This window comes from Trachypithecus francoisi, unplaced genomic scaffold, assembly GCF_009764315.1.
Source record: "Trachypithecus francoisi isolate TF-2019V2 unplaced genomic scaffold, Tfra_2.0 Lachesis_group3, whole genome shotgun sequence".
Taxonomy (NCBI): Eukaryota; Metazoa; Chordata; class Mammalia; order Primates; family Cercopithecidae; genus Trachypithecus; species Trachypithecus francoisi.
In genome coordinates, this window is record NW_022681468.1 from 158,793,355 (window position 1) to 158,936,642 (window position 143,288).

Sequence of the window (143,288 nt, forward strand, 5' to 3'; positions counted from 1 at the left end):
ATGCTAAGTCACCAGCCCTGTGTCACGGGGCCCGCCAGTCTTCTGGGCCTGTCCCCACAATGCCACGGAATAGACGAAGGTGCCCCTAGACAGGTTAGAAGCCTTTAGAACGCAGAGCTTAAAAGGCAGCTGTGGCTGGTGGTCCAATCAGATCAGGATCCCCCCGTGACTTTTGCCAGCTGTGTGACCTTGAGAAGGCCACTTTACCCCTCTGAGCCTCGTACCCTCTGCAGCCCTAAGTTGGGACTACTCACACCTCCCTCTGAGAGTGCTCAGAGGGCACAGCTCAGCAAGCAAGCACCTGGCCCAGGACCCGGCCAAGTGGCTGCTGCCTGGGAGCCATCTGGGCCAGGGAGTGCAGTGTGAGACAGCCTTCCTCTGTGTCCCCGGTCAGTCCCAGTCTCCATCCACAGGGATCACTTCCCAGTGGCATGTGAGAGTGGAGGCCTGGCCTGGGGGCCTGAGTATCTGGCATGGGCACAGTTCCCAGCATCTGACATCTCGCAGCCCACTGTCAACTTGACCCTACACAGACCATGCCAAGCTTGCTTCCCAGGTGAAGGCAAGGCAAGGCTTAGGGAGACTTCTTTCCACAGCTGCGTGGCAGCTGCTCAGAGCGGAGACACCAGACCGTTCTCCAACACTGTGTGGTCACCGCCCTGAGCAACGGCTGTGCAGGCAGCAGCAGGTGAACTGGGGTGCAGGCCTTCAAGAACTAATCGGCTTTTCGGAACTGTAGTGAAGTGACAATTATTTTGATTATTACTTCTTCTTTTTAAAGCTGAATAATTGATGGGGAATACTATGAAGGACAACAAAACACAGGTGGAAGAGCTACTCAGTCCAGTTTAATTCAACTATGTTTTGTGGCCCTTGCTAGGGCCGTGGAGAGTGGGATGCAGGTTCCTTCCACTATGCAGGAGTTCATCAAGCCCTGCAGCCTAAGCCGCCACTTTGCTCTCCCCAGCCCAGGGGAGTGCAGGAAGGACATGAAGGCTGGGACGGATGGGGGGCTCATCCTCGACTAGCTGGGGGTTGGGGGCGGCCTAATGTGCAGCCACATCTCAGCCTCACAGGGTAATCACAGAGGCCCTTATAAGAGGGAGGTCAGCAGATCAGAGAGGAGATGCTACTCTGCTGGATTAGAAGACAGTGGAGGAGGGTACAAGCCAAGGAATGTAGGTGACCTTTACAAGTTGGAAAGGAAAACAGACTCCAGAAGGAAGCAGCCCTGATGACACCTGGATTTTAGCCCTGTAAGACTTGCTTTTCACTTCTGACCTCCAGAGCTGTAAGAGAATAAAAGAATAAACTTGTGTTGCTTTAAGCCACTGCTTATGGTAATTTGTTACAGCAGCAATAGGCAATTCTTTTTTTTTTTTCTTTTTTTGTGAGACAGTCTTGCACTGTTGCCCAGGCTGGAGTGCAATGGCACAACCTCACCTCACTGCAACCTCCGGCTCCTGGGTTCAAGTCATTCTCCTGCCTCAGCCTCCGGAGTAGCTGGGATTACAGGCGCCCGCCACCACGCCAGGCTAATTTTTGTATTTTTAGTGGAGATGGGGTTTCATGATGTTAGCCAGGCTGGTCTCGAACTCCTGATCTCATGATCTGCCTGCCTTGGCCTCCCAAAGTGCTGGGATTACAGGCATAAGCCACCGCGCCCGGCCAGCAACTGGCAATTAATACAGACCTTCTGTTTCCAACAGTCTTCTGTTCAAACCTGCCTGTCCTATGTACCATCGGAATGCTGGTCTCTGATACGTAACAGTGCAGGAAAGTTGGTGCAGAGATAGCAGCCCTACCAGGAGTAGCCGCATGTCTTTACTGCTTTCCACATAGAAGACCTTTCAGGAATGGTGCTAATGGCAGGAATTTTATCATAGCCTAGATGAGGTTTGACTGGGGGTGACTGAGCCACCCATGTCCCCAGAATAAGCTACACATTGCCTTATCTGTTATTCAAGGCCTTCTGCGGCCAAACCCAATCCAGAAAAGGCTAGTCCACACCCCAACACGACCGACAAGGCTAGGAGCAAGTGTCAGAGGGTCTTGATGATTACACCCCAGTGAGTCCCCTTGGAAAATACTGTGGCCCTTCCTCTGAACGCTAACCAGGCCCCCTTCCAGAACACCAGTCCCTTCATGGAAGCCCTGGCAAGCAATGTTTCAGCTCCTGCTTGAATGCCTCCAGTGACAGGGTGCTCACTGCCTAAAGGCCGGCACCAAGGGATGGGAAGTCCTTTATTTATTTATTTACTTGTTTTTGAGACACAGTTTCGCTCTTGTTGTCCATGCTGAAGTGCAGTGGCGTGATCTCGGCTCACTGCAACCTCTGCCTCCTGGGTTCAAACGATTCTCCGGCCTCAGCCTCCCGAGCAGCTGGGACTATAGGAACATGCCACATTTTTGAATTTTTAGTAGAGACAGGGTTTCTCCATGTTGGTCAGGCTGGTCTTGAACTCGAACTCCTGACCTCAGGTGATCCGCCTGCCTTGGCCTCCCAAAGTGCTGGGATTACAGGCGTGAACCATCACGCTGGGCCAGAAGTCCTTCTTTAGAGGGGCAGATGTCACTGTGAGCCTTCGCCAGGCTCTGCCCTCTTGGGGAGTGCACCCCCGCCCTCCACCAGATGCTTCTCCTCACCTGGTCACTGTGCAGCCGGCACTTCACCTAACCGTCACAAACTGACTTCTAATCCAAGTCTTGAGAAATATGGAAAAAGGGTCAGAGCCAGGAGTGGCCTGAGGCTGACCCTCAGGCCTGCCTCCAGGATGCTGTCATCTCTGACAGGATCTGTCAGCCACAGACCTTCTCTGCCACCCGAAACTGCTTTGTGACCTGGTCCAAAAAGAAAGTGTGGGAAGAAAATGTGCTATGCGCATGCCACAGACACTCATACATTTGTTCTTCGAACGCCGGGAAAATCTATTGCTTGCTTTTTTTCTCCCTCTTACATTACTGGGGGCCTCTGAAGGCCTTAGGAGACCCCTCACTCCTGGGACGGGGGCTCCACGAATGGTGGGGACCCCAGTCTTCTGGAAAGAAACCCCAGGAGGGGTTTCAAATCTTGGCAGTGACATCATAACTGACAGGCTTTTTTTTTTTTTTTTTTTCTGTCAATATTTTTTAAGCATCTGGGATCCTCTCGACACAAACCTATTTATGGAAGCGGATCCACCCTGTAGTTGCTGCTATCTGGGGAAGTTCCTGAGCAATAAATGGCTCTGAGAAGGCGGAACAGTGGCTGTCCTGGGAAAATACTCCAACCAAGAATGGGCTCCAAATGTCTCAGTACCAAAAAGACTTTTGTTTGAAAAATGTGTGCTTGTTTTTATGACTGTTCAGTATGTGCCTGGGTGCATTCATTTCACGCCTCCCTGCCCCCAATCTGATACAGAAAACAAACGTTCATCAGGCAATGCCAGCTGGTGTCGGGGTAGCTTTGGGAAAAACCATGTCTGATCAACTGCAATGCCTGCATTTGTTAGTAACACTTCACATTTTGTGGTGGTTTTCATTTACCCTCTGAGCCGGTAATCACAGGCCGGGTATGGTGGCTCAATCTTGTAATCCCAGCACTTTCGGAGGCTGAGCGGGTGGATCACCTGAGGTCAAGAGTTCGAGACCAGCCTGGCCGACATGGTGAAATGTCGTTTCTACTGAAAATACAAGTATTACCTGGGCGTGGTGGCAGACGTCTGTAATCCCAGCTACTCAGGAAGCTGAGGCCGGAGAATCGCTTGAACCTGGGAGGCAGAGGTTGCAGTGAGCTCAGACTGCACCACTGCACTCCAGCCTTGGCGACAGCGAAGAGTGAGGCTACAGAGCGAGACTCTGTCTCAAAAAAAAAAAAAACAGGTGATCATGTACAAACAGCGTACGGCCCAGATGCAGCGCTGGTCTACCCCTGGGTGACCCTGAGATGTGGCTGCACCAGCACTTCCCTTCCACATGCTGTAGCTAGAACAGGGTTCAGGCCAGACCTCCACCCCAGGAGCCACCTCCTCCACTAGCTGCAGGCTTCCAATTGCCTCCGATGAGGACATCATCTGTCCTGGCGGCAGCCAGGGGCAGTTAGTGTTCCTTGGGGACTTCCACCGGCTCTGCTATCAACACCTGCCTTCCTACTCCCCAGACTCCTAGGGCCCTGGGATCTGTCCTCGCTGCAGCACACTTTGGGGTCTGTGCCCATGGTAGGTTGTAAAAACTTTGGTAGCTAGAAACAGGTGTGTTTTCTAGACTCCAGGCTGAGGGGTAAGGCAAGCAGGGCACATGGGATTGAAAGAAGCGGTGGCTGCTGCCCAGGAAAAAGAAGTCCAGGTGTTTTGGGGGGACTTTGAGGGAAAGGCACTGTGCCCTTTGAAGGAATCTGCCATCGCCACATCCTTTCTCCTCCATGCTCTTTCGGATGGACGGAGGGGTGGAAATGTGATGAGCTGAAAGAGCCTCCCATGGGCAGGAGGGGAAGCCAGAAGAGCACCCACACTCTGCAAGAGCTCTTCTGCAAAGCCTTCCTTCCAAAACAGGACCCGCCAAGTTCCAGGCAAGCTTCAGTCCCTCAGTCCATTGCGACTGCTTGATTTTGTCCATTTCGGTCCCCTTCCCATCCCAGAGCCACTGCAAGACATGCTCTTCAAACAAACTAGCTCCAGCAAATAAAATAATGAATCATAAATTTTATTTCAAAATGTAAACGTCACTAAACATGCATACACGTTAAAACAATAAAATGTACAATTTCGTTAATTTTTCTTTTTGCATAGGACATCATTACAATATAGAATCTATGCCATACAAAATACATACAAAGTTTTATCCGAGCAAGCCAAGGCCAGACTGGGAACTGTACAACTGTAATACTTCACTGTAGTGATCCAGGAAGATGAAACATGGCCTTCAGAATTATGGTGGGTGCTGGTTAAAAAAAAGTTCCTACAGAAAAGAAAAACATGAGCTCCATGGAAATGGTCTTGGACCCTTGGATTCTGCCTTGGGCTTTTGGCAAACAATTCCAGAGAAGCTCCACCAATGGCTTTGGATGGGAAAGGGTTGCCTGTGTGGGCCTGAGGCAGCTGAGGCCCGGAAGCATGCACCCAACACATGCACACAAGCAATTCCCAGTCACCAAGGAACCACCGCAAGCCCCAAACCCGACAATGACAATGCATAGTTGCTCAGTAGTGCCTCCTTTCTGCTGAGGCTGACCCCCAGCACTCGGCACCAGGGGTGGAACCCGCACAGACGCTGGGGCTGATGAGCCCGTGGGGTGTCTAGAGCCACATGGGAGGTGGCCCCTTGCTTCTCTCAGGGCAGCCAGATACAGGGGCTCCTGTGCTGTGTGTGGCCTCGCAGGCATTCGGCTCACACACCTGGTTTCCAAATAAGCACGCGCGGTGGCCTGTCCACAGGCCCTCCAGAAGAGGCCAGAGAAAACAGGACCCTGAGGCCTTAAGAAAGCTGTTCTCGCGCCCCCACCCCACCCCTGGGACTTCCTGCCTCCACCCCCCCACCCCACCCCCTCTCAGGAATGTGTGACTTGTAGGGTAGGGGAAGCTACTTCTCTCCCATCCAGTTCATTTTTAAATAAAAGTAGTAAAGTTTTAAAGCTGTATGAGAAAGAGAGAGGCAGGTCAGGGCCAGGTAGCCGCACTGCAAGTCCGAAATCCGTAGAAACCAAGCGCGGTCCCTCTTCCCTCATGGACACCGGGCTCCCGTCTCCGGCCGAATTCAACTCTTCTGATGCTGAGGGACACGACGGCAGGCAGGAGGCGGCACCTCGCCCTAAAGGGTACTCAGGTGTGTGTCAGTAGTAAGCTGGACTGTGCATCCAAGTTCTGGTACAAAGGTCTCTGGAATGTGTCTCAGACAAGTCTTCAGAGCCTCAGAATCAGGAAAATTAGTAATAGGACCTGGTTCTCCCTGGGGTAATCCTGATTTCAAAAACCATCAGCCCACGCCTCAGATTTTAGCTTTGGAAAATATGGTGACCAGAATTGTATATGGAAACAGTCAGCAAAAGATGTGGATAACCTACAAAGCGTTTCTTACTGGTTGTGATGTGACCAACACATCACACTCTTTAAACCTTCTAGCACTGTGTCTTTGACTAAATGACCTTTTCTAAATGGGGGAAAGAAAATCAGTGACACCTGTCAGAGGTCAAAATAGTCAGGTAGCCCTGTAAACACAGCCACAACCAGAAGTGGAGAAACAAGGCCACACTATTGCTCGGATCACATCTTCCTGTTGGGTGGCACCCCTGCCCAGCTGAGCTCCTCAATGGGTCCCTAGGGAGTACCAGGGCCCTGTGCAGTCCATCTTAGCATTTGCTTCTGGCAAGAAAGAGGGTGGTCTTCTGGACACACCAGGTCAGGAGACAGAAGACTTGAGGTCAAGTCTTGAGGCAGAGTGGCCAGCCCTCTCTGCCCATCCCCACCTCTGAATCACCCCTCACCGGTCTGAGCTGTGTGCAGGGTGCGGCAAGGCCTGGGATCGCCATTGCCTCAGATCTTTGTACCTGGAGGCTGCACCATGGCGAACCCTGCACCTGCCTCGGTGTGGGGCCTGGGAATAAAGTCAGGATTAGGAGTGAGGCAATCTTGCACTCGAGTGTCGTGGGTTGGGGTGCAGCAGGATGAAGGTAGGGCACCTCCAGGACGACGTTCCCATCCAGGACATCTCTGCTCGTTCCTACGCAGCACCCTGCAGGAGAGGGGCCCAGGGCTCTTTGAGGAAAGGGCTGTGTCCATCTGTTTTCCTGTATGGCTGTAGGATCCAGTAGGCATTTGGGGAGCTGACAACCACTCCCCTAATATGGCTGATGTAAAGAGGGGCTTCCTTGTCTGGGACATGAGCAACACCAGCCCCTTGATGGCTGAGCCCAAAATCAATTTTAGGCCTTTTATAGGGGAACTCTGCCTTCACTCAGGCAACCTTCATTCTGAGATCTCTGCCCCTATGGACCACTAGAACTGAAGTCCCAAAATAAGGGTTTGAGTTTTCACTATTATTTATATGAGTCCTATGGGTTCCTCAACCCCACCAAAACTGGCAAGCATGGCCATAAACCACAAAAATGGAAGACCCTGAAATAGATGCAGTCTGGGAAAACATTCTGCATGTTTGAAGAAAATGAAGGCTGTTTCAGGAGGGTCCGCCTTGTGTGCCCACTTCACTGGAGGCAACGCTCCAAGGCCCACCACCCTCTTCCACAGGAATCCCTCACTTTATGATGAGACGGACATCTGCCCTTGAGGACCCCGTGAACTGTGCCTGAGATTCATGGGTTTCTCCCGCCCTTCAAGTGAGATGAGTTTAAACCCCAGATGATTCAGGAGGGTCTGGCCAGGAGTACCCAGCAGGATTTCTCTCCTGGTGCCCTACCCACCCCCATTTCCCAGTCCAGGCCGGGGCCTAAGGACCACACCCTGCCATTAAACGAGAACCACTTTGGGAAAGAAGACACACTCTTATGCCAAAAATAGCCAACGCCTGCATATTTCTGTTTTAAGGCAATGTTACCCTTCCATCTATCAGACGGAACAGCCCTGGGTCATTTAAAGGAAAAATTAAATTAAGTGCTCTCTTTGGAAACAGCCAACACCCGCTTCCCTCCCCCACCCCCCACCCTGCTCTAAAACAAACCAGCTCTTCTTTTTATTCCAAGATGACTAGGTTTAGAGTCCTATCTTTTCCTTCCGATGTGCAGACAGATGTGGAGCTAGAAAATCTCCTTCCATGACTCCCTGGGCAGATCACAAGGACGCCTGACCCCTCCCTGGAGAGCGCCGTGCCAGCCTCCCAGGGATGGGCCGCTCCCTCTCCCTGCCTTGGGGAACGGTGGACGTTGAGTGCACCAAAGGACTTTGGAATAAAATTCCTGAACCTGGAATGTGAATTCCTGAGACATAAAATGTAGTCAGAGTGTGGCTTTCTCTGCCTCACACGAAAACAACTTTGGGAGGGACCTCACTTTGGAACTGGGCATGAAGATCTTTGCACCACAAGCACCCAGGGCTCTCTTCTGTCAAGGTCCCTATCAGATATTCCACTCTCTCTCCCAGACCCGATGCAAGCAGGGCTGTCAGGGAGCCCACACACAGCATGGCAGCCAGAGTGGCCAGCTCCGCATCCAGTGTGGGGGTGACCCTCTCCCTGCCAGTTCCCACCGCAGCAGAAACAATGCTACTGCCCACTTTAGGGCCCATCATTCTATATAGAAAACACTGCCATGCTGTCGGCCAATCCCAGCTGACACACAGTGGTGAGAAGCGGGCACCTGACGGCATGCTGTGCCTGAGCAGCTGCTGTGGACAGAGGGTACCTGTCCACTCTGGAGCCAGCCAAAACAGTGACCAGCAGCTGTGGGCAGTGGCTAGGCCTGGGTCCCGGGTTTGTGCTGCACCCCATACCATGGCAGGACTGAGTCGAAGCAGGATGGCCACAACCAAGGCACGCTGGGCCCAGGAAGCCCACCTGCGGCCCTCTGAGGTCCCAGAGCCGCCTTTGCATCAACGTAGGTACTCATCAAAACAGGTATCTCTGGCAAGACACCCTGAGTCCACCCCAATCCCCCCACCCCCCAACACACACGCGTGTGTGCTCACACGCGCACACACACACGCACGCACGCACACACTCTGTCCTGGGCCCTTTATTTACAGGCCCCAACTCTCAGGAGGAAGGGAAGGTGGTACCTGGGCCACAAGCCTGGGGTCGACACTCCAGCCATCTGCAGAGGAGTTTGCTGGACCACAGCTTGACCGACCCGGCCCAGGGCTCCAATCCCAACCCAGGACCCAGCTCTCTGCTCCTCCTCTCCTGCCAGGAGAAGGCTGGTGATGGGGCCACTGCAGCAGCCCCACCAGCTGGGTATGGCCTGGAGCCTCCAGGCAGGACAAGGAGAAGCAGGAGGAAAAGGGAGGAGAAGTCCGGGGACACGGAGAGGCTGGAGGTTTGCTAAGTCTGAGTTGGGGACATGGTGGGTCTGAGAAAAGAGCTGCCCACAACTTTCCATCTGGCATTCCCCGGGGAAGAAACAATGCGTGCCCTCCGACAGCATTTCCTGTAACATCCGCGCCACTCCTGAAAAGGTCCAAGTCACAATGTTCCGGTCTCTTGCTACAGAAGTCTCTGTGAAGCACGGTCCGCTGCCACAGGCACAGCCACTCACACAGGCCATCTGACCAGGAGGCCCCATGACCTGCCCACTGTTTCCAACAAACGTGCCCATGCGGAAGAACTCCGGAACTGGATGTGCCACCAGGAATTTCTAACATCTTTTTACAAGTCCAGAATTCCCCATCAGAGGCCCAGGTATAATAGTGACAGGGTCCTGCGTGCCTTCTGCAGGGACACGGAGAAGCGGAGTCCTGGCAGGTGTGACCCCGGCCCCTGACTCGGAGGTGGGACGGTGCAGTGCCACGCTCAGCCACGGCTGGCACCCTCTGCTTCCAGTGCTCCCTAGCGCCGTAGGAGAGGGTTCCCGGAGGCGGGGTGTGAGGCAGGCGGGGTGCAGAGGGCTGAAGGCCCCCTCCACTGTCCCCAAGGTGGAGTGCTCCTCCAGCCGGGGACAGCTTTAAGGCATCCCTCTGCAGGGGCCTGTCTCAGAATCAGCTGCGTTGCAAGCCCGGCCGGGCTTGTTGGGCAGAGGCCAGAGGCTGGGTGGGGGGCCGGGGAGGAAGAGGTCAGGCCCGCTGCTTAGGAATCTGCCATGGAGGCACAAACATCAGTGACCACATCTGCTCCCAACAGACCCACAGGCTGGCCAGCCAGCCAGACGCTGAGCTCCACCAGACTGGCTGGCCTGCTCTGTCCCCAGCGTGTTCCCAAACCTAACAGAAAACTCCAGAGTGCAAATCTATGTACAGAGTAAGGCGGCAGGAAGGGGTGTCCTCACTGACCTCGTGGAACGTGTCCATCCCTGAGAAAGGGGGTTCAACACCGCTGAATCTCAACTTTGTGGGTATATCTGTTGTGCAATTGGTGGGTGGTGTTTTTTGAAATTTTTGTGTTTTTTTTTTTTTTAACAAATTTACTTTGACACCTGAGGTGGAAAAAAATTGTTTTTTCGTGGACTTCACATCAAGTTCTCTCTCTTCTTTCTTACAAAAGGAAAGGCCAGGGACTCACGAGGGGGTGGGAGCGGCTGCTCATGGCTGTGGCGGGCTCAGGGCGAGCTGGCCGGGCTGATGGTGGGGCTGCTGGCGTCGGAGCGGCTGTAGTCGCTGAGGGAGCCGGTCCGCGAGCCCCCGCCGCGCCGCTGCAGCATTCCCGGGTGGAAGTTGGCGTGGCGGCGCGCGTGCTTGGTCAGGTGGTCGCTGCGCATGAAGCGCTTCTCGCAGATGGGGCAGCTGAACTTCTTCTCGCCCGTGTGGGTGCGATAGTGCCGCGCCAGCTCGTCGGAGCGCGCGAACTTCTTGTTGCAGTCCTGCCAGCTGCAGGCGAAGGGCCTCTCACCTGTGGACACAGGGGCAGAGCATCAGTATCCGCACCTGGCCCCGCTTTCACATCCTCTCTGGGAAAGGACCCGCAACACCCAACACCCCGATCTCTCATCACCCCTCCCATGTGCCCCACCTCCAAGGGCTCCTGTGACAAATCCATCAGGACAGAGATGAAGGTGGCCCCTGCCCTCCCACCCACGCCTGGGATGGAGGCAGAGGACACGGCCTAGGATAAAACAGCATTTCAGGTGCTGAAGCTGCAGGGCCCATGGGTAGGAACGGGTCAGGGCCCCAAGCTCCTGGCAGTGGACCTCCTAAGTACACCACAAAGCAGGCTGCACTACACACCCATGCAGGGCCAGCGGTCTCCAATGCATGGGGGTTGCAGGCCCACGCCCTGGCTTCACAGGCCTCCGGGAGCCCAGCCGCCCATGTTGCTCCATGGGAGCCACACTCTGGACCCCTGCAGGACAGGAAGGCAATTCCCATTCTGACCCTCCTCAGTCTAGTCTGTAACATGAGAGGGTCAGCCTAGGTGAGTTCCTGGGCCTGGAATTCTACGAACAGTCTGCTGCTCCTTCTCTCACGGAAGTCCCAAAGTGGCCAACCAGGGATGGCTGGCAGAGCAGGAGAATGAGGCAGGTTCTTGCATCCCAAGCGTGGTGACATACAAGGGCAGCAGCCCAGAGCACCCCATTAGGGGCCTGTGCAGGTGGGGTGGGAGGTAATCAAGGTAGGCTACGGTCTGGATGCTGCTCCTTCCTTCCCATCCCTCACTCAGACTGGGAAACAGGGCAGCGTTTACCCAGGCAAACTCTTAACACACAAAACTCTCCATCACAAAAATGACATCAACTGCTCAGGAAGAACCAGGCTTGGCTGGGGGGGTGGGGGGTGGGGGGGGCTCTGGCACCCCAGAAAGGAGCCCTTCTGGTATAAGGGGTGGCCACAGGGCTGCCGTTCCTACCTGGTCACTTACCCTCTCACCCCCACACAGACCCTAAAGTGACTGCCAGTCATTGAAGCTGGTCTACCCATGTTCAACAGAGGAAACCCACTCACCCACCCACCTTAAACACAAGCAGATACCCAGGGATGGCCAGACAGCCAAGGAGAACCAGCAGCATGGAAGAGAAAGGCCAAGCGCAATGCAACCACCAACTCTAGAGGAAAAGAGTGAAGCCAGCAAACAGAAGACAATTTTAACTTGAAACTTCTGTATTCTCTGAGGAATCTGAGGCAAAATTTGATGCAAAAGCAAAGAGGATACAATACAAAGGAAGTTCAGAGAGCAAAAACGACCAGGCACGGTGGCTCATGCCTATAATCTCAGCACTTTGGGAGGCTGGGGCGGGTGGATCACTTGAGATCAGGGGTTTGAGACCAGCCTGGCCAACATGGTGAAACCCCGTGTCTACTAAAAATACAAAAATTAGCCAGGTGTGGTGGTGTGCGCCTGCAATTCCAGCTACTTGGGAGGCTGAGGCAGGAGAATTACTTGAACCTGGGAGGTGGAAGCTGCAGAGTCCAGACTGCATCACTGCACTCTAGCTTGGGCAAGAGAGTGAGGGTCCATCTCAAAAAAAAAAAAAAAAACACACAAACAAAAAAACCCCAGCAAAACAACAGCATTTAGAAATTGAAAACAGCATTGTGTCCATATAAAACCTTCATATAAAAGCTGGAAATATACTCAAAGCAAATATATGAGAAAAAAACAACAAAAAACAGTTCTGGAAAAGATGAGGATGTCGCAGTGTTCCGTCTCCTGGCACTGCTGAAGCAGGGGCCATGCGTGGGTGCACTTGTTCTCTTTATTGATTTTACATTTTGGGGGAAAAGGTGTTGGGGGGATTCAAAATCAAGTAGCACCACGATTTCCCAAATACATGACAATTACAATCAAGTGAGAAAACAGAAAATATGGAGAGGAAATTACAAAAGAAATAACAGTCTCTGTCAAAGAGTACCAAAAAAAAAAAAAAAGAAGAAAAAGAAAAAGGAGACAGGAGACTAACAGGAGACAGGCTGCACTGAGGTGGACCAGGTAAGTGAGTTAAGATCTCTGCCGTGAGAAGCTCTGCAATGTCAGAACACTGAGTAAAAACAGGAGCGCTCTCAAATTAATAGAGAGGGGGAAGAAACAAACACTAGGTCATCCACAAAGGAACAAGGCTGGGACAGACACCAGACTATTCCTAAGTCACAGTGGATCCTGAAGACAAAGGAACAGGGTCTTCCAAGTTAATGTCTCACACACTCCAGATAAAATGAGATAAGACCAAGGAGCTCGGTTCTAGGGATTTTTCCTATGCTTTATTATTTATTCTTCACAACTCCATGAGGTGGTGGCAAGAAATGTAATCCCAGCACAGGCCCTGCTGATGGAAGCAAATTTTACATAGCTGTGGTCATGCTAACCTTAGCACAAGCTGTCCGTTTTTCAGAACCAATCCTATAAACAAAGGCCATACAGCTGACCTGTGGGCCCAGCAGAGAACATGGATTTAAGGGAAAAGTCGGAATGCACAGAGTGTGCAAAGAACATACCTAAATGAAACACAGAGTTTTAAAATTACAAAGATAGTCAAAATAAGTAAGATAATACATCCATCAATTTAGGAAGAGTTGGAGGGGAGGGATAGGAGTGAGGTAAATCCTTAAATTTCATGGCAGGGGGGATAACAGAGAATATCTAAATTTGATAAATCAAGAAACAGCAATACGATACGGTTCATTTATAGCAGTAACCATCAAGACAACTAAAATCAGAAAAGAAATGCTCTCTAGGGAGTGGGGCTGGACTGGTGAGAGGATTTTTGTTGTTGTAAGCTCCTCTGTGTCATGGGTATCTCTACCTATTTATCCATCTATCTAATCTGAGCCAGTCTTGCTCTGCCACTGCAACCTCCACCTCCCGGGTTCAAGTGATTCTTCTGCCTCAGCCTCCCGACTAGCTGGGATTACAGGCGCCCACCCACACCCGGCTAGTTTTTATATTTTTAGTAGAGACAGGGTTTCACCATGTTGGCTAGGCTGGTCTTGAACTCCTGACCTCAAGTGATCCGTCTTCCTCAGCCTCCCAAAGTGCTAGCATTATAGGTATGAGCCACACGCTCGCCTTGGGTCTTAAAAAAAAAAAAATCCTATGTGTTTGTTTCTTCCATAACAATAAGAAGAAATGTTTAAATATAGTTCCTTAAATATCTAGTCCAATATTTCCCAAAACATGTTCAAAGAAATGTTATCATTGTATAAAACTATTTATTGCTTTCAGAATAAAAAATTTTGTCAACCAAAGAGTGAAAATGTTGCACGGTAATTCCACTCTTGGAGATTCACGTCACACACTAGTCATCAAAAGCTTGGGAAAGTCAGCATTAAATGGTTTAGCATTAACCATGTCAGGTCTGACAGATGAGGTTTCCACCCTGTGCCCTGAGCCGTGACACTATGGCCTCGAACAAGCTCCTTGCTGCCTGTAGTAGGGTGGATAATGGTCCCCAAAAAGATATAGCCAAGTCATAATCCCCAGAACCTGTGCATGTGATCTTATCTGGAAAAAGGGTCTTTGCAGATGTAATCAGGTAAGGATCTGGAGATGAGCTCCCAAGTGTGGAGGGTGGGGAAGAGGGGGAAGGGAGCAAGTGAGAAGAGGGAGAAAGGGGGCAGGGGAAGGAAGGGGAGGCATGGAGCAGATTCTCCCTCAGAGCCTCCAGAAGGAATTAACCCTGGCAACACCTTGGTTTCTGGAACTGTGAGACAGTGAGTTTCAGTTGCTTTTCAGCCACTCAGTTTGCGGTAATGTGTGACAGCAGCCACAGGAAGTGAGCACACCGCCCCATCCTCATAGGGCGGTCCATACAGTGATCCCGAGGGGCGGTGCATGACTGGCCTCAGCACAGTGCCTGGCACGTTCCAAAGGTCCACTCCTGAAATCTCAGCTGTTAACTGTTGCTCTTAGTCATTAGCCCTGTCAAGTGAGTCTCCCCAGATTTGGGCCTGTTGGTGTGCGGGGAAGCCACACTCAGCCTTGCTTCCTAATAGCTCTTGTGAGGAGCCTTGTCCTTTAGCTCCTTCTGCCTGCAGGCCGGAGAAGCATGTGAGGTACACAGAGCTACAGATGGGCCACATGATGTTGGGGCCGCAGAGAAATGCAGCATCCAATGGATGGGGCGCTGGTGCCAGGCAGCCTGGAGTGGAGGAAGGCGGGTGTGTGGTGCAGCCACTCTACCAGCACAGCTCTTGGCCTCCCTGTACATCAGGAGCTTTATGCTTTGACACGGGACATACTGGGTGCCTGGCCCAGAGACATGGTCCTGACCCAGGCAGATGCAGGCCCCACGGCTCCATTCTCTGCTCCTCCCTCAGCCTGCTGCAGAGAGGTGACAGCCAATGAACTGGCCCACAACAGGAGTTATGGCTCAGGCCAGCAAGGAGCAGCAGCACCAGGTCTGGCTGGGTCCCCTGGTAGTGACACTCAGGCAGCACCCAGGAGGCTGACAAGGAACAGCTCAGAGGAGGGAGAACAGGCTGGGGCGAGAACAGGCTGGGGCGGGAACAGGGAGCAACATGCCCCAGGCCACTTTCACCCACAGGGTCCGCAAGGAGCCCCAGGAGCTTTCGTGTATGTGGGCGAGAGCCACTGCTATTCATCCTATTAGAAATTAGAAATTAGAAATTAAAATGGAAACAAAGTCTTCAATCCAAGCATGCATTCCAGTCACTGCAGAGGGACAGTGCTGTCACACATCTTGTAGCATCTGCAATAGCCTACTGTACTCTTTTGGGAGAATGAGGCAAACAGTGCTATTGTTATGAAAACAGTTTCGATCTCATGGCTGCTGTGAAGGGTCTGAGGCACCTGCAGGTGTCTTCCAGCTTCACTCTAAAAACTGCTGTTCTGGGGACAGACTCCAGGGGGGCTGTGTGCAGCCAAGTGCAGTGAGCACAGGCGGGCACCCAGTCAGGTGAGGGGCCAGCCAGGCCTGGCACTTCAGGGAGTGAGCCCACCTCTCATTCTACGGCAAAGGGAGCCCATCGGACTAAACAAACCCAAGCACCCTCCTTGCTGGGCTCAAACCCTTCATCTGCCTCCACCCGGGCATGTCATATGGAGACAGCAACAGCAGGACAGGGACTCAACAGGACAGAGCTCCCTCTAGCTCCAAAATGACAAGATAAACGGTAGGAGATTCTAGACTCTTGCAGAGGAGCTCCTAGCCTTCCTGCCGGATCCCAGAGCCACTCCAACTCGCCAGGTGGGAGGGCCCCAGGGGTTTCGGCTGTGTGTGCCTGCGCCTGTGCATGGGATGGGGGTCCTGAGACAAGGTGGGATTAGGCCTTGTGAGGAGACTGGGTGAGAGGAAGGGGGCTGGGGTCGAGCCTGGAGGGGCGCTAGGTGCCCTGGAGCCTGGAAGGGAGGCTGTAAGAGGGCTGGGGGAACTGTGGGGAGCTGGGGGAGGGGCTACGCCATGCCGGGGTTTGAGGGTCCTACGGGTGCCAGGTAGTGGGTACCAGGCTGCATGGCCGGGGGATGCAGGGTAGGGGTACCGCACGGAGTTGCCAGGAGAGTGGGGGGTGGGGATTGGAGTGAGGTTGGGCGGGGCAGCTGCTCAGGGCGGCGCGTTACATAAATGTTCCCTGGCGCCACAGCGAGGCCGCGAGCGGAGCAGCGCCGAGTGAGAGCAATTGCCTCATCTTATCAGGGAACACAGAGTCCCACATGCTGCTCTTGCCCAAGCCGCAGGCCCAGGCGGGGACAGCGTGTTCCCTCAGAGAGCCAGCCGGGAGTGGAGCGCAGGGGCTTTCTCTCCTTCAGCTGAGCCCCCCATCCACCTCAGCAGCCCCCTCCCCCTTCCCCCACAGCAGCCACGTGCAAATGCAGCCAGCTCAGGAGTGTGCGTGCTCCAGCTCAAAGCCTGAGCTCAGACTCGGGCTGTGGCGCGGACTCCACTCTGCTCTGCCCACCTACGCAAAGGGCACGCTCCAAGTTATCTCCTGCGATCCAGCCTTAGCCAAACTCCTACCTACCACCCACAGGTGAGTGGGCCCCCCACCCTCCACCCGGCTCCAGCTGCACCTGTATGAACCACACTGCAGATCTGTCTGTGAACCTCCTGTGGGAAGCCTGTCGAGGGGTCATTTTTCCAATGTTCCCAATGCCCAGCACCAAGCTAGGGCCAGAGCAGCATCTGCCGCAAGGGCCTCTTCTTCTGGCCTCCTGCTGGGTCTTCTCTGGGAAGCCTCGCTGAGCTCCCCTTCGTGGAAGGGAGAAGGGAAGAAATGCAACTCCTACCGGGAGGTCCTGGAAAGGCAGATGAGCTGGCACCCTCACAGGGATGTCTTGGATACAACAGCAGACCTCTGCAGCGCAAAGGTCCACGTGGGTGTGTATCTGGGGGCAATGGCAGGGGCAGGGCTGGTCAGACTCAAAGGGAGCCAAGGGGAGAGCCTTCCAAAGAGAAACTGCTTCCCCTCAGGCTCCCAGGCCACTGCCCCCAGTCTCCAGCTATTCCCCACCAGTGAGTGGGCTGTCATTCACCGATGGACAGCTTTGCCCTGTGGGCACTGGTCTGGGGCCACTTCTAGCTCCCAACCTCAAGACTGCCATGTTTTTCACTCCAGGGAAGCCTGTTCACCCTCCTGCTGGAGCAGCTCAGCACACAGCCACACACAGGGGTTGATCAACTGCTGGCCTCCAGTGAAACTCAGGCATACGGCCTCAGGGGTGGCAGAAAGAAAGGTCTGGCGTCTGTGGTGGGAGGTGGACTTCCTAACTCCTTTGGAGGCCATTTGGCTGCCCTGCTCGTCTCTAGACATGTTAGTAGTGGTTTATGAAGCCACATGGAGCTGACATGCACATGGCCTCCCAGGAAGTCCAGGCTGGAAGCTCTTACCCACCCACTGAGCAGGTAAGGGAAGTGAGGCCCAAGAGGAGACAGTGAGCTGTCATTCAGCTGGCTGGCGCCAGAGAGAGAGCCACAGCTGGGATCTGCCTGTGGCAAGGAAGCAGCCTGCCCCACCCCTACTCCTTTGTTGATGCCTCAGGGATTGTCATCCAGCCTGTTTCTGTCACTGTGAGGGTTAAGTGGGAGAACACACGGGACGCATGCCTGCTGCACAGTGGTGCTTGGAGGAGATAACAATGTTATCACCTATGGGCCAAGGGGCCCCAGGAAGCATGTCTGTGAGCCGCGCAGTAAAAAGGACATGGGGGGCACGTGTGCCCCGTCCCAGGACGCTCTGGTCTAGTGCCGCTGATCACACACTACTATCCAATCTTCACATGCAAGAGCTGGCAGGGTGCTGAAGCCTGGCTGGAGACTGCCACAGTGTCGGAGGGAAGGCTGCTTCAACGAGAGAATCCTCCTTGGGCAAATGTGTGTCTCTACATTTCTACAATGCATGTGAAGGTATTTTTTAAAGTAGGCATTTTTCTTGCCGCTTTGCTTTGTTTTTGAATAGGATAGCTTGATCCTAAAAATTCATACAGAAAAACACACAGGAATAGCCAGAAAAAATCCTGCAAAACAATGACGTGGGGGAAACGAGACCACCAGGATTCAACACAGTTTTGTAAGATGATCACTGGCCAGTGAAGCCCAGAAGAAATGGCAGAATTAGAATGAAAGGCAGTGATAACTGCATAGGATGGACTGACATTTCCAACCCCTAGGGCAGGGAGCAGTCAATATAAGGGGAGGAGACCACCCCTCATATTGTCTTATGCCCAATTTCTGCCTCCAAAGAAAGAAGAAGTAAAAACTAAAGGGCAGAAATGAAATCCACAGGCAGACAGCCCGGGGCCGCACCCTGGGCCTGGTAGTTAAAGTTCGACCCCTGATCTAATCGGTGATGTTATCTATAGATTACAGACATTGTATAGAAAAGCACTGTGAAAATCCCTGTCCCATTCTGTTCCATTCTAATTACCGCTGCATGCAGCCCCCAGTCACACACCCCCTGCTTGCTCAACTGATCACGACCCTCCCACGTGGACCCCTTTAGAGTTGTGAGCCCTTAAAAGGGACAGGAATTACTCGGGGAGCTCGGCTGTTGGAGATGTGAGTCTTGCAGAAGGTACCGGCCGAATAAAGCCCTTCCTTCTTTAACTCGGTGTCTGAGGAGTTTTGTCTGTGGCTTCTCCTGCTACAAATACACGTATCAGGACGCTGCGGTAGCATCTGGAAAGGTTGGGTTCATTATACCAGCATAAATTCTAAATGGGTCAAAGATTCAAATGTGAAAAATAAAACCACAAACATTCTAGGAGAAAACTGTAAGACAGAAGTTGCTTCTATGAATCAAAGTCCACAAACCATAAAAGAAAAGACTAAAGGCCGGGCGCGGTGGCTCACGCCTGTAATCCCAGCACTTTGGGAGGCTGAGGCAGGAGGATCACCTGAGGTCAGGAGTTCAAGACCAACCTGGCCAACATGGTGAAACTCTGTCTCTACTAAAAATACAAAATCAGCTAGGTGTGGTGGCGGGTGCCTGTGATCGCAGCTACTCAGGAGGCTGAGACAGGAGAATCACTTGAGCATGGGAGGCAGAGGGTGCAGTGAGCCGAGATCACACCACTGAATTCCAGCCTGGGTGACAGAGCGAGACTCAGTCTCAATCAATCAATCAATCAATCAATTGCACAAAAAAGTATACTATACTTCTCCATGAACAAAGTCATCATAAACAAAGGCAGGAGATAACTGACAAAACTGAGAGAAAAAATATGTGCAGCTCCTATCACAAATGGCTAATCTCCAAACCAGAAAGAGCTCACAGGAATTTTAAAAAGAAAAATATCCAGCAGAAAAATGGGCAAAGCCAATTCATAAAAAAGGAACTACAAATGGCTCTCAAGTGCCTGAAAAGATGCTCCACCTCATCCATCAGGAGCCAACGGCCAACGAAACACACTGAAATGCAGCTTGGTAGCCATCTCCTTGGTGAGGCTGCGGGTAAGCAGGCATTCTTTGCTGATGGGAGTACAAACTGCTACAACCTCCATGGAGGGCGATTTGGCAATACCTATTAAAATTAGCAACCGGCACACCCTTTTATCCCACATCGGAACTTTTGACATCCTAGCCTACAAACGCATCTGCACATCTCCAAAATGGAATATGGTCCTGATTAGTCAATGCAGCAGGAACCTGAAAACAACTCATGTCCTTCCACTGGGGCCTGTCAAATAAATTATGGAACGCCCATATAACAGAATACTATCGCAAAGAAGTAGAACGAGTTCTTTACAAACTGCTGTGGAAAGATTTCCAAGCTGAGTGAAGAAAACAGGGTTGGGGAGAGATGACCAGCGAGGATCTACGTGTGCCTTGGCCTGTCTGTGCAGAGGGAGGGTCCCTAGGAAAGTAAGAACAGGGATCACCCAGGGGAACACTGAGCAGATGGAAGACAAGGAAGGTTGACAGAATTTTCCCTGGGGAAACTACTTAAAAATCTTTTAGATTCTGAAACACATAAACGCATTTCCTATTCAAAAAGTTAAATTCAAAACAAAAAATCCATAGCAAACTAGAAAACGCTAGCCATCAATAATGCCCATTTAAAAAGCAGACATTCAACACTCTGGGCACATTACTGGCCCCATTCTGTATTCCGTTTCAAAGCACATTTCCTCATATTACCCCAAGAGCTCTCTTAAAATAACAATGGTCGCCCAGACAGATTCTCCTCAGAATGTGCTGGGCAGTGGCTTCCAGGATGAGAAACTCAAAAATAGCAATAAAGTCCAATCTAGCTTTGTAGGAGATGCTCCCAGGGCAGGACTCCAGGGCTTTAGAGCCCCTGGGTTACACTGCAAACTGTCCTATTGGAGGAGGGTGCTCCCTGATAAATTGTTTGACAGGCCTAGCAGTTTAGAACGGGTCAGACTTAAAAGGCTATGGGTGACAAATATTCAGCAAAGGATTTAAACAGAAGCAGTTCCAGGGTTGTAATTACACGTCAGAAGCTCCCTTCAGGCTTCTGAATATCACACTCCTGCCATAAGACCACTTTGTGACACCACTGTGGGCTGAATATTAGCCCAGGTGGATGGGGCAGGTATTGGCAGCTAGGACAGCCAAGTCCATCTGGCCACTAGGATGCAGACCCCAAGTGCCGCTGTAGGGGCTCGTGAGGAGTGGGAACCAGGGAATCTGTGGACTACTGGGAAGGGAGTTTCTCTTGCACCAAAAGAGAAAAGGAAGGAGGGAGGGAGGGAGGGAGGGAAGAAAGAGGGCAGAGCATGTGGTGGGTAGGTAAAGGGACACAGTATGGAAAGGCCTCTTGGGCCTGCCTCTGGCTGTGACGTCTGGGCAGGGGTGGGGGGCACCAGCCTTGGCAGTCACACAGGGGATCTGCAGAACCTCACAGAGAAGTCCAACTGCTCCTTGACATGAACAAGCACCTGCACAGCCAGCCCCAGCTCTGCACTCCAGGGCCCCGTGCTCCCGGCCCGCTCTCTAGGCAACTGAGGGAGGGGCCCCTGTCTGCAGAGCCTTCGGCAACCATCGTGGCCCACTTCCTCTTCCTGTGTCTCCCCTCCCCCAGCCTTCATTTCCTCCCCCTGCCCTCTCCTTCTGTGTCTCCTGGGGTGGGGGGACCTTGCTGGCAGGGACCCCACCCTGCTAAGCTCTGCTGTAGACACTCAATGGCACAAACAGCTGCATGCACACTCTTTACAGGGGCGCAGCTTTTACTTTTGGTCTGCACTGGGCTCATCTGACTCTACCAACCTGGAGAGACAGGAAAGTGTTGATGTGAAACCCATGTCAGAGGTAAGGAACCAAGTGACCTCACCAAGGTAACACACCCAGAAGAGTGGGGCCTGAGGCTAGGCTCCACCAGGAAGAAAGCCATTCTCACAGCCCCTCCCCAGCAGGGAATAGGAACACTGCTGCCCACGTTCACATTCCAGGAGGAGCAAGCAGGGACACCCACCCACTGTGCGGTGAGGCCACCCTCTACACCCCGGGGTCCCTGCGGCCCCCACAGTCAGCTTCTACTGGGCCTATTTCACTGCAGGCTTGCCCAGGCTGGGGGCATTTGGGCCTGAGGACCTATGGGGGACCTCCACGGTCCCCAGTTCCCCTGCAGCAGGAAGCCACAGCTGAGGAACGAGCCGGGCAGTTCCCTGGGAAGGGCCGAGGGCCACCAGGCAGCGCACTCAAAACAATGGCAGGCACTCAGAAGCCCTGGAGAAGCCTCGGCGGGCTCCTCTTCCAGGCCCAGCACCTGCCACCTGGCCGGCTCCAGGTGCACAGCAGGCTCCGTTTTCTCAGGAAAAATGTGGCAAGGTTTCCAGCAGAATATAACAAAACAATATATTCTTCAGGGTTGGTTCCACAAAGCAAATGCATTCCACTTAAAATGAGCTTGTAATTTGGACGATAGCCCTAAAACATGCCTTTGGTTTTTTGAGGGAGCTGAGGCAAAACAACAATAACAAATGAGATAATGATCTGTTTTTCTCTGGAACAGGTGAACAGTGCCAGGGGCTTCTGCTAGGAACTTCCAGACCCCCAGGAAGGAGCCAGAAAGCCCCCAGGCCTCTCCTGCAGCAGCCCAGGCCCATGGAGCCACCAGGGGCTCTCTCAGTCTTGCCCACTGGGAGCAAGCTGCCCCCTATCTTTTGGGAAAGCCCTTGTGTCCAAAAACCCTCTAGCAGAGAACAGGTGACCTGGCAGACCCAGGCCCTGTCCCTCAGCCCTGCCCACAGGTCTAGTAGCCCCCTCCATCCTGCTCAGGCTTGTCGCAGCCTAAGTGCATTGGAGAGAGGGCCGGTCTGAAACAGAGCCCCACTGCCTGCCATGTGGGGAGACCAGTGCTCTGGGGGCCACCTCTCCTCAGGAGACAAAGCCCACCCTCTTCCCGGAACAGGCCTGCCCACCGCGTGTCTGTGCCCATACCCTCCTCCCTGCAGCCTGCTGGCCCTTTTCCCTATGCCCTTCCCTGGCCTAGCCTAGAACAGGGCCCTAACCTTAAGGGAGCTGACCCCAGGGACACCAGCCAGGAAGAAAAGCGGTGCCACACTCTGCACTATCCCATGGCTAGGCCCCCAGAAGCTTCAAGGTTGGAGTGACCCCCTCTGCAACAGCTCTGTATGGGACTCCAAGACCTGAGGCTACCTAGGTCTGCCTGATGCCAAGGGAGGACTAGCAAGGGCTGGGAGGAGCCACTGGGGCAGGAACACTGCCCTGTGTCCTGCCTGCCTGCCTCCCCCAGGACCACAACATGGCGGGTAGGGGGCTCAGCGCTCCTCGAGGTTGTCCCCAAGGTCACTGGAACCAGGCTTCACAATGTGTTGAATGGGGTGGACGAGGGAGAGTAAGCACATGGAGACAGCCCAGCTCTCTCTCTCAAATGTTCTTCCGAACCACTGATGTGAGCTGCTCATAAACAGCCCCTGGAAACGTGGACAGGGAAGAAAACAGACTACCAAGTGGCTGAGCCCCACCCTCAAATGCACACATGAAATGCATATGCCAGAGCTCTCATTGCAGGAAGGAAACAGAGGTTACCTCAGGAAGACGGGATTTGTGTGTGACTCTCCTTTCTGCATTTCTGTCTTCATCAAATGAATCAATTTGGACAGTTGGAATTAATGCAATAACACTATATAACAAAGTGGTGTATGTACACACACATACCTTTTACCCAAGCTCCAGCTCACAACTGGGACTGCTTCCACAGAACCCAGCATCCCAGCTCCTAAGAAGGGAATAGCACTAGTTTGCATGCACCAGTACACTGCCTGGAAAGGTTAAAACGACCACATGCCAGAATTTCATAAAGGTGTTTGCTCTCCTTTTGCTAAGGGTTACAAAACACACTTGCAACTTTCCGTTCTCAAGGTCCGTTTTAAACACAGCACTAATAGAATACCAATGGTTTCTGCCAACAGAAGGCCAGAAGCCACCTGAGACAAGGGCTCTGGAGTTTCTCTCCTTCACACACACCCCTGAGCCACAACTCTTGTTGCTCCTGAAGGAATATGTAGGGAGAGGTATATCTGCCGCTTGCCCCAGAAGCTTCCAGATCATGGATTGCTGCAAGTGAAGGCCTTCTCCAGATGAATGGTGCTACCTCTGGACTCATGAGAGCTGAACCCAAAGAACAGACCTTTCCATTTCCTTTCCACTGTGAGAGCCTCATCACTAACTGCCTCCCAAGGGAAGCCAGGAGCATCTTCCCTGAGCGCAGTGGGGTGATGCACGTCCAGCTGACCCCTACTGCCCCCACCTTTCCTCTGCCATCTTGAAGGGAACGTTTCCTGGCTTCAGGAGCCAGTGTGCGGTTAGCACCCTTGCTCTGGGCATCGGGAGGCAATGTGACTGCCTGCACACCAACACAGCCTTGATGGCTGGTGATAGCCCAGGGATGACATTGCTATCCACCTCTTCAGAGGTTTTCTGAAAGACCACGGCAAGACAGGAACATGAGGCTGGAATCCACAATTACAGAGCCAGGTTTATTTAGCTGACAAAAATGCTCTTCATTTGAGGCTGATCAAAAGTAAAGGCAACTTGTATCTAAAATACATAAAGAACTCAATCTTGACAATAAGCAAACGCCCAATTTAAAAAATGAACAAAAGATCTGAACACTCAATCAAAGAAGAAAGATGGTAAACAACTGTGTGAAAAAGTGCTCAGTGTCATTTGTTATTATGAAAATTCAAATTACAGCAAAGAGATATCACTATACACATTTACGAGAATGGGTAAAATCCAAAACACCGACAATACTAAACGGTGGTGGAGCAACTGCAGCTCTCATCCATTGCTGCAAGCATGTTAACCACGGGGGAGCTGAGCAGCCACTCGAGGAAACGCTGTTTTGATGGAGACTGTAAGAATGCAGACAATTGTGACTGTACTATAGCCAACCTGCCAACCTTAGGTTTGGACTCTCTCCTTCCTCTGCACAACTGTCATCTTGTGAGCTGCCTTCAGTTGCTTCTAGGATATTGCTGGGTGCATCTCTGGCAAACTCCTGGATAACACTGTTGGGCAAGACCCCCTGCCTAGTGCTTACCTTATCCTCTTCATCTCTCCCCAGACCTCCTGCATTGGACCAAAGGCCTAATAGGAACTCTAGATAAAGATGGCAGGTCAGGCACAGGCACCCACCACCTTTCCAGCCCCAGATCCCACTACAATGAAAGAAAGTAGATTTTAGCAGACAACAAAACATAAAGAGAATAACAAAAATAATCTGGAAGCAAGAAATTAGAAAGACAGCAGAGAAGGCAAGAAAGCAATCCACATTTCCCCATAAAGGCTCAGGAGTCTCTGGTGGGGGTGGGGGTGCAGTTAGTGGGGGGCACCTGGACACCAGATAAAGCAGCTGTGGACACAAGGTCTTTCCCCACCTTACAGATGGCTGCCTGCCCTTCCTGCACCTGCCAGGGACCAGACGCTGACTTTCTGGAAGGGTCCACACAGGAGGGAGCTCTGGACCGAGGACTCCAGACCCAGCTCAGAGTGGGGCAGCCTCCAGAACGGGGGTGTGAGGAGCAGCCCGCTGAGTACTGCCTCCCAGCTTCTCTCCCGGTGTGGCAGCAGGACCACCTTCCCTCCCCCAGGCAGGAGCAGAACACCCATCTCGGGGGAAAACGCTGAAGGAGATGGCCCAATAGACCACCCACAGGAGGCCACCATCGCTGAGCCCGCTGGGCACCCAGGAGCCCCCACTCAGCTCAAGGCTCTCTGGGCCATGTCACCAGACATCAAGGATCAGCAGACAACGCAGAAGAGCCTGACGTGGGTGGGCGAGAGACCCAGACCAAGGAGCAGAGACAGGTGATGCAGAGGGAGCAGAGGCCACACAACGAGAAGACCTCCAGAGCTGTCACTAATATCCTCACCACACAGACGGCCTGGCGGAAGCAAGAACTGCACGCGCCTTTAAAAGGGAGGCCCAGAAACCCGAGTTTGAAAGTAAAGATACAGAAGGAAAAATGTGGCAGAAATAAAAATCCCAATAGCGGGGTTTGGGAGAGAACACTGAGAGAATTTCACAGAAAACAGAGCAAAAATACAAATGGATGGGTAAGAGAGAAAAAACACGAAAATGTAAGGATCAGTTCAACAGCTCCAAATAAAAGAAACTGCAGGCAGCCCTGAGAACACAGGAGGTGAGGTGGATCGTGAAGAAAATGGCAAGAATGTTTTTCAGATGCCATCCGAAGGGCCCACTGCAGAGGACAGAGCTTGGCCGAGCACCTCCATGTATGTGCGCACCTCCAAGCCCTGGGTAAAGGCACAAGCCCAAAAGGCCCTGAGAGGCAAAGAGACCAGCAGGTGCACACAGCCAGAATCAGAACAGCTTCAGTCTTCTCCACAGCAACATCAGAGCTCAGAGACTGCAGCAAAGGCTTCCAAACCCCACGAGTAAACCATTCCCACCTATGATTCAACCAGAGAAACGTGAAATCAACCTCAGACAAGGATCAAGACATTTCCAGACATATAAGCCTTAAAACAATAGCCTCCCATTCTCCCAAGTGAATTAACGCAGGAACAGAAAACCAAACACTGTATGTTCTCACTTACTTTTTGAGACGGAGTCTTGCTCTGTCGCCTGGGCTGGAGTGCAGTGGCGCGATCTTGCCTCACTGCAACCTCTGTCTCCCAGGTTCAAGCGAGTCTCCTGCCTCAGTCTCCTGAGTAGCTGGGAATACAGGCGCCCGCCACCACACCCGGCTAATTTTTGTATTTTTAGTAGAGACGGGGTTTCACCATGTTGGTCAGGCTGGTCTTGAACTCCTGACCTCAGGTGATCCACACGCCTTGGCCTCCCAAAGTGCCAGGACTATAGGTGTGAGCCACCGTGCCTGGCCTGTTCTCACTTATAAGTGGGAGCTACACACTGAGTACACTGGGACACAAAGGAGGGAACAGCAGACACCAGGCCCTCCTTGAGCGGGGAGGGAGGAGGGTGAAAGATTGAAAAACTACCTATCGGGCACTATGTTTATTACCTGAGTGATGAAATAACAACATCAAACCCTGTGGCATGTAATTTACCCATGTAACAAACCTATACATGTAACCCGAACCTAAAAGTCAGAAGGAAAGGCAAAATGGCCTCCAGTGCACCCCTTCCAGGAGGCTATGCAGCAGGGGCTCCACCAAGAAGCAGACGGCAGGGGCTCCAGGAAACGGGGCCCAGATGGTAGGGAGGGGTCCCAGGATGACAGCCAACCCCCGCAGAGATGTTACCCAGGCCACACGGAACAGGCCACACTGGGGGTGTGGGGACACCTGGAGGGCTGGGGGTGTGGGGACAACAGCACTGGAAAAATCAAGCAGAAACGGCAACTATTGAGCCTCAGGGAAAGAAACGTGTAATGTATGGGTCACCTGCAACTAGCATTTACTGTCATGATCCCCAAAATACTGCATGCTGGCTCCATCCTAAATACCTAATTATCACATGTGTGGGGGAAGGGTGCCTGCAGGCACTCATGTGCCATCATGGGAAGTCAGGAGATAATGCCCAACACTCTTCTACCATCAAGAAGAGCCCCTCTGAGCATGTTATCAAGCTGGGAAAGGTCAATACCAAAGGCAGTAGCTGAAGAAGCTGGCAGAGGGTGGGGGTGACCTGCTTATCACAGTGAGCGTACAGAATAACTGGATCCTTAAGCTATGTGTGTTACCACATGCACTACTATAATACAATTTTTAACATAATTTACAAAATGGGATGGGTGTAGCGTTCTCGCCAGTCCAGCCTTTCCTTAGAGCATCACTTTCTTCTCCTAGTAGCTCCTCTTCAGAAGCCATTAGAGGGTGCTGGCCCTGCCATCTCCCCAAGGCATGTGGAGATGACACCCTGCCCTTCTGCTCAGGGGAGATGAGGGACTGTCCACAGGAAACACTGAGCACCTGGCCTCTTCCTCACCTATCTGTGTTACCTCAGTAGCACTGTTGATTGTTTCAGTTGTTGTTGCTTTTGATCTCATAAACACCTGTGTCCTGGTTGCCTTCTTTTTACCTACGGACTAGTTTTAACTCCAGGCTGAGGGATGGCGAGATGAGCTCTATCACTTCTTGAAATGGTGGCTCCAACCCCAAGCTTGGGGGTTTTAGGGCTGGACCCATACAATTCCCAATACCAAGTCATGTGGGGTGACTTCAGGCTTTGGATTCTTCACTCCACACTATCAGCCCAGTATCAAAATTAGATGTATCAGGCTTTCATTTGAAGATGGAAGGCACTAAAATATTTATGGACAAATTGATACCGCATCTGGGATTTCCTTCAAAACAATTGGAGGGGACGGTGGTGGGGGAGGGGCAGAGATAAGACTGCAGGGGGCTAGCAGGTGCTTAAAATGTGGGTGCCCTGAAGATGTGGGCATCTGTCTGAAGTTCTCCAAACAGAAGTTTAAAAACTATTAATATGACCGGGTGCAGTGGCTCACACCTATAATCCCAGCACTTTGGGAGGCCAAGGTGGGCGGAACACTTGAGGTCAAGAGTTTGAGACCAGTCTGGCCAACATTTCGGTGAAACCCCATCTCTATTAAAAATACAAAAAATTGTCTGGGTGTGATGGCGGGTGCCTGTAATCCCAGCTACTTGAGAGGCTGAGGCAGGAGAACTGCTTGAACCCGGGAGGCAGAGGTTACAGAGATCGCACCATTGCACTCCAGCCTGGGCAACAGGAGTGAAACTTGTCTCAAAAACAAAAACAAAAAACAAAAAACTATTGATATATGGACAGAGATTGCAACCCTAGGCCCTGCCTGGAGGCCACTCCTCCTAGCTGGATTTCAGCCCATCCCTCCTCTGGCTCTCCCCAGGCCTGCTCACCAGCACACCATGGTTTGGGGTTTGGTCAGCTGCTTCTCTGCCTGCCCCTGGCAGGCAAAGTCCCATCCTGCAGGCCTGGGCTGATGTCCTGGATTGGACATTGCTCTCAGTCAACCGCAGCCTGACACTCACTGGGAGGGCAGAGTTGCGCCAGGCTCCGGGGCCATGCTGGGTAGGGACTGGACAGACCCGAGGCCTCCACACTGACACTGTCTCCAGGGCCTGGCTGTAGTCAAGTGCCACATCTGACCCCACACTACAACCTGGGTCCTGGAGTCGGAAGGGCTCAGGGGAGTTAGGAACTCTCAGGGTCTTCAAGCTAGGCAGGGCCATGGGGGTGTACTTTTTTCCCCTGAAGCAGCCTGGTTTCTGTTTAAAAGAAGGAACGGCGAAATCCTCTTCTCCTCTGAGGCCCATGCCTGCAATACAGGGTCCTCGGTTAGAGAGGGGAAGGGTGTCGGGGGCTGCCTGCCAAGAGCCCCCTGCCCCAGGCTTGGCCACAGCGAGCCACCCCACAACCCTGCCAGCTCACTGTTGGAACTCTGGCCACAGCCACCGCAGCCCCCCTTCCCAGCAGCTATTCTTGGTCTGTGTCTCCCTTTGGGGGGAGGATAAGGGTGGAAATGATCAGCAGCTAAAATTAGCAAGAGGCAAACAATTGAGGCCAGGAATCTGAGGTCAGTTGAGGACAACAGTTTGTTCTCTGCGGCCCCGAGGTGGTTTTAGCAATAAAGGGAATCGAAAATGAAAACAGATCTGGAAGCACCCCAAGCCCTGGTGGGACCAGGCCCAACATGGCCAGCCCCAGGTGGGCAGGCCAGATGGCAGGGACTTTGCCCAGTCCAGACCCCCCAACCTGGGGCTCCCCTCTTCACAAGGGGGCCCTCTACAGCCGGGAGGCAACCCCCAGAGCACCTGCAGCTATGGTTACAGCATGCCTGGGACAGGTTTCCCACGCACTTAACGTGGGTGTGACTTCCTCTCCAGGGGAGGTCCAGCACAGGTGGCTGTAAACACCCCCAGTAACTGCTGGATGACCAGGGCCACAAGCCCCTGCTTTGATACCTCCAGGCACTCCCCCTTTAATAGGCCCCAGCAAAACTCCCTAAGTGACAGACCAGGAAATCAGGCCACAAAGTCAGCAGATGTGGAGCCACTCTTGAGCCCAGCCCCCTGGCCCAGGGTCCCTTCCCTGTCACCACCTCTGCAGTCCCTCCTCCCCTGGAAGGCCCTCCCAGAGCAAGCTGCACACTCCGAGGTGGCACCGACAGAGCCCACAGTCTAGGTGGGCTGCATGGCGGCTGCAGACAGACGGGGAGGTGGGTCTGGCCTCGTCATGCTCCACAGTCAAGAAACTGCCCTCCCCACAAAAACTCCAAGTAACCACCCTGGAGGTCCCAAAGCCAGTGGCCTCTGGGTTCTATCTGGTGATGCTCAGTCCTAAGGGAACTTGGCTCAGCCTAGGATGCATGGGATTAAATATAGCCTTTTATTAAGTCTTTATTCACTGATCTCTGCCACCTAACAGTTTGCAAATGTCAGAAGAAATAAATCAGCACAGTGGTCATAATTCAGAGCTGGGAAGCACACAGGAGGCTGGAAATGCACAGACCAGGTGGGTAGACCCACAGCCCTGAAGATACTGCTCCTGCCCCCAGGAGAGAGGAGATGCTGACAGGCCCTTCCATGGGGCCCCCATAGGACCAGGAGCCAGAGGCACACCACGTGGCACCACCTTACAGACACTAATCTCAGCAGCTGCTGAGGCTGCTGGCCGACCTCATGGCTCGTGGAGAAGGCAAGCATGGAGCCCATGGCCAGCCCACACCTGGGCCAGGCAGAGCTCACACAGCCTGTCCTCACTGGTGTCGTCAGGTCTGTGCATTCTGAGCGGGACCAAGGGAGCCTGTAGGGTAGACACTGGGACTGAGGGAGGTAGAAACCCCTGAGCGTGGCCTGCAGCAGGCCAGGCCTCTGCTGTGAGACAATCTCACCTTTCCCTGAACTGCAAGATCTCAGGACCCAGCATCCAAGGCTGGACCACAAAGCCTCCAAGATCTGAGGGTCCAGGGGAGGCCTATTTGGAAGAGTCTGAAGCTCCCAGGTACAGGGCAGCCTGGGGACCCCTGTTGTGTAAACTCTACTTAAACAGTGACTTCTGTTCACTGCAACACCCTTTTTTTTTTTTTTTTTTTTTTGAGATGGAGTCTCACTCTGCAACCTCCACCTCCCAGGTTCAAGCAATTCTCTGCCTCAGCCTCCTGAGTAGCTGAGATTACAGGCGTCCGCCATCACACCCAGCTAATTTTTGTATTTTTAGTAGAGATGGGGTTTCACCATATTGGCCAGGCCAGTAGTCTTAAACCCCTGACCTCATGATCCGCCCACCTCAGCCTCCCAAAGTGCTGGGATTACAGGCATGAGCCACTGCACCCAGCGTGCCAAACCCTTTTAACAGTGTTGACTTGTGAGTGGTGGGATTAAAGTTAATGATTTTCTTTTTTATTAATGTTTCTTGATACTTTCCTGTTTCCCACATCATCCTTAATTAACATGTTCCACTTTCACAAGTAGAAATAAAAACAAGTGCCAGGCACTCAAAGGACGACCTTTTGGCAAGGCAACTTCTTACAACAACAGGAACACACTTACATCTGACCCCAGCCCAGAGCACCAAAAGCAAGTCCATGATACGGACTGAGCAAAGACTTTCCAACGCAGGTTTCCCAGGCCGTGGCCCAACTCAGAATCTGCGCCAGGTCCAGGGATGGTGGGTTTGGGTCATTTTACAAAGCAAGTGGTTCCTGGAAACACTGGGGAACTCTTACTCGGAAGTCCATCCACACTCCCTCCTAGCCTCCTGCTGTCACCGTCATTATCATGTTCTTACACAAACGCCATTAAACATTAAGCTCCTTACTTACTCAAAACTGCTGCTGCCCAGAAGGTGCCTGGGCAAAGAGTGCCAGGCCTGCATTTGGCCTGGCCATGGGCGCACCTCACGAGCTTGCTTAGCCTCACCTTCTCCACTGGCATGGCCACCTCTAAGATGCTTCTCAAGGGCTGTACCCAGACCAAAGCTTCCTTGCGGATCCTTCAAGGTCTGAAAACTGAGCCAAAGAGCCAGTCCTTGTGTAAGTCCCAGACTTCACCAAAAAAGAGGGTGAAGTTGGTCCAGAGACCACCCTACATGCCAAGCTGCTTTCTCTATATACCCAGTGGATGGAACAGGTACAAAGAACCAAGGCTTGGGTGTCATTTCCTTTATCCTGAACCCTGCAGGGGCATAATTTCCTACATTTCAAATTTTAAGAGTTTGGTGAAGACAGAAGCGAAGTGGAGCATCCTTGCCCAGAACCACACAGACTCCCTCCTTTGAGATCTGTAATGAGATGACGTTCACAGGTGTCCACCTGCTCAGCTGAGAGACCACTGTTCTCATTAGGCCCGGGCAGAGGAGAGCTAGGGCGAGGTTCCGAACAACGGACCCATGTGGTCGGCATCCAGGTGCCCTGGACCCTTGGGGGCCTGCTTGGCCCATCCCCTCCCTCCCCAATCCCAAAGCTTCATCTTTCTGTCCAGGATCCGTGGGTCCAGGCTGCCCAATATCCTACCACGACTGGGGCAGACCCTGGCTCCTTCGCCCTGTAATGGGCATATTGGCTTAAAAACAGGGGCCGCATGCTGTACCACTCTCTAAGTCTGGAATGGCCGAGAGTTAGGGGTCATTTTCTCTAGGGTTTCACTCGGTGGAGAAAAGCACATCATCTCATGAAATGGGATTCATCCCATGAAATCACAAATTCGGCAAAGGCTAGGCTACTCTGAGGACTTGGCAGCTTCAGCAACACTCTGAGTACTTTTGGTTCCGCCAAGAACACATGGCTGGTTACATTATACCATTCAACTTCATGTGGAATTCCAGGGACATCTGAGCTCATCTGCTTTTCATTAATTCACACCCAAGTTCACACTGGCAGGAGGGGACCTGGAAGCTGTGAACCCCCTCCCCCAGGAAGCCCTCCGGGCCCAGGAGAAACAGGCTTAAAGCAGCTTGAGGACCTGAAGCCCCCTGCTCCCAGCATGGGTCACAGGCGCAGGGGCACAACAGGCTTGGCCCATACCAACCTCACATGGGCCCGGAAGACTTCTCCTGCAGACACCAGCGTACTTCCTCCCCACTGCATGCTAGGCACTAACAGCAGAGCGCTGCCCTTGCACTCATGTAGCCAGGACAGTGAAGTATCAGAGGCAAGGTGACTAACCATAGGCTGGCACCAGCTGGAGCAGACTGGGTCCCAGAGACTCATGTTGAGAGTCAGTGCAGAATGAGGCAAGCACCCTCCAGATCCCCAGGTCCTCGGCACGGTGGCCGTTCCATCGAGGAAAGTGCTGCTGTACCACTGCTGCCTGACAGGGCACCTGCCTCTCACATGGCCCGCCAGTGTCAGTCCATCCCAGGCTCTGGGGAAACACGTCATAATCTGCACAGGTGGCTCACAGGGAAAGCAGCGTCAGCCTCCCCTCCCTAAATGGGCAGCAGCATTGCCCTGGGTCCTGGGATTCCCCTAGATGAAGTGACAGTCACAGGCTGTGGCCCTACAAAGTTAAGGGGCAAAAAAGCTGCCATGAATGGGGGGAGTAGGCCTGCAGAGGATACCGTACCCCACCGCACGTCGCCATCTGCACTCCGTGGTTAGGCAAGAACGCCGAGCACTATAGGCTGAACGTCCGTGCCTCCTGAAACCCACACCCTGCGGCCCTGACTCCCAGCGTGATGGGTGGCCTTAGGAAGTGGGGCCTTTGGAATGTGATAAGGTCATGAGGACAGGGCCCTCCTTATGGGATTAGTACCCTTAGAAAGGAGACCCCAGAGAATCCCCTCGTCCCCTCTACCATGTGACGTTCTAGGAAGAAAACCGCTGTCTACGAACCAGGAAGCGGTTCCTCACCAGATACAGAATCTGCCAGCACCTTAATCTTGGACTTCCAGCCTCCAGAACTATGAAAATAAACTTGCTGTTTATTTGCCACCCATCTCCAGTACTTCTGTTATAGCAGCACACTGGGCCTCCGCCACGGCTCCGGGGTGGTGCTTCAACTCTACAATGCCAGCACCGAGACACCCCGCTGGAGCCCAAGGCACTGTGGCCTGAGATGCAGTCAGGACTCCAGGGTCTAAAAATGCGGACATCGGTGGCCAGAGCAGGCAGGCTGCCGTGACTACAGGGCCACACCGTTGGCTGCCAGGAGGGGCTTCCTGGGCTCCATGTTGGCAGGTTTTCAGTGAGAACAGGGCCAAGCAACAGTCCTGTCTGGGAAGGAAAACTGTGGGTGCCACTTAATTTCTTCTTTTAGCTTTTCTGTACTTAAATGGTCTGTAGCACATGTATACTTCAATACAAAGTATGTGGTGCGGCGTGCGCGCGTGCCTACGTGCCATGCATGGTTTTTTCCTTTCGGAAGGCACTGGAGGCTGGGCTGACACAGCCAGGCCCTCTGGGTTCTGCCGCCCCTTTAGTGCAAAGCCAAGATGAAGAGGGGCGCCTGTGCTCCTGTGTACTGCTCCCTCTTCTAGGCATCACCCTCCAGTCACCCTCCACAGTCATTCTGACAAGAGTAACAAGCTTCCTGTCCCAGCTCCACAGGCAATCCACAGGAGGAGGAATGGCGTCCTGTCTTCCCACAACGCCTGTGTTTTCCACTTTCCTCCACCAGCAAGTACACCTGGGGTTCAAGGCCTGCCTCCCGCCTTCAGAAATAAAGGTCCCAGAAAGTGCAGGAAGAAGCCTCCACAATGAGGGAGACTCATGTGGAGTGGCCGAGAAGGCCAGGCTGGAGACAATGAAGCCTGAGATCCGGAACGCACTGAGAAGCGCAGCTCTCTCCTCGTGTTGGGAGGTGTCATCCTCAGGGGGTGTGGTCCAGGAGAAGCCAACAACACACCTTCCTGTTCCACCAGCGTTGCAGCCACTACAACAGAGGCAGCCCCCAACCCCTGCAGCCTATATGCCGCCCCAGGGCCCCAGAGGCTGGAGGGCGTGCGAGGGCAGACATAAGAGGTTGGGCCCCCCTCAAGCTGCTACCACAGGATGGCAGGATGGTGGCCTTTGGGCCCAGCCACTGAGACACCCGCTTCTCCTTTAGCCATTTCTTGCCTTGACTTCCCAAGTCACACTTGCCCCTGCCTCTCTCCCCTACCCTGCGGCTCCGCTGGCTAAGGGCCTGCTATAGGGAGCCCCATCCCTCATGAGCAGCACTTCCAAGGCAGAGTCACCCCCTGGGCCCCACATCCTGCCTCTCATCACCACAGTCAAGGTGGGGCCCCTCCCAGCCCAGCCTGAGGGTCCCCTTTGACTCTAGCACACACAGGTTCTAGAAGGCTTGCCACCCACGCGCCGCAAAGCCTGGGTAGCTCCTCTCTGCCTCCAGTCTCCACTGCCCGCCCCCAGCCTTGCCTCAGGGGGAAGCCTTGTTCACAGCTCCCTTTCCCCACCAGGAGAACCAAGGACAGCCTCTTCCTGAGGTGTGATGTCCCGGTGGGGCTCAGCAAAGAAGCTGGTCGCCCTGATCCCTCCAGGGGTTCCCAGGCCCTGCCAAAGAAGCCTTTTTCTGGGAAGGCTGGTGCCACCAGCAGAGCAATGAAGGGGGAACGCCTGCTGATCCCAGGAGGGTGTCCAAACCCTGAATTCCCTGCTTGACCTTCTAGCTTCACAGGTCCTCAAATCCTCCTACCTGCTTGGGCTCGGTGCCACGCCCTGTCACAGACCTGACCTCGTCCCAGCCCCGATGACAGCCAGCAGGTGGGGGAACCAAGGTCCTCACCCATGCTTGCTAACACAGTCTGCTCCTGCCCCCAGACTCAGGACCCTATGCTGCCCCTCTCCCCTACTGGCCCACCCAACCCACACGTCCAGTCTGCATCTTCCCAGACCCTCCCTGATGCCGCCAGCACAGAGGGTGCAGAGTGGTGGCAGGCAGGAGCCTGGCCTGCAAGCCAACAGCCCACCTATGGCAAGCAGGAGCCCTGGTCCCGCCACCAAGTGCCTGGGATGTCCCTGTCTAGAAACAGAAAGATTTCGAGGCACAGATGGTATTTTCGTTTCTTCTTCCAGTTGAAGGCGATGCCTTTGAAAGAGAAAGAAAGATACGGAAGTGAAGGCTGCTATGTGACACAGAAGTCAGCCCGCAGGGCCTGCAAGGAGGGGATGCCCCATTTCCTGAGAAAGCTGGGGCAGGGGGCAGCAAGAGGCCTTGGGGCTCTGGCCTGGGGGCTTTCTACTGCTGTGTGGGTGGCCACAGTTCCAGGGTGGCTGAATACTGGTAACAGGGGGTGGGGGGTCCATCGTCCTCTTTACCAAAGAGGATGGGTCAGGTTAGAGGGGACCAGTCCAGAAGGGGAAGGACACCAGCTGCTGTGCAGGAGCTCAGGCCTGTGGCCAGGGTGAGGGGCCCATGTGGAAATCTCTCCTTCTGGCCTCAGAGAAAAGCAGAGGACAGGAGGTCAGGGGCGAAGGCTGTGAGTTTCAGAAAAAAAGAAGAGGTGTTTTCTGGAAGCCACAGATGGGTAATCTTCCCAGAAACAGAGTCAAGATCATTGACCTGGTGTTCTGTGCACAACGGCTCTGGGTTCCCGTCAGGGTTCGTGGGGGCTCCTGAGAGAAATGCCTGGGCTGTGGGCCTCTCAGCGTGAGGCAGGCATCTGTACAGAGGGGCTCACGCACACCTGTGCCAGATGCTGGCACACAGGGGCACACTCGTGGAGCCGCACTCCCTCTGAGCTCAGATACTCTCCCTCTAGAACCAGAACCCCTAATAGTGCCTACAAACGGTACCCTCCAGGCAAAACAGACAACCAGGGGTGAGAGGTGGGGAGCAGTTGCAGCCCTCCTCAGCAAGTCATTTGCCCCCGGTAAACTGACGGTGCAAATATGACCTCGTGTGGCCCACAGCATCTGACGACTTTACATCAGGCTGGCAGGGCAGACGCCCGGGTCAGAACTAAGCACACTAAGCCCTGGTGTGGTCAGTCTCAGGCTGCGGCCTTACAGCTGCAACAGCCAGGCATGATGCTGCCCACGTAGGGCCACTGGGAGACAAGAGCAGGGCAGGGTCCCCTGGTGAGGGGGCTGGGGGCCAAAGGAATGGTGCACCTCCTGGGCTTTCTCCACTCTACCCAATCCTCACACTCACGGATTTCCTGTCAGTTTCAGGAGGGGACCCTGCCACCACACTCCTGGAGATCCTCTGCTGCTCGCTGCTGGGCACGCGGTGGTCACTCAAGGCAGGATCTGCCCCCAACTCCAGTGCTTTCCAGGCAGGTACCCGAAGGGGCAAGACACAGGCCAGAGGTACAGGAGGGCAAAGGCAGGCTGGGGTGGGGACACAGGCCTCCAGGCCCCCAGAGCAGCACACAGGGCAGGGCCATAGGCCCTGCCCTCAGATACCATGCCCTCAAGGGACAGAAACACCAGCCAAGGCCAGGCCCCTCATGACACTCAGGCAATGAGTGAGGAATGCCCAAGACCCCGCTCCACCCCTGTCCGCCGACACCCCACAGTCCCAGCCCGATGCAGCACGCCTGCCTGTCATCTGTCCTGCTCCTCTTCTGGCTCTGTCCGGGATCTCACAGCTGCCTCCTCCTGACCAGCCCTATGGAGCCCAGACCCACCCCCTGACCTGCTCAAAGGTGGGAAGGCCAGGGTGGCACCCTCAGAAGGGCCAGGAGCGGACCCTGACTCACACAGCCTGGAAGGCACCTGCCCCAAACTGCAACAGCTCAGACTCGCTGGCCAGTCCCCACGGTTGGCTTGCACCTAGCCTGGCTGTCCTGGGCTGAACCCTGGAGCCTTGGCCTGCTCCTGGTTACTTGTGGCCCCTCCCTCCCCACTCAGGCAGCTTCCTTGGGGAACCCAGGGAGGATCCCACACAGCCCCAGGACAAAGTCAAAACCCCTCCCACCCTCATCCTGCCCCACCCGGCAATCCTCCCAGCTCTTTCTGCACTGGATACCAGGAGATTTTGTAAAAAGAAAGGTTCCATTATGTTTCGAATAAAAATCTGAAAATCTGTAAATCCAAGGACCAGAACTCCTTCTCCACATTCTTACAGCAAATTCTATAATGGTCCCTTGGGGGGTCTCTCCCTCCCCATTGGCCCAAACCCCCACAACCCCCAGAAGAGAAACAGGGCCCTTGGCCTGGCCCAGCCCAGTCTCAGCTTCTAAGCAGCAGGTGACCCCTTTTGCCGTGGGCCAGCCATGACAGTGGGGTGAAGTCACCCCCAAAGGCCACCAGCCAAGGCACTGAGAAGCCAAGCTTGGCAAATGTCTGGGGTGGCTGGGGATTCCTGGCCTTGGTGCCTGGCACCCCTGCCACCTCCCCTGGAGCCCCTGCTAGCCAGACACATGAAAACGTCCAGCCATAGCATGTTTTCAGAGTATGCCCTGGCTTAAAAGGCAGGTGAAGGAGGCCACTCTCTGCTGACACTCCTTCAGTCCTGCCCCAAAGAGGGGCAAGCCTAGGTGCCCACTATCCTCCTGACACAGGCTGGAGGGGCGAATCTGGGATGTTTCCATCTGCAGAGATGGGTACGGGTGTGGGGAGAGCCTCACCTCTGGAGCTGGAGTGACAGGCCCTGGGTGGTATGGGTACCCAGAGCCAGCAGGAGGTAACTGCTAAGTATTGGCAGGTGTTTGTCCCAGGGGGTTGGAGAACATCCCCCAGGGCCAAAGTCACCCGAGAGCCAGGCCATTTGTGCAGAGTAAGTATTTAGGGCAGCAACCAGGCACGGGTGACTTGCAATGTGTGGCTCTCCTGTCTCTGCTGCGGCCTCATAGGGAGAAACACTGAACACATTATACAAAGACTGACAAGTGACCAAAAATATGGGTGCGGACAGGGGATCAAGAGGTCTCCCAGGGAAGACTAAGGAGCAGGTTAATTCGTACACCAGAGCCTCAGACCTCTCCAAGGAGACCTTCCCTGTGGAGTCACGGTGACCCACAGTCAGTGGGAATATCCCCACACCAGGACTCAGCTTGGCCTGAGGGCTGTGCGCGCTGTTGGAAGAAAGCTAGAGCTGATCAGCTCTTAACAACAACAGGCAGCTTAAGTAGAAAACTTTTCCAGGTCATTTCTTGAAGCTGGAAATTATCACCTAACGTGAAATCCAGTTCTTGCTACTGTGGTTCAGGAGACTGACAGCAAGGGTGTGCACACAGACTCTGCCAGTGCCCGTCAGCACCCAGGCCCCTGTGGATTCCCACTGAAGGCTGGATGCACCCCTCATGCCTCCGTGCCTTCTCCCTTCAGGTGAGCAGCCTGAAGGCTGGTCTCCTTCCCACTGCTGCGGGCCGACACCTGGTGGAGGTGTGCAGACTTAAGACTGCAGGAGGCTGTTTGGGAGGCTGTGTGCACCCAGCCTGTCTGTGGGCACTGCGTCCCGCCTTAGGGATGGGGACAAGTCTGAAGTCCCCAAGGCATCTGCCTCTGCAGAACATTCAAATGTGGCCACCCCAGACCCTGCCACTGTTTCTCCCAGGATGGTGTCTGCTGCACACCTGAGCTGGCGGGCCCTGTGCAAGGGTGCAGGACAGTCCCCAGCACAGGCGCCACTCTACACCCAGTCACTCAGAGCAGAAGAGAGAAGAGGCCACTCACGACCACAAGAGCAGAGCACGAGACAGTATGTGCCTCAGCGTCCTCCTTTCCCCAAGCACAGGAGCCTGGCCAGCAGGCGGATGTGGAAACCCCATGGCCAGGAGAGGCCCGGACCCCCTCAGCAGGCTGGCCCTGCCTGGGGAACACACACAAGTGTCCGCAGAGCAATGAGATGCTGGGAGAGCAAGGAAGGCCATGCTCTCCTTAGTCACTCCAAATGTTCACCTCCGACCACAGGAAGCACTTCCATACCAAATACACTCACAGGAAGACGGAAATAAAGCAGGAAAGGGGTGCAAAGGCCCGGTTCAGCAGCCAAGAGGCCAGCCTCAAGAAGGCCTCATGCTTCCCTTTAGGAAACAATCCTCATATTTGCAAACACAGAACTGCTGCCCCAAAAAAGAAAGAAAATAAAGAAAAAAATACATATATCCGCAGATGGCCCAAAGCTCATGAAGGCAATTACTCCTGTAAACAAGAAGTGGAATGCCTGTGGAAACGAGCGAAGCCCAGGCGAGACACAAAAATAGCAAACCTAAGTCCTGAGTGGGATTCTCTGGGCTGCTGATGGCTGAGATGCCAACGGCAGCGATGAGCTCGCCCCACTTGAAGGAGTTGTTATAAAGTGGTCGAGTGAGGCAAGTTTTGCTGCAAACAAGATTTCTGTTGTTCTCTACTAAAGAGCTGTCAGTTAAGAAACCCATCATGGTGCCTGGGCCTTGGGAGGGGAGGCGGGCCACCCAGCAGGGCACTGCGTCCCTGGGAGGGCAGCCGGCATTCTCACCCAAGACTGCCTGGTCTCAGAAAGTCCTTCCGTTGGGGTGGGGTCACTCGGCAGGACTAGCATGGCCACCTGCAGGCACAGTCTCTTCTGTCCCTGTGAGACTGCCCAAGACTACGGACACAGGGTGCAGGGCAGCCTTCAAGGCCACCTCAGACAGGTGGACTTGTCCAGAACTGTTCTGACTTCTGGCAACTCAGTCTGTCACCTTGAGGTTGAGGTTTCAGTTCAGCTACTTCTGCTAATTCAAGACTTTGGCCAGGTACAGCTTGTTGGTACCCGAGAGGGGTTGGTTACCTGGTAACACGTGAGGCTCACCTGAGACGGGGTCACCACTCCCTAGTCTGAGCATGCCTGATGCCTAGCAACAGGGTCTCCATGGCAACAACAGGATGCTCACAGAAGCTCACAGACTGTAGCACTTTGCTGCAGCCAGTCTGGGTTTATCCAGGAGGACACAGACACAGAAGCTGAGGCTGGAGATGCCGGGAGCTTCACCCCACATGCTGTGTCACAGGGTGACTCTGGAAAGTGGGGCTCAGGGCAGGCTGTGAGGATCCTGGAAAGTGACCCAGCACCTGCTTTAACACAGTAGTTCTGGGCTGGGTGTGGTGGCTCACACCTGGAGTCCCAGCACTTTGGCAGGCTGAGGTAGGAGGATAGTGTGAGCCCAGGAGTTTGGGGCTGTGGTGAGCCAAGATCGTACCACTTCGCTCCAGCGTGGGTGACAGACTGAGACCCAGCCTCAAAAAAAAAAAAAAAAAAAAAAAAAAAGTTCTGAATTGTCCCAGCCTCAAAAGGAAAAAAAAAGTTCCGAATTGTCTGAGAAGACAGCAAACCTGTCTGTTCATTCAGGTGCCCATGAACAATACTGCAGTGGGTGAAATTCTGCTCTTGCAAGTTAATCACCACTTACCTCACCCGACACACACATGAACACACACGCACACATCCCTCCTACTGGGTGCCTCACCCACGTTCTACCCCTCTGCTCCTAGAGGCAGCATGACCAGACCCAGTTCCCAGTGAAAACCCAGAGCTGGGTCCAGCCTGTCCCACTCCGAGGCCAGGGCTCTTCATCACTACGCCACAGTGTCTCTATTCAGATAACAAAGAACGATCAGACAACAAGGCCTTTCTCCGATGAAAAATAAAACACTGAGAGGCTCCCAAGGAAGGCCATGCAAACACAACATCTGTGGAGTCAAACTTCCACGAGGTGGTCCAATAAGAGAGACATAGCAATGACTCGGGGCTCCAGGTCCAGAGCCCAAACTGTCAGGACGAACACAGCGCACAGGGGCGCTGGGTCTCCCGAGAAACTCCCAAGTGTGCTCATGTTTTGGACTCCTTTACCACGTTCCAATACTATTTCAATACCTTCGACTTGAGATCTTTTTCTTTTGTTTTTAAGACAGGAGCTCCCCATGTCGCCCAGGCTTGAGTGCAGTGGCAAGATCATGGCTCACTGCAGCTGCCACCTCCTGGGCTCAAGTGATCCTCCTGCCCGCAGGCTCCTGAGCAGCTGGGACTACAGGTGTGTGCACCACCATGCCTAGTGGAGTCTCATTATGTTGCCCAAGCTGGTCTCGAACTTTTGGGTTCAAGCAATTCTCCGGCCTCAGCCTCCTAAAGTGCTGGGATTACAGGTATGAGCCACCATGCCCAGCACGAGCTTTTTCTTAAATCCTATAAAAAGTATATTCTCCAGGAAAAAAAAATCAAATTCTGCACACATCTTTGAAAGAGGTGATGTTAGCAGGACTGTTTCTGTTTTACAAAGAGAGAAAGGATGACAAGAAAGTGAGCACCCAGGTGAGGAGGGATGCTGGGGCCCTCGCCACAGCCCTGTGCCACCCAACTGCAGGAGAGTTGCCTGTTCAACAGGGAAACCTGGAAAGGCCAGGAGGCTTGGGGTGTGCACAAGCAACACCACGGACTCATTCTAAAACAAATGCAGCAAATCTGAACTTTTTTTTTTAGTGCTGAGCTCCTTTGGCAACTGCCACGGCAGCTGCTGCAGAGAAAGACTTTTTAGGCAGGTTCATGCCTGAGGATGGCCGTGAGGGCAGTGGAGAGAGGACCCAGGAGGCAGCCCAGCCCAACTCAGCACATCCTCAGCCTGCCTCAGTCGTGAGAAGGGACCCAAATAGACCTGCAGGTCTACAATGAAGACGAGACCCTGGAAACAGGCCTAGAGGCAGAGAGGCTCACAGGACACACCACCCACCAGGGCAACCTGGGTTAGCCCTACTGATAGTAAAATAAACAAAGCCACTTCCTTGGATCCTCACCTGGCTCCTCCATTGGGGGGGTGACTCTGTACAAGATAATCCATGGGTGGGCAAAGCAGGGAAGCCCAGTGAAATCCAAGGTGAAGGGTCAGGCCTGTGTGAGAGCCTGCGGCTGCATCTCCCACAGCAAAGTGCCACCTGGGGCACTCCCACGAGACAGCAGGCGGGGGGGCGGGAGGCCACCCACTGGGTGCAGCCAGCCCAGGCTACCTACGTGAGCAGTTAGAATTTAACAGCAATCACCAACAAGGTATAAACAAGCACATGCCCTGACCTGCAGGGAGGGGCCAGGCCTCTGGCAGGAGAGTCCAGCACTGGGTGGGAGGGCGCTCCTCGGGCTCAGTCAGACTCATCAGCCTTCAGACAGCTTCTGGAAGCACCGGTTATGGGTATCTGAACACCCAACAGGGGAAAGGCATCTCCCCAAAATTTTCCATGGAACTTAATTAGCCTCAAAGCCAATAAAATCCTCGTGTGGTGTTTACGTAAGAACGCCTGGTCCCTGGATTGTGGCCAGTGCTCTCCCAGCCTCCCGTGCCAGCTGTCGGCAGTGGGGGGCCCTCTTTGCTGCCCCCGCACTGCCTCACCAGGGCCTCGCCACCGTCTAAAAGAAAAGTCAATGAATCACTAAAACATTCCTCCTATAAAGGGAAGACAAATGTTTATTAAGAAATTATAGAAACCAGGTCAGACATTTTGGTATCTTAGTCATTCTTGCTAATTAAAAAAAAAAAAAAAAAAGAAAAAAATCAAAATAGAAACCCATCCTAGAAACTTCAGACAATGGGAACTTCTCTAGTCAGGAGCACTTGGAGCTGTGGTACAGCCCAGTTGCCAAGGCAACCCAGTGTTTACCTCCAGTTCTGCTGTGTAGGAGGACCCTGACCGTGAGCAGGGACAGTCAGCCAAGCTACCTCCTCCCAACACCCCAAGGAACAGGCCGCCAGGGCATCCCCAGAGGGCGGAAGGAGGAAGCCACAGCCTCCCCCACAGTGTCTCCCAGGCTGAGCAGCTACAGACAGCACAAAGAAGGGGTACCTTTCCCCTCTCTCCTCAGGCCGCCAGCGGTCTGCTCCCCTGCATACCCACCCACCTGCTTGTCCTGACGGCTGGAAATCCCTCAAGACTCTTAAAGAAATACTGAGATCCCAGAGTACAAGGGGGAGTAGAGGAAGTGAGAATGGGGCCACACTGAACCTCAGCTGGGCAGCCAAGGAGCTCAGTTCCCATCCATTAATCCGGCCAGGGCCAGGATCCCAACAGGTTGCTGGACCCCCTGGTTTGCAGAGGAGGAGCAGAGAGACCAGGGGGCAGAATGGCCCCAGATGGAGTGCCCCATCAGGGACTAATGGTACACACACTCGGGCATGGCTCCAGGGTCCCACCCTCCATCCTGAAGGCTGATTCTGCCTACACAGCCACGGCTGGGCATGCACTGCTGCTTCCTACCCTGCTCTTGTAGAGACCAGCCCCACTGGGGTTCATGGGGCTGGGAGAAACAAACATCGTGCTGCAGACCGCACCACCTGGCCAGACGCCTCCAGACTGGGTTACTTCCAGTGGAACGATTGTTCTGAGACTTGGCTGCATGGCTGACCACATGTGCATGTGCATACACGAGCACACACACACACACGCACGCAAATACGGGCATATACACACACACACACACACACACACACACGCACACACTAAGTATACATCTTCCAAGGTCATGTGCAGTGCTACACGTGCAAAGGAATTCAAATGCTTGGCTCATAATCCAGGGCAACTAGGAAGATCGGGGAAACAAACTTTGAAGTTTCTCAAAGGCTAAAGTGTGTGAAATTAAGAATGATACAATTTGTCCAAAGCAAACTGCTAAAGTGTACTGCCCAGCCCATCATTAGGGAAACTTCAAATCACAAGCTATAAGTAGCCAAGGCTGTATTTCCTGTAAGACTCTAAAGCCTGACAGTAATTCAGGACAACCACCCACCTGCTCGCCAACACAGCAGCTCTACACCTGTGACAGTAGACACTGAAGGGCTCCTGCTCTGTCAGCCACAAAGGGGACACCGTGTAAAGTGCTACAACGAATTTCAACCTTGATAAAACACGGTATCCTGCAAAGCCCCTCAGGCTTACCCAGAGAATGCCCTGGCACCTTAGGCCAAGCAGCAAAATACAGCCATGCACCACATAATGACGTTTCAAACAATGACAGTCCACGTGGGATGAGAGGCTGGTCCCATAAGATGATACCCCGTTTTAATTGTACTTTTTCTATATTTAGATACAAAATGCATACCACTGTGTTACAGTTGCCCACAGTATTCAGGACAGTACCATGTGGTACAGGCTTGTAGCCTAGAAGCAATAGGCTACACCATATAGCCTAGGTGTGCAGTAGGCTATGCCGTCTAGGTATGCATAATAAGTACATTCTATGATGTTCACATGAGAACGAAACTGCCTAACGACACATTTCTCAGAACGCACCCCTGTCATTAAGCAACCTATGGCTGTAATTTTAGAAAGGGCCTGCCATGCAAGCAGAAAAAAAGGGCACTCTGGAAAAGATAATAAAACTTGGGCATCTTCCCTCTGAACGCACAGCTGCAAGGGGCCAGAGTCCCTGTGGGTCCTCACGTGCTGCTGTGTGAGGCATCCTCCTGCCACCATCCCTGCTAAGAGACAAAAACGACAACTGGTGGACGAGCACAGCAGAATCCTTCCATGTGTAAGGCGGGCGGAGGAAGGAAGTGAGATCCTAGCAATGGGATGGAGGGAATCTGAGTCCCTGCCTGCCTTGCCCTGGGCCACTTAGCATGCCTAGCAGGAAAGGGACATGCGGGCAGATAGATGGCACCCCTATAGATGCCTTCAATGACCAGTAGACAAACCAGATATGGCCAGTCATGCAGGTGAGGACAACGGGTAGTAAGTCGGGAGAGCAGATAGGCCAAAGTACGCAAAGCAAGACCATGGAGAGCCTGCCAAACCCTCAGACTGTGTGTCACATTTGCATATCCCAGATTCAGATGTGTGGCAACCATGTCATTAACTCCCATTTATCCGCCCTGGTCCATGAAAATGTGTTGGGGTTTGTTGTTGCTATGATGCCCGGGTGCACCCCAAGGTGCTGACTCCGGCTCCCAGATCCTGGCTTTGAGCAGCAACCCCAGCCAATGGCCCGGGTGAATAGCCTTCACCTTTCTGGTAACCCGAGACCAATGACCTGCTGGACCCATGCCCTCTGCCCCACTCCCAGTCGACAAAGGAGTCAGGTTCTGAACTTACATACGCCTTTGCTCTATTTCCAATCTCCTTTCTAACAATTCCTTGCAGACACCCCATTCATGCTCCGCCATTAACTTTAACTTCCACCCACAGCCCTAAACCAAGTTCCCTTTATTCTTCTTCTTTACAGTGAGCATTTAGACAATAAAAGAGTTAAAGACAAGTAGAAAGTCTCAGAGAGGGAGTTTATTAGAGGAGGAAATTCTGGCTGTATCACGGGCCCTGCACATACTTAGGTGTGGCCCAAGGACTCTCAGATCTCACTAACCCATGCATACCTGTTAGATCTCCAGGGAGCACCTGACCACCTCCCACATACCAGGACATTTGGCCTCCCCAGCCACAGCTTGGACCACATATGGAAGCACAACGCCCCTGCCATCCCCGGTGGCCATAGGCCTTGGGGTCACTGCTTTGTTCACAGGCTCTCCTTACTCCAGGAGGAAGGCAGATGAGTCCTCCAACAAGGCCAGACCAGGAAAGGATGGTAGACCCCCAAGGATTAGCTGCCAGTGCTCCAAAAGGGAGTGAGGAGGCCCCAACCAGGGCCCTGACCACTCGCCAGGCTGCTTAGGCATCACCTCACCTCCCATGTGTGTCTAGTGGACGCTGGAGTCGGGGGCAAGTCCGTGGTTCCTCTGAGCTCACATCATCCTCTCCCCACTCCCAAGCTTCCTCCCGCCTGGCCTGTGCTCACAGGAGACAGGCACGTGCCACAACTCCACCTTTAGAAGCTTCTCCTGAGACAGGAGGCCGAGGTAGGCTCTGAGCCACATGCTCTTTGGTGAGCGATTTTTGCTTTGGGCCTTCAATTCATGCAGAGCTCTTTCATGGTGCAGTGTGGGCTCCAGCTTCAAGGAGACAAGCCTGTGCCCTGTGCCTGGGGACCCAGGGTCACCCATCCATGCAGAGTAAGCCACACCCCTGTGGCACCAGCACAAGGACATTTAATCTGAGGCATCAAGCCTCAGTGCTTCTCCAAACAAGTCACCTTGGGACAGACTGGCCAATGGCCACGGAGTGTAGCCAAGTTTCTGGTTAGCAAGTGTTTTTGTGATGAACTTCAAAAACAGAGAACAATAAACAGAATCCTCCCCCTGCCAAATGCTCTCTCTGTCTTGTTTGTCCAGAATGATGTTGGTAAAAACCAGGGACTGGTCAAGGCTGAGTTTCTGGTGCTTGGTGCCATGCTGTGCCCTCCCCCCGCCCCACCCCTGCCACCACACACACACACACACACACACATATGCACGCACACACACAATGCCCAACAGCAAATGGTGATCACAGCCTGGCCCTGCATCAGGAGGGGAACTGAAGCAGTGTGGAGGACACAGGAGCCTGGTCCCTCTGCTGGGTGGGGCAGCAGGGTGCGAAGGCACAGCCCCTTCACCACAGCCCCAGTTTGAACTGAGCAAACTCCATGTCTCTCCCAAGAGCCTGACTCACAAACAGCTGATCCACATTGGCTGGGGGTGAAGACGGACCTAAGATCTAAAACTGGACTAGAAATCAGAGGTTCCACATAGCCACTGTGTTCCAGGTGTGCATGCTCCTCCGTTCAGCAAGCATGAGCAGGGTGCCACATCCACTCACACACACACCCACATGTGTTTATACACATGTACATGGATATGGAAGCATACGTGTGTGTTCACGGCCAAATGGCAGAGCTTTTGGTTGGGTGAGGATTTCTTCTGTGCCCAGTGCCCAATTGATGCCAAGAGTAAAACAAGTTCAAGTTCCCGTCATATTGGCCCAGAAAAGTGTCCAAAGCCTTCTGAACTCAGTATCTCCCACCCCAAGGACTGCACTGGTGGCTGTCTCCATGACCCCAACCCCAGCCACACAGCACAGCGGCTGCTTTTGAATCGCCAAGCTGGAGAGTCTAGTCCCATCTCGACCGGAAGTTGACTTCTCAAGAAAATAATCCCATTTGGGGCTTTGAAAAGAAAGAAAAACAGGCTCAGGTGTGTGGACTTAGGACAATTTTTGTTTATTTCTTGAAAGCACATAAAGACCAGGACTTTGAAGGTGTCACCCGTCGTAGGGCCTCCCCAGCCCTGGGAGACAGGCTGCCTGTGGCCACAGGGCCAGCATTCAGGCGGGCTGACCAAGAACACTCTCACAGCTACCCTTGAGCTGGCTCTTCATACCATCTGGAGCCATTTTCATTCAAAGGAAAATCAAGGTGCCCTGCTTGTTTGGGGAAAGGAGCCCCCAGGCCTCCTTCAGTCGGTCCTTTGACTTCGAAAGCCTTCCAAAGCTGAATCCAACCCCCAACATCTGTCTAGTCAAGGAAGTTGGAAGATGGAGTAGAAACCAACGAGCTGGATGGAACGGGCTGAGCCTGGTCGCCCACCTTAACCATGTGATCCTGCAGTGGGACAGGCTAATATCCCATGTCCCCGTCCCCATGATGCAATGGAAGCGCCCAACATCACCTGTGCCATATTTTGGACCAAAATGTGTTTAAACCAGACCTGATCACGGGAAACAATCAGACCAATCCAGATTGTGAGTTGCTCTACAAGACAACTGGCTTCGGGCCTTCAAATGCCAGTGTAATATAATAAAAGACCAAAAGATGGGGAACTATCCTAAGCTAAGAGAAACTAAATAGGATGACCAAACACAACGTGTGATTGACTGGATCCTGAATCCTATAATGGACATTTTAGGAATCACCAGGGGAACTGAATATGGACTGTGTATCAGATAATACATAAGTTAAAGAGAGAGGTGAGATGGAAAAGGGAAAAAAATATAGACGAAAAATTAATTTTTCTTTCTTTAGAAAGAAAAAGGGAAGGAAGAAAGGAGAAAAATGTGGCAAAATATGATCCAATGACCCTATGGGAAGAGTACTGGAGTGTTCACTGTACTACTCCCTCAATCTTCAAGCAGCAGCAAAAATCTGTGCGGGAAGCCATGTACCAGGGACATCCAGGTTTCTACTACCACAGGGCCCTGCTCACCTGCAGTCACCTGAAACACTGATCCAGACAGGAGTGGCAGTAGGACACAGTAGGTACACCCACCTCAGGAGCGCCTGCCCAGGCGCAAGCCCCAGTTCCAATCCCAGTTCCACCCTCACTTACTGTGTGACCTTGGGCATGATTCCTAAGGCATCGAAGCCTTAGCTTATTTGAAATTTGGTAATAATAAGAGAGCCTACTTCACAGGGTCCTGGTGAAGATTAGATAGCTTGATGTAAACTAATACAAACAGAACGATGCCTGGCCCCTAGAGCAAACAGTCTGGAAGTCTTAGGATTGTGAGAGCTGAGTGCACCATTCTAGAAGTTTTTATTTTTAAAACTATTTTAACTGCTTCCTGAAAACACAAACTGAACACACTTCACAGTGCCTTGGTATCTCAAGATCCCTGCTAGAGCGTTAGTTATTCCAGGGTCTCTCATGCAGACCTCAGGGACTGCTGTGGAGACACACGTGCCCCTCCACAAATGGCCCCACGCTTGTTCCAGCACTGGTTGACTGCAGGGCTTCTTCATGACCCATTTAAACACACAGACTTACACACGCATATGTTAACAACCTGCTGGTTTGTTTCCTCCCCTGCCTTTAGCTGCTATCCATGTCTTTCGCCCTTCCCCAGTAACCAATCATATTAAAACTATGTGTAAAGTGGGAGCCAACAGGACCTAAGGGCCGGAGGCTGTCAGAGCTTGAGAAGTGGGCTTCATGGCACCTACTCAGAAGGATCGGGCCCCCATCTCTGCTGTGTTCCAGACATGTGAAGCCCCAGACACAGGCTACTGGTTTAATGAACTGCCTCCTATCAGTTGGCTCAGGCAGCACGGCCTCCAGTCCGCTTTCAGCGGAGTGGGGAGTGGGGGCAGAGACAACACCACACCAGCCCCCAACCAACTGCTCCGGGGCTGAGAGCCCACCACACACTCTCCAATCTCTGTAAAACCAGAACTGAAGATGGCCAGGAGAGCCAGCCACCAGGCGTGCGGGAGTGACAGTAGTTTTGCTGGTACTGTTTTAAATGTTCTCAATGTTCTCACACATAAAAAAGGAGAACTGGGAGAAGTAAACATTTTCAAGAAGGTGGAGTGGTGACACAATAGGTCTCTCCCTCGGGGGAGGGGGGGACCAACAACTGCGGTCTACTTCCTTTAAAAACATAACATAGTAACTCCACAGCAAATTTCACCAACGCTTATCAACCCTGTTAATACCACCACTAGGTCTCAATCCTACAGAAATGCCAGCTTCCCTGCACCAAGACACACACACCTCAGAGTCCACTGAAACACAACTTGTAATAGCGAAAAACAAAAAAGGCAATGTAGCTGTCCTGTCCATAAGTGAAGGGTAAATAAGGGTAAATACAGCCATATAACCACAACTTGGAATACCATGTGGCTGGGAAAAAGAATGAAGATGCCTCATTTAAGCACACACACAGAACAAAATGCCAGCAGTGGGATGTTTGCTAGGATCCTATTTATGCATGTTTCAAAATGTCTATGTGGATACACATGTATGCATACGTGCAAATCCATCTAGAAGGTCTGTAAAGAAAAACACCAATGTGGGGTAACAGTGGTTTGGTAGTGGTGCAGGCTGCACCTCCCATGCTGCATACACTTCTGCATTGTTTCAGGAGTTTCACAACTAGGGCCACTGGCAACCTGGGACTGCGAAGGTGTGAGAGGGAGGGGTGGAAGTGCTGAGCCACTGGCCTGTGTGGTCTCTGAACAAGGCACAGGCCACCAACAAGCCTGGCTTTACCCTGGGTAAAGGAGATCCCACCAAGATGTCCTCTGCTCTGCTTTCCGAGGCAGCATTAGGGAGCATCTGCAGGGTGCTCAGGGAACAGTGTACTTGGAAACAAGCCTCTAAAGCCAGAGTGTGCCTTGGGGGAGGGGTCGCGATAATCTGTCAGGATCAAATCCCTGCTTCAGTGGGTAAAGATAAATTTCAGGTTAACCCCACCCAAATTATCACAGGAAATGGCTGACAGAACATGATCTTATTCTACTTCCCTCCTCCACCCCAAACAGGGCCAGGTGACCACAAATATGCCTCGGGTACTGCAGGAGGGAAGGCTGTGTACCCCACTATGCTCACCTTTCCGTGGAACCCCCAGAACCCAGAGAGGGCCCAGCATGCAGAGAGATGTTTCAGCTCCAGTGCTGGAGGGAAAACAGGGCACAGAGCAGTTTTGAAAACAATTATTTTTGGGAACAAATAGGTAGTAATGTATTCAGGGTTTCTCTGCCAAGAAAGACCAAGTGGCCATTCTGCTGGGGGCCTACCAAGTCTCCCCACTCAGGACAACATGCAGGACCTCTCCAGAGGCAGGATCTGGGGAGCCAGTCTGCCCTCAAGAGGGCCCCAGCCTGACCTGTCCGAAGGTAAGTCCTTGAATTTCTGCATCAAAGCACCTCAGTCTCCAAGAAAATCTGCTCCTGGTCTTGCTACTCCCCTACGCTCCTTTTAGCAAACTTTCCAGATCTGGACTGGGAAGTTCTAACTGGCCAAATAATAAAGTAGCACAAGCTGCAAAGACGCTTTTCTAGGTTTGGTGTTATGCATTCGTTATAACATCAACAATAACCTAAATGTGACAGAGACCAAAGTGTCCACAGAATAACTCCTGGGAGAGTGGGAGTGGGAGACCACACTGCTACACAGCTAACCAGGACAGAAAGCTCTCAGCATGCAACTGTTCAGACAGTGGCGGTGGAAAACCAGAGCAGAGCTGCGGCCAAGGGACCACAAGTGCCTCCAGAGTCAAGGCTGACCCTTGCATTTCCCAAAGGGTCTTCACATACTTGACCTCATTTCCCTGAAGACTTTGCAGGTGGTCAGGGCAGACATCACTAAGTTGCAGGGAGACCTGGGAACCGGTCCCTGGTCACAGAGGAACAGCACAGAGCAGCTGGCTACCTTCCTGGTTTTGATATTCACCCTCTGCCATGAAATTACTGTGGATCCTGGAGATGGCGGGAAGCGGGGCAGGGGCACCTTCCCGCACCTAATAGAGCACAGGGTTCAGCATGACCTCCGTCACTGACTGCAGAGACCCCACAATGCTGCTAGAGGCCCACAAACCACGGACACCTCAGAGCCCATGGCTGCAGCAAAGCTATCCCCTCGTGGCCTGCCTTCTCAGTCATCCCTGAGGCCTGCCTGGGTTTCTTCCTTCTGCAAGATGCTCCTCTTCTCCCTTGAGGAACACCAGTTACTTATGCTCTGTACACCTGGGCAGGAACTGGAAATGGGCTTCCCAGGGGTGCCCTCCGCCAGGTGCTGAACCAGACTCCCTCCAGGGGCAGGTTTCTGGGCAGTGCAACCCTCATAATGGGTCACCTGGGGTACCGGTAACACGCATTCCCAGCTGCGGGCTGGAACTGTGTGTATTAGGTCGGCATCAGGGGCCTGGAAATCTGCATTCTTCCCAACTCCCCGCCACCCCGCTGCCGGAGCCCTGTGCACTCCCGACTTGGAGGCCAGTTTCCACCCTGGAGGTAGCACTTCTGATGTCTGCACAACTGAAGGGTGGAACAGTTTCTCTGTTTCAAGAATGGACACTGTAGCACACTGCAAACGCTCAAAGGGTTTGTTCCATTCTCTTTTGCCTGCCTTCGGTTTTCAGGCGCTCCGAGGAAACTGGCCCCACCTACGGCGGGAGGCCCGAGTCTCCAGCGCCCCTGCACCAATATTCTAGTCAAGGGGCTCCCGCGGGGCCAGAGCCTGAAGCCGGAGGTGAACCCACCAGGAAGACATCCCAGGGCTGAGGCCCTGACGAGCGGGCCCCGCCCACCACGGCGAGCCCCTCCCCTCGGCCACCCCCCTCCTCAATTCCCAGCTACCGGTGCTGCCAGTGGCAGGCCACCCTGACAGGGGCTGTAGAAAAATTTCCCGAAAATTAAGTATCCCGCCCAACACAGGCATCGTCCCCCAAAGCGGATCTCAACCCCAGCCACGCCCCAAGCGCTGCCCCCACCCGATACTCAGGGTCCACCTGGAGCCGAGCCCAGCCTAGCCTTGCCTGGCCCCTCCCCCAGGGCCACACCCACTCTGCAGCCGCGTCCCGAGCTGAACTCTGAATCCACACTGATCCCCACCCCCAACCTGAGCCCCCACACCCTTAACTGACCCCGAATGCCTAGAAATGGCCCCGCTCTCACTCTCTATCCCATCACTTGCCACGCGGTTTGGGGCGGCCACAACAGCCTCCCGAGTGAAAGTCCGAAATTCGAAAGCCTCACCTGCAGACCTCGGGCCCTTTCAGTTCCAAATGTACCGGGAAAAGGGGGCCTTCAACTCTATGGTCTCCAAGGCTGCAGGTTCTTTTTATGCCTTTTAATCACTACGTGAACTATTTTACAAATGAGAGACCACCACCCTTGGTCACAAGGCAACAATATTCAGTACATGGGTTTTGAGCCTGCCCCCAGAAAAGGTGAGTGTCACAGAAGAACTCACGTGAGCTCAGGGGAAGCATATAATTCTTCACACCAAAATGGGGAAGGATTGCCGTCCATTAAAACGTTTTCATCTTTGTGTTAAAAACGAAACAAAAAGGGGGGGAAGGAACGGCCATAGATGAATCAAGTACAAAGTATCGGGTCGGGCGTGGGAACTGCTGCCGCTGGGCTGGCGGGGGCGGGCGGTGATCCCCAGGCTGGAGGTTCAGCGCCCGCCCTGGCGCAGGTGCCGCGCGCCGCGCACCAGCCCAGAGCAGGTAAGAGGTGGGCAGGCGAGAGGTCAGCACGGAGGCCAGGCAGCAGCCAGGGCATTCCTTTCCAGAGAGAGCTGCGAGGCCGAAGAGCCCTAGGGCCGGGCGCGCCCCCGCCGGCCGGCTGGGCGGGGGCTCCCACAAAGAGCCGCAGGCGGGGAGCGGGAGCCGGGACCGCCCCCCGCATCGCCCAGCGCCGCCGCTGACTCTGGTTACGACAAATTAAACCTTAGAGCGCTGGAAAAATTACAGGAAGAAGAGAGCGGAGAATGTGCCGAGTGGCGAAGGAAGCCTTGTCCCTACGTGAACTTCGCCCGCCGCGCGCCGGGGACGGCCCCTCCCCTCCTGAGCGCGCGCCCGGGCGGCGGGGAGGAGACTAGGAGGGACCCCGAAGAGCGTCCCCTGCCCCCGCTACCGGGCGCCCCACCGTCACGAGTGCCGCCTGCGGTCCACACCCAGGCTGTCCGCACCTGCCAGCACCGCCCCCCGGCCGGGCGGGGTCCCCGCCCCCGACCCAGATGACTACATCCGCCCCCGCGGCCCCACTCGGGCGCGCCCGGGGAGGGGGCGTGCCCGGCGGGGGCGCGGTCGCCTGGCGGGCGCCGGCTCCAAGAGCCAGGACCCGCCTCGCACCGCGCGCGGGGCCAGCCGCGGGTTGGAGCGACGGGGGAAAGGGCGAAGCCCGGGCGTCCCGGCCCGCCCGGCCCCTACCTCGCGCCCCGCCGGCGGCTCCGGGGGCGTGGTCGGGCAGCTCGCGCCGACCCCGTCCGCGCGATCCGGGCGCCCGCGCCGCCCCACTGACCTGTGTGAGTTCTCAGGTGCGCCTTGAGGTGCGAGGATTTCCCGTAAACTTTCTCGCAGCCCGCGTAGTGGCACTTGTGCTTCCTCTGCGGGGACTCGAGGTCGGCGCGACTTCGGCCCCGCCGGCCCCTTTGTCTGAGGCCGGGCTCGCCGCTCCCCGCGGGCCCCGGCTCCCGCTCGGGCTCCAGCGCCGCCTCGGGCTCTGGCTCGCTCCACGCCGGGCTGGGGGGCGCGGCCACCGCGCCTTCGGCGCCGGGGGAGGCGGGCTCGGGGGCGGGCGGCGGCAGGCGGCAGGGGGTCCTCGCCTTCCGGGCCGCGGCGCCCTCCCTGCGCTCCGCCGGGACGGGCGCCGGTGCTTGCTGGTTGAGGTCCGCTAGGATCCGCGCCACCACGAAGAGCGAGGCGCTGTCCTTACCGTCGCGGCGCTCCTCCACGCGGGGCAGCGTGGGGGTGGCGACCGCGGCCGCGCCCTCGGGCCGGGACTCCGGCCCCTCACGCGGCCCGTGCACGACCGCGCGGCTCGACATGGACACGAGGCACTCGGCGGCGAAGTGGTCCACATAGGCGGCGGCTGCCATGCTGCGGGCTGGGGCCGGCGGCGGTGCTCTTGCTGCGAGGCGTCAGCCGCGCATCCGCACCCACGGCCTCGGGAGAGCGGGCGGGGGGCGGGGGCGCGGCGCGCCCTCTCCTCGGGCTGGGCTGGGCTGGGCGCGCAGCCGCCTCTGCCGTCACCCGCGCGGCTCCGCGTCTGCGAGGCGCCGGCCCGGCCGGGCACCGAAGAGCGAGCGCATGGGGGGCGCGGACGACTGGGGTCCCCGCGCGGCGTCAGGGGCGGCCGGTTCTAAGGATGCCGAGCGGCGACGTTAGGGACCACCACGCCAAGTTGCGGCCGCAGCTTCGCCGCGCATTGTGGCAGGCGGGACAGCTGCCGAGCGCGCCGCGGCTCGGTGTGGGCGGCCCGGCCCCGGGGGTGGGCGGGGCCGGGGCCACATCTGGACCCGACGTCAGCCCCCAGCCACATCCTGGCGGCGCAGGTTACAGGCGGCGGCGGCCGCGGGGAGCTGCGCGCGCGGAGGGGGCGGGGAGCCCAGAGCGCGCACCGGAGGAACGGAGCGGTCGCGTGCCCGCGCCTGGGGAAGGGGGCGTGACCGAGGGCCGGGACGGACGCCATTGGCCCGTGAGTGCACGGCCAGGCCAATCCGGGCCGTTAGAGGGGCGTGCCCGGTCCCGGGATCTGCGCGCGCCAGTGGGCGTGTCCCCTGGGCCGGTGGGAGGAGGGGCGGAAACTGGAGCGGGGCGCGGTGACGCATGACGTCCGGGGGCGGTGGGCCGGCTAGTCGCGGCGCGGAGCGGCTGCCCGTACCTCCCGCGGTGGGGACACAGCGGGCACTTCCCTGCCGGAGCTTTTGTGTGGTGGACAGCCTTCGCCCCCGGCGTGGAGGCGAGTGCTTTCTGGAGGGCGCCATTTGTTCCTCCCGCGATGGGCGCCGGCGGGGAGGCGTGTCTGCTCGGCCGGGCGCGGGCCTGCCTGGGGGCGGAAAGCACTCACGCCGCGCCCTCGGCCGCCAGCTTGCCGGGTGGCGGCGCCTATAGCCTCAGGCCGCTCGCCCGCTCCACGCCCTTGCCCTGCAGAGCTCCGGGAGTCCGGGCGGGGCAGTCCCTGCGGGAGGGACAGACTCCTCGGGCTCGTTCCTGGCGGCCGCGGTCCAGTGTGCGGCCGCGCTGCCCTTGAGCTCGGGTCAGCCCGAGCAGGACTGGTCTCGGCTGGCGGTGAGCCTGGCAGCCCGGGTGGCGCGCCCACCGCGGCCTGTGCCTCCAGAAGCGAACTACGTGCCAGGGCGGCCGGCGCCGCTGCTGAGGGAACGCGGGGCCCCTTCCTCCCCTTCTCGCCTCAGGCCCGCTGCCAACTCTTCTAGGCTGCCCCTCTCCCACCGCGGTCGGGGGGGCTTCAAACGCCACCAGCTGCGAGGACCCCGCCCACCGCGCCCCACCCACCCGCTGTCTGGGCCTCCCGGAGGAAATGCTCGGCTGCGTCCTGCCCGCGCCTCCCCGGCCCGGGCCTGGCCAACTTGCCCTTGACTCTCACCGGTAACCTCTACTCCAGCCCGCGGCCCCAGCCATTCTCCAGGCCTGGGCTGTCCTCGGAGACGCCGGTGAATAACTTCCCACTGCCTCGGAACCGGGCTCAGCAAACCGCCTACTGCCTCACCCCGGTGCATTGTGCTTAATGGACATTCGAAGGAGTCGGCCACCCTTGCTGTGTTCTGAGAGGAGCCTGGAGAATGAAGGAGCCCGGGCACTCACCCTCAGTGAACCCCAGCAGTGGGAGGGGGTGTCATTCTTCTCCCAGAATTAAGATTAATAGCAGAGTTAAGGTTCTCACCAAATTGATGTGGGGTTGGGGCCCAGTAAGACTGCTTTTCAGGTAACCGACGGGGGACGGAAACAGCCATTCCGGGTTGCGTGTTATGGTGAACAGCAAATTGCATGGATGTTTGAGCACCCTCAGTATCTGTAACTAAAACCCTAAAATGCGATCTCGCTGATTGAGTTGCTCCCTTCTGGGTTGACTGTAAAGGTGCTGGGCTGGGTCTGGTCCCTCTAGGAGGGTCTGTGCTTGGCAGAAAGTAATCATGTTTCTTCCAGGCAGATTGTGTTGATGACATTTAAGAGACGTGTGTCCTGACCAAATAATGATTCGGAATGTTCCTCCATTCCCACCACATGTCACAGTCAGTCACTTCTTAAGGAAGGAGTGGTCCTACACCAGCTTATCAGCCACCCATACCCTCCTGGCCCATTTCCAGCCAGCAGAATTCTCCACAATCTTCAAGGTGCCACGTCTCTCCACTGGGTCACGGCAGCCAGCATACACAGTGGTAGGCCTACTATAGTGTGCACTATTCTAGGTATTGGACTACTATAGCCATGAACAAAACAGGCCTGCCTTGGGTCCTCAGCACCGATGCACCCCCTCCAAGAGTTTCCCAAGAATGTGGGTGCCAAAGAATTTTGACTGTATTCTGTGGCATTCTGGATAGAAAACTGAGCCGCCTGGCCGGTTTCTCAAAAATCCACCCAAGCGTTTGATGATTGTCATGGTGTTCACTGACTTTATCCCAAACCTGCATGGAAGTGTCTTCCGGACAGACACAGCTCTTCCCCAGAGAAAATCTCTTAGCTAAGAGTCCATGTTTTTTTTTGCTAAGTAAGATTTTGACAGAGATGGCCTATGTATATGTGAGGACTGGGCCGTCTCATTTCAAATGGAAGCAACAAAAGCAGAGCAGATGTGTCTGGGGAGTATAGAGACTAAAGACTGAAAGGTTGGTTGAGTTTCTGGGTAAAGTTGGTGGATGGTTAGTATGTGTTGACTTTAACTTCCTTTTGGAGCATTTGTTAGAAGGCAGAAATCCACAAAGACGGGGAGAACAAGAGGAAGTAACAGCAACACAGTTTTTGAAGCTAAAATACTTAGCAGATTCAAGAAAATGAAACCCTGAGATAGTAGCTAGGAAGGAAAGCTAAGAATATACTCCATGGAATCACCCAGAAGGTTCACTAATGGGTGGCACTACGTACCTCAGAATGTGAGAGTAAACTGGGGTGAAAGTAAGGTTGGCAGAACGTCTGCTTGAGGAACACTCAGATGCCCATATTTGCACCCCAATTTCATGCAGCCTGACAAGTGCCCCTTCCTTGTTCTGACAAAAGGCTGGATATTTATGACCTGAAAAAAGTAAAAGGCAGCGTCTGGGGTGGGTGGACACCAGGCACCATTAAGGACAGACATACAGTAATAGGATCAGGCGATTAAATGCACACATGGATACTGGATGCTGAGACCCACAAGCCCCTTGCTGGGATTTCAGAATGCAAGCAGCCAGGAGACTGGAAGGGTCTTTCCTGGGGGAGCCAACCATGCCAAGGGGAAACACCCAGACATTCTGACATTTGTGGCTGCCCAACTACCCGATAGGGAAGGCCACAGTTAACACCGCCACTCATGTGCACAGAAGTTCTTGTCAGTCTCTCAGTCCCTCCCAGGCAAAATACAAGCAGGCAGCCAGAGCTGACCGGCATCTCAGGAAACCCTATGTCATGAAATACAAAGTTAGCATAGAGTTTTAAAAAAGCAAGTTGGAAGAAACAGTCCATGCAGAAGGAAGTAAACATCAACAAAACCACCAATAATGTCATTAAATTTTAAAAGACATACAACCTGTGAAGGAAGAATATATATACAGAAACATTCAGGGAAAGAAAAGTGTTATTGAGATGTTTACAAGGTAGCAGAAATGTAAAAGTGAAAAACCTCCCTGAAAGTAGAACCGAAAAAAAAAAAAAAAAAAAAACGGAAAATAGAGAAAAGCTAAATGAGTGGACCAACCAAAAAATTTCATTGATCAACGAATAGGGACCCCACAGGTGATCGGGGAAACACAAGAGAGAAAATCATCAATGAATTATTAATTCAAGAATTCAAGAGAGGTCTTCACGGACATAAGCTGAAAGGGAGAGAGCCCTACACAGTGGGAAAAAAATAGCTCTATGCCAAGATGTATCATTGGTGAATTTCAGAATGCAGGGAACAAAAGTGTCCTGATATTAAAACAAGTCACATACAGATAGTCGGGTCAGAATGACTGTGGGCCTCTCCACAACAACCAGTTGAAGTTAGAAGGAAGGGAACAAAGCCATGGGAAATAAATGAAAAGGAAAATTATTTTCCAACCTTCACCCAGCCAAACTATAAACTAAGTGATTTCAGATGCATGAGATTTCAAAAAATTTATCTCGCATGCATCCTTTCTCACAGTAGGAAGCCACCAGAGATTATACTTCATCAAAACAAAGATGTAAACCAAGAAAGTGGGAGACATGTGATCCGGAAAGCAGGGAAGTCACTGCAGGATGGAAGGGAAAGGAAGTCCCAGGTGATAGCTGCCCAGCCAGGTGCAGAGGGTCAGCAGCCCAGGCTGGAGCAGATCGGCAGCTCCAGGAACAGTTTCACGAGATAGGATGAACAGAGTCCCTGTATCAGTCAGGAGAGGCTGGGCCACACTGCAAAGCTCAAAGGTTTATTTCTGGCCATGCTGCGTGTCCATAGGGAGGCACTTGGGGACAGCAGGTTGATGGAGCAGCCTCTGTGTAGAATGTGCTGGTTGCCACACAGAAGACAAGGGATAGCATGGACCCAAGGTTGTTAGCTATCCCTTCTTTCCCATACACGAAATACATTTTACCCCTCCCCAGGTAGGCCTGACCCATCTCACATGCCTTTTTAGTCTGGGTCTAGAGGCTGGAGACAGGATAACAGGAATTTGAGGTGACGGACATTCTGTGGCAGCCAGTTCAAAGCCCAGGACCCCTGTGGGAGAAACAGTGGCTTCTTCATGTGGCTCATGTGGTTCCTCTTGGTCTAGAGACCTATGACCTAAAGATGAATTGTCTGGGCCCCCGCTGCTCATATGCACACCCAATGCTAGAAGTACAAAGAGATGGAATAACACAACAAACAGCCTAATTCAGAAAAGGGAGGAGGGGGAGACATGCAGTAGACACTATCCGTAGCAATCCTGAAACCCCGCTGGGCAGATATGGCCCCTGCTCTAAAGTGAGACTAGTCCTTGAATAGCCTCAAATCTGCTTGCTGTGGAGTTTGGGGATGGGGCAACCAAGGGCTTTGCTCCACCCTCGGGAAGTTTTTCCTTTTGCAGTTATCCTCCTTGGCTGCACATGAAGTGGATATTGGGGAAATATGTCCTTTTGCTTTTGCAGGCTGAGCAGTTTTCTCAGCCCATTTTCTACCTGTAGAAGGTTGGAGACCAAGAGTTATTTTAAGTTCCAGCCACAGGTTGTATTACTCCTAATTTTGGGCACTGCTAGTTTCTTGAAAATGTAGTTAACATCTTACCTAGTATCTTTGCTTCCACTTGGTTTCATTGTCAGTATCCACTCACAGTACTTTTCAAGACATGCCTCTCTCTCAACTTGATTGCAGATCCTCTGAGCCTCTCAGTCTTTGATGGTAGAGTAACACCCTTAGTCTCTTCCCTGAAGCTTTTAAGTTATCCAGTGTGACAATTTACCAAATATTATGCCGTTCAATACATGGATGGCCATGCTTCCAGCCTTCAGAATCCATTTTCCCACTACCTGCTTGATCACCCCCATATCTTGATTTCTGTTGCAGCAGTGCCCCATTCCTGGTTACTATTCTCTGGATCAGTCAGGATCAGCTAAGTTATGTTACAGTAACAAATAGTTCCGGAAGCTCAGTGGCTTAAAATAGCAAAAGCCTAATTCTCAGTACATTGAGGGTTGGATGGAGACTTTGCTCTCTGTCACTATCATCCTTACCCCACCACTCAGATCAACAAAGCAGCCACTCTCTGACAGTCACCATGGCAGAGGAGAAAGGGACTTTCTGTAAGGTCTTGCATTGGCCCAGAAGTAACACACATCATTTCTGCTCGTAACTGCTCACATGGACCGTCTACTAAAGACTGAATGTGTTTCTCCAGGATTCATATGTTGAAATCTTAATCCCAATGTAACGATAGTTAGAGGAGAGATCTTTGAGAGGTAATTAGGTCATGAGAGCAGAGCCCTCATGAGTGGAATTAGTGTCCTTAGAAAAGAGACCCCAGGCAGGGTGCAGTAGCTCTCGCCTATAATACCAGCAACTTTGGGATGCCGAGGCAGGTGGATGACTTGAGGTCAGGAGTTCGAGACTAGCCTGGCCAACATGGTGAAATCCTGTCTCTACTAAAAAAAAGTACAAAAATTAGCCAGACTTGGTGGTGCACACCTGTAATCCCAGCTATAGGGAGGCTGAGGCAGGAGAATGGCTTGGACCTAGGAGGCAGAGGTTGCAGTTAGCTGAGATCGTTCCACTGCACTCCAGCCTAGGTGAGCAAGACTGTCTGTAAATAAATAAATAAATAAATAAGACCCTAGAGTACTCCCAGCGTACTCCCCGGCCCTTCCACCATGTGAGGTTATAGTAAGGAGATGGCCTTCTATGAACCAGAAAGCAGGGCTTTACCAGACACCGGATCTGCCAGCTCCTTGTTCTTGGACTTTCTGGCCTCCAGAACTGTGAGATATACATTTTTGTTGTTCATAAGCCTCCCAGTTTGTGGTGATTTTGTAATAGCAGCCTGAACAGACTAAGACACCATCTTATTCACAGGGAGCCAGGAGTAGACCCATGATGTCCCCAGAAGGCAAGGAACTGAGCTATTCAGGGACACATCAAGAGTTTCTCCAATACCCAATCTGACTTGAGAAGATTGAGAAAACTGGTGAAGGGTTTGGGATTGAAATAATAAGTAGATAGAAAACTAAATGAAGAGAAAAGACAATAAAGAGCTCCAAAGAAAAGAAAAGGAAAGTCCGTTATAGTTGACTACTTGGCACAGTTGCAAATAGTGTTTTCGTAATGGTAATAATGAATCCTGAACACTGATCTAGTAAGCTTTTCTGCATGGATCTGGTAGGGGAATGGGGCACTCAGGTGTACACATAGCAGAGGGGTGGGAGGGAAGTCCCTATCTACATACATAATGGGAAGTCAACAGACACAGCTCCAAGGAAGTCAGCAGATGCGGCTCCAAACTGAAAAACCGAGAAGCAGCGATGCAATCGTGCTGTGGTTGGCAGAATTCTAAGATGGCGCCAGCATCCTGCCTGCGGTCTGTGCTCACCTTCTTTCCCCCAGTTAGTCAAACACTCGGTGTTTCTGTGAGGGGTTTTGCAGATGTGATCAAGGTCCCAAATCAGTTGACTGGAAGATAGGGAGACAGTATCTGGGTGGGCCTGTGATAATCCCATGAGCCCTTTCAATCTGGGTCAAAGGTCAGAGACAGGGAGCTCAGAGAGAGTAGAAGCATGACAGTGATTTGAAGTGAGGAAGAGTCTATTGCTGGCTTTAAAGACAAAGGGACCACATGGCAAGGAACTCCAGCAGCCTCTGGTAGTTGACACTGGCCCCCGGATGGCAGTCAACTGAAATGGAGACCTTAGCCCTCTAGCCACAAAGAAGACTCCTACCATATGGAGCTTGCACAAGGACCCAAGCTGCAGAGAACACAGCTTGGGCAATACCTTGATTTTAGCTTCGTGAGACCCTGAGCAGAAAACCCAGCTGCACCATGCCCAGGCTTCTGATCACAGAACCTCGAGATACTAAACTGTTGCTGTCTGCAGCCACTAAGCTTATGCTCTTCTGTTATGCAGCAATGGAAAACGAATACCCATGCTGTTTGAGTCATGGAAATAATTAGGTAAAAGAGGAAAAAGAGATCATTTCTGGGGAGGAAAAGAGGGAAGGACTGTTGTGTTTCCTAACAAACCTGGTAGAACTATCTGACTCTTCAAGTAATGTGCATGTTTAACTTAGATGTAAGGAAAAACGAAAATCAGAAGATGGGATCAGAGAGCACTAGCTGCTCAGTGAAATCTCTCCTCTCTTTCCACAGTTGCGACTCAGTTCACTTCCCAGACACTTTTTTTTTTTTTTCAGACGGAGCCTCGCTCTGTTGCTCAGGCTGGAGTACTGTGGCACAATTTCTGCTCACTGCAGCCTTTGCCTCCTGGGTTCAAGTGATTCTCCTGCCTCAGCTTCCTGAGTAGCTAGGATTACAGGTGCCCACCATCACGCCCAGCTAATTTTTGTATTTTTAGGAGAGATGGGGTTTCACCATGTTAGCCAGGTGATCTGCCTGCCTAGGCCTCCCAAAGTGCTGGGATTACAGCCGTGAGCCACAGCACCCGGCCTTCCCAGACACCTTGTAGTTAGGTGTGACCAGGTGACTAATTCTCAACATGGGAGTATGGGTGGAGGGGCTGCCTGTCACCTCTGCACTGGGGCTTTTAAGAGAGCAGGTCTCCATGCTGCAGCTTCCCCTCCCCGCCTGCCATCTGCATGCTTATGGCAACAAAGCTCTAGGGGATGATGGAGCCACCAAATAGAACGAGCCTGGGCCCAAAAGTCTTTTGGTCAAGAACATGCTCCCAAACCATCACTGTGTTTGAGCCGCAGTAGACATTGGGGTCCACCTGTTACTGGGACTTAGCCTCCCGGAATCAATGTGGAAACTGGGATGGAAGAAAAACAACAGGTACCAGGTAGAATGGGGCTGGACATTTTTCTGGAGTGTTGCTCTCTAGGCTTCCTGGTGACAGCCAGGCTGTGAGATGCCCACTCTGGGCACTGTCCTCCCTTCTTCCCAGGGCAGCCATTGCCTGCAAGCCCTGCGTCCGCTCACAGAGTCCAGCCTGGAGCTGAGGGTAGTTTGGTTTATCCAGGATGTCTCATAATGTCAGCGCTCAGTGCCCCCCAACTCAGAAGGCAGGCAATGTCCTCCTCAGCCCAGGAGTCATGTGTAAGTGCTCAAGCCCCACCTCGCCCGACTCTCCTCTCTGCTTTTGACCTGTGTCCTGACATACTTATAATGTCACCAAGGAAGGCTTCCATCCAAGGAGGGCTTAGACCCCAAAGTTTTTACAGCCCTCAAGCCTGACCATGTCAGAATGGGGTTGTTGGATGAGGAATTTCTGGTCAAAAACCTCATCTCAGTCACTTACGGTTTGGCGTTTTACAAAGAACAAGCCATTTTCTGTCGTATGACATGGGGTTGGTGTAGAAAACTGTGTTTTTATGCCCTGTCTCCCAGTAGTCCAGAGTGCAAAATAATTGATAAAGTTGTAAAGGACAAAAGCCAACTTCGCATCTGGTGCACGTTTACACGGGGAAAGATTAAAACCAGCAATGCTTCTGAATCTGAGCCATCGAAACACCCGAGAGGTATTTACAGCGTCTGCAACAAATGTACGAGGGAAGCATGTTACAATGACGGACGATCCCTTCTAGGCTTGCCAGAGCAGATGGCTCCCGCTCCTAAACATGACAACTGACATGGGATCCCTGCCCTCTCTCATGATCTGGGAAGATCTCCAGGCTTGATGACAATTGTCCATTCTACGTGACCCCTCCCACTCTCACTCCTTGGTTGTCTGCCATTCATAGCTGGTGATCCTCTCCCCGCTTGGGTCTCAGGGTCAAATGCTGCATTTTATCCCATTGACTCTGAGATTCCTGCCAAGCTTCTGGTCAATAGCAATAAGCCCCCACCCATCAGTGCTCACCAGGCACATTGACACACATACAGGAACTCTACACGGAAGGTGCCGTTCATTCCCATTTCCAGGTGAGAAAAGTGAGCCTCAGTCAGGCCAAGAGACTTCTAGAGCCACATGAAGCAAGATGCAGAGCTCAGGCTCTCGGCCTAGAATCCTTTCACCTCACACTGGTGCCCCTACCGCCAGCCTACAGGAAGCTGGCCAATTAGTGCAGGGACTTACCAGATCAATTCAGGGAGAGCCAGGCTGGTTCATTCTGGGCTGTCACGGGAATCCTGTCTAATGAGTGTTCTCATTAATGGTATTGGGAGGATTTATCATGAACAATGTAGGCTATGACTGCCTTGAATTCTGGGCTGTTTGCATCTAGAGCTGAAAGATGGCAAGAGTTAGCTGTTCTGATACACATGAAGTAGTTTTTCTTTTGTTACTGCTAAAGTGAGTACCAGTCGGTAGCATCTAGGCTGGGTCAAGGGCAACAGAAGAGTGAGCCGGAGAAGAGATCTTTGTTGATAGGAGGGCATTTGACCCTAGCTGATAACCTTCATTTTCTTCAGGAAAGAACCATTTCTTTGTTCTTTTCTGCAATCAACAGACTAGTTTTCTCTTTTTGTAGATTATGACGGCCACTGCTCATTGTTTACTGTTAGGCAGCTATTGCTGCATAACCAAATACACTAAAACTTAGTGGCTCAAAGTAACAATAAACATTTACTACCATACTTGCAGTTTCTATGGATTTGGGAGTGGCTACATTGGGGGATGCTGACTTGGGGTTTCTCATGAGATTATAGTCATGACATTGACTGGGGCTGCGGTTGCCCCAGATTGGGGTTGGAGAATCTGTTTCCATGATAGTAACTCACATGACTGGAAAGTTGGCATTGGCTGTTAATGGGAAACCTCAGTTCCTTCTCACTTGGACTTTTCCACAGAGCTGCTTGAGCATCCTCATAACATGGCAGCTGGCTTTCCTGACCTAGAGCAAGTGATCAAGAGGGAGAACCAGGGGACAACTGTTCTTTTTATGGCCTAGCTTCAGACACCACAGAGCATCACTTTTCCCCTATTTATTAGTTGGCTCTTCTGAGTTACTAAGTCTGGCCCAGATTCAAAGGGAGGGAAATTCGGCTCTGCCTTTTGAAGGGAGAAACTTCCACACATTTGGAAACATGTTTCAAAACCACCACACCTACCCAGTATCTGTTACTCCCTTCCTTCTGTAACTGTTTTCTAAGCAGCAAAGGACCTGGCTAAAAACCTACATTTCCCAGCCTCCCTTGAAAGAATTGGAGGTTACTGAGAAGTTGTTAGGTAACGCTTGCCAAAAACTTTTTAAAAATGGGAACAAGTAGCTAAAATGCGCCCTTTGCCTCTTCCTATTACTGGCTGTTTGGAATGCAGATGTGATAGCTGGTACTCCAGCAGCCATTTCGTGAGTATGAAGCAACTCTGAGTCTGGAAATCATATGCTAAAAATCAAAGGGAAAGCTGAATGAAGCCTGGGTCCCTGGTGACATTATGGAGCCTCCCATAACTTACTTAAACTGCCTAACACTGAGTTTCTTTTATTGAGGGGGTTGGGGAACTAACATTTCTTGATATTTAAGCCAAGGTTATTTCCAGATAAACACAGATCCTGGCCGAGCACGGTGGCTCACTCCTGTAATCTCAGTGCTTTGGGAGGCTGAGGTGGGTGGATCACCTGAGGTCAGGAGTTCGAGACCAGCCTGGCCAATATGGTGAAACCCTGTCTCTACTAAAATTACAAAAAATTAGCTGGGCATGGTGACAGGCACCTGTAATCCCAGCTACTTAGGAGCCTGAGGCAGGAGAATTGCTTGAATCTGGGAGGCGGAGGTTGCAATGAGCTGAGATCGCACCATTGCACTCCAGCCTGGGCAACAAGAGCAAAACTCCATCTGAAAACAACAACAACAACAAAAACAAAAACAAACAAAAAACACCCCACATATCCTAAAAGATAAGCTCACCATAGTTCTTTTTTCACAACTGGCTTATGTAGAATCCGTCATGGTATTTCTAGACCCTCTTCCTTCATCATGTCCTTCTGCAAATGACCTAGTTTTCTTGGTATCTATAAATTAAGTTGCTGAAGAAAACTGACCCATATAATCATAATAATCCATTTTGGCATAACCTCTTCTGCCAGACTAAGTCACAGGCCACCTAAAGATGGGCCAACTTTGAGGTCTGGGGCCCACCCCAGTCCAATCAGCTGTGGCCATTGGGTATACAGAACTTACATATACTCTAAGATCATTGATATCTGCCTGGAGACAGGGCTGGGTGAGGCAGGGAGGGGCTCTGCTCTAGGATGTGAGAGAGGGAATGGATAGAGCAGCTCTTAGCCCAGTCCTGACTCCAAGTTTGCCATTTTGGAAGAAGTCCAGGCCTGCCCTGAAGGACCCTCAGGTAATTAGCAGACCAGAACACCTTCATTGGCATACAGCCACCTCTGATCTCTGAGGGCTCATCTCCAGAAGAGTTAGGTGGTCTTTGGTCCTCTCCACCAGCAGCCAGAATATATATTTCTCTCCTGCCTGGCCATCCTGGAGCACCAGAACTGCAGTCCAGGGTCCTGGAGCCATGTCTCTGCCACCACCCCTCTGTGGAAATGCATGCAAATCACCTCTGCTTTCTACAGCTCAGTTTCCTCATTTGAAATGGCTTACCATTGCTGCGTAAAATCCACCACACACCTAGTGGCTTGAAACAGCAACTGCCATTTATTTATTTTTTTCATTTTTTTTTTTTTAAACTAGAGATGGGGTCACACTATTTTGCCCGGGCTGGTCTCAAACTCCTGGACTCAAACGATCCACCCACCTCAACTTCCCAAAGTACTGGGATAACAGGCGTGAGCCACCATGCCTGGCCTACTTCTATTTTTACTTTTTTGAGACGAGGTCTTGTTCTGTTGCCCAGGCTGGAGTGCACAGTCACAGCTCACTGGAGCCTCAACCTCCCAGACTCAAATGATCCTCCTGCCTTAGCGTCTCAAAGTGCTGAGATTATTTGCATGAGCCACTGCCCCCAGCTATGACTGCCGTTTATTTTGCTCACAGCTCTGCTATTTGGACAAGGCTTAGAGAGGATGGCTCATCTTGGTTCCATGCAGAGTCAGTTGGGGTGTCTCAGCTGGGACAGGTAGACTCTCTTTCATGATGGTGGGTTCACATTGGTCCTAGTTGTTTAACGGGAGATTGGCCACATCTGTGAGATTGGGCATTTTGTCCTTAACCTCTAGATAGGCTGCTTGCACTTCCTCACAGTATGGTGGGCTGTGTTCTAAGAGCGGGTGTCTCAAGAGATCAAGGCGGAAGTGCATGACATTTTTACAACCTGGCATTCAGAAGTCACGTGGGTTAGGCAGATACAGTGATCCACCTAAGTTCAAGGGAATGGGGATGTAGATTCCACCTCTTGGTGGAAGAATTACAAGGGACTAGAGGAGCCTGTGGAACTGGAGACAGCAGTGTGGCATTCTTTAGGAAGCACAGTCTGCCACAGAGAGCTGACAGGGCTGAGCCCTCTCCATGCTGACGTTTGATGGTGTCTGATTCATAAGGACTTTGGGGAAGCCCAAGACACCACAACCCAGTCTCCCTACCTCCTTCCAGGAAACCAAATTTCTTTATGAGAATAGAGATTTTTCTTTTAAAAAATAAGCTATAATTTCACAAATGCCAAGGTGAGATGTATCTTTTCTTTAGAACCCTGCATTCTGTGGAATTTGCCCTGGCAGAGGAGGAATTTCTGTGATTCAGGAGTCAGCTCCAGAGATTGCAACCAAAGGCCACTTCCCAGAGGGACACATCGAGGATGACCACTCCTGAGAGCATTGCTTCACTGCAGTATATCTTCCCAAGGGCCTCTGAGCAGAGACAAGGGGGAGACAAATAAAAATCCCTGACTCACCAGCCTCCCTGGCAGCTGGGTGTGCCACAAGACCACATTTGGGTCCGTCCGTAGGATCTAAGGGCCCAGCACGATATCTGTCATTTCCAAGGGATCTCTGAACTGGGAGGTCTTGCTGCCTTCTGTTCTCCCTCCACCCACTGCCCGGGACCCAGAACCTTGCTGGCGGTCCAGGAGCCCCCCACAGGCAGAGGAGATGCTGCACCCACCCTGCTGCATCCTCCAGCTGCATTATGAGAGAGAAGAAGGAGGTCCTCTTTTCCTGCAGCAGGGCTGCCCCTCGCACATACAGCCCTCTCCGGTGCCACGTCTGGACCCAGCACAGCTCCTTGCAAGTATGCAGTGAGCAGAGCTCACCAGTGGGCTTTGGGAGTTCTGCTGGAGGGACCTACAGGAACAAGGCCTGGGAAAGGACAACTGGATGCTTGGACAGGAAGACCACCTGGCAGTGAGTGCCATCGGCAGCCCCCTTTCCTGGCTCCCATCCTTTCTCCTGCAGATGCTGTGGCTGCCCATCTCTGCTGGCTTTGCCCCTTTGGCTCTTAGCACCCCAGGGCTTCCTCTCCCAGCAGCCTCATGGCTCAGCTTCAGCACCCTCTGCTGACTCTGAGTCTTCAGGGACAGACCTCTTAGGGGAGACCTGGTGGGGAGCTGGCGGCCCTGCCATTGGTTCTTGCAGCAGGCCACCTTGCAGCCCTGGTCAACAGAGTGGGCTGCCCCGGGGAAGATCTCAGGTCCAGTCTGTCAGGGGAACATGGTGAGAAGCATGCAGCTGCAGTCAAGGAGCTTCTGTGGCCCCCAGGGGCTGCCCAAGGTGCACCGTGCCGGGGGAGAGGCTGGGCTGGAGTCCTGGCTGGACTGCCCCAAATGCCTGGGGCCCTCATCCTAGAGTGGGGAGCATTCTCCTGCCTCTCATGGGGCTGCCACATAAACACCTCCTCGGTGCTGAAGAGGGCTCTGCAAGGCACTTGACCCACAGGAGACGCCCACCCGGGACTGGAGTAGGGTGGGAGGGCAGTGCCCAGAACGCCAGGACTGTCCAGGACACATGCTTCAAAGTCAGGGGCTGCAGCAGAGGGCCTGGCAGCTCCTGCTTTTCTCCTCAACATTTTGTTTCAAAACTGGGCGCATTGGCTCACACCTGTAATCCCAGCACTTTGGGAGGCCGAGGCAGGTGGATCATGAGGCCAGGAGTTCAAAACCAGCCTGACCAACATGGTGAAACCCCGTCTCTACTAAAAATACAAAAATTTGCCAGGCCTGGTGGTGCGCGCCTGTAATCCCAGCTACTTAGGTGGCTGAGGCAGGAGAATCTCTTGAACCCAGGAGTCGGGGGTTGCAGTGAGCCGAGATCGCGCCACTGCACTCCAACCTGGGCACCAGAAGGAGATTTTGTCTCAAAAATAATAGTAATAGTAATAATAGTAATAATTCAACCAGAAGCCAAAAGAGTAGTGCAATAAACACACTTTACTCTGATTCGCCAACTCTTCAGTGATTGTCATGTTCATTTTATTTCTCTTTCCATCTCTGTCTATATCTCTATATTTTTTTGAAATGATTTGAAAGCAAGCTGCTGACCTCACAACACTTCGCCCTACATATTTGCAAAAAGGAGGACTTGCTCTTGGATAGCCACAGAGCCTGTATTGGACTGAATAACTTTATTATTCATCTATGAATATTGTATAATATGCAGACCATATTTACATTTTTGCAGTGGACTCCTAATCTCTTTTCTAGCCAAATAGCTCTCTTTTTTATGAGATAGAGTCTTGCTCTGTTGCCCAGGCTGGAGTGGAGTGGTTCGATCTTGGCTCACTGCAACCTCCGCCTCCCGGGTTCAAGCAATTCTCCCACCTCAGCCTTCCGAGAAGCTAGGATTACTGGCACCTGCCACCACGCCTGGCTAATTTTTGTATTTTTAGTAGAGACGGGGTTTCACCATGTTGGCCAGGCTGGTCTTGAACTCCTGATTTCCAGTGATCTGCCTGCATTGGCCTCCCAGATTGTTGGGATTACAGACATGAGCCCCTGCACCCGGCTTAAATATCTCTTTTTGATCAACCAAACTGAGATCTCTGTCTTCAGAATGCTGCACTCTCACCCTGGTCATACTCCATGTTAGGGCTTTTCTAGAGCCTGTCCACCTCTGCAGGGGGTGTTGGGAGTACCAGTGAGGGTGGAGCAGGGAGCTGCAGGGACTAGAACATTTCATCCTCTCACTACCACCATTGTCTGTAAAGATACAGCTAAGCTCTGACAAAGGCACCATTGGTTTTCCTGCCTTTAAGAAGTTTGCTTCCAAACTCTACAAGCCAGAAGAGAGTGGGGGCCAATATTCAACATTCTTAAAGAAAAGAATTTTTGACCCAGAATTTCATATCTAGCCAAACTAAGCTTCATAAGTGAAGGAGAAATAAAATCCTTTACAGACAAGCAAATGCTGAGAGATTTTGTCACCACCAGGTCTGCCCTACAGGAGCTTCTGAAGGAAGCACTAAACATGGAAAGGAACAACTGGTACCAGTCACTGCAAAAACATGCCAAATTGTAAAGACCATCGATGCTAGGAAGAAACTGCATCAACAAACGGGCAAAATAACCAGCTAACATCATAATGACAGGATCAAATTCACACATAACAATATCAACCTTAAATGTAAATGGGCTAAATGCTCCAATTAAAAGACACAGACTGGCAAATTGGATAAAGAGTCAAGACCCATCAGTATGCTGTATTCAGAAGACGCATCTCATGTGCAGAGACACACATAGGCAAAAAATAAAGGGATGGAGGAAGATCTACCAAGCAAATGGAAAACAAAAAAGGCAGGGGTTCCAATCCTAGTCTCTGATAAAACAGACTTTAAACCAACAAAGATCAAAAGAGACAAAGAAGGCCATTACATAATGCGAAAGGGATCAATTCAACAGGAAGAGCTAACTGTCCCAAATATATATGCACCCAATACAGGAGCACCCACATTTATAAAGCAAGTCCTTAGAGACCTACAAAGAGACTTAGACTCCCACACAATAATAATGGGAGACTTCAACACTCCACTGTCAACATTAGACAGATCAACAAGACAGAAAGTTAACAAGGATATCTAGGAATTGAACTGAACTCTGCACCAAGCAGACCTAACAAACATCTACAGAACTCTCCACCCCAAATCAACAGAATATACATTCTTCTCAGCACCACGTCGCACTTATTCCAAAATTGACCACATAGTTGGAAGTAAAGCACTCCTCAGCAAATGTAAAAGAACAGAAATTGTAACAAACTGTCTCTCAGACCACAGTGCAATCAAACTAGAACTCAAGATTAAGAAGCTCACTCAATACTGCTCAACTACATGGAAACTGAACAACCTGCTCCTCAGTGACTACTGGGTACATAACAAAATGAAGGCAGAAATAAAGATGTTCTTTGAAAACAATGAGAACAAAGACACAACATAGCAGAATCTCTGGGACACATTTAAAGGAGTGTGTAGAGGGAAATTTATAACCCTAAATGCCCACAAGAGAAAGCAGGAAAGATCTAAAATTGACACCCTAACATCACAATGAAAAGAACTAGAGAAGCAAGAGCAAACACATTCAAAAGCTAGCAGAAGGCAAGAAATAACTAAGATCAGAGCAGAACTGAAGGAGATAGAGACACAAAAAACCCTTCAAAAAATCAATGAATCTCAGAGCTGGTTTTTTGAAAATATCAACAAAATTGATAGACCGCTAGCAAGACTAATAAAGAAGAAAAGAGAGAAAAATCAAATAGATGCAACAAAAAATGATAAAGGGGATATCACCACTGATCCCACAGAAATACAAACTACCATCAGAGAATAATATCAACACCTCTACACAAATAAACTAGAAAATCTAGAAGAAATGGATACATTCCTGGACACATACACCCTCCCAAGACTAAACCAGGAAAAATTTGAATCTCTGAATAGACTAATACCAGGCTCTGAAATTGAGGCAATAATTAATAGCCTACCAACCAAAAAAAGTCCAGGACCAGACAGATTCACAGGCGAATTCTACCAGAGGTACAAGGAGTTGCTGGTACTATTCCTTCTGAAACTATTCCAATCAATAGAAAAAGAGGGAATCCTCCCTAACCATTTTATGAGGCCAACATCATCCTGACACCAAAGCCTGGCAGAGACACAACAAAAAAGAATTTTAGACCAATATCCCTGATGAACATCGATGCAAAAATCCTCAATAAAACACTGGCAAACCGAATCCAGCAGCACATCGGAAAGCTTATCCACCATGATCAAGTGGGCTTCATCCCTGGGATACAAGGCTGGTTCAACATACACAAATCAATAAACATAATCTAGCATATAAACAGAACCAAAGACAAAAACCACATGATTATCTCAATAGATGCAGAAAAGGCCTTTGACAAAATTCAACAGCCCTTCATGCTAAAAACTCTCAATAAATTAGGTATTGATGGGATGTATCTCAAAATAATAAGAGCTATTTATGACAAACCCACAGCCAATATCATACTGAATGGGCAAAAACTGGAAGCATTCCCTTTGAAAACTGGCATAAGACAGGGATGCCCTGTCTCACCACTCCTATTCAACATGGTGTGGAAGTTCTGGCTAGGGTAGTCAGTCAGAAGAAAGAAATAAAGGGTATTCAATTAGGAAAAGAGAAAGTAAAATTGTCCCTGTTTGCAGATGACATGATTGCATATTTAGAAAACCCCATCGTCTTAGCAAAGTCTCAGGATATAAAATTAGTGTGCAAAAATCACAAGCATTCTTATACACCAATAACAGAGAGCCAAATCATGAGTGAACTCCCATTCACAATTGCTTCAAAGAGAATAAAATACCTAGGAATCCAACTTACAAGGGATGTGAAGGACCTCTTCAAGGAGAACTACAAACCACTGCTCAATGAAATAAAAGAGGACACAAACAAATGGAAGAACTTTCCATGCTCATGGATAGGAAGAACCAATATCATGAAAATGGCCATACTGCCCAAGGTAATTTATAGATTCAATGCCATCCCCATCAAGTTACCAATGACTTTCTTCACGTAATTGAAAAAAACTACTTTAAAGTTCACGTGGAACCAAAAAGGAGCCTGCATTGCCAAGTCAATCCTAAGCAAAAAGAACAAAGCTGGAGGCATCATGCTACCTGACTTCAAACTATACTACAAGGCTACAGTAACCAAAACAGCATGGTACTGATACCAAAACAGACATATAGAACAATGGAACAGAACAGAGCCCTCAGAAATAATACCACACATCTACCAACATCTGATTTTTGACAAACCTGACAAAAACAAGAAATAGGGAAAGGATTCCCTATTTAATAAATGGTACTGGGAAAACTGGCTAGCCATATGTAGAAAACTGAAACTGGATCCCTTCCTTACACCTTATACAAAAATTAATTCAAGACGGATTAAAGACTTAAACGTTAGACCTAAAATCACAAAAACCCTAGAAGAAAACCTAAGCAATACCATTCACGACATAGGTATGAGCAAGGACTTGTGTCTAAAACACCAAAGGCAATGGCAACAAAAGCCAAAATTGACAAATGGGATCTAATTCAACTAAAGCACTTCTGCACAGCAAAAGAAACTATGATCAGAGTGAACAGGCAACCTACAGAATGGGAGAAAATTTTTGCAATCTACTCATCTGACAAAGGGCTAATATTCAGAATCTACAAAGAACTCAAACACATTTACAAGAAAAAACAACCCCATCAAAAAGTTGATGAAGGATATGAACAGACACGTCTCAAAAGAAGACATTTATGCAGCCAACAGACACATAAAAAAATGCTCATCATCACTGGCCATCAGAGAAATGCAAATCAAAACCACAATGAGATACCATCTCACACCAATTAGAATGGCGATCATTAAAAAGTCAGGAAACAACAGGTGCTGGAGAAGATATGGAGAAATACAAACACTTTTACACTGTTGGTGGGACTGTAAACTAGTTCAACCATTGTGGAAGAAAGTGTGGCGATTCCTCAAGGATCTAGAACTAGAAATACCATTTGACCCAGCCATCCCATTACTGGGTATATGCCCAAAGGATTATAAGTCATGCTGCTATAAAGACATGCACACATATGTTTATTGCAGTACTATTCATGATAGCAAAGACTTGGAACCAACCCGAATGTCCATCAATGATAGACTGGATTAAGAAAATGTGGCACATATACACCATGGAATACTATGCAGCCATAAAAAAGGATGAGTTCATGTCCTTTGTAGGGACATGGATGCAGCTGGAAACCATCATTCTCAGCAAACTATCGCAAGGACAAAAAACCAAACACCGCATGTTCCCACTCATAGGTGGGAATTGAACAATGAGATCACTTGGACTCAGGAAGGGGAGCATCACACATCGGGGCCTGTTGTGGGGGAGGGGAGGGGGGCGGGATAGTATTAGGAGATATACCTAATGTAAATGACAAGTTAATGGGTGCAGCACACCAACATGGCACATGTATACATATGTAACAAACCTGCACGTTGTGCACATGTACCCTAGAATGTAAAGTATAATAATGAAAAAAAAAAAACAGAGTTTGCTTCCGAGACCACAGACCTGCAGTTCCACTCTCAGTGACCCTAGGCCATGTGGCTGTTCTCAGGCCCTTCCTTCCTTCCTTCCTTCCTTCCTTCCTTCCCTTTTTTTTTTTTTTTTGTTTGGAGTCTTGCTCTGTCACCCAGACTGGAGTGCAGTGGCACAATCTCGGCTCACTGCAAGCTCCAGCTCCCAGGTTCACTCCATTCTTCTGCCTCAGCCTCCCGAGTAACTGGGACTACAGGCGCCCGCCACCACACCTGGCTAATTTTTTGTATTTTTGGTAGACACAGAGTTTCACTGTGTTAGCCAGGATGATCTTGATCTCCTGACCTCGTGATCCTCCTGCCTCAGCCTCAGCCAGTGCTGGGATTACAGGTGTGAGCCACTGCGCCCGCCCCATCCCATCCTTTCTTAGAGATAAGACAAAAAAAAAAAAAAGAGTACTCCTCGTCTTCCCCCAGTGTGCTATCCAGAAGGCAGGGGGTTATGTCTGGAAGAAATTGGTGATTACTAGGAAATCATCTACATTTGTCCACCTATCATGACACCAAGCACTCAGGCTTCTTGGTCTCCTGTCTGATCTCCACAGACTGAATTTAGTCCCCACATCCCCAAATTTATATGTTGAGGCCCAACCCCCAATACGATGGTAGGAAGAAGTGTGGCCTTTGGGAGGCGATTAGGTCAAAAGTGGGGAGCCTCCACGATAGGATTAGTAACCTTTTTTTTTTGAGATGGAGTCTTGCTCTGTCACTCAGGCTGGAGTGCAGTGGCACAATCACAGCTCAATGAAACCTCTACCTCCTGGGTTCAAGCCTCAGCCTCCCAAGTAGCTGGGACTGCAGGTGCTCACCACCACACCCGGCTAATTTTTGTGATTTTAGTAGAGTTGGGGTTTCACCATGTGGGCCAGGCTGGTCTTGAACTCCTGATCCATCCACCTCGGCGTCCCAAAGTGCTGGGATTACAGGCCTGAGTCATGGCGCCCAGCTGGATTTGTGACTTTTTAAGAAGAGAGGGAGGAGAGAGAAGAGAGAGAGAGACCATCTCCACCATGTGCAGAAACAGAAGGAAGACAGCCATCTCCACACCAGGGAGAAAGCCTGCTACTGGCACCCGGATCTTGGACTTCCCAGCCTCCAGAACTGTGAGAAATAAGCCACCCAGTCTGTGCTATTTTGTGATAGCCTCCTGAGCTGATAAGACACTCCATGGTGCAGGAATCAGACCCACTGCACAGGAGGGAAACCTGCTGTGAGAGACACAGTGGGCCACACAAAGCCACGCCCAGGGCCTACGTTAGAGCCTGTTGATCTGTTAGATCAGTCAACAGCCAGTTAAAAAAACAGGGGTCTCCCATCATAAGAGGTTGGCAGGTGGGCACTTCCCAGGAAGTGGCTCAAGGGTGCCCACAGGGACTCAGCTCCTCTACCATCCTTAAAGTGTTGGCTTTCTGCTCCAGAGACATCTGCCACTGCTCCAGGTCTGCAACTGCAGTCAGAAGCCTGGGGAGGCTGGTAGAAGCCAGCGACCTGTGCCCTCCTTAAGAAGAATATGCTTTTCCAGAAGACTTCTGGAAAAGTCTTTACTTTTCCACTTTACTGGCCACAGGGTGCTTGGCCCCGCCAGCACTGAGGGAGATGGGGGAAGCAAGTTTGTGACCTGGCAGCTCTTGTAGGGGAGGCAGCACGAGAGATGAGCTGGGCACGGCCATTGGATCAACCCATCCAGTGTGGGCCACCCCCGGGGTCTTATTACAGACCCTGAATTCTGATTCAGTTGGATAACTTGGGACAATTTGGGGAACTCATTCAAATTCCAAGTGCCCTTTGAGGTTTAATTGGGTGCCCAGCAAATGCCCGTGCTCTGAGGAGTGGGTTTTCGCTTTCCCAGTAGAGGGGGAGCAGAGGATGAAATAGTTTCTAATTCCACATCTCCCTCTGCTTCTCTGAGATCTCCCAGGGTTTCCTGGTGAGGACGGTTAGCCTGTGTGTCAAGCTCACCGTAAGCTTGATGAAGGCGGCTCTGACCCCCAGCAACTTCCTCGCAGATGCGATGGGGGAGTCCCTGGGACCTAAAAGGAGGGCAAGCACGGGTCCTTTCCCCCCGCAGCCTGCAGCTGGCTCTGTCTTCCCCCACAAGCTGAATAGTTGTGCAGCAGGGGTGCAGACCGGTGAGTGTGGGGCCCGGGCAAGGGCTCAGCTCCTCCTGGGCTGTGACACTGAGGTCCCGCCCATAGCTGGCCAAGCCCACCTGCAGCCTCTCCTTGGGGTCTTCCCCACACCTCCCTTTCTGCAGGGTCTTTCTCCTCCTGAGCTCTGGCTTCTGCACCTGCTGCGTGTTGATCCTTCCCACGGCCCTGTCTTCTAGTCATGGTGTCACCTCCAGCTGGGCCAAGCTTTCCCCCGGGGGCTGTGCTCCTGGCTCCTCAGAGGACACACCTCTACCCCAGTCCACTGGGTGCATCATGGACTCCTTTGACCTCCCTCTGGTTGGTTTTGGATTTCGGGGAGTCCCAGCAGGAGATCCCCAGGAGAAAGAAGGAGGGAGCCTTCCCTGGACTCAGGGGGGCTGTGAGCAGGCGGTGGCTTTGAGGGCCCCTCTCCTCACGCTGTTTCCAGGTTTGCAGCACAACCTTCCCACCCCAGGGTGACTCAGTGGTGATGGTCCTTGCCTGCTCTGATATCTGGAGGCGATGGCCCTCACCACAGCTTTTCCTACACAGTTCCTGTCTCTGTCAAGGCCTCAGGAAGGGCCGCTGCCTGCGGGTGTGCGGAGGCCTTTGCGTCTGCGGCTGGCACCGCCCTAGCCCCTTCAGGTGAGCCAGAGGCAAGCACTAGTTAAGCCTTTCTCCCGTGAGTCAGAGTAGCGAGGACATTTGCATTTGGAATACAGTTGTGAAGTTCATTTAGTTCCATGAGTGCTGGCTTATTGCAGGCACTAAGGTAGAGCTTCTGGGCTAGGTACCAGGTGCCAAAATGCAGGTTCTCACAGCCGGGACACAGGACCATGCATGGAGAGAAGGCAGCCGGGCTCAGGAAGGGCTTCTGGGGAAGAGGAGGAGTGCACAGGGGCTCGGTAGGCTAACAGGAGTTTGTGGATCCATAAAGGACACAAGGGAGTGGTATGTAATGGACACGCCCCCAGCACCAGCGAGGAAGAGGGCCCTGTGCTTGCTGCCGAGGCAGCTGGATGCTGTGGCGAGGCCATTGAGGAGACAGAGAAAGTACTGAGAAGCTCAGAAGGGAAAGGGGAAAGGGCCAGGGGAAACTCTGGGACCGCTGTGAGGAGCATGCCCCGAGGGGCTGGGCCCTTCAAACCTGGGCTCTGCTGTGTGATGCTGGGCTGGCTAGTGAACCTCTCTGATCCTGTTTCCCCATTTGAAGAGTAAGAGAAACACCTGTTGTGAGCAAAGCATCAGATAATGCAACACTGCAGCGTGGGCGCCACACACTTGGGGTCTATGGTTTTCTTCTCTCTTCCAGCCTACACCGGTGACCTTGGAGTCCTCACCTTGCCACTGGCCAGCCCCGAGCCATCTCCCCAGGCCCTTTGGGAACCAGGCAAGGTTCTCCCACCACCCACCCCACCCCTCACAATGTGTTCTGGATGATGCCCAGGGCCTCCGCGTCTGCCCCCGGCTGTGTCCCTAGCAAAGGCATCAGGTGCCGTGCAGAGCCTCGAGGCAGCGGCGGTGCAGGGAGCAGGTGCTGGCAGCTGCCGTCAGCCCCACAATGTGGCTTTTGTTGGCCGGGGTAGCTGTGGAGCCCAGGAACTACCCCTGTCGGGGAACAATTCCCAAGGCTCAGCCTGAGCGAGGCTGCAGCTCTCAACAAAGCCGCCGAGAGCCGTTGGGCAGGCCTTTTGTCGTGCAAATCCAGGCAGGGACCGGCGCTCCCCGGCATGCTAACCGCTTTCAGAGGAAGCCAGGGCCCTCCCGGGAAAGGCGGTGGCTCCTAGCTTCCCTGGGCCTGCCCTGCCTCTCCCATTGTCCTCTCCTGCACCCGGCTTGGTGAGCATCACGCTGGGCCCGGGACGCAGGCCCTGATTCTCAGAACTCACAGTCTGACCAGGAGTTGACCAGACCCGAGGAAAGAGGCAGAGGCCAGAGGACCTCATCCCAAAGTGTCCAGCTGGCCTGGAAGAAGGAGACCAGGGAGCTGGGAGAGGGCTGGGCGGGGAGACCCCTCCGAGCAAGCCAAGCTCCCAAGTTCGGGCCAGCCAGCCTGGCTGAGGACAGCGTCTCATGGGGGAGAGCCTCGGGGGCAGAAGGTCTGTGCATCCTAAGGCCCCAGTGGTGTGGCTAGTGACTGGTTCCAGGAGAGCCTGGCTGGTGTGAGAAGGGCCTGTCTGTGGGCTCCTGGCACACAAGGCTTGCATGCTTGAATGGGGCTTGGAGAACAGGTCAAGGGTCCAGGCCCCCTGGGCGGGGCAGGTGCCCCAGGGCTGGGCCTGCTTGCCCTTAGGAAAGGGCCTGACAAGGGCCTGAAGACTCAGGGTCCATCCCGACCCCACCCCACCACCCCAGATGGCAATTTGGCATGTTGCTGAGTTTTTCTGAGCATTTGTATGCTTATCTGTAAAACCAGCATCAGAATAACCTCCATTTTAGGGCCATGGTGAGATGAAATAAAATAATCCAGATAAAATGTTGAGTTCCGTTTTCAGCATGTACTAGGCTCACAATGGCTGATATCAACGAACAGCAATTTGCAAAAATTTCCAATCTTAGAAATGCATATACTAATTTCCCATTAACGCTACTTCTAGGAGTTTATTCTACACATATTCTCACATGTGCAAAATGACATATGTTCAAGGTTATTTTTCACAGATTTGTTTGTGACAACCAGAGATTGGAAACAGCCCAACTGTCCATCTAGAGAGCCTGGCTACATAGATCATGGTCTGTCCATCCATGTCACAGAGTAGTCTGCAGACGAGACAAGAACGGGGTGCCCTTTGTGCACTGACACAGGGATCTGACCTCACAAGGAGATACAAGGGAAGGCCTCCTGCACAGCCAGTGCCTGTGGCCCAGAGTCGGTGTCCCATGAAACGAATGGGGCCAGTATCTGGGGACCCAGGCAGGCTCCTGGGCAGGGACAGAAGGTCCACTGGGCTCAGGGAAAAGGTGGGGGTGGCAGGAAGGGCAGTGTGCAGGGCCCATTTCTCTCTCCCTCTTTCTTTTCTCTCTCTTTCTTCTCTCTCTCTCTCAAACACGCGTGCGCTCGCGCGCGCGCGCACACACACACACAAGGACTTGGAGATAGAGACTTTCTCCTGCAAAAACAGACTGTCTTGGGCAGGGTGGGGCACACAGCTCTGTAGGCTAGAATAACACAACCAGTCACCATAGCAACAACAGGGAGTTGTAATTTTCAGACTGTGAGCTGCGCCAGAGCCCAGGGAGAGGATGCAGGCCACCAGCAGGGCTCCCTCCAGGCAGGTGCCTCTGTAACCTGAGGAATGGAGGCCTCAGCCACCTCACCTGTAAAAGTAGGATCTGATCTGCACACCGTTGCATTGTGATGCCTTGGAGGAGAAATTGAGAAAGGCTGGGAGGAGCTTTTAAGCAGGCAGAGGGCTCTGCAAAGTATGAAGGCTGTCAGCCTCCCCCAGCATGCCCAGGGGAGATGCCTGGTGCCCTTCTCTGCTCCCAAATGCCCTCATTAGAGACGCCTATGTGCAGCCTTGAATTTCTATCACAAAAGCATCTTTCAGATAAATAAATAATGACTAGAGAAAAGGAAGAAAGCAGATTGCATTTCATTGGGCAGGAAAGCTGCTTGGCCTCTCGGGGCAATTTGGCCAAGCTGCCCACAGGTGCCCTCTACATGAACACAGGTGTGAGTCTCCACCAGGTGCTGTTCATTGCTTTGTAAGCACCCTTGCCCCCACCTCCACCCCAACCCCACCCCAGCCCTTCCAGCTTGCAAACTGTTTGCAAAGTCATTCTATCATGGCTGTCTCTCCAACAGAGAGCAGTTTCCCAGGAAGGCACCACCCTGACCACTGGCCTTATCCCATGACATGAAGCCAACCTCACTCTGGACATCGCTAGCTGAGCTGGTTGGACTATGACCATGGTGGCCAGCACCTCCCAGGACTGACCCTGCAGAGAAAGGCCAAAGATGAACTCTGACCCTTGGGTGCAGCCACCCCAGCCAGCCCAGCCAGGCCCAGCGGGCAGCCCTCCTCTGTCCCCATGGACCTGGGGTGCAGCATCCCATTTTCCCTGGTGAGACTGGCCTTGTAGGCTATATATAGCAAGGCTATTCAGGGCCTTACCGAGGGGAAGGGTCACGGTCTGTATGTCTGCCAGTTTCTGGAGACATCCCCGATGGTCTTCCTCCTGCAGGTTCTCAGGTGGTGCCCTCCCACTCCAGGCTGTGCATGGCTGGGGGGTGGTGTGCAAGCCAGGCTGGCCCCAGCCTCCCACTCACACTAGTGCTATGGAGCTATGGTCACATCCCTCAGCCGGGCTAGAAATGGAGACCGGCTAGGCTGGGGCTTGGGGCAGGGTCCGTCTTCAATAGCTTAGTTCTCAAACTATGTTCTGGGGTGGGCAGGGAGGGTGAGCCACACTCCATAGGCAATGGTGAGTGCTTGAAAACGCCTTTTAAAACCAGTGAAAGCAAATGCAGGAGGATGCTGAATACCACACATCATCCCCATGACGTTTTAAGGCACAGCAACATCTCATACAGGCAGCTCGGCAGGGAGCCCTCTTGGGCCTTGTCACTCTCAGGTGGTGGTGGACAAAAGTCTGAGACCCCCATCGCGTGAATTTGTGTTCCTGTCACTTTTCACGTGCATGATCTCTGGTGCGTGATCTCTAATCTTTATAGGAGTCATTTTCTCTCTTTTGGAGGGATTTGGGAGTGAGGAGTTGAGAGGCAAGGCTTTAAAGGAGCCTGAGGTCACCTCCCCTCACCCACTCCCAAGTGAAGTCAGTCCCTGAAGCCCCTCTTCCAGCCAGGCAGGCTTGGGTGTGGCTCGGGGCTCTGGGACCAGAAGGCTGTGTGGGCAGGGTGGCTGTGTGGGCAGGGTGATTCCTCTTGGCTTGGCTCAGGGGCCCAGTGCTGTCCCAATCTTGTTCGGGGTGTGGTCTCTTTTATGCTGTATAATGACTCAAAAAAAAAAAAAAAGACCTTGTTCTTGAACAAACCAAGCATATCTGTCCCAGCATAATGACAGAAATATTGTGAGAAATTAAGCATCTGTCATTGAGCTATCAGGCTCTATTTTAGGTTACACCTGCTTAGAGATTACACTCCTTTCAGCTCAGTGCTGCCTCTCACAGCGCCTTGTAGGCACTCCGAGGTTCTGGGGACAATTGTTGGGCCTCACCGGGCCCCAGTGGCCCCGTCTGAGGTTCAAGGGGGTGGGCTCAGCCCCTGCTCAGACACTCAATGCTTGGCATATCCAGCCAGCTTAGTCCCCTTTCATCCATTTCTCCATAGTCCCCTTCCCCTCCCTGGCACCCCCATCTCCCACCTAGGTCCTAATGGCATGTGGCACTCAGCGAGCTCCAACTCTCGCTAGAGTGTGGGAGTTGTAAAGGGAACAAGGTGCCCCCTTGCTTGTCCCTGGCAGAGAGAGCCCAGGGACCCCACGAGGGGTCTAGAGGTCTAGAAACAGGCATGCACCATCTCGTTTTTGGGCCAGGGCCAGAGGGACACACACGGCAGCTAAGGGGGCTGAGGTCACCTTCAGGCCTCCTGGGACGGTCTGGAGTGTGTCCTGCTGTGTCCCTCAGCCCCCTCAATGCCTGGAACTGGCCCCCCCCGAAACCCCCCATTCCTAGAGGAGATTCCATTCACTCGATTTCCCCAGGGATCTCTGCATCTGCAGTGCTTGGCATTTATCTCCCCCACCGTCTCAACTTCACAGAAGAGACAACTGCCTCAGAGAGGCCACCTGCGCGTGCTTCCCCAGCCACTTCTAACCTGCCGACTTCATGCCCTCTTCCCTAGCCTGCAGGTCCTCTGCCAGCCACACCTGGGGCCATGACGTCCCATCTCGGGGAAGAGCCAGAAGCTCATCCCTGGGTGACTTGGACTCAGAGCTGGACCAGGGAGTGTGGAGTGGCCCTCCAGCCAGACGCTGCATTTTGCAGAATGCGCCATTCCGCACGGCCCCCGCACACGCTCCTCCCTGGCCTGGAATACATCCCTGAGCATCCTTTTTCTGCTCTGGGAGCCTTCTCTGCCCACACACTCTCCTGGCAGCCTGGGCACTGTGCAGTTATTTAGGGCTGTTCCTGTTCGTTTGCCTCCTCGGCTTCCTACCAGACTGTGAGCTTCTTGGGGGGCTGGTCTGGACTCAGGGGACCCAGATGGGCCTCACGGAGTCCAGGGAGGGCGTGCAGACCACCCTCTGTCCCGCAGTTCCCACTGTCCCCTCTATGCATACAGAAAGGCCCAGATGGCGGGGAATGTTCCAAGCCCAGAAGCATCAATTCACTGATCCCTCCCTGAGTAGGGGTGTCCATAAGGTGCTGTCCCCTAAGTTCCCAGAGCCCCTCAGGGCCGGGGCCTTTCTCCACTGGTCTGGGAAAGTCAGTCTCAGCAACCAATTGCACCTAATTATTTACAGGACTGAAATGGGTTAGAAATCTTGTAAGATTCAGGCCCAGTAGAAAGGCCCTTTTGCATTTTTTGAAAACCTCAATGCAAATTCAATGCAAAAAGGAAATAAAAATATCTGAGGGTGTTTCTTAAATTAAGTTCGACACGTTACTGTGTCATTCAAAAAAACAGGCCTTCTCTGGATTTGTTTCTTAAACATTTCTGTGAAAGAGAAGCAATTTCCCTGCCAGCGCCTCACTCCAGATGGCCTAATCCCCTGGGGACCTGCTTCAGGCCTGATAACATCTCCTGGTGGGCTGGTCACAGTAAGGCCCTGTATTCACTTGGCGGCAGGGTCCCCAAGGGACCTCGCCACTGGGCAGTCGTGGCAGATGGGCTGTCCCCGCCTGCCCACACACAGCAGCCATCCCCACAAGGCAGGGGATGGTCCCTGCTAGCCGAAGGATGACTGTTTTTCTTAGATCCAGGCCAAGTCACTCGGGCAAAAGGTCTGTTCCTTCCTACAGAATGCTCTGTTTATAGCAATGCTAGGGCAACCCAAAGAGGATGGACTCTGTAGGGAGCCCATCGACACCACCCTCATCTGCCAAGGGAAGAGCTGAGGAGGGGCTTCCTGCCCAGCATCGCCAAGGGTGTTCCTGAGAGCCGGGCTGGACACCAGGGACCGGCCCTTGTCCCACACAGGCTGGAGGGGAGCCATGTAGGGTTGCACAGGTGTGTGTTCTTAAAGTGGACAAAGGCAGTGGGGTGGGGAGGGGCAGGGAAGGGAGGGTCAACGCCATCCCTGGTCCAGAGGGGAAAAGGTCCCAGCTCAGGAGAGCCCCCACCCCCACCCAGCTCTGGGAAACTCTGGGGCATCCCACACAGGGCCCTCCAGACTTCCTGGCTGCCGCCCGCCAACTGTTCCCCACAGCTGCCCAGCTGCGCCTGCACGAGGCGCCCGGCCAGCCCGGCCAGCACCGAGGGGTCAATGTTTGGGGGCTTCAGGAGTCACATTTTCATAAAGGCTGAAAATAGAGTTAGTGACTTTTAGTTTTGCTGATTAAGGATGTTGTCATAAAAACAATGTCTATGCACTATAATAATTTCATTTAAAAAGAATTTTTTAACATTTCAAAAAACTCATATTAAAAATAATAGAAACATTCAGCATTACAGACATGGGCAAAGCTGTCCTCTTTTTTCTCATTTCACCCGGGACCAGGGAGCTCTGTTGGGAATGCCAAGGCAGGCTGAGTTGGTCCAACCGGTGGCCTGGTGGTCCCAGGGTACCGCACAGGCCCTGCTAGTTGGGGACTAACAGCCAAGCCTCTGTTGAAAGTTTCCTGTTCCCCAGACACAGCCTCCAGGGGTCCTGGGTGTCCCCTGAAGAAGCCTGGCCAGCCCAGGTGTTTCCTGGAGAGCGCCTGGCCCCAGGCCCTGGAGGGGTTGGGCAGGGTGGATCCTTCCTCCCCGGCCTGGCATCTCTGGCTTCCAGGGCTGGCACTGCTGGCCAGGACTGCCCCAGACACTCTGCGTGTGCTCAGAGCCAGCTGCTACACAAAGCCGCATTGTGGGCCTCCTCCTGGCGGGCAGACACGTGACAGCAGAGGGTGGGTGGTGGGCTGGGCGGGTGTGCCCCACCGCCTTCCTCCTGGTCAGGGCTCAGCATCCTCACATCTGACCCCACAGAGCAGGAGCCAGGCCAGGCAGGCTCTGGGGCCTGGCAGAGGCATGAACAAACGCCGAGTTGTAGTCATAGTGCCCTGGAGGAGGGCTATCATCCAGGGGCCCCTAACTGCACTCCTTCCAGGGGCAGCCAGCACCCAGGCCACAACTTCACCCAGACCTTGGTCCTTCTGTCTCTGCTCCAGCCCAGCGCCCCTACACTCTCCCTTTCTCTTGCAGTTGATGGATGGACGGCTCTGACTTACAGCCTCAGCCTGGGCCAACTCAGCTGTAAGGAGAAAAGGGAGCCCCTGAACTCAGGGCCTCCAGCCACCTAGAGGTCTGTCTCCAGGAGCGCAGCTTTCACGCAAACAAAAATTGCAAGACTGCTCTGCCCATGCCACCCATGCCTTCCTGTAAGACCCCATTCTGCTCAGGGCTCCCACAAACAAGGAAACGAATCAACAAGAAACACCCCAAATGGAGAAGAGACAGCCCTCCCTTGCCCAGGTGTTGTTTGGAGCCTACCCTTGGGTTCCTCTCCTTTCCAAACCTCCCAACAGCACGACCTGCACCCTGGGGTGACAGGGATGCCCGGGTGTGATAGGGCACCATCTGCACTGTGGAATATTATGCCATTAAAAAAATACCGAGACTCTACACTAACATGAAAAGAATGCGTGCCCAGCCATTTCCCTGGCAGGCCCCATGTTGGTGAAGGGGGTACCATGCTCCTCCTGGCCCAGGCCAGGTGCTGCGGTATCCCTCTAGAGTCCTCCCTCTCCTCCTTCCCTGCATTTTCCTGTCACCCCCTGGGTGGAGGCCAGTGCCACCGTCAGAGCCGCTATTCCGGGCCCTCCTCCAGTGGTGCCCTCCCCACAGGCGAGGAGCCTGTGGGCCCAGGAGATCTGCCCACCCAGACCTGTGCCCCTGCTAGACCATGCAGCTGGCCCTGGGGCCTTGCATTCCCCCCAGACACCTCCACCTGGGCCTCGTGGGCCTCCCTGGGTCTCTGCCTGATAGGGGTGCACAGCTGTGGGCCTTGTGCCACAAGGGGCAGCTGTTTCCAGTGATAATCCCCATATGGGCTGGGCTGGGCTGGGCTGGCGGCGCTGTGGGATGGGCAAGGAGTGGGAGTCGAGGGGAACAGGTGGGGCCTTGGCCACATTTCTGTGCAGAATGGATTCCAGGATCCTACACTTGAGCCTGGCCTTCTGGTCATTGTGAAGACTTAGCTGTCAAGGTAAATGGATAGAAGGTACCCCATCAGCAGTGCCATAACTGAACCCATCACTTTCCTACATTAGGACATTGTGATTTTGTGCTATAATGAAGAATATGCATTTGGCCTTGTGTAGTCTCCCCACCCTCTTTCCTGGCACACAGCTTCTAAAACTCTTGAATCTCCAAAGCCATAAGTGTCTTTGTGTGTGCTCATGAGAGGGACTGGTGGCTGGGGACTCCTGGGTAGACTCAGGAGTGGGGTTGGTTGCCAGGAGAACCAACCAGTAATTGGAGGGTTGGGATTTCAGCTCCACTACCCCGCTTCAGAGAGGGGAGAAGAGCTGAAGGTCGAGTTGATCTCCAAAGGCCAATGATGTAATCAATCAATCTATGTAATGGAGCCTCCATAAAAACCCAAAATGACAGGTTGGTAGAACCCTGTGCTGAATACACAGAGGGGCTGGGAGGGTGGCACCCAGAGAGGCCTGGAAGCTCTGACCCCTTTCCACGTTGCCTGCCTGTGCATCTCTTCCATCTGGCTGTGTATCTGTATCTTTTATAGGATCCTTTAAAATAAACTGCTAAACGTAAATAAAGGGTTTCCCTAAGTTCTGTGAGCCATTCTAGTAAATGATTGAACCCAGGGAGGGAGTCGTGGGAACCCCTGATTTACAGCTTGTTTGTCAGAAGCACAGGTGACAACCTGGACCTGCAGTCAGCATGTGACAGGGCGAGGCAGCTCTGTGGGACAGAGCTCAGCCCTTAACCTGTGGGGTCTGATGCTATCTAGGTAGATTGAGTCAGAATTGAGTTACACTGTAGGACACCTGTTTGGCATCTGTAGGGAATTGGAGAACTGCATTGCTTGGTGTGGGAGAAGCAGCCCACACTTCCAGAGACTGGAGTGGTGCACACAGGTACAGAAGACACATGGCTTGCCCTTCCTGCACAGGTGTGGAGCCGGTGGGCTTTGGGGTGTGCTCAGCCCTGCAGCCCTGAAAGGTGCCTTGATCTGGCCCCCGCATCACTGCCTAAGCTGGGGCTCGGCCCCTCACTTTTGCTCGTCCCAAACCCACTGCTTTCCCAAGCCTTTCCATGCTGAAAGAGCAGCCCTGACCAGACTCACCCAGCCCCTTTTGGCCCCTTTCCCCATGAGCTCAAGGTCCAGGACTTCTCTTGGTTGTCATCACCAATGCCCTTCAACCCATCCCAGGGTTTTAAGGCTGACCTCCCACTAGCTCTGTCTTGTCCCCCCATACCTTTCTCCCCAACCCTGGTGAGCTCAATGGGTGGCCGGTCCATTGGCTGTGACCCTCCTTTCCCCGCTGTTTGAGGCTCACCTTGATGTGCCCCCTCCTCTCTGCCAGTGACGTGGGGACTGTCCTGGCTGGCCACTACCAGCTGTTTGACTCTCTCCCCATTTGCTGGGGGACTGAGGACCCTGTCCTGCTGATAAGACATAAACAAAAGTCGGCTGGGAATTCCTGGCTAAGGTTTCCTCTCTGATAAAAGAGACCCACAGGAAGAAATAGTCTAGCATGTTCCATGGGACTTCTGCCATTGTCAGGATATCACATCTTTTACCAGCCAAGTGTGAGGCCACACCCTGAGGAGGGCTACACCCAGGGAGACACCCTGGAGCCTGGCATAGGGTGCCCACTGCCACCCTGCCTCTGCACTTTCTGCTATAAGATCCTCAGTCCCTGTTGCTCCTCCAGCGTGATCCTGGGTCTTTGTCACTTGTAGCCAAACAAACCCCCTACACCTGGCGCTGCCCTGCAGAGCCTCCTCTGATTCAGTCGCTGGCCTCCTCCCAGGACTCAGTCCCCACTGCCTTTGTGCTCTGGCCTCCTGAGGCAGCACATCACCTGCCAATGTGTACCTCAAGAGCAAAGATCATCCCACATCCAGGGCTGCGTCCTGCCCTCTCCTGCCCCTCCCGGCATCCTGGTGACAGGCCAGATGCCTGTCCAATAGAGTTCAGGAGAGTTTGTTGACACAATGCATTTTTTTTTTGGTAAAACATCCACTGTGAACCTGCTCATTTTGTTGTGCAATATCTTTAAAGTCCACATGGTATTACATTTGTGAAGTAGGAAAACATTTCTCCCTCCCTAGAGATTAATTCACAGCTTCCATTACAGGTCTGCAGTCTCTAACACACAGTTCCAAAATCTAAATAATCCTGAAAACCAACACGTTTTCCATAAGTTCGTGGCAAACTCATTTGGTGGCAAAACCTGACTCGGTCAGATATAAGGATCGTTAAAGTCTTAATGTGAATATTTGCATGTTTCACTGCAAAAATGTATGAATGCACTTGGCAACGAGTTGCCACCCTAATCCTATTAGGACGTTACTTAACATACATACGTAGTTTATTCCTGGTGTAAAATCCAAATGTTCTGAATCAGAAAAGCATCCACCCCCAAGAGTTTCTAATAAAGAATCATGGAACTGTGTTAGATAGCAAGCGCTTTGTAATGCTATTTTCCTTTTTTTTTTTTTTTTGCCTTGACTGCCAAGAAGGTCAAATTTAAATAATTAAGCTTATTCACAGCAACAAGCCTTTGTCTCAAGTTTCTTAATACAATTATCCTGTCTTTTTATAACTTGCCTTTAAAAAAATTATTTCCACAATATAGATTTCTTGAATTGGTGTCTTTTATTTAATTCTGGTTTACAAGATTATTTTTTAAATGAGATGAAGATAAACTTACAGCAAATTTATGACTCCAGGAGGCTTTTATGGACTATTGGGACAGATGGCCCATAAGTGTCTCTGTCTGCCATCCTAACTCCTAGGGGGAAGGAGGGGCAGGGCTGGTCTGATCATGGATCGATTGTCCCTGTGCATTGATTCTCCCTGTTCATTGATTCTCCCTGTGCCTCACTGCATGTCCAGGGGAAACAAGCGACACTCCCTTGCCATCCCAGCAGCTGCAGCCCTCGGTGGCTTCTCAGTGAACTCGTCCACATGCAACAACACGCCTACTTCAGGTCAGTGCAGCAAATAACTGGCTTGCAAATTTGCATCATTAACAACCTCCCTAATTCTTCCATCAGATCCACCCTGCTAAGGAGACTCAAATACATCATTTGTAGAAGTCATACATTATGAGTTAATTTTTTCATACAGACTATTTGTGTGGATATATTGGTAACAGAGTACAAATGTTTAGCTGCTATAATAAAAAGAGTGACAAGCACTAACTGATGGGGACTATGGTGATTCTTTTGGGGGACTTGCCATTACATTCTAAATTCTCAATGATGGGTAAGTATTACTTTTGCAGTAACAATCAGGAGTGCAAGTGTGTGTTCAATTGCTTTGCAGATACTATTATAGAGCTGTTTCTTAGAGTATGGCGGCCCTTTTCTGAGAAACAGGCTTCCATAGATCTCCCAAAGACACTTTCATGGGAATGTGTCAGAAATCTGAAAATGCAATCAGGCTGTACAATATTCACTTCAATTAAATTTCTGAGGCCATCTCTTGTATCAGGTAACAGTTTAATTTTATGTATTTTTTAGAGACAGGGTCTCACTCTGCCACCTAGACTAGAGTGCAGCGGTGCAATCATAGCTCGCTCTAACCTTGAACTCCTGGGCTCAAGCAATCCTCCCTGCTCAGCCTCCCAAAGTGCTGGGATTACAGGTATAAGCCATCATGCTCCATCAGGTAACATATTTAAAAAGCTACTTAGAGCTTTGTCTGCATGATGTCAAAGCAGTCTAATAATTCAATAATTCTGATTAAAATAAGCAGACTTTCACTTCTAGTTAAGACAGAGCACTGGCATCAGACTAGCCTTCCTGCTGCAAACAAGTTGGAAACCAGACAAAATATATGAAAAAACTATTTGCAAATAACAGGCAGTACAGGCACATGATCCCTCAGAGCAGCCAGGCAGAGAGCATGAGCCCTCCAATCAACCTGGCTTCTTGCCTGCAGGCATTTCCCAGCCCTGGTGCAGAGAGAGGATCCAGCAGAGAACAGTGGTCTTGCCAAGCTGAGGAAACAGCAACTGGAGTTTGGGGAGGCAGAAAAATGGGTTCATAGGCCAGGCATGGTGGCTTACACCTGTAATCCCAGCACTCTGGGAGGCCAAGGTGGGTGAATCACTTGAGGTCAGGAGTTCAAGACCAGCCTGGCCGACATGGCGAAACCCCATCTCTACTAAAATTACAAAAATTAACCAGGCATGGTGGTAAGTGCCTGTAGTCCCAGCTACTTGGAAGGCTGAGGCAGGAGAATTGCTTGAACCCAGGAGGTGGAGGTTGCAGTGAACCGGATCACACCAATTGCACTGCAGCCTTGGCAACAGAGCTAGACTCCACCTCAAAAAAAAAAAAAAAAAAAAAGAAAAGAAAAAGAAAAAGAAAAAACAGGGGGGTTCATGAATCTGCACGGGGTCACCCTGAGTCTCGGATGAAAACAGATGTGTACCTATATAGGGCAAGAGTCCATGGGGCTGGACACACAGCCACAATGCACAGGTATAGGCAGCTGTAGGCATTGCAGTAACCAGAACTCGCACAGGTTGGGAGGCCTTCGTGTTCTGGTCAGCCAGAAGGGAGGGTCCTCACTGAATACCAAATTACAGTCATGCGCTACATGAAGATGTTTTTGGTCAACAATGGATCACATGTATGACAGGGGTCCCACAAGATTATAATGGAGCTAAAAAATTCCTCTCACCTAGTGACATCGTAGCCATGTAACATTATAATACAACACATTACCTTTCCTATGTTTAGATATGTCTAGATACACAAATACTTACCATTGTATCACAGTTGCCTACAGTATTCACTAGCACGTTGCACAGGTTTGTAGCCTAAGAGCAATAGGCTGTACCACATAACCTAGGCATGTAGCAAGCTATACCATCTAGGTTTGTGTAAGCACACTCAACACTCTCTGTTGTTTGTACAACACAATTGCCTAATAATACATTTCTCACAATGTATCCCCCTTCTACAGTGGCATGTGCCTGTAGTCCAATAGAGAACACAGAAAGAAATGACCCTAGATAAAGCCCTAACAAAGTGTTAAAACAAGTCTTGAGAGTTTCAAGTTGATGCACAAAGAAATTAAGTGCCTATCAGAACAAAATGCAACACTTTCTAAAGGAAGACAACCAAATCCAGATATTCAACAATGCAATATTCTCAAGTCCAGCATTCCATAAAAATTATTAGACATGCAAAAGGCAGGAAAATGTAACCCAAAACAAATAAACAAAAAGAGTCAGTAATAACAGGCCAAGAAAAAGCAGAGGTGATAGAACTAGTAATCATGGACTTTAAAACAACTATTATAGATATAGTCAAGGATTCTTTTTAAAAAATGCAAACATAACAAGGGGAGACATTAAAATCACAAAAAGAAAAAAAACAAAAACAAAAACAAAAAACAAATGGAAACTCTAGAGCTGGAAAAATACCCCATCTGAAATAAAAATTCACTAGATGGAGGTAGGTTCCTGATCTGGGCGAGATGAAATAAGCACCTTTTACCTGCGTTTCCACTGAGTTAAATGATGCTTCGTGGACAGAAGGCAAGGGGCAGCCGCCTGAGAACTCTAAAAAAGCAATGGTAAGCTGACAGGGGAATGAGGCCAGAAGCTGAGGGGCCACCAAATTAATGATGTATTTCCCGTTTACCTTTCCTCCAGTATTACCCAGCCTGGACTCAAAGCCCCTTCCCCCAAAACCGGACAAAGAGCACTCCAAGAGAAGCCCTCTCTTTCTGCTCGAAGAGCAGGAAAGGGGACTCCTGAGAGTCAGAGAGTGAGAGGAATGCCCTGGTTATTTTTCCATCCTCTCCCTCGCAGCCTCAAGCAATCCCACAGCAGCAGGGGTGACAAGGGCAGTGGCTGTTGGCAGGGTGCCTAAAACTCTAATGGACAGGAATCCTTCTCTCTGACCAGAAGAGTCACGGTACCAGGAGTGTAAGACAATGTTTCATTGTTTTTTCTCTCCCTGGATTCTCCCACAGATTGACCCAGGATGCAGTCACAGTTGTGGGAAGTGTGCAGCAGAGTGAGAAACGAAAGCCTGGGCTTTCTGGCCACAGGATGAGAAAGGGAGGCTCCAGAGAGCAGGAGATAATGGAAAGAAAAGGTCTCAAGAGAGTAATCCCATAGAATTGTGTATGAATTTCTACACTCACTTCTGAGCTGCATTTGCATGGATCTGTTCCTCATAGCACACCACAAGCTTTGAGAATTGAGCTTAAAGGTAGACCACAACCCCAGGTCCCAGACAAGCCCATGAGAATGCACAGGCAGAGCAGATTCACATAGTATTGCAAAGCCTTTGAAAACTGAACTGACATTGGAACCACAGCCCACAGATGGTGCGTCAGAACCTGTAGCTCCAACCTAATCAGGTCAATTGTGTATTAAAACAACAATGTCAACATTCTCTTTGGGATTTAAATAAGACACAGAGCCTTATAATATCCAAAAGGTCCAGGTACAACCCCAAATGCCTTGTATTTAAAGAACCAGAAAAATCTCAAACTAAAAGGAAAAAGATAATCAAAAGGCATCAACCCTGAAATGACACATGTTGGAATTTTTAAAGATTTAAAGCAGCTATTGTAGCCATGCTGCAATATGTAAGGGGAAACTTTTGAGATGAAAGGATTCAAAATCTTAGCAAAGAAATAGAAAATACAAACAAGAACCAAATGAAAATTTTAGAACTGAAAGCTGCTACAAATGAAATTAAAAATTCCCTGGATGAACTCAGTAACAGAATGGAGAGCAGAGAAAAGAGTGAGTAAACTTGAAGCTAGAGCAATAGAAATTGAATAGTAGAAAGAAAGAAAATCAATGTACAGAGCATCAGGAACCTATGGAATAACATGAAATGATCTAATATTTGTATTATTGAAACACAGAAGAAGAAGAGAAAGACTGTGGTACTGGTATAATATGTGAAGAAATACTGGCTGAGGCTGGGTGTGGTGTCTCACACCTGTAATCCCAGTACTTTAGGAAACCAGTGCAGGCGGATCACATGAGGTCAGGAGTTCAAAAGCAGCCTAGACAACATGGTGAAACCCCGTCTCTACTAAAAATACAAAAATTAGCCGAGTATGGTGGCTCATGCTTGTCATCCCAGCTACTCAGGAGACTGAGGCATGAGAATTGCTTGAACCGGGGAGGCAGAGGTTGCAGTGAGCTGAGATCACACCACTGCACTCCAGCCTGGGCAACAGATAAAGACCCTGTCTCAAGAAAGAAAAAAGAAAAGGAAAGAAAAAGAAAAAAGAGAGAAAGAGAAAGAAGGGAAGGAAGGAGAAGGAAGGAAGGAAGGAAGAAAGAAAGGAAGGAAGGAAAAGAAAAAAGAAAAGAGAAGAAAGAAAGAAACAAACAAACAAAGAAACAAAGAAAAAGAATGAAAAGAAAAGAAGGAAAGAAAGGAAGGAAGGAAAGAAGGAAGGAAGGAAAGGAAAGGAAGGAAGAAAGGGAAGGGGAGGGGAGTGTAGGAAGAAAAGAAAGAAAAGAAAGATATATATGTAGGAAGGAAGGAAGGAAGGAAGCAGGGAAGGAAGGAAGGAAAGAAGGAAGGAAGAAAGAAGGAAGGAAGGGAAGAGTCTGCTGGCTGAGAATTTCCCAATTTGGTGAAAGACATAAACTTACACATTCAAGAAGCTCAGTGCATCCCAAACAAGATAAACTTAAGCAAATTAATGACCAGACACAGGATAATCAAATTGTTAAATACAACGACAAAGACAAGAATCTTGAAAGCAGCCAAAGAGAAATGAAACATTAAATAGAGGATCAAGGATTTGTATGATGATGGATTTCTCATCAGAAATTATAGAGGATAGAAGAAAGTGGCACAGCATTTAAAAAATACTGAAAAACCCCCCAAAACTGTCTGCCCAGAGTTTTCTGTCCAGTGAAAATATTCTTCAGAAATGAAAATGGTATAAATACATTGTAAGATGAAGGAAAATTAAGACAATTCATTGCCAGTAGACCTCCTTTAAGAAAAAAAATCTGAAGGAAGTTTTTTTTAGATAGGAGGAAAATGATGCCAGAGGCAAACCTGAAACACTGGGAATTAAAGAAGAAAAACAGAAATGACAAATATATGGGTAAATACAACACACTGCCTTTATCCTCTTAAATTCATTAAAATATGTATGACCATTAAATGTACAAAGTATGACACTGATGTGGTTTTCACTGTGGGTAGATGTAATATATATGGCAACTATATGATAAAGGGAAAAGGGTAAAGCATGACAGTAAGATTTTAAAATTTCAGCCAGGTGTGGTGGCTCATGCCTGTAATCCCAGCACTTTGGGAGGCTGAGGTGGGCCGATCACTTGAGGTCAGGAGTTCAAGACCAGTCTGGCCAACATGGTGAAACCCTGTCTCTACTAAAAATACAAAAATTAGTTGGGCATGGTGGCGTGTGCCTGTAGTCCCAGCTACTTGGGATGCAAAGGCAGCAGAATCACTTGAACCCAGGAGGTGGAGGTTGCAGAGAGCTGAGATTGTGCCACTGCACTCCAGCCTGGGCCACAGAGTAAGACTGTCTCAAAAAAAAACAAAAAACAAAAAAAAAAGATTTTAAAATTCCAACTGAAGTGGTAAAATACTAATTCTATGTAGATTACAAAAAATATATGTCTAACAATGAATATTGTAATCCACAGTGTAACCACTTAAAAAAGTACAGAGATATTGTAAAAAAAAAAAAAATCTCAAGAATTAAATACAAATGAAATACTAAATGTATTTAAGTAATCCAAATAAAGAAGGGAGGGGAAAATACCAGAATAAAAAATCAAGGAACAAATAGGAAACCAACAAAGAAATTGTAGATCTAAACCAAACTTCAAAAATTACATTAAATGTAAGTGGTTTAAACATACAAATTAAAGGAGAGAGATTATAAGAATGGAATTAGAAAACAAGAACCAGTTATATGCTGTGTATAAGAAACCCATTTAGAATATTATTATATGGATAAGATAAAAGTAAAAGGATGCAAAATGATATACCATATAAATAGGTTGGAGTGGGTACGTAAATATTAGAAAAAGTAGACATCAGAGCAACGATATAAAGGTCAATTCACTAAGAACACATAAAAGTCCTAAATATTTATACAACTAACAACAGAGCTTCAAAATAAATGAAGTAAAAGCTCATAAAACTGTAAGAAAAAATGGAAAAACTTACAATTATAATTTGAAACTTTGATACTTTTCTCTCAATTACCAATAGAACAAGTAGACTGAAAATCAGTAAGGATTTGGAAGACCTGAACAAAACACCATCTACCGAAAGAATCCAAATGACACTTTTAGAATACTCGATCTGACAATAGCAGAGCACAGATTTTTTCTTTTCAAGTACATGTGGAATATTCAACAAGATGGATTATATCTTCTGTCATAAAACAACCTTAACTAATTTTTAAAAATTTAAATAATTCAAAGTATGTTCTCTGACAATAATGAAGTTAAATTAGAAATCAGTAACAGAAAGATAAGTGGGAAATCAGCAAACACTTGTAAATTAACACATCTAAACAACTCATTGGACAAGAAGTCTCAAGGGGAATTAGAAAATATTTTTAACTAAATATAATTGAAAATATATCCAAGTTTGAGGGTATAGCTAAAGCATTGATTAGAAAATTTTTTTATCACTTAATGTTTTTATTAGAAAAAAATTCAAAATTATTAAATCTAAACTTCTACCTTAATAAAGTAAACAAAGGAAAGCATAATACACCCAAAGCAAGGAGAAGGAAGTAAACGATAAAAATGAGAGAAGAAATCAGCGGAACCAGAAAAATAATAGAGAAAATAAATGAAACAGAATAATTGTTATTTGAAAAGACTAGTACAATTAACTAACTTCTAGTCAGACTGATGAAGAAAAAATAGAAAAGATACAAATTACCTATATCAGCAAAGAGGGGATATCACTCCACACCATAAACGTTAAACAGATAATAAGGGAGTTCCATGTACAACTTTATATACCTATATTTTAAATTTTAGACGAACCAACTTTTTTTTTTTTTTTCTGATATGGAGTCTCTCCCTCTGTCACCCAGGCTGGAGTGCAGTGGCATGCTCTCAGTTCACTGCAACCTCCGCCTCCGGGGTTCAAGTGATTCTCCTGCCTCAGCCTCCTGAGTAGCTGAGATTACCGGCTCATGCCACCACATCTGGCTAATTTTTGTATGTTTAGTAAAGACAGGTCTCACCATATTGGTAGGGCTGGTCTCGAACTCCTGACCTCATAATCTGCTCTCCTCGGCCTCCCAAAGTGCTGGGATTACAGGTGTGAGCCACCGCACCTGGCCAAACCAAGTCTTTAAAAGCTACAAATACCAAAACCCACCCAGGAAGAAACAGACAACCTGAATGGTCCTATGTCATTTGAAGAAATTAAATTTGCAGTTAAAATTGTTTTGGAACAGAAATTTCTAGGCTCATTGGTGAATTCCACCAAACACTTACAGAATAAATAACATCAATTTGACACCACAATACCATTCCAAAGTGCACAGTTCAGTTGTTTTTAGTATGTTCAGAAGACATGCAAACATACCCACTGCCTAGTTCCAGATCATTTCCGTCATTCCTAAGATTAAAAAAAAAACAACCTGTATTTATTACCAGTGACTCTCATTGTCCCTTCCTCTAGCCCTTGGAAACCACCAATTTGCTTTCTGTCTGTGGGGATTCACCTCTTCTGAACATTTTGTATAAGTGGAATCATATAATATGTGACTTTCTGTGTGTGGTTTCTTTCACTTAGCTAAATATTTTCAAGGTTCAGCCATGTTGCCACGTTTCAGTACTTCCTTTCATGGCTGCAGAATGTTTTGTTATATGGGTATACCACATTGTGTTTCTCCATTCATGAGTTGTTTCCACTTTTGGCTATTTGAGTAATGCTACTAGGAACATTTGTGTACAAGTTTTTGTGTGGCCATATGTTTTTATTTCTCTTGGGACTATACCTAGGAGTGGAATTACTGGGTCATGTGGTAACTCTATATTTAACTGTTTAAGGAACTGCTAGCCTGTTTTCTAAAGCAGCTGTACCATTTTACAGCCCCACTAGCAGTGTATGAAGGTACTAATACCTCTGCATCCTTGCCACCACTTGCTCTTATCTGTCTGAGATATTTGATTATAGCCACCCTGGTGGGTGTGAACTGCTATCTCATCATTTTGATTTGCATTTCTCCTGATGGGTAATGACATTGAGAATCTTTTCATGTTCTTATTGATCATTTGTATATTTTCTCTGGAGAGATGTTTATTCGAATCCTTTGCTCATAATTTAGTTTTTTAAATTATTGTGCTGTAAGAGTTGTATATGTATATTATTTTCCTGGATATTTGACACTTGTCAAATATATTGTTTACAAGTATTTTCTCCCATTCCATTGGGCTGTTTTTTCTTTGCTATAGTGTCATTTAAAACACATAGGTTTTAGGGCCAGGCGCAGTGGCTCATGCCTCTAATTCCAGCACTTTGGAAGGCTGAAGTGGGTAGATCACCTGAGATTGGGAGTTCGAGACCAGCCTGACCAATATGGAGAAACCCTATCTCTACTAAAATTACAAAATTAGCCAGGCATAATGGCGCAGGCCTGCAGTCCCAGCTACTCGGGAGGCTGAGGCAGGAGAATCGCTTGAACCCGGGAAGCAGAGGTTGTGGTGAGCCGAGATTGCGCCATTGAACTCCAGCCTGGGCAACAGAATGAAACTCTGTCTCAAAAAACTAAATAAATAAAATAAAATAAAATAAAAATAAAAAATAAAACACATAAGTTTTAAATTTTGATGCCAATTTAACTATTTTTCTTTTAAGCCTTAGGTGTAATATCTAAGAAACCACTGTCTAATCTAAAATGATGGAGATTTATGCCTATGCTTTTTTGTAAAATATCATAGTTTTAGCTCTTATATTTAGGTTTTTGAAACATTTTTAGTTAATTTTTGTAAATAGTATGAGCTAAGGATCCATCTTCATTCTTATGCCATGTGGGTAGCCAGTTGTCCCAGTACCACTTACTAAAGAAACTATTACTTCCTCCATTGAATTGTCTTGGCATACTTGTTGAAGACCAATTGCCCATAAATATGTGGATTTATTTGTGGACTCTCACTTCTGTTACATTGATCTATATGTCTATCACTGTTTTACTCCCACATAGTGTTGATCACCGTGACTTTATAGTAAGTTTTGAAACTGGGAATTGTGAATCCCCAAATTTGTTATTTATCAATAATGCATTGGCTATTTTGGGTTTCTTACGTTTTCCTATGAATTTTAGGATCAGCTTGTCAATTTTGATGGTACATCAAAAAAATAAAAGTTTATTGTACTGTACATTAATTTAAAAAAATGTAAGTCTGAAAAAACACCAGATAGGCTTAACAGAAGATGTGACATGACAAAAGAAAAGGCAGTAAAATGGAAGACAAGGTACTCGAACTATCCAAACTAAAGCACAGAGAGAAAAATGGCTGGAAAAAAAATGAACTTGTTAAGGAGTGTAGTACCTCTAAAGATGAACAATGTCAAGGGGTATAACTTATCTGTAATTGCAGTCCTGGAAGTGGTCAAGGGCAGAGAAAATGGATGAAGAAACGATAACTGAAAATGTTCTAACATTTAATGAAAAATATAAACACACTATTCTAAAGAACGCATTGAAACCTAAGAAGAATTAATGCAAAAAGCATCATGGCCAAGATCATTATATTCAAATTGCTAAAAACCTGTGCTGAAGAGAAGATCTCAAAATCAGCCAGCAATAAGAGACACACTACGTCCCTCACCAAGGAAGAGGTACAGGTGGCAAATAGGCATACGAAAAGATGCTCCACATCACATGTCGTCAGGGAAATGCAAATTACAACAAGGAGCTACCACCACTGCACGCCTATCAGAATGGCCAAAACCCAGGAACTGACACCACCAAATGCTGATGAAGAGGGGGAGCAACAGGAACTCTCATTTATTGTTGGTGGGAACGCTAAATGCTACGGCCGTTTTGGAAGACAGTTTGTGGTTTCTCACAAAGCTAAACATACTCTTACCGTACAATACAGCACTGTGCTTCTTGGTATTTACCCAAAGGAATTGAAAACTTTAGTTCACATGGATGTTCATTAGTGTGTGAAATACCTGCATATGGATGTTTATAACAGCTTTATTCTTAGCAGCAATCATGATGCTCTTCAGTAGGTGAATTAATAAAATGTGGTACATCCCAACAATGAAACATTATTTGGTGATGAAAATAAATGAGATATCAAGCCATGAAAAGACATGGAAGAAACTTAAATGCATATTACCAAGTGAAAGAAGCTGATGTGAAAGGCTACAGACTGTGACTCCAACTATATGATACTCTGGAAAAGCAAAACTATGGAAACAGTAAAAAGATCAATGGTTGTCAAGGATTTCAGGGAGTGAGGGATAGATAGGCAGAGCATAGATAATTTTTGTAGGGCAGTGAAACTACTCTGTACGATACTATCATTATACATTTGTCTAAACCCAGAGAATTAACGATGTCTAGAATAAAAACTAATGTAAACTGTGGACTCTGGGTGATAGTGATGTGCCAGTGTGGGCTGATCGGTTGTAACATATGCACCGCTCTGGCAGGGGATGTGTATGCTGAGGAGGTGATGTGTTACACGTAAAGGCAGGGAGCATTTGGGAAATCTCCGTGCCTTTCACTCCATTTTGCTGTGACCCCAAAAAGTAAAGTTTCTTTTTAAAAAAGTTACCTTATGTATAGAGAACAAAAATAATAATGACCGTCAGAAACGATGCAGGGCAGGAGACAGTCAAGTGGATATTTTTCAAGTGCTGTGGAAGAAAACCTGTTAACTTTTCTCATTCAAAAAAAATATAATTATTTACAACAATAATAATATTAATATGCTGTGGAATTTATTACATGTGTGGACATAATATATCTGATAACAGTGGGATGGAAGGCTAAAAATGGGAAAACAAAGGATGAAAGAAATGAAAGTATATCACTTTAAGGTTTTCCACCTTACGTAAGCAAGTATACTATTATTCGATTAGTTAATGACAGATCTTGTAAACTCTAAATTAACTAGTAAAAGAATAAAGATAATACATATAGCTAATAAGCCAATGGAGGAAATAAAAATGGAATATTGAAAAATACACAATTCAAAAAAACAAAAAGAGAAAAAGGAACAGATAGACAGAAAGTAGACAAGTAGCAAGATGGCAAATTTAAAGCCAACTATTTCAATATCTAAAAAAAGAAGAACTAAACTAAAAGCAGCAATGGCCATATTGAATTAAAAAACAAAAACAAAAACAAAAAACTCCCGAATGCATGTTATTTATAGGAAATACACTTTAAATGTAAATCCCAGGGAGATAAACAGTAAAAGGATAAAAAAATGTATAATGTAAACGCTAATCATAGATAGTAAAAATTGCTTCATTTATATCAAATAAAATAGACTTCAGAAAAAGGAATACTGCTAGAAATAAGGAGGAGTATTCATATTAGTAAAAGTGTCCATTCACCCAAAGGTATAACCATCTGCTGTAGATTGAACTGTGTCCCCTACAAATTTCTATGTTGAAGCCCTAACCCCTAAGGTGACTGTATTCGAAGGACCTTTAGGAATTGATTAAAGTTAAATGAGGTTGTAAAAATGGGGCCCTGCTCTGAAAGGATTAGTGTATTTGTAAGAAGAGGAAGAGAGAGGCTGGGTGCGGTGGCTCACGCCTGTAATCCCAGCACTTTGGGAGGCTGAGTGGTGCGGATCACCTGAGATCGGGAGTTCAAAATCAGCTGGGCCAACATGGTGAAACCCCATCTCTACTAAAAATAAAAAAATTAGCTGGGCATGGTGGTGCACACCTGCAGTCTCAACTACTTGGGAGACTGAGGCAGGAGAATTGCTTGATCCTGGAAGACGGAGGTTGCAGTGAGCCGAGATCATGCCATTGCACTCCAGCCTGGGCGACGAAGTGAGACACCATCTCAAAAAAAAAAGAAGAGAGAGGGAGTCTCCTTGGGCTGTGCATGCATGCATGCACTGAGGAGAGGCCACTTCAGCACACAGTGAGAAGGCAGCTGTCTGCAAGCCAGGAAGAGAGCCCTCACCAGGACCTGACCATGCTGCCACCCTGATCTTGGACTTCCAGCCTCCGGAATTGTGAGAATACTTTTCTGTTATTTAAGCCACGCAGGCTATGGGATTTTGTTATGGTGGTTATGTTTAACCATGTTAAACGTGCATGCACATAACAAGAGAGCTTCAAAATATATGAGGCAAAACCAGATAGAACTGAAAGGAGAAACAGACAACTCCACTATTACAGTGGGAGATTTCAACACCCAACAGACAGAAAATCAGCAAGGATCCAGAAGAATTGAACAACACCATCAACCAGCTTGACCGAATTGACATTTACACAATATTTCATCTCCCACTGCAGATGACACATTATTTCCATGCTGGCTCATAAAACAAGTCTCAATACATTTTAAATGGCTGGAAATTATACCAAGAATATCCTCTGACCGCCATGGAATCAAAGTAGAAATAAATCACATAAAGATGTCTGGATATCCGCCAAATATTTGGAAGTCAAACAGAATACTTCTGAAAATTTCACAGGTCAAAGCAGAAATAACAAGAAGAATTACAAAGTCTTTCGAATTGAATGGTAGTGAAAATACAACCTGTCAAAATCTCTGGATACAGTTAAACAGTGCTTGGAGGGAAACGTGTGGCTCGAAACACTTACATTAGAAAGGAGAAAGGTGGGTGGCAACCAGGACCACAGCAGTGTGTGAATGACGCTTTGGAAGGAGCTCCAGGACAGCACATGAGGGGCAGCTGGCCAGGCAAGGGATCAGGCTCAGGGTCCTAAGCAAACAGAGCCAGAGAAGTGTCAGTGCCTTTTGCACATGCACACACACACGTACGTGTGTGTGTGTGTCTGTGTGTGTTTCGGGTTTGGGTGGAAGGTCGCTGAGTACCAGAGGATTCCTTCAATTGCACTTTCTGCCTGAAAATGGAGAAATGCCTTCTGGTGTTCAACACCACCTAAATACCTGGAAAGCAGTTTGGTCAGTGCGGGTGGAGGAGGGTTAGACCTGGTGGGGGTTGGGCAGCTGAAACTTGAGGGCGTAAGTGTGGGGGCAGGGGGCTCAGGCGCCCCACCCTGGAGTCTTCTAAATTCCCACAGCCTGGAACTGACTCCCCTGGCATTCTCATTCTCTCTGGGTGGGGACAGGACGGAGCTGCTGTGTTCTGACCTCACAGTGAAATCTGAATAATTGATGCCCAGTCTAATGTTTCACCCAATTGTCATAAAGCAAGAAACACAAGCCCAGTGTGCGGCAGAGGAGGCCCTGGACAAAGAGCTGTTTTCATTGCCCCGTTCCCGGCCTCAGGTCTGCGCGGCTCTCCTCCCAGCACATGATCTGTGACAATCATCCTGTGTTCTCCGGTCCCTCCCCGGGGAGCCATGGGAGGGATTATCGGGAGGTGGCTCCCCCAGGGTAGGGGAAGGCTGTGCCCCCACCCCCGCATGTCATCTGGAGCGTGTGCCCAACCGTTGCTTGATACCCACTTGGCACGGCCTTCTCTCTGCCAAGGGCTGCCGGAAGAGCTGCTGTCAATACAGAGCTCTCACCCAAACAAACAGCGCAGATGGGTCCCCAGGGGCCTGCGAGCTCCCAGCTCCGGTTCCATGTGCTAGGGGGTGGGACATGAGGAGTGGGTGTTGAGGACAGCAGAGGGACTCCCTGAGCCCCAGGCAGATGGGATACAGCCCAACCCTGTTTGGATTTCTGGCACTGTTGTCTGGGGGTAGGGCTCATTTGTCACACCACAGGGGAAAATACACAGTAAATGAACTTCAAACACACTCAGCTCCATGAGCAGGGAACAGGTGACAGACCTCATTTAGCCTGGCACTCAAGGCCATGACAGCATGTCTGGGCCAGGACAGGGCAGTGGTACAGGGGTGTTGGTGCCAACCTGGTCACCATAGGCGCTACGGAAACCGGGCCTGCGGGCAGGATGTGGCTTGTGTTCCCTGCAAGTTTTCCTAAATCGGTCATATATGCAATCTTGGAAAATCACAGAAATCTCTGGTGAGCTCAAGTTTAACACTCCCACCCTCCCCAAGTTAATAGGGCTGGGCCCTGGAGTGTGGTTTTAGGTTTGGGCAGGGAGAAAGGGGCTGAGCCCCTTCTTGATGAAGGGAAGATAGGAGAAGGTGGTGAGATTTGGGGACCAGTGTGTGGGCTGTGTGGACCACAGTCAGCAGCTTACAGGCCCTCCTGGTTTGTCTACTGAGAAGACACTCTGAGAGCAGGGCAGGTAGCAAATGAAAGTGTGGGCCCTTGTTCAGAAAGCAGGAGGGGTGTTTTTTCTGCTATTTAAAATCAGCCCTGGGCTCAGGGATCCCTGTGGGGCCTGTGCAGACCTCCCAGGTGCCCAGGGCTCTGTCTCATCCGTGGAGTGCCTGTGCTGGACATCCTGGGCCTGCGGCAGGGCAGGGGGCAGCCCAGAACGCCTAATGGGGTGGGAAGGAAGCAGGAAAAGGAGTCTTGGGGGACACTCCATTGTCCCATTGACTTCACTTACAAACACACATTCAAGGATAAACTCATTAAGAATCCCGAGAGCGGAACCCCAGGGCATGGCCAAAAGGGTGGCACGCATGGGAGCCTTCCCTGCCTGTGAGGTCTGTGAGGACTTCCTCCCATCCAGGGCACACCCGCCTCCTGCTGGGGCAGGGTGGAGTGGGGACCATGCCAGGGACGGGGCACCATTGCTGGACTGGAGGTTTGGGACAAGCCTTAGCCCCAGGCAGCTCGAGGCAGCCACAGTGCAGAGGAGAGGGGAGACAGCCAGGGCTGCCGAATGGAGGGTGGGAGTGGACACCAGGCGCTCCACCCCATGCCTTCCTCAGAGCCCTCGTGCCCACCCCACCCCCCGGGCAGAGACTGGTTCACAGCCTGTCCCTCCCCAGTAATTGTCCTTTGCCTCAGGGAAAGTCCCTCCTGAGACAATGCTGCCACTAGTGGGACAATGACCACCAATGTTGTTGGTGCAGAGGCCCAGCCCCTTCAGGGTGTGAGGGCATCATGAGCCTGTCTCTCTCTGCTCCCCATCCCGACCTCCTCACTGTATGGAGCATGGGCGGTGAACCAGGGGGACTTTACCCAGGGGAAGGGGTCCCACCAGCTGACGCAACATCCTGGTGGGCGAGGGACCTGGAACCGGAGGACGGGGCTGCTCTGAGCACCACTCGGAAGATGACGGAGAATGACAACCAATGAAATCAAAATGGGAAAGTCAGATGGCCTCCCTGGAGCATTCAGAGACACTAATCTCCGGCATTTGGGGGATCTGGGGGATGGAAGCTAGAGGTGGATCACGCCGAGGCTCAGAAGTGACTGCTAGGCGTGGGGGAGCTCTCAGCCTCCAGCGGTGTCCCAAGCTAGGTCAGGACCTCAGTAGGGAAGGGATCCCGAGACCTCGGATGGAGAGTCTGGGGAGGTACAAGTGAGGACCTAGAGCTTCAGATTCCTATGTACATGCGGGGCCTGCGGAAGTGACCGTTCCCCCTTAGGCAATAGTGTCCCTTCCCCAGCCAGCTTGCAGACTGCACGATGGCCCCAGGCTGGTGGTGTCTGACAAGACAGTGCTTCCTTCAGACCCACCTCCACCATTCCTCCAGGCAGCCAGACTGATGGGAAGGGTCAAACGCCACTGCAGCCCAACTGGAGAGGGCTGGGCCTGCTAAGGGAGTAGAGGCCTGGTTTTGCTTTTTAAAAGAATTTGGAGTGAAATACATGTAACATAAAAGTTCTTATTTCTGGATGTAGAGCTCCGTGGCAGTCAGTACATTGACACCTGTCACCACATCCATCTCCAGAACGTTTTCATCTTCGCAAACGGAAACTCTTCCCCATTCATCGGCAAGTCCTCATCGCCCCCTCCCCGCCCAGCTCTGCCAGCCACCATTCTACTCTCTGTCTCTGTGGATTTGGCTACTCTCAGCTCCTTATATAAGTAGATTCATACAAGATTTGTCCTTTGGCTACTGGCTTATCTCACTCAACGTAATGTCCTCAAGTTTCATCCAAACTGGGTCATGGGCAGGGAAGGCTTTTATGCCAAAGAAGCTGCAGGCCCAGGCTGGACCAGGAAGACCAGTAGAGTGTGCCTGGGCCTGGGCCTGAGGATGCCAGAGCACAGGATGAGGGAGAGCCTGTCAGTATGGGCACACCCGCCCGGAGGCAGAATTTCACTGCCAGCCAGGATCCCAGGAGATGGTGCTACCGTGAGCTAGAATGATTCTTGGAATGCCCAGGAGGGGTTAGCTCAGGACCAAAGGCTCTGAGTAAGGCTGGAAAACCCAGGAGGGCTGATGGACACCCCCCTACACCAATGTGACAAAGAGCACTGGGGAGAGGGTGGCTCATGGTTGAGAAGCTCAGTGGTGCTGTCCTCTGAGAGTCAGAGCTGACAGTAGAGGTTTCTAGAGGGATCTTAATAGCAACAGGGATGATGACAAGATCTCGATGGGGTAGGGAACAGATGGTGCTGTTTAACCTTCAGAAGCAAGGTGGATGCAATTATCTCAGCAGGTGGCCACTCTGAGTAGCAGCTGGGGCCTATTGTGCAGAGAGCCGCAGAGGGGGTTCCTCAAACCCAGAGTCCACAGAGGCAAGCTGGGTAGGCGGTTACCAAGAGCATGGCTTAATTGTGTGATAAACAGTACCCAGGATGGATGGCCAGGAGGCTGAGGGCAGCCGCCTCCCACCCCCAAATCATAATCCCGTGGCTGGTTTCTGGCCCCAAGCCAGTCCTCAGACCCAGAACCCAGACTGAAGGAGATACCAGATCTGTGAAGACTGAGCTGCAAACCCATGGCAAGTGTGGGCAGTAATGACTCCTCCAGGCCTTCCCCAAGGGGCTTCTCAGCCATGGACTTGCATCTCCATGCACAGGGGAAAGGGAGACATCCAGAAATTTGTGGGACTGCTGGGCGCAGGATCTGAGTTGACATTGATGAGTGGAGGTCCCAGTATCTCCACAGACCCCTGGTGGGGAGGAGCATGAGGGACCAGGTCTCGGGTCTGGCTCACTGTGGTCGGGATCACCTCTCCACCACCTGCACATATGCTTAGGATGGAGATTCCCAGCAGTCAGTAGAACCCACACGGATTCCTCTACCCGTGGGGGAAGAGCCATCAGAACAGGAGGACCAAGTGGAAGCCTCTGGGTCTCCCCTCCCCGGCCAGGATTGCAAATCAAAAATGGTATCACCTGGCAGGGGGGAAGCGGCAGAGATTAGTGCCACCCTACACAAATGCAGTAGTTCAGGGCTGGTGGTTCCTGTCATATTCCCATTTAATTTACAAGCCTAGTTTCTACAAAAACCAGATACATGGTGTCAGTGACAGGGGACCATCAAAACTGAAGCAAGTACTGCACATTGCAGCTGAGGCATCGGAGGCAGTGTCTAGGGTAGAGCAGAAGAATGCAGCTCAGGAGCGTGGCATGTGCCCATCCATCTGGGACTGTCGTCCTTTCCATTCCCATAAGAAGGGGACCAGAAGCAATTTGTACTCCCATTGGGTGGACAACAACACACCTTTATCCAGTGGAGCCCGGACCATCTGGTCATTCTATGAATGGATGATTCATGTCTATTGGGTTCTACCCGCAGATGGCTCGTCCTCCAGGCTCACCACACACTGATGTGGTGGTTTTTTGGCAAGTCCCAAAAATAAAATAAAAATCACTCGTGCCATGGTCATGGTGGGAGCCAGCTGAGGGGTGACGAGTCTAGCAGGCCTGGTCCCTAGACTCAGGGACTGGAGGCCAGCCCCAGGTTAGGGGAACCTGGCAAAGGAAGGGGTGCTGGAGAGTGTCACCATGCATGTCAGAGGACAGGGCACCCGGAGCAGGGTGGGGTTTGTGTCTGACACGGGAGCGGGGCAGGCACTGTTCCAGGCCTAGGAGATGGGGTCACTTAGGCAGCAACTGGGCAGATGCCGGAGGGTCTCCGAGACAGGCTGGAGTAGTGCAGCGTTGCACACAATAGCCTGGCGGAGCTCCCACAGCCCATGTGGCCACTCTGCGATCCAATCAGAAATGGCCCCTGCCCTGGAGACTGAAGGGCAGGACTCTGAGTGGGACTCAGCCTGCACAGCAGCAGAGCCTGGGCCAAGCACCCAAGAGCCGACAGGCACCCGGAGCATGGCCTGGAGACCGCGACTCTGAGGCTTACGTTCCTCCAGCCCCTCTGCTGCCCTATAAGTGTCCAGGCATGAGCCACTGCCCCTCTCCACACAGACTCTCATGTGCTGTCCCCAAGTGGAGCAGATGCTATGGATGGGCTGGCCGCACACACTCAGACACGCAGGTGTCCACCTTAATCCTGCACTGTGCGCGATCCTCTCCATTCTACTCTGTGAGCAGCTCAGGGCAGCAGAGCAGTCGGTTCCAACCAGGTGCCTGGGACCCGCCTTCCATCATGGGCGCTTATCCCGCCATTGCTCCTTCCAAATGGGAATTCCAGAGCCAAATAGCAGGATAATAAAAATGCTTCCACTTTTTCCTTTGAGAACCCACCAAGAGCAGGGAAGGAGCCTGTAGCGCTGTGAACTGGCCAGCGGGCAGAGGCGTGAGTCTGTTCTCCCTGCATCTGTAACCAGCCAGTCGCTACCCTTAGGCCTTGTGGTCTCTGAGAAGTGTGGGTAATGAGGCCGACGGTGGACGGGCTCCTCCACCTTCCCCAACAGATGCATCATCCCCTTCTCCAGCTGTTCTGGGAGCTCAGGAAATGCCCCTTGATATGGGGGGTGCCTGGGGAGGAGGGGTGCCCCTCCCACATGTGCCCACCTGCTTCCTGTGGGGCCCCTGACTGGAGCCCTGCCTGAACAACGGAGCAGTCCTTTTGCCTCTGGCCCATGAGGGCACTCAGAAAGGGCCTCACATGCTCAAGGCTGGGTTAGGGTCTGCTGGAGCCTCACAGACACCAGGAACCAAGGGACACCCAGCAGGGGTGAACGAGGGCGGGTCCCAAGGCCTTAACAGCTGCCCTGCAAGTGGAGGACTCCAGGTTCTCGCAACCCTTGACTGTGCCGTGTACCCAGGACACAATTCTGTTGCTTGTTTTCAAAGGAGATTTTATTGAAATTGTGAATAAAGATTATGAGAACAAATAGAGTCATGTTTCCTCAACATCAGCTGTTGCCCTTCTAAGTGTTGGTGTGAAGTTTATTTGTCCGAAAGGTTTAGGAGGCTAAGCCATGCTATTTTTTTTCTTTTTTCTATTTTCTTTTGAGACAGAGTCTTGCTCTGTCGCCCAGGCTGGAGTGCAGTGGCACAATCTGGGCTCACTGCCAGCTCCACCTCCCGGGTTCAGGCCATTCTCCAGCCTCAGCCTCCCGAGTAGCTGGGACTATAGGCGCACACCACCACGCCCAGCTAATTTTTTGTATTTTTTTTTTTTTTAGTAGAGACGGGGTTTCACCATGTTGGCCAGGATGTCTCAATCTCCTGACCTCGTGATCCACCCGCCTCGGCCTCCCAAAGTGCTAGGATTACAGGCATGAGCCACTGCGCCCGGCTCATGCTGTTTTCTTGACCGTGCCCCGGACACTTAAGACACACAGTGGGTCACATCCAGTAGAGAACATCCAGGTCACCTGCGTGCCTGAGCAACCCTGAGAACAGGGCTCTGTGCAGGAGGAGGAAGATGCCTGGGTGAGGGACACCGCCTACATGGGAGAGGCTCCCTCAGCCTGGATGGCCCTGGGGGTGAAATTAGCGTCTTTAGGGAGAGTTGCAGAGCCTTTGAAGCTGCCCAAAGGACAAAAGTGCAGCCCATGATTGTGGGGGCAGAGAAGCACTTGTAACAGAGAAGGGTGCCCCACTCAGGCCCGCCAATCCACACGTGGGTGGAGGGTCCTCTTTCCCTTTGAGACTGCAGACTTCAGGGTCATGGGGTCCCTCTTCGCTCACCTCTCCTCCAATGTGTGCATTGGTGCATATCTGAATCCCGTCTGGCTTAAGAGGCAGTTCCTGGCCCCAGGGAGGCTCCGGATGGCAGCCTGGTCAACTGCACGGCGTCTGGGCGTCACAGCTCATGTCAAAATCCCTGTTCCACTGCCTGCTGGCCACATCCTCTGAGAGGGTCCTGTCACTTCTGTAAATGGAAGTTTCCAGATTTATAAGATGAGATTAAAGTCGCACCTACTGCCCCCAGGGTCTTGTGATGATGAAGCAGGGTAACGAAGGTGAAGCTGTTGGCCTGGTATTGGCCGCTGCGCAGGAGGTGGGAGACGCTGTCTGGGTGGCGCGGTCCAGGTCGGAGAGGGTCTGGGCCATGCCAGAATTGGAATTTCTCTCCAATTCCAGCTGGAGTGTAGCAGGACAAGCCGCAGAAAACAGCCCTCAGACACCCGGTGAAGGAAGGATTTGGCTTTATTTGGCCGGGAGCTGCAGCAGACTCGCATCTCAAGAACCGAGCTCCCCACGAAGGCAGCGTTCCTGGCCCTTTTAAGGGCTTACAACTCTAAGGGGTTCCACTTGAAAGGGTCATGATAGATGGAGACCACTTGTGGTTAGAGTGGGGTTAATCTTTTAACCTCAGGCCTGGTCATCAGTGGCACCGGCTGGTTTTGCCACTGACTTCATTCCTGTTGTTTTTCAACTTTTACTTCCTCCTTCTCTTCAGAGACAGGAGACAGTAAAAGAAATGGCCTCTCTCCTCAGGAGGACGTGGTCAGAAGTGGCTCAGGCCCAGGCAGGCCTCCGCAGAGGGCCTGGGTTTTAAGGACCATCTGATGAAGCTCTCAACCTGTTCCCTGGAGCAGATGGAGCTCCCAGGGCTGCCGGCAGAAGGACAGAATTCATCCAGCCTGGTTCTGAACCCAAAATAGCCTCCCCGCTTAGGGCAGAGTGGCTTGCCCACTACCCTCCACAGGTGCAGGTTCCTTGGCCCAAGCTAAGCTCTCTCTCCCACAGGAGGCTCAGAGCTCCTCCACCTGTCAGGGCAGGGCCACGGTGGGGGTCTTGGGGCTTCTTTGGAAACGACCAGGGTGAGGCGGGTGTCAAGGGGAAAGAGGTGGGAGGCACCGAGAGCAGGACGCACAGGATCTGGGCCTGCCCATGCCTGAGCCCAGCCACGCCCACCTGGATCCTGCCCGGCCTCTACCAAAGGCCACTCCTTGCCTTGCACTGTGGTCGATTTTTTTTCTTTTAATTGCCAATGACAGGCCAGTCTTCTGCAGAGGCTTCCTGAAGGGCTTTTAAATGTCCAAGTCCAAACTCCTCAGCCTGGCAGCCAGATCTCCTCCCATCTGGGCCTGCCTGGCCTCTGCCAAACTGTCTGCAGTCCCCGGAATGAAGAGCATGAGTCTCCCTTTGCCCCTGCTCCATGCTGGCCAGGCTGTGTGTGGAAAGCCCACCTGCTCCTCTACTGCACAGCCCAGTGGGTTCAGAACTTCTGCTCATGCCAGGCTCCTGCAAACAGCATGGGAATCATTGACGCAACCCAAGCCTTTTGGGCCACGCCTCCCCCCGGTGAAGTCCCCACCAGGGCCATATGCCATTTTGTCCTCCAACCTGGGTTTGGTGTTTTCATTAGCTCCCTTTTGCAATTGAGGATTTTCAAGCCAAAGCCAAAAACGCAGGAGCTGGGACTGAAACCTTAGGCCATCCAGAGCCTTTCCGGTGGCCTAGGATCCCCTGAGGTGTCCATCATGTCCCTTTGTCCCAAGCTGGCCCAGATTCCACTTGGGCCTCCTGATCCACCTTTACAAACAAGGGCCAGCCTGCCAGCATTCATCACTCCCTGCCAGACTCTGGGCTGGGGCTGGGGCGGCAGAGGTGGGCAGCTGTGGTCCTCCACCCCTGTTGGGAGCTGAAGGCCTACACGTGGCAGAGGCAGAGCCACTGGGCAGAAGGCAGGGCAAGGGGCTCCAGAGGAGACACCATCACCTCCCAGAACAACAGATGCCACAGCCAGCACACAGTAGGCACCTTCATATCCACAGAGCAGATCAGCACCAGGGATGCATGCCCAAGCCTCAGCCTGGGTGGCTCCAGAGAGTGAAATATCAAGCCTTGGTCTAGAACTTTCTCTCCTGCATCCCTTCCACAGCCCCATGGCCTGAGCCTCAGCACCAGCTCTGCCCACGGCGATGCCTCAAACTCTGCCTGCTGGGTGCTTTCTGAGGTCACCTTTGGCCCCTACACTAAACATCAGCCTGAACTAGGCGTAGAGCAGGAGCAGACTCAGATCTCTGTGTAACACCCTCTTGGCCCATTTGCTCCTCCAGCTTTTACAGCATCTTTGTCATCGATTCCAGCACTAAATACCTTCTGCTTAAAATGCCTGGGATGGTTTCTGTTTTCCTGGCTAGAAATTAACTGGTTATAGAGTTGTTTGCCAAATAGATGTTTCCAGATCTGGGCATTAAACCAGTGCTCCCCTGGCTCTTCCAGAGGCCACCATATCCTGGGCCTTTCCTCTTTCCTATTCCTCCTGGACGTGCATCCAAAGCCCTCCTCTCTCACCCCAGTTGGAATCACTTTCTCTTAGCTCACCTTTACCCTTCTTGAAGCACAGACTCCCGCCTTCCTGGGGGTCCTGGTCAGTGGGGAAGAACACACAGTGCTTCAGGATCTTCTAGGACAGCTTCCCTGAGCCACTCTGGGCCTGAGGGCTCCATGTTTACACCTTTTCAGTTTCCTGTGGACTCCAGGATTCTCTTGGCTTCTACATGGAGTGAGCTGCTGTCATTCCAATCTTTTTCCCTAGGAGCTCGGGGTCCTAGCTTCTGGGGAACACTACTTCCATTCCCCTGCTCACTTTCCTTCTCTTTCCCCAGCTTACTGTTCTCCCTCACAGCTTATTTCTGATGATAATATCCAGAAAACAAGATCACAATGTGGTCCTGAAAGCTGCCACATCATCCTCATTAATGACAGCATTCTCTGGAAGATGACATTTGCTGGGGTTCAGAGGACATATTGCTGCACCTCCCCAAACAGTGATCTATTACTTCTCATGATTATCTTGGCTACTATTGTCACATGGCATTGACTGGAGTCACATTTTTTGCTGTGCTCACTTGGCTACCAGGCTGGGTTGGAAGGTCCCCAAAGGCTTCCTCGCCTGCTCAGTGCCTTGGTGGTCCTCCACATCACCTTTCTATGTGGTCAGCTTGGGATTCCTCACAGCACGGTGGCCCCAAGGCAATATAACTTCTCACATGGTGTAGAAACATGGGTCTGTGTGCCCTGCAGAGCTGAAGGAGAGGGCAGGGCTTCAGGAAAACGGTGAAAGGGTTCCGGACTTCTTGAGAAACCATGACCCAGCATCAGGACCCAGACTGCATTCTTCGGGGGCCCATCCAATGCATGTGCCCAGGATACGCTCTCTTAGCTCTCCCTTGACCACCATGGGCTCCTGTGCATGTTAACAATGCCTGATTAGGCATTGTTAGGCACAGCTGTGCCTAGAAGGTGACCAGCAGAGCCGGGGTGATGTCCCCTGGAGGGAAGGAGTCTACAGATAGAGCAGCAGCAGGAGCTGGCAGAGTCTCTCCTTGACCAAACCAGTCAGCGTCTATTGAGCCCTCTTCTCCATTCAGCATCACCTTTGGTCTATAAAAACTGCCGACTCAGGGCAAATGACGTTGTCCCCCTGCACCCCCCAACCATCACTAAGAGACTTATAAAAATACCAGCATAGTTGTTAACAGCTGTGTCCCTAGGATGATGCCCCCAGTCACCCTTAGGGGCCTGCCTGACAGAGTGCAGTGCTGCCAGGAGAATTTACTGTTTGTCACAGCCACAACCTGGAGATGGGCGGATAGGCCCCGGACCCTCTCACTGAGCAGTCACTTTGGAAAGCTGGCAGCTGTGAACCCTTCCGCTGCCCCTTGAGAATCTGCCACCACCCAGAACTGTCTCCACAAGGACCTGGGAGCTGCCTCTGCAATGCAAACTTCCAGAGGCCCTCACTCTGGCTTCGCTCCCAGTCCCTGTGGGAGGCCACAGGGCTGACTTGGGTGGGCTTCTTGCTCTAACCTGTACCATTGTCATAAAGACACTCAAGTCCGGGCGCGGTGGCTCACGCCTATAATCCCAGCACTTTGGGAGGCCGAGGCAGGCGGATCATGAGGTCAAGAGATTGAGACCATCCTGGCCAACATGGTGCAACCCCGTCTATACGAAAAACAAAAACAAAAAAATTAAAAATTAGCTGGGCGTGGTGGCAGGTGCCTGTAATCTCAGCTACTTGGCAGGCTAAGGCAGGAGAATTGCTTGAACCTGGGAGGTGGAGGTTGCAGTGAGCCGAGATCACGCCACTGCACTCCAGCCTGGCCACAAAGTGAGACCCTGTCTCAAAAAAAAAAAAAAAAAAAAAAAGACACTAAAGACACAAGGAATTTGCTTCTCCTCCAGATGAGCCCAGTTATCACACCCAGGTGGCCAGTCACTATCACACCCGGGTGACTGAGTCTCATGGACCAACCCTCCTTAACACCCCCAGTGTCTTCTGAGAACACACAGCCTTTACCCCCTGCCTTCTGTTTCAGGGAAGTTGAGCTCAGTTCACCCTGGCCCCTCTTCCCGATTGCAGTCATTCTTACTCAATAAAGTCTGTCCTCACCCCTTTCATGAGGACAGTGCCCAGCTTCGTTGATCTTGGAGAGAGGCAAGAGGCCAGCACTGGCATCTCACCCTCATTCCTACCATGGTGCGTCCCAGTGAGGCCTGGGCATCCCAGGCTGTGTGTAGATCCCCTCGTCTCTTCCATCTTTAAGGAGCCTCTCCAAGGATTAGTGATACATAAAGCAATGCCATTTTGTCCCTGGTGGCGGGACAAAACTTTTCCAGGACCTAACTCAGCTCCTCAGGACCTCCTCTGTCATGAAGCAGGCATTTGGTGACATTCTCCTGCTGCACTGGCATTGTTCCCTGGGTCTGCGACTGGCGGCATGTGTTAAGATTAAGGTCATAGGTACAGCAGCCAGACTCAAACGCTACCCTTATCTGGGTGGATGGGCTGCTGCTGTCTCCACAGGGGCCTTCAGCCTTAAGGTGCCAAGTGTTGAAGGGAGCAGAGCAGGGGCAGGGGGGTCAGTCAGACCAGACTGGAGCCAGGAACCACAGGGCCACCACCCTCAGGGACACAGAACATACCACTAAGGTGTGGCCTTAAAGGACTTTGCTGGCACAAGCAGGACGAGACCATGTGAAGGGGAGGCTCCAGGGAGGGAGCTCCTGGTGTGGGTGTGTGCACGTGTGCATGTGTGTGTGCCTGCATGTGTGTGTGCTTGTGTGCATACATGTGTGTGTGCATGTGTGTATTTGTGCGTGTGTGTGTATTTGTACGTGAGTGTATATTTGTGCATGTGTATTTGTGTGTGTGTGTTTGCGTGTGTGTGTATTTGTTTGCAGTGCAGCTTCTGCATGGCGGTGGGCTCCAAGACTCAGGGGTTTGGGTGGGGCCTAGAAAGGAGATGTGCAGGCAGGCGGCAGCGTGGGAGTGGGGCAGCTGGTCTGGCAGCCCCTGAGAGGGCAGCAGGGGACAGGAGGAGCCCTTGGGGCTGGGGTTTAGTTGGGAGGCACCTGGCTCCTGCCCCAGTGACAGCTGGGGTTCACTTCCGGCCCTGCCATGGAGGCTGGGCCCTAAGCATGCCTCTAGCCCCCAACCCAGCCCCCAACCCATGAGTGGCCCCAAGTCCCCAGAACTTTGCCTTCTGAGGAGAACAGGCAGATCTGAGCCTGGGCTGGGGGTGGGAGTGGGTAGGCCTGACCAGAGCACCTTCTGGAAGGAGGGGAGCCAGAGCAGGCCTCCGGTCAGTAGCCGCGGCCCTAGATGCCCGTGGGGGACCTGTGCATACAGGATAAGGAATGGTGGACTCCAACCTGAGCTGCAAACTCATGACATGCACCTCTGAGGGATGAGAGCAGTTCCTTTCCAGCCCTCCTGATTTCTGGAGCCACCTTTGCCTCTGCCCTGCCATCTGCCTTGGCAGGTCGCTGTGTTTACCTCATCGCCCAGTTCTGCCCTGATGCCTGTGGGGGCTGCTCGGAGCAGGTCTCAGTGCACCCTGAGATCCCTTCGGCAATAGAGCAGTGTCCCACGACTGGAGGGGGAGGGGGCAGGGTGTGGGGGAGTGTGCAAGGGGACAGGGACTCGCTGCTTCTCCAGCCCCAGCTCTGAACAAGTGGGGACCCCAGCGCAGGTGTGAAGCTCGGTCAGGGCTGCTCAGAGAGTGGAATTAACCCACTCAATGACAAAGAAACCAGGCCCCACTGTCCCTAAACAAATACCACTCGTCCTCTGGCAGAGGGGTATCTTTTGGGGATTTGAACACGATCCCACTCTGCAAACCTTCTCTTTCTTGCCTTTAACACAAACAACACAACAGCTGCACCCGCCTTGCAGACAGCAGGATCCGGGCTGAGCCCTCAGGCCCAGCTGCAGCTACAGTGCGTGTTTTTGTCTTTTTGTGGTTTCTCCCTGGGGTTAGGCAATGTTTCGTTTCTCAGCACAACGACCCACTGAGCAGGCCTCTCTCTCCGCGGTGTCAACAGTGTCATCAGTGGAGGGGCTGGGGCGGGGCGTGGGGGGTGCTGCGCTGTGCCTGCCTCTGGACTCCCTGGGCTCCTTCTGAGCCGATTAACTCATTAGGAAGCCCCAGTGTTCCCCAGAGGTGCTGGGTGGAGGGAGAGGCTGGCCCAGGAGTGTTCTAGTAAGATTAGGACACAGCCAATGCCTAAGGCAGCGTGCACTGCTCTGGGACAGGGGCCACGTTTATCACCAGCCGCCTGGCACTGGCATCTCAACTGGAGAAGACTCCAGGCTCTGAACCAGCAGCCCCTCTGACAGCTGGGCCAGGCTGAGCTGGGGCCCCATGATGTCCCGGCTTCCTGGAAGTCAGCCCCATCCCAGTTTCTCTTCTGTCTCACCCCTCCACATCCCCAGCTGACCCTGTGACCTCCTCTGAGGGCTACCCAGGTGTCAGGTGTTTACCACACGTTGTCTCACTTCCAAGATGCGAGGGGTCACTGGAGGGCAACAGCAAGGCTGTAACGTCAGGCTGGAGCCCCAGCCTGGTGACTGCAAGACCACCTGGCTCTCTCCTTGCACCATCGAGGCACATCAAAGGGCTGCCTTCACACCTGTGTGCCCAGCCAACCTGAGCAGGCTCCCACACCCGGGTGTGGACACCCCCTCAGCCTAAGAAGGGACTCCTGATCCTGGGGCTTGGGACCTTCCCAGGGACTCCTCAGAGCTTAAACCCAGACAGGCCACCCCATGCCAGTCTCCAGGTCCCTGAGCCTCCTGCCCCACCACCAGACCCTGCCCTGTTTGGCAGCAGCCGCCAAGAGCTCTCACTGTGGAGAGCCCTCCAGTATCCTAATATCCCGCCTACCCTTGAGTGCTGTTCAGCGGCCGTGGTCCAAGTCCATTTCGACAGTCCTGTTCGCTCCCCCAGCCTTGCTCACAGCTTGGGTGGCCTGAGACCCTAACCAAGGCCGGCTGGGAAAGTCTATTCCTTCCCTGACATCAGCAGTGCCACAGCAGGCAAGGCCTTTGCCTTCCTCACCCCTTGCTGGTGGCCCAGTGTCTAGAGCACCACACCAGGAGGGAGGCCCCCCGGAAGGCCCTCAAATAGCAGAGCTGAACATGCACAGCTGCCTGCCCCAAACCTCTTGCTGTGGCAGAAAACGAGCTGCTGCCCTAAGCCTCTGGGGTAGGCCCCTGTCCCTTGCAGCCAGACATTTTTCTAGCTGCTGCCCCAATGGACCCTGCAGACCGGGGGCCCTAGGACCACCGAGTGCAGAGGTGGGGGCGGGTGTCCTCTGGCCCCCCCACTCCCTGGAGCCCAGCCGTCTGGGAAGTGGGGTTACCCCCTAAGGGATGCCACAGCCTACCAGCTCCCCACGGAGGCGGCATCCCGAAGCCCCTCTGTCACACTCTCTTAGTCGTCCTCGCTGGCTCAGAGCACGCACAGGGAAAGGCAGGAGGCAGGGGCGGGTCTGCGGGTGAGAACCACTGGAATGGACTCCGCCCGGGGATGATTTACGGCCAGTCCTGGTGAAGGTGCTTCCAGAAATGTCTTGTCTCTGTGCCCCTTTGACAGTCCCTACTCCCCCATGTCCCACAGTGCGGCCTCTCCTCCCAGTAGGCCCCTTCCAGTGCTCAGTCCAGGATGGAGAGGTGGGGGGTCGTGGGGGGTGCCGGGGAGGGTTCGTGTGAGGCCTGGGCACCTTTGTATGGGGTCCCTAAAGCTGCCTCACTCCTTCCCTAGGGTCCCCAAGCCCAGGACCTCACAGCTGCCTCTGTCCCCTGCCCCTCATCCCCCTCCTCAAAGCCAAAAGGTTCTGGGTGCTGCTCCCCAGGGCTCCTCCTCTGGACCCTAAGCCCATAGCTGAGTTTAGGCCTCAGCCTGCTAAGTGCATGTTTCATGAAGGCCACCCATAGCAGGAGACACAAGAAGGGGTGAGGGAGGGCTGCAGGGCAGCCTAGATGCCATTCAGATGGATGGCAGGGGTGTTCCCTGCCACCCCCTGGAGCTGGCAGTCCATTTCAGAAGCAGAAACAGGAAGTCCTTCCTGACTGCCAAGCAGGGCAGGGCAGGTGGTCAGTGTGGCCCAGCTGCTCAGAGCAGGCTGGTGAGGCCCTGGCAGCAGGCACAGCAGGGTCCCGACAGCAGCACCCCCAGCCAAAAGACACTCTTTGGGCCACAGGAGAGGGAGCCTGGCCATGGGCTCGGCCTGCAGTTCGTGGCTGGGAGCTGGGCATGGGAACGAGAAGAAAGACCAGCTCAGGAACCGGCAACCACAGTGGGTTTCGGTTCAACCAGCATTTGCGGAACCCTGGCTTTGTGCCAGGCAGAACACTCGGCACTGGAAAGGGGCCAAGGGGAAGGTGGTGCAGGCCTGCCCGCCTCAGTTTCTGCTCTCAGCAGATGGGTCACCTAGGAAAGGGCTGCCGCAGAAGCACGTGATGGTCAGACCAGACATAGTGGGGCTGGTCCCAGAAGCAGCAGTCCCCAGATGTTGGCCGGGTGGGGAGGGGAGAGTGGGGTTCCAGTCAGCTAGGGAGGGAACAGGGTGAGAGCAGGACAGGCCGGGCCTGGCTAGCGTGTGGCTGACACATGGCTGAGGGCAAGACAGATGGCTGGGAGCAGGCACTGTGCTCAGTAGAACCTTTTCAGGACCCAAGCTGGGGACAGACAAGTTGAGAGCAGAGGTTCGGGAAGATAGCATGGTGGAGGCGGCAGCATTGTGGAGGTGGGATTGCCCTGGCTTTCAGGGGGGCATTACGTCAGGGCCTTTGAGCAGAGCTGTAGAGTCCAAGTGGCATAGGGAATGTCCCAGCTCAAGTCAAGAGAGCTAGGACATAGTTAAAACCTGGAAAGGACGGGCAGGTAGAAGTCCAATTCCAGGTTCAGCCTCATTGGGTAAATGATTCATCGAAAACTATGCGCGTACTGTGGAATAAAGCATTTTCACAGTTTCCAGTGTCTGCGTGCTTAGGCCTGATTCTCTAGAGCAAGAGAGGGCCTGCAAAAAAGTCAGTGCATGATTCAGGTCTTTTGCAAGTCACCAATTCTAGCTGACTTTACACCGAAAGAGGAACTTGGGACAAGGAAGCCCCACTGGAGCTCCAAAGAGGCCAGGGGAGGGTGCGGCAGAATCATCTCAAACTCTCTCTGCATTGGCTTGGAGCTCCTTGGAGCTCCTGTCTGCAGACAGGTGCCCTGTGCTGCCCAGACCCTGCCATGGAAAATGACTGTCCCAAATCCCCCCAAGTTTATGTATCCATAAAGTGAGCTAGGATCTCCTGGGGCCAGTTCCACACTCCTGAGGAGGGGACTTTGGTTGACCTGGCTTGGGTCAAGTGCACATCCCTGCGCTAATCCAATGTGGCTGGGGCAAAGTCACCTCATTTGGATCCGACAGAGCAGACCCCAGGAAAGTGCTGAGAGGCGCTGAAGGTGTGGGGCTCATATACAAGCACCCCAGAACCCGATTTACTGTGTCCAGAGAAGATGGCATATGGCCGTGTGTTTGCCTTCCAGAATCTCAATGCAGCCTTGTTTATATGTGATATGTGTGACACGGATGAACAGCAACAGATTTAAGACCAAATAAAATTCTTGATTTTTGTCGAATGTCTATAAGGCTGGCCTGTAGTGTGACCCCTTCAGGTGTTCAGCTTGGACAGTAAACAGTTATCAAGGGCTTGCCTGCCACACCAGGCTGTGCCCTGAGGGTACAATGTAAAATAAGGTCCCTGTCCATAGGGATTACCTGGGATCCAGGGGGAGCTGCGGATAGGCCACTGTCATGTGCAGTAGAAAGAGAGCTTAGATATTAATTTGCCCCTGGTTGTTTTTGCATGTGTGTGTGTGTCTGTGTGTGTGCTTATGTGTGTGTGTTTATTGCAGAACATTTTTCCCCAAGCAAAATTCTACCTGAAACTCTTAACATGCCAGAGACATCCCCAAAGACAGGGGGGCTCCTCCCCGGAGTAATTCCGGAACAAATCTTTGGAACCAGTTTGAAAAATGAACAGGTCTTCACACCCCCCATGCCGGGTTTTCCCTCCTCCCCCAGGCTGCCTCTGCCTCCTTCCTCTCCATAGCACATCTCTTTTGAGTCCCAGGGTGAGCCTCTCTGGGATCCGCAAAGACCTTGGGTGCCAGGAAGCAGAGCCTGGAAATCAGAAATGCCAGCTTTGGGCCATACATGGAGAGGCTGGGGATGAGCTGGTGACGATGCCCCATGGTGCTGGCTCAGGGCTCCTGCAGCTCCCAACTCCAGACCCTCTTCTGCCTGGACTCCTGTGGGCAGCCCCTCAGACCACAGCCAGCCTATGATTCCCCACTGGACTGGCCCATCCGAGTCCTCTTGCACCCCTTAGAAAATCTATGTGCCTACCTCATTTTACAGAGAAAACAACTTCCAGGTAAGCCAAAGGAAGTCAAGGCGAACCGTGTCTACTCTGCCATATGTCACTTACATTACCTTATTAATCCCCACAATAACCTGTGTCTTTACACCTGAATAATCTGGAGTCTGAGCTCAGTCATGTTCCCAAGCTCACACAACTGGTATGGCTGAGCAGGAAGTTTAGACCAGATCTCCGAGGTTCCGAAGCCCTCACTCTGCAACAAAGGAGCATGGGTTGCCAGTGGCAAGTGGAGGACACAAATCCCAGCCCCCATCTCCCGTCCATGCATCTTTGACAGAACATAGTGACTTCTCACCTTGTCCCTTCTGACCTGACTTAGAATCCTGAAAAGGACCCAGTGCCCATCAAACAACAGCTGGGAGGTTGGATCCCTGCCAGCCACAGGCGCTGCTGCTTGCAAAGCTCTGTCTTTCAGCTCCACTGACTTACCCCAAAGGTGCATGCCTTTTGCTGCTCCATGCCCTGAAACGTGCTGTTCCTGCTGCCTTGAGTGCCCTCTCCGATTCTCTACCTAGCAGACCCCCTCAGCGACTGTACTTCCCCACGCCTTCAGGGGCCTGCACCGTCTTCCCATCTCTACTGTCCCCCTCTGCAACCCCAGCTATGTCCTGTGCTTTCCTGGGCTAGCATGGTATTTAGGCCTCCAGTGGGCCAAACAGGTTGTTACGGGCTGAGTGTGTCCCCCCAAAATTGATATGCTGAAGTCCTAACCCCCCAGGCCTCCAGAACGTGGCTATATTTGGAAATAAAATATTTAAAGAGATAACTAAGCTAAAATAAGGTCTCTAGGGTAGGCCCAACTCCAATTTGACTGGATGTCCTTATAAGAGGAGGAGATTAGGACATGCAGAGAACTGGGGGCTCGCACACACAAGGAAAGGCCATAAAAAGGTGGCTGCCCGCAGGCCAAGGAGAGAGGCCTCACTAGAAACCAAACCTGCCAGCACCTTGATCTCTGACTTCCAGCCTCCAGACAATACAGTTCTGCTGTTTAACTGTATCTGTGGGGCCAGTGCTGTCTCTGAACCAGCGAGAGGTGGATGGTGTTTTTCCCATGGCTGAATACACAGCTCCAGGAATCAAGGGGTGTGTGTGGGAGGGGCTCCTCTCGTTGTAAGATCTAATAGCTCCCTTGCCCAGCTTTTGCCTCCCACCTCTGCAACTTGGAGCTGTATTTGTTTGAAGGTTGAAGTCCCTAGGGAGGGACTGCTCCACCAGCACACACAGCCAATGTTCCCTCAATTGGAAGTTGAGACTGACGCTTGGCCATCTTGAGAATCTCATGAGGCAAAAAGGGAAGCCCTTTACTGTCCGGGGTGGTCCACCCTGATTACCAAGGGGAAGCTGGGTGCTGCTATACAGCAAGGCAGAAGGAATGTCTAGAAGCCAGGGGGCCTCTGGGGTTCCTACAAGTACCTGCTGTCCAGTCATAAAGGTCAGTGAGGAAGTGCAGCAACAACCAAAGGCACAAATGAAGCCTCAATGATCCCACCAAGTAAAGAGCCCCCAACTAGCTGAGATGCAGGCAGAAGGCGAAGGAGAGCTACATTGGCTGGAGGGCACATGAAGCTGTAGGTGCCACCAGGTCTCATGACTACTTATAGGGGCTTGGCTCCGTGGTTCATACCTATAATTCCAGTGCTTCGGGAGGCTGAGGTGGGAGGATCACTTGAGGCCGGGAGTTCAAGACCAGCCTGGACAATCTAGTAAGACTCCATCTACTAAAAATACAAAAAAATTAGCCAGGCATGGTGGTGCATGCCTGTAATCCCAGCTACTCAGGAAGCTGAGGCACGAGAATAGCTTGAGCCCGGGAGGCAAAGGCTGCAGTGAACTGAGATAGCGCCACTGCACTCCAGCCTGGGCAATGGAGCGAGACTCTGTCCAAAAAAGTGAAAAAGTGCACAAATCGTAAGTGTACAACCGGACATAAAGCACACATCTGTGTAACCGCATCCAGCCAAAAGCACATGGCTAGCACCCTAGAGTTTCCTCTGGGCCCCTCCAAGGCCTACCCTCCACCCCCTAGAGTGACCAGCACCCTGACCCTAACACCAGGTAGCAGTTCTGCCTATTGAACTTTGTATGAATGGACTCATATAGTCTGTACTTTAGGGCCTGGCTTCTTCCTCTCAACTCTCTGTGTCTAAGAGTCATTTCTGTGGTTCTGTGTGATTGTGCATGGTTAATACTCACAGCTATGAAGTTTTCACATACGAGGATAAAAGCAATTATTTGTCTATTCTACTGTTGACGAATATTTGGGTAGTTTCCAATGTTTGTCTGCTACAAAGTGTTGCTTTGATCTTTTTTTGTTTTTGTTTTTTTTGAGATAGAATCTCACTCTGTCACCCAGGCTGGAGTACAGTGGCGCAATCTCGGCTCATCACAACCTCTGCCTCCCAGGTTCAAGTGATTCTCCTGCCTCAGCCTCCTGAGTAGCTGGGACTACAGGTGCACGCCACTAGCCCAGCTGATTTTTGTATTTTTTTTCAGTAGAGACACGGTTTCACCATATTGGCCAGGCTGGTCTCGAACTCCTGACTTCGTGATCCACCCACCTCAACCTCCCAAAGTGCTGGGATTACAGGCATGACCCACTGCACCCAGCCTGCTTTGGTCATTCTTAGGACCTATCTTTTGGTGAACACACACACACGCGCGCACACACACACACACATGTATTTCTTTTTTTTTTTTTTTTTTGAGACGGAGTCTTGCTCTGTCGCCTAGGCTGGAGTGCAGTGGCCGGATCTCAGCTCACTGCAAGCTCCGCCTCCTGGGTTTACGCCATTCTCCTGCCTCAGCCTCCCGAGTAGCTGGGACTACAGGCGCCCCCCACATCGCCCGGCTAGTTTTTTTTTTTTTTTTTTTTTTAGTAGAGACGGGGTTTCACCATGTTAGCCAGGATGGTCTCGATCTCCTGACCTCGTGATCCGCCCGTCTCGGCCTCCCAAAGTGCTGGGATTACAGGCTTGAGCCACCGCGCCCGGCCCACACACGTATTTCTGTTGGTTATATTCATAAGGGTGGAATTGCTGGGTCATAGGCAAGCACATGTTCAACTTTGATCATACACCTGTCTTCCAAAGTGATAACGCCAAGCTACTCTCCCCACTGCAGTATGGTTTCTCCCCATCCTCAACTATGTTTGGGATTCAGTCTTTTACATTTTAGCCTTTCTAGTGGGTAGGCGGCAGCATTGCATTTTCTTTTCTTTTTTTTTTTTTTTTTGAGACGGAGTCTGGCTCTGTCGCCCAGGCTGGAGTGCAGTGGTGTGATCTTGGTTCACTGTAAGCTTCGCCTCCTGGGTTCACGCCATTCTCCTGCCTCAGCCTCCCAAGTAGCTGGGACTACAGGCGCCCGCGACCATGCCCAGCTAATTTTTTGTATTTTTAGTAGAGACGGGGTTTCACCATGTTAGCCAGGATGGTCTCGATCTCCTGACCTCGTGATCCACCTGCCTTGGCCTCCCAAAGCGCTGGGATTACAGGCGCGAGCCACCGCGCCTGGCCAGCATTGCATTTTCTCCCTTCCCTTCCTTCCCCTCCCCTCCCCTCCCCTCCTCTCCTCCTTTCCTGCTTGCTTGCTTGCTTCCTTTCTTTTCTTTCTTTCTCTCTCCTTCTCTCTCTCTGTCCCTCCCCTCCTCCTTCCTTCCTTCCCTCCCTCCCTTTTTCTTTCTTTCTTTCCTTTCTTTTTTCTCTTTCTTTGCTTTCTCTTTTTCTCTCTTTCTTTTCATTATTTTTTCCATCCTTTCTCTCTCTCTTTCTTTCTTTCTTCTTTCTTTTCTTTCTTTCTCTCTCTCTCTTTCCCTTCTCCTTTCTTCCTTCCTTTCCTTTCTTCCTTTCTTTCCCTTTCCTTTTATCTTTATTTTTCTTTATTACAGGTAAGCTCTAACACCCATCTGAAGCGTACAATTCAATGGATTTTAGTATATGCAGAGTCATGCATCCATTTTAGAGCATTTTCATCACCCCCAAAAGTAACCTCATAACCTTTAGCTATCACCTCCAACACCCCATTCTCCCTATCCCTGGCACCACTAATCTATTTTCTGTCTCCATAGATTTGCCTATTTTGGACTCTTGTTTTCTTTTCTTTTCTTTTTTTCATACAGGGTCTCACTCTGTCACCTAGGCTGGAGTGCAGTGGCATGATCCCGGCTCACTGCAACCTCTGCCTGCTAGGCTCAAGCAATCCTCCCACCTCCTGCGTAGCTGGGACAACAGGCGCACCCCACCACACCTGGCTTTTTTTTTTTTTTTTTTTTTGTATTTTTGGTAGAGATGAGGTTTTGCCATGTTGCCCAGCCTGGTCTCAAGCTCCTGAGCTCAAGCCATCCACCTACCGCCATCTCCCAAACTGCTTGGATTACAGGTGTGAGACACAGCACCTGGTCTATTCTGGACATTTCATATGTATGGAATTAGGTCGTATATGGTCTTTTGTGACTGGTTTCTTTTAATTAGCATGATGTTTTAAAGGTTCATTCATGTTGTGGCATGCGTACAATACTTCATTCCTCTTAATGGTCAAATACCATTTTGTTGTACAGACACATCACATTTTGTTAATCCACTCATCAGTTGGTAGATATTTGGATTGTTTTCACTTTTTGGCTCCTGTGAACATTGCAGCCAATGAACATAGCAGCACATGACTAATGGTGCTATGAACATTCATGCCCAGGTTCTTGAGTGAACATGTTTTCATTTCTCTTGGAAACTCTACCTAGGAGTGGAATTGCTGGGTCAAATGGTAACTCTAGGTTAGACTTTTGAGGAACTACCAGATTGCTTTCCAAAGTGTCTCTCTGCATCATTTAATATTCCTACTAGCAATGTATAAAGGTTCTGATTCCTCCACATTTTCACCAACACTTATATCCTTTTTAAAAAAGTCTAACCATTCTTTTGTGTGTGAGGTGATATCTCATTGTGGTTTTGACACACTGTAGTTTTGATAGGTGTTTCCTTGATGACTAATGAGGTTGAGCACCTTCTCATATGTTTGTTGGCCACTAGGACATGCTCTCTTGTGAAGTGCTCACTCAAGCTCTTTCACCAGTTTTTCTGTTGGATTGTCTTCTCTCTTCTTGTTGATTTCTAGAAGCTCTTTACATATTGTAGACGTAAGTCCTTTATCAAATATATGTGCCACATTCTTCCAGTTTGGTTTTTCTTTTTATTCTCTTAATAAATCTTTTGAAATTAGTTCTTCATTTTAATATAGTCCACTTTATCCATTTTCTTCCTCTCCTCTTCCTCATCCTATTCTTCTTCCTCATCTTTATCTTCATTGTCCTATTTGTAGTCCCTTCAGTGACCTCAGAAGCCATCCACCCACAGTCCTTGTGGACAGCAATTTTGCCATAAGGGTCAAGTATGGTGGCAACTTGCTGACCCCAAGTCGTTTTTTGTTTTTTGAGATGGAGTCTTGCTCCGTCGCCCAGGCTGGAGTGCAGTGGTGCGATCTTGGCTCACTGCAAGCTCCACCTCTTGGGTTCATGCCATTCTCCTGTCTCAGCCTCCCGAGTAGCTGGGACTACAGGCGACTGCCACCACGCCTGGCTGATTTTTGGACTTTTAGTAAAGACAGGGTTTCACCATGTTGGCCAGGATGGTCTCGATCTCCTGACCTCATGATCCGCTCTTCTCGGCCTCCCAAAGTGTTGGGATTACAGGCATGAGCCACTGCGCCCGGCCACTGTCCCCAAGTCTTATCTTCAGTAGATGCTCACTTCCAAGCAACCACAGGTGACAACGACATAATTGCAGTGCCACAGGTCACTAGTGTCCCATTTTCCATGGGCAATGAGTTTATCTCTGCCTTCAAATTCTCATACTCACACAGGTCAACAACCCACCCACAGAGCCCCAACTTGGAGGGTCTGTTTCCTGAAGCAGTGCCGCCTCAGCCAGAAAGACAGAAACCATGCTGGGTATTTCACACATTGTGCAGAGAACTGATTACAAAGGTGTTGGAAGGAAAAAGGAGTAGAAGGGAGGAGCAGGCCAGAGAACAAGAGGAAGAAGGGGAGGCACCCACAGATGAGAATCACTAGTTCCCTTTGTCTTGGTCCATTCTGGCTGCTATAACAAAATACCATAAACTGAATGGTCTACAAACAATAGGAATTTATTTCTCATAGTTTTAGGGGCTAGAAAGCCCAAAATCAAGGTACCAGCAGAATCAGTGTCTGGTGAGGGCTTCCTGGTTCATAGTCGGTGACTTCTTGCTGCATCCTTACATAGTAGAAGAGATGAAAGGTCTCTCTTGGGCGTCTTGTATAAGAGCACTCATCCCCTTCATGAGGGCTCCGCTCTCAGGGCCTAGTCACCCCCTGCAAAGGCTTCACCTCCCAACACCATCACCACAGGAGTTAGGATTTCAACATATGAAAGTGGGAAGGACATAAACACTCAACCCATTGCACCCCTGGGCTAGAGCCCAGAGTCAGCACCTGCTGCTGCCCTGATGGAAAGGCCGGGGCTGTGGGAGAAGCTGGCACTGCTGTTCTGTATCAAGGAGAAGGCAGCTTTTTAGCCAGAGCTGTGACTGCTGATAAAGGTGCCGCCTGTGCTCGGGCTTCTGGGGTTCATAATCATCCAGTTCCTGCTGCTACAACTGCCATGCTGTGATACGGACATTCCTCTCTTCTTCCTGCCTTTGGAGCTCCTGCCACACCTCCTATGCTGGTTGCTACCACAGGGCCTAACCAGAAGCCGGCAGGTGAGGCACCTGGCACATGCAGAAAACCCGGAACCCCAGAGCAGAGCACAGAAGGCGGGTGTGGGCAGGAACCCTGGCAGCCACCAACGCAGCCCCAACCAGGCTGCAGCCCCACTTGCCTGCTCTCGGCTCCTTGAAGCCCTGGGCTCTCTAGAGGGTGGCTGGCACGCCCTCCACACTTCTTCCCTGGACTGAGTGCAGCTCACACTCTGTGTGTGGCACATAGGCCATTTCTGGAAGAGGCTTTCCTAAGCCCACAGGGGCTGCACTGTCTCCGGCTGCTCGTTTTCTGAACATCTTCCTCACTAGAGGTGAGTTTCCTGAGGGCAGACAGCAAAGCTCACTTCGGCCCAGGCCATAAACATGGTGTATGTTGAGTGAATTCGTGAATTAAGAATGAAGGAATGTGGCTCACGCCTGTAATTCCAGCACTTTGGGAGGCTGAGGCGGGCAGATCACTTGAGGTCAGGAGTTTGAGACCAGCTTGGTCAACATGGTGAAACTCTGTCCGTATTTAAAACACAAAAAATTAGCTGGGCTTGGTGGCAGGTGCCTGTAATCCCAGCTACTCAAGAGGCTGATAGGGGAGAATCACTTGAACCCAGGAGGTGGAGGTTGCAGAGCATAAATTGCGCCACTGCACTCCAGCCTGGGCAGCAGCATGAAAACTCACAGGCCTGCCCTTGGGAAAATTGTGGAGTAGGTTGGGGGCTTTTCTCGCTGGAGATCCCCTTTCCAAGCTCCCAATTGCTCGATTGCTTCAAGTTCCCATCCCGACATCTGGCCACAACACGCCGCCCTCCCTCAGGTCCTTCCTTCAGGCCCTGCATCTGGTGTCCAAGGGTGTGTAACTGGGACTATGTTGTCAATGGCCCAGACCCAAGCTTTGTGGCATAAAGCACACAACTAGCTATTTATAGTCAGGCCTATTTATACAGAGTTTATGAAAAAATTGTTATGCGGTAGAACAAACTTGGAAAACTCAGGTTTAAGCAGATTAAACATGATCCTCGACTACAGAATTTCTCAGCTCCTGAATACACTAAGGTGTCACTCCAGGAAGGGGGCTCATTAGCTCAGTTCCCCAAACTTACGGAACCACAAACTCCTCCTTTTTAGGAACACCTAAGCAGAGTTTAGTAACTGATTAGGTATAACTTTAAATATATGTAATTGAGCTATCTTTAAAGAGGTAGCACATGCACACAGAACAACACTCAGTAGACACACTCAGGCACACAGAATAAAAACTGTGTCTTCCCTCCCAGCCACCCAGTCCCCCGCCCCAGAGGCAGCCGCTGTCAGTGGCAGCATGTGTTTCTTCTCAGAAATGAGGCACCACTTGTCACCCAAGATGGAGGCTTCCAGGAGGGCTGTGGCTGCCTCCGGCTGCCCCTGCTCCTCTCACAGATGAGCCTGCTACGGTGGCCGCCGCTGTTCTCTGTCCAGCTTTCGGCCCACACTACCCCGTTTCGTCCACTTTTTCAGAACCTGGAGGTGCTGCTGTTGCTCCTCACACGGGGCTCCTGTGCCCTGGGCAGTAAGCCAGAGGGACCAGTACCCTGGGCATGGCTCCCTCTCATTTATGACTCACTGCAGTTAGTTTACAGCCTTGGAGTGTCCTCTGGGATGAAAAAGATCAGAAATAGCTCTAGGCTGTGGCCTGGAGGAGCCTTGGGATCTCTTCATCCTTTGGAAGAAGGTGAGTTTCTTGGAAAATACTCCAGAAACTGCTTGAGCAGTTGTACCGTGCTATTGTGCAAAAGAACGTCCAAAAGCATCCTCACTTCTTCATGGAACAGACTTTCTCTGGAGTGGGGTGGGAGTGGTGCCAAGCACATGAGGACAGAAGATCATAAAAAGGGGAAGTGGAATGGGTTTATTAGCTATTTGCTGCTGTGTAACCAGTGACTCCCAAGCCTCGCAGCTGAAATAACAAATGTTTATTATCTCATGAAGTTTCTGAGGGTCAGGAATTTGGGAGTCGCTCGGCTCTGCGGTTCAGTCTCAGCATCGCATGAAGTTGCATTCCAGACACTGGCCAGGGTTGCAGGCATCCTAAGGCTTGACTGGGGCTGGAGGTCTGCATCCAAGGTTACCCAGGTGGCTAGTGGCTGGAGGTCTCCATGGGTCATTGAGCATGCTCAAGACATGGTAGCTGGCTTCCTCCAGAGCAAGAGAGGCGAGAGGGGGCAAGTGAGGAGGAAAAGCCACAGTGCCTTTCAGGACCCAGTCTCCAGAGTCACACTCAGTCACTTCTGCCATATTCTTTTTTTTTAAAGTTGTTTAATTGAACGTTATTGTTTATAAATAATATATCATAACACAATTTGTGTAGTGTCACTGACACCAACTTCATAGTGAATTTTCTGCCTAAGATAATTCAATTTCAATGAAGGATCAGTGACACAGACATATTATGTATATATACATATATTCTCCACATAATGTAATTTTCTGCATATAGTATGAAAGTGCTATAATGATTCATTTTGTTTTATGAACTCAAAATATAGCTAAATATATTATTGTGCATTAATTATAAGAATTACTTTTCAGGCTTTTCATAAGAAGTTTTTGCATTAGCATAATTTTATTATATATTTTATTATACAATTTTAAAGTTAGTATGTTTGCTTAAAATATTTAATATACAGCATTCTCTGGCAAATAACAAAAGAAATCCCCCCCCAAAAAGCATTTTATTAAATGCTTTATTTATTTATTTATTTTGAGATGGAGTCTTGCTCTGTCACCCAGGCTGGAGTGCAGTGGCATGATCTTGGCTCACTGCAACCTCTGTCTCCTGGGTTCAAGCAATTCTGCTGCCTCAGCCTCTTGAGTAACTGGGACTATACACGTGAGCCACCATGACTGGCTAATTTTTATATTTTTAGTGGAGACAAGGTTTCACCATGCTGGCCAGGCTGGTCTTGAACTCCTGACCTCATGAGCTGCCCACCTTGTCCTCCCAAAGTGCTGGCATTACAGGCGTAAGCCACTGCACCTGGCCTAAATGCTTTATTGTTTGTTAACACTTTGGAAGGCTGAGGTGGATAGCTTGAAGCCAGAAATTTAAGACCAGCCTAGGCAACATAGTGAGACCCCATCTCTACAAAAAAAAAAAAAAAGAAAAGAAAAAAAAAAGGCAGGGCGTGGTGGCTCAAGCCTGTAATCCCAGCACTTTGGGAGGCCAAGACGGGCGGATCACAAGGTCAGGAGATGGAGACCATCCTGGCCAACACAGTGAAACCCCGTCTCTACTAAAAAAATACAAAAAACTAGCCGGGCGAGGTGGCGGGCGCCTGTAGTCCCAGGTACTCAGGAGGCTGAGGCAGGAGAATGGCGTGAACCCGGGAGGCGAAGCTTGCAGTGAGCTGAGATCCGGCCACTGCACTCCAGCCTGGGCGACAGAGCAAGACTCCGTCTCAAAAAAAAAAAAAAAAAGACTGGGGGCAGTGGCTCAGGCCTGTAATTCCAGCACTTTGGGAGGTTGAGGCAGGCAGATCACCTGAGGTCAGGAGTTCGGGGCCAGCCTGGCTAACATGGCGAAACCCTGTCTCTACTAAAAATACAAAAATTAGCCAGGTGTGGTGGTGCACGCCTGTAATCCCAGCTACTCGGGAGACTGAGGCAGGAGAATCACTTGAATCTGGGAGCTGGAGGTTTCAGTGAGCTGACATCACACCATTATACTCCAGCCTGGGTGACAAGAGTGAAACTCAGTCTAAAAAAAGAAAGAAAAGAAAAGAAAGAAAAAGAAAAATTTTGGAATAGCTCTTCATGGGAAACTTATCTCTTACTCTGAATTCATAGTATTTGGGAGTCTAAAAATCTTTTGATTTTCCTAAAGAAGAAGAAAATAATTCTGACTTAAGATAGCATCCCGAATTTTCACAGATTTAGGTGGAAAAGCTAGAGGATTCACAATGAACATTGTATTTTTAAGCCCCCAGCTTTGACCGTACCATGGTAGAGAGTTGCTAATGATTTCTCTTGGTGAAATCTAAGCTTTAACATTTCTAAGTCGCTGATGTATCTGAACCCATAAACATCTTTGGAGAAATGGCAATGACAACATTTTGCATGATTTCTTTCAATTCATTTGTGTATTAAAATAATTATCCAGCAGCTATTGTGTGCTAGGCAGAGCACAAGGTACTGGGAATAAAAGAAACGACTATGACGCGACTACTGTCCTCCGGAGGCTCCGAGTTATTTGCAGATAGACACATGTTGTGCAAGAGAACAATCCTTAAACATAAGTAACTATTTTTTCCGCACTATCATTTCTCTCCATACTATTCATTAGAAACGAGTCACTAAGTACAACCCACACTCATGGATAGGAGATTTGATGGGAGGAATAGCAAAGCATTTGTGGACTATTTTAAAACCGTCACAGTGGGGATGGGGGACCAAACACGGGGCCAGCTAACAGCTGGTGGGTCCTGATCCATCCCTAATAAGCCCTGTGATCCCAACTGATTAGCTAACTCCCTGGGCTCAGTCTCTGTCATGCAGTTTGGAGATGATGCTGCTGTATCTGTCACATGGCCAGTTGCTAACACTGCAGGGAGGAAGATAGCAATTGAGTCAAGCACGTGGGCTTTGGAATCAAATCCCTGCCCCCACCACTTCATGTCTCTGAGCCTCAGTTTCCTCATCTGTACGATTACCTACATGCCAGGGTTGTGGAGAAATAACTTGAGGCAAGGATGTGTAGACAGCTGGTCTTGACTGAGTCTAAACTGAGCCAGCCCAGGGACATCTATCTGATGCAGAAGACAAGGGGTGTTGAGAAGGCATTTTGCGAGACCTTCCCCCAGTCACCTGCAGGTTCTTGTGACCCCACAGGAAGCCAGCCTCCACCTTCATCATTTGCCCCAGCTGGGCTGCCTTCTGGGGACATGACCAAAATTTTGGATCTGGGGGAAGAATTCAGCTGCTCCCAGGATTAAAAGCATCACCCCCAGACTGAAGCCAAAGGCACCCTTCACTATGATCTCTCACTGCTTGGGGATACACGCAAACAAATGTGGTCATATGGCCCTGCTCAAACCTTGGTGGTTTGGAACACTCCAGAAGCCACCTTTCAGAGTGCACATGGAGCACATGGAGACTGGAGTCCCAACTTTGAGAATGCTCAGCTCAGGACTGGGTGCTGCAGGCTCAGAATCAAACTTCTGTGAAGTCCAAAATCATTTTTAACCTACGATTTCTGGGCACCTACTCTCTGAGCATCTTCAAGTTTTTCTGGAAGGGGAGTGGCATGTCAGTGGCAGGATGTTCCATTAGGGGCTCTAATGAGTTCTAGTGGTCCTGTTCCTCTGGGAGCCAACTCTGGGTCCAGGGGCTTGCTCTGAAGCAGGCTCTGTAATGCAGGGTGCTGCTGGGAACTGGAAATCTGCAAGAAGCTGCCTGCAAGGATGTGCAGTTGCACTCACAGCTCCTAGGGCAAGTCCCCGCTGGAGAGGCTTGACCCTCTGGTAAGCCACGGGTTCTGATTTTACCTTCCTATGGGGAGCGTTCGACAACAGAGCTGCTTGTCCATTGCACTGAGCAAGTCATCTGAGGTCTGCAGGCCCCTTCCCAGGCAAGGCTGCATGCCTGAGACAAGGGAAAATAACCTAGAACAGTCAAAGACTTCCTCTCTGCCTTGAAATCATGCCTTTTTGCTTGTATTGTTTCTAAAACAGAATGGAGAGAAGCTCATGTCTCAGGACCCCAAGTGAGCCTAGGATTTGAGGTTGTCTGTCACCTTGGGGCCCAACCTCTGCCCAAAGGGGGCAAAAAGAGGTTGGGACACTCCTCTCTCTCAGGACCCCAGAAGTCCAGTGTGGGTACAGGCAGCCCTTCTGCCATTGGACCCAGGCTGGGTCAGTGACTCCAGTCTTGGGCATGGGGTGGTGCTGGGGCTTAGGGAGTCTCACCTTCATGCTGGACAGCACAACTCACATCTAGGCGATACTTGGCACACCAGTCTTTACATGAAAATAGGAGTGAGTCATGGATGGTGCTGGCCTCTTGGCATCCCCTAAACTCTGTCTTACCACTGGAATGTGCAGAGAAGGAGACCACTCTGTTATGTCAGATCCATCCAAGAGTCCTCCTGCAGTAATCAGGGCTGGAAAGGAGGCAGCCCAAACAAAGAGAGCCGTCTGCTCTGTGTGTCTTTTCGGCCTCTCTGTCTGTAACTGTCACACTGTGCCGTGACTGGACCGAGAGGCTGCTGGCCTTCACACAGGCTGCACATGGAGACAGCAGAAAGCACAGGCTCCAGGCTGCCCCCTGCCCTGCCCCTCAACATGGGGACCACCTCTGCCCCGGAAGGGACTAGAATCAGGCAGAAACCCAGAGATGCAGAGGTGACTGGCCTCAGATCACAGGGGGACCCCAGCCCCAAGGCTACAAAGAGGGGCAGGCTGTGAGCCGTGGGAACCATCAGGTACCCAGGGTTCCCAAGCAGAGGACCCTGTCCTTGTGCTCATGAAGTGACCGAGTGGAGGAGAATGTTTGGGAAAATATCTGCCTGAACTTGGAGGGCTCGGGCTCATGCGTTCCTTGGCATGGGTGTGAGTCTCAGCTCCACCACTCACCAGCTGCAGGGCTCAGGTGAGGGATCTCAAGTTCGCCGAGCCTCAGTTTCCTGAGACAGTGATGCCCAGCAGAGGGTAAGTGCTACCTAGGGTCTGATGTTGTCATTATTAAATGAGTCCTAGCATCACTATAGTGATGCAGCCCTTAGGAATGAACATGTGGGCTGAAAAAGGAGCATAACTTCACTTCAACTCCTTTATTTTAAAACTACACTTCTCGGATCACTTGAGGTCAGGAGTTCGAGACCAGCCTGGCCAACATGGCAAAATCCCATCTCTACTAAAAAGACAAAAATTAACCAGGCATGGTGGTGGGCACCTGCAATCCCAGCTACTCTCTGGAGGCTGAGAGAGGAGAATTGCTTGAACCTGGGAGGTGGAGATTGCAGTGAGCCAAGATGGTACAGCTGCACTCCAGCCTGGGCAACAGAGTGAGACTCTGTCTCAAAAAAATAAAAATAACAATAAATAAAAAATACACTTCTCTGCATGGAGCCACAGTGGAGGGCCCTTACTCAGAGGCCTGCAGGGGTGTGGTGGGTGAGCGAGGCCAGCTGTAGGGGCTAAACCCGGACCTGAGCCCATGACTCCGACCAATGGCAGCCTGTGGGAATGCCAAATCATCCAGTTTTTCCTGGCAGGATAAAAAACTGGTTTTCTGCTATGTGAAATCCTCAAATGTTTAACTCAAAATCTGCAGGGGCTACCCAAGAGTGGCCCAGGGGCAGCCTGTGTCTGCCTGGCCTCTAAAGGACAGCTTGGAATGGCCCGGGTCAGGTAAAGTGTTCTTGAAGCTTTCTGCTGGGCACACCCTCTGAGTGTGCCCAGGCCCAGGCATAGTGAACAGTGCAGTGTTAGAGGCACAGGCAGGAAGCCCTCCAGAGAGGCACAGGCCAGGCTCTGGTGGCCTACTGCCTCCCGCCCGCCCTCGCTGGCTGCAGGGAGGGGTGGAGGCTGTTGAGGCACAGTAAGAAGTTTTCTGCAGCCCCTCTCCTTATTTTACCCCAGGGACCTGCTCTTTGCCATCTTCCCCAGCAAAACACACCTCAGGAAACTCCCTGAGCCCAGCCCAATGAGACAAGTCCCCATCCGAGGGAGAGTTGTCCCTTAGCGGGAGCAAAAGGCTGTGGAGCCCAAGTGCAAAGCTTTTGTCATCGTATCTCAAGCGTGGGCTTGCAGCTGGGTGTCGGGGGTATGTGAGATGACAGTCTCCCCCTAGCCCATGGATTTGGGTGTCATCATCGTCATCATCACCACCACCACACCACGATAATGGCCCTCTGGCCCTGCAGAGCACTGAGCTTCCAGTGGAAGGAGGGCATTCCTGCTTCTGCTGTCTCTATGGTCTTCTCTGGCCTTGGAGAATGTTCATGGACCCCAGTGGCCTCTGGGGGCCTCTGCAGGGCCCACCTGCTCAGAGGCTCAGAGAGAGACCCCAGAGAGTGGCCGAGCCTGTCCACACCAGCCTGGAGTTGACAGCATGGCATCTGCTGTGTGCCAGGCCTAGGCTGGTTTCTGCCCTTCCTCCCCCAGCCCCCAATTCTCATGCTGGGCTGGCCCTGCCTCCTGGAAGACGCGGTCCCCCATCTCCACCTTGCTCTGCTTCTCCTCCCGCCTCTCAGGGCCCCTCTCGGTTGCTGCTTTCGTCAGCCCAAAGCATTGTCATTAGACAAGTGGGTGTCTGTGGGATGTGTGCAGCCACCAGGCTTCTCAGTCTGTCTCTGTCAGCCCATTGGTGCCACCATCAGTCCCCTTGGCTTTGGAAAGGCCCAAGGGGACACCTGACACAGACAAGGCAACTCCATGAAGGCCACTGTTCAGAGCAGACCCCAGCATGAGGCCACATCAAGTTCAGCTGGACCTCGGCAGGCTGTGTTCTCAACCTCAGAACAGCTTGTTTCAGCTGTTAAATGCAGCGATGTATTTAAAATTTGTATTTATCATTTACAAAGATCTAGACAAGCCGATCTCATTTTTTTTTTTTGAGACAGAGTCTCGCTCTGTTGCCCAGGCTGAAGTGCAATGGCACGTTCTCGGCTCACTGCAGCCTCTGCCTCCCCGCTTCAAGCAATTCTCCTGTCTCAGCCTCCCAAGTAGCTCAGATTACAGGCGCCCGCCACCACGCCAGGCTTATTTTTTGTAGTTTTAGTAGAGACGGGGTTTCGCCATGTTGGCCGGGCTGGTCTCAAACTCCTGACCTCAGGTGATCCTCCCACCTCAGCCTCACAAAGTGCTGGAATTACAGGCGCGAGTCACCGCACCTGGTCAACCTCATATTTTCTTTCTCAGTGAAGTGGGGAGGGAAACCGAGGCTCTGGAGGGAGTCCAAGGGCCTGTGTTCACATTCTCATTTTCTCTATGCTTCACAGAAAGCAGCTCTGGGGTTCTCCAAAGTGCAGGGTTCTCAGCTGCAAAATGAGGGGATTTCACGGAAAGCATCCTCCAAGATCCAGGACTGTGCCACCATGCTGCTGACACTTTCCCCACAAAGCCTGGTTCATGACCTCTTGAGTGTTCAGCAGCACACAGGTGCCTTCGCTGAACTGCAGGGGACGCAGCCCCCAACCTGAGCAGAGACCTTCAGAGGCCACCCTGAGATGAGGGAGCAGAAGGCAAGTGGTCATGGAAGCCCTCATCGCTGCCCCCCGGCCAGTCAGGGTACTGTGGCATCCGTGTGACAAGCACTGATCTGTCACATGAAACGTCACATACATCAATGAGAACACAGAGGGTAAATAAAAAATGATGGGGCCAGGCGCAGTGGCTCCTACCTGTAATCCCAGACCTTTGGGAGATGGAAGCAGGAGGATTGCTTGAGGCCAGTAGTTCAAGACCAGCCTGGACAACATAAAAAGACTCTGTCTCTCAGGTCAGGCACAGTAGCTCACACCTGTAATCCCAGCACTTTGGGAGGCCAAGGTGGGCAGATCACTTGAGCTCAGGAGTCGAGACCAGCCTAGGCAACATGGTAAGACCCTGTCTCTACAAAAAGTACAAAAATTGCTGGGCACGGTGTCTCATGCCTGTAATCCCAGCACTTTGGGAGGCCAAGACGGGCAGATCACCTGAGGTTGGGAGTGCAAGACCAGCCTGACCAACATGGAGAAACGCCGTCTCTACTGAAAATACAAAATTAGCCGGGAGTGGTGGCACCTGCCCGTAATCCCAGCTACTCGGGAGGCTGAAGCAGGAGAATCGCTTGAACCTGGGAGGCGGAGGTTGCAGTGAGCTGAGATCGCACCATTGTACTCCAGCCTGGGCAACAAGAGCAAAACTCCATCTCAAAAAAAGAAAGGAAAAAACAATTACAAAAATTATCTGGGTGTGATGGCATGTACCTGTAGTCCCAGCTAATTGGGGGTGCTGAGGCAGAATAATCGCTTGAGTCTGGGAGGCTGAGGCTGCAGTGAGCCGAGATTGCATCACTGCACTCTAGCCGGGTGACAAAGTAAGACCCTATCTCAAAAAAAAAAAAAAAAAAAAAAAATCAACAAAAACCAAAACAACAAAAAAGGAAAGACTCCATCTCTACAAAAATAAAGTAAATTAAAGAAAATGATATTATGCCCAGGGAGGGTGGAATGGAGGACTATCAGCAAGTTGGACCACCATCAAAGACTTTAAGAGTGCCAAGGTGGTGGTCCCCATCCTATTCCCCATTTAATTCACTAGAATTTCAATCGTTAGTATCTTCCCTGCAGAGACCGCACGGATTATGGCGGATGACAGTGGACTACCGTAAACTTTCCCATGCAGTAGCTCAGTTGCAGCTGCTGTGCCACATGGAGCTTCTTCCTCGGAGCAGATGAACACAGACATTGGTATGGGTATGTAGCTGTTGATCTGGTGAACGCCGTCTGTTCCATACCCATCAGAAGGAGGGTCAGAAGCAGCTTGCATTCACGTGTGGTGGACAAAAGCAAACATTCAGAGCTTTGCCCGTGGGCTAGGTTGATTCTGCTGTCCTCTGATATAATACGGTCTTCAGGAAGGGAATGGGGCCGTATGAGCTTTCCGCAGAGCAGCTCCCTGGTCCATTGTGTTGGTGATATCATGGTAACCAGACCTGAAGAGCAGGAAGTGACAAGTTCTCTTGATACCACGGAAGACACAATCTCTTGAGGGTAGGAGATAAACCCTAGAAGGATTCAGGGGCCTGTCCCATTTGTAGTGTTTCTAGGAGCCCAGTAGTCTAGGGCACGATGGGCTACACTTGCAAATAAAGGGTGAGTTGTTCCACCTTGGGCTTCTAAGTCTAAGAAGAGAAAAAGCAATCAGTAGTGGGGCTTTTTGGTTTTGGAGGCATAATACTCTGCGTGTGGGAACTGCTCTGACCCATTTTTCAGTTGACACAGAAGGTTGCTAGTTTGGGCTAGTTTTGAGTGGCTCCCAGATCCGGAAGGGACTCTGCAGGCCAGAGCCCTGTTCTGTAGCCAGGCTACAGAACAAGCAGCTTTGATTCTTGGGCTGGATGAACCACAGGCAGGCTCCAGATCCTGTCATCCAACTCTGGGTATTGCCATCTCTTCCCTCATCTCACACTTCATGCCTCACACCTCATGGTGAGCTTTCCGTGACCAGGTCACAGAGGAGGAAAAAGCCTGAGCTCAGTTCATGGATGGATCAATCCGGTATGTCAGGGCAAGACAAAGATGGATAGTATCTGCACCACGGCGCCATGCAGGGTTGCTGCATAGTCACCATCCACTGATGATGAACGTCTTCCTAATGGGCAGAGCATTCTGCGGTGCACCTGGTCATCCACGTCATGTGTCCAAGGCCTAAGGTAAAAATATCCATGGATTCATGGGCAGTGGGGAGTGGCTGGGCTTATGGTCAGGAGCCTGGGAGGAGATCAGAAGTTCACGGACAGAAAGGCTCAGGAAAGAGGCAGTGGATAGATGTATGAGAGTGGGCACGGGGTGTGACGATCTTTGAATCCACCCGGGGGAGGCACTGAGTAATCAAATGGGCAAGGTTACTTGGCCAGTAGATGCCAGGCCTCCTCTAAGTTTGCCACCCGACTGTTAGTGCAATGGAGGACGCAGTCATGGTGGGGGCTGTGCACGTCTGAGCTTCAATTTTAACAGGGTCTTTTATTGTTATTACTTGATGCTCTTTGCCTCTAATAAAATGCTTATGCCAAAATAGTCTTTTGTCTGATATTAATATGACACCCCCTTTCTTTGAACTCATATATGTTTTTTCCAACCTTTCACTTTCAACTGTCCTGCAATCTTGTGTTTTACAAGTCTCTCATAGCTGACCAGGTGCGGTGGCTCATGCCTGTAATCCCAGCACTTTGGGAGGCCAAGGCAGGAGGATCACTTGAGGTCAGGAGTTTGAGACCAGCCTGGCCAACATAGTGAAACCCTGTCTCTACTAAAAATACAAAAATTAGCCAGATGTAATGGTGGGCGCCTGTAATCCCAGCTGTGTGGGAGGCTGAGGTGGGAGAATCACTTGAACCCAGTAGGTGGAGGTTGCAGTGAGCCGAAATCACACCACTGCATTCCAGCCTGGGCTACGGAGAGAGACTCTGTCTCAAAAAAAAAAAAAAAAAAAGTGTATAGCTGTAATTTTTAAAATCTAGTTTGATCAGCTTAGTCTTCTAGCTGGAATATTCGTCCATGTATATAAAGTAATTGTTTATATATTTGGATTTTAATCTAACCTGTAATTATATACTTGCTTTGTATCCTTATCTTTTCTCCCTTCTTTAAGTAGACTTATTTTTTTCTTCTCCATACCCTTGCTCCAATCTTTTAGTGAATACCCTAGAATTCCAAATATAAAATTAAGAATTACAATAACATATTAACATATACTACGAATTCTTAATATATAAGACTCTGAACTTAATACCTTTTTACCCTCCACTCAGATAGCAGAAGGGCCTTGGAACCCATGAATTCCATGTAACTTGTGCTTGGAATATATGTTTTCTTTCTTTTTTTTTTTTTCTGAGACGGAGTCTTGCTCAGTTGCCCAGGCTGGAGTGCAGTGGCGCAATCTCAGCTCACTGCAAGCTCCGCCTCCTGGGTTCACGCCATTCTCCTGCTTCAGCCTCCTGAGTAGCTGGGACTACAGGTGCCCCCCACTATGCCTGGCTAATTTTTTTTTTTTTTTGTATTTTTAGTAGCGATGGGGTTTCACCATGTTAGCCAGGATAGTCTTGATCTCCTGACCTCATGATCCACCCATCTTGGCCTCCCAAAGTGCTGGGATTACAGGCGTGAGCCACTGTGCCCGGCCAGGAATATATGTTTTCTTATCTAGAACTTTAATTCTGTTTTGGTTTTCTTAATTCCACTAGATATTATTAATACTGCTTGCTATAGTTTGAATACTTGTCCCCTCCAAAATTCATGTTAGAATTTAATGCCCAGTGTGGCAGTATTGAGACGTGGGGCTTTTTAGAGGTGCCTGGGTCATGTAGGTTCTGTTCCGATAAAAGAATTAGTCTATTCATGAATTAATGGATTACTGGGTTATCATGGGAGTGGGACTGGTGGCTTTATAAGAGGAAGAGAGACCTGAGCTAGTGCGCTTAGTCCCCTCTCCATGTGATGCCCTGAGCTGTTTTGGGACTCTGCCACGGGTCCGACCCCAAGCAAGAAGGCCCTTGCCAGATGCGGCCCCCAACCTTGGACTTTTCAGCCTCCATAACTGAAAGAAATAAATTACTTTTCCATATAAATGATCTAGTTTCAAGTATTCTGTTCTAAGCAATAGAAAACTAAGACACTGCTTTATGCAATCAATGGTTGCTTTTATTCACCCTCTCAGTACTTCCTGTTCTTCACTCTTTCTTCCTCCTCAAACCTTCCTCTGAGATCACTTTCCTTCTCACTGAAATGCAAGAAGAGTCAGCTGGTGATGAACTCCCTCAGTCTTTATACTGTTCTTATTCTTGAAAAAACTTTTCCCTGGGTAGAAAATTCAGCCCTCTGAAACCTGCCTCCCACTTCCCTGTCTTCAGTTACCTTTGATTGAAGTACCTGGTGCAGGTGCCCCTGACTGCTGCCTGAGGTGCTGCCTGCTGCTTCACCCTTACCCCAAGGGTGCTGGCCTTCAGAGTGGGAAGGGCCTCCACCCTGACTCCCCACCTTGGGTGGCCCCTGAGCCTCAACTCTGTCCCTTAAAGCTAAAGGGACTTCAAAGGCCCCAATATTCTTATCCCTTTTAATGCATACTTTCCCCAGAAGCTGGCCTGGCAGTTCTTCATTACATTGCTGGTTCTTTGGCGCTTTTAAGATAGTATTTTTATAGCAAATGCTGGTGAGGCTATGGAGAAAAGGAAACTCTTCTTATACACTATTCGTGGGAATGTAAACTAGTACAGCCACTATAGAGAACAGTACGGAGGTTCCTCAGAAACTACAAATAGCATTGCCATATATCCAGCAATTCCACTACTGGGCATTTACCCAAAGGAAAGGAAATCAGGATATTGAGGGCACATCTGCACCCCTATGTTTATTGCAGCACTATTCACAACAGCCAAGGTATGAAATCAACCTATCTGTTCAACAACCGAGGACTGGATGAGGAAAATGTGATGTATATACACAATGGAATACTATTCAGCCATAAAAAGAAGCAAACCCTGTCATTCACGCAACGTGGATGGAACTGGAGGACATGATATTAAGAGAAATAAGCCAGGCACAGCAAGTTAAACACCACACGCTCTCACTCATATGTGGAAGCTTAAAAAAGTTGATCTCATAGAAGTAAAGAGTGGAACAGAGCATACTGGAGGCTGGGAAGGGTAGGGGAAGGAGGGGCTGGGAAGAGATTTGTTAAAGGATTAAAACACTGTATCTGGGCTGGGCTCAGTGGCTCAGGCCTGTAATCCCAGCACTTTGGGAGGCCAAGGCGGGTGGATCACCTGAGGTTAGGAGTTCAAGGCCAGCCTGGCCAATATGGTGAAATCTAAAATACAAAAATTAGCCAGCATGTTGGTGTGTGCCTGTAGTCCCAGCTACTCCGGAGGCTGAGACAGAAGAATGGCTTAAACCCAGGAGGGAAGGTTGCAGTGAGTTGACATTACACCACTGCCCACCAGCCTGGGTGACAGAGTGAGACTGTCTCAAAACAAAACAAAACAAAACAAAAAACTACATCTGGATAGGAGGAATAAATTCTAGTTGTCTCTAGCACTGTAAGATGACTATAGTTAATAATAACATAATATATAGTTTCAAGTAGCTAAAGGAAGATATTGAATGTTCCCAAGACAAAGAAATGATAAATATTTGAGATGATGGATATGCTAATTACCCTGATTTGATCACCATACATTACATGTATTAAAACATCACTATGTATCCCATAAATATTTACAATTATTATATGTCAGTTAAAAGATAAACGAAATATGAATTTTTTAAAGAATATTTTAAATATGTTCTAACATTTCCAGTTGTTTCCAGTAGGCAGATTTGTCTGAAGTAACCAGCTCCTTTTCCCAGACTGGGGTCCAGATGATGTCACCTCGTATTTCCTGTTACTTTTCTCTGGACACATCTGGACACAGACACATGATTTAGGCCCTATCTCATGATGAACATTTTGGATCTGGCCCTTTAAGGGCAGTTTTTCTGTTGCATCTTTTCTTCCAAAGAACTCTAACTTAGCAGTCCAACAAGTAAGGCAGAAAGAAAAAGCGAGCTCTCCAGGGTGAAGCAGGGGTGAGGGCCCAGAACTCTCTTTGCTCAGCCTACCTCCCCCACCCCTATCAGCCTTGAGCTCCTCCTGGAAACACTCGGGAGTCCCAGAACACAGCTTGAAAATCGTTACCCTAAGAACTTACTAATCAACATGAATTCACTATTGCCCGTACCCTAAGGAAATCCGAAGGGCAGTGTTGAATGCATCCAGCCTGCTCTGCTTAGGGAAAAGAGTTGCTGAGTCTGAAGCAGGGGCTCTTCTGGCTTGGGGAAGAGGCCCTTGGTGCTGTGGGGCATACATGAATTCTCATGACTATGGCAACCACAGGGCGCCATGAACAGTTGTACAGGTTGCACACTACTCAAAGACTCCCTTGAGTCAGGAGGCAAGTGGGTTCTGAAATCTAGTGCATGCCCTACACTAGATTAGCAACAGTGGCCCTATGACCAGGATGAAATGTCCTCATTGCTCCACCCGCCTTTCTGAGCTCAGTGCCTGTGCTTACTGGGCCTCTTTGTGACTCTGCAGCCTCCACTGCAATTCTGACTTCAGGAAGGGGTGCCCTGGGTTGGGGACCTAAGTATTCTAATCTAAAAGGAAACCTCCCCATGGAGCACAAGGGAACTCGTGTCTGGCTTCTGTATTTTCATCCCTTATGCTGGGGGTGGAGGGTATGACTCATTCCCTCTGGACCAAGCAGGATTCCAGGAACTGATGATCTGGCCATGGGCCCTGAAACCCCCAGGAGGCTCTTGGGAAATGCACCCAGCCTTCTTCAATCAAGCTGGTGTCTGCGTGGCCCTCCCGAGTTGGCTGGAATCCAGCCTTAACTTTCCCTCCACCCATCTCCCACTAGTCCAGTGACAACGCTCACAATGAGAGCCAACCAACAGGGGACCAGGCTGCCAGCGAGGCTGAACGGCCCCCTCGGCCTCCTGGGCCGGCCCGTGGGGAGCTGGCAGTCGCAGTGACGGGAAAACACACATTGTTTGAGGGCGTTGCAGATACAGTACAGATTATTTTTAGCAAATTGTTCTGACTTAGTGAAAAACCTGAAAGATAGTGTTGATAATCATTCTTATTTTAGTGCCGCAGATGGCACTGCTATAATTAGACCCTTGTTTCTGGGTGATTCTGCTGTTCCCATAAGAAGACACCTTGCCTGATGCAGAAATACATCACTGAAGGTTGTCTTCATTTTTTAATTTGGGGCTC

The 143,288-nt window shown here is 51.1% G+C and overlaps 1 protein-coding gene and 1 long non-coding RNA gene across 2 annotated transcripts; both read right to left on the reverse strand.

Annotated features, from left to right (window-relative positions):
- Positions 1–4,659: 4,659 nt before the first annotated feature.
- KLF13 (Kruppel like factor 13) lies at positions 4,660–54,814 on the reverse strand. The gene is made up of 2 exons (XM_033190706.1): positions 53,816–54,814; positions 4,660–10,461 (listed from the first exon to the last, which is right to left on the reverse strand). Exons 1-2 carry the CDS (start codon positions 54,390–54,392, stop codon positions 10,172–10,174), a joined length of 867 nt encoding a protein of 288 aa, XP_033046597.1. The 5' UTR covers positions 54,393–54,814; the 3' UTR covers positions 4,660–10,171.
- Positions 54,815–101,459: 46,645 nt separating this feature from the next.
- LOC117070946 lies at positions 101,460–117,089 on the reverse strand. Its single transcript, XR_004432106.1, has 4 exons — positions 117,018–117,089; positions 109,077–110,579; positions 104,759–104,837; positions 101,460–101,945 (listed from the first exon to the last, which is right to left on the reverse strand). It is a non-coding gene; the product is annotated as an uncharacterized LOC117070946 (long non-coding RNA).
- Between the last annotated feature and the right edge of the window lie 26,199 nt (positions 117,090–143,288).

Bases quoted from the DNA above. Each gene is read 5' to 3' on its own strand.
- KLF13 (XM_033190706.1), bottom strand. From the start codon at position 54,392: ATGGCAGCCGCCGCCTATGTGGACCACTTCGCCGCCGAGTGCCTCGTG. The intron at 10,462-53,815 runs GTCAGTGGGGCG...CTGTGTCCACAG, and splicing joins GCACCTGAGAACTCACACAG to GTGAGAGGCCCTTCGCCTGC.